General features: G+C 46.7%; 9 protein-coding genes and 2 long non-coding RNA genes across 21 annotated transcripts; 6 read left to right on the top strand and 5 right to left on the bottom strand.

Moving 5' to 3' along the window:
- Positions 1-16904: 16904 nt before the first annotated feature.
- Positions 16905-20313, bottom strand: LOC120713006 (NAC domain-containing protein 18-like). Of its 3 annotated transcripts, none has more exons than XM_039998965.1 (3): positions 19623-20313; positions 19222-19523; positions 16905-17600 (listed from the first exon to the last, which is right to left on the bottom strand). In XM_039998965.1, exons 1-3 carry the CDS (start codon positions 19837-19839, stop codon positions 17412-17414), a joined length of 708 nt encoding a protein of 235 aa, XP_039854899.1. In that variant the 5' UTR covers positions 19840-20313; the 3' UTR covers positions 16905-17411. The 3 variants fall into 3 exon arrangements, with proteins under 3 accessions (XP_039854899.1, XP_039854898.1, XP_039854897.1); XM_039998964.1 differs by having other exon boundaries at positions 19222-19526; positions 19623-20307; XM_039998963.1 differs by having other exon boundaries at positions 19222-19529; positions 19623-20299.
- Positions 20314-32208: 11895 nt separating this feature from the next.
- Positions 32209-38335, bottom strand: LOC120713005. Its single transcript, XR_005691140.1, has 3 exons — positions 35958-38335; positions 32747-35734; positions 32209-32223 (listed from the first exon to the last, which is right to left on the bottom strand). It is a non-coding gene; the product is annotated as an uncharacterized LOC120713005 (long non-coding RNA).
- A 520-nt stretch (positions 38336-38855) lies between these two features.
- LOC120713002 (glycerophosphodiester phosphodiesterase GDPD1, chloroplastic-like) lies at positions 38856-42203 on the bottom strand. Its single transcript, XM_039998959.1, has 7 exons — positions 41805-42203; positions 40924-40983; positions 40732-40812; positions 40434-40634; positions 40205-40300; positions 39488-39684; positions 38856-39384 (listed from the first exon to the last, which is right to left on the bottom strand). Exons 1-7 carry the CDS (start codon positions 42111-42113, stop codon positions 39165-39167), a joined length of 1164 nt encoding a protein of 387 aa, XP_039854893.1. The 5' UTR covers positions 42114-42203; the 3' UTR covers positions 38856-39164.
- Positions 42204-42433: 230 nt separating this feature from the next.
- Positions 42434-47027, top strand: LOC120713004 (mitochondrial import inner membrane translocase subunit TIM8-like). The gene is made up of 2 exons (XM_039998961.1): positions 42434-42603; positions 46631-47027. Exons 1-2 carry the CDS (start codon positions 42571-42573, stop codon positions 46814-46816), a joined length of 219 nt encoding a protein of 72 aa, XP_039854895.1. The 5' UTR covers positions 42434-42570; the 3' UTR covers positions 46817-47027.
- A 309-nt stretch (positions 47028-47336) lies between these two features.
- Positions 47337-50543, top strand: LOC120713003 (multiple organellar RNA editing factor 8, chloroplastic/mitochondrial-like). Its single transcript, XM_039998960.1, has 4 exons — positions 47337-47749; positions 48570-48667; positions 48764-48829; positions 49589-50543. Exons 1-4 carry the CDS (start codon positions 47370-47372, stop codon positions 50200-50202), a joined length of 1158 nt encoding a protein of 385 aa, XP_039854894.1. The 5' UTR covers positions 47337-47369; the 3' UTR covers positions 50203-50543.
- Positions 50544-50913: 370 nt separating this feature from the next.
- On the top strand, positions 50914-54661 carry LOC120713001 (probable protein S-acyltransferase 7). Its single transcript, XM_039998957.1, has 5 exons — positions 50914-51348; positions 52675-52857; positions 53074-53370; positions 53501-53734; positions 53825-54661. The coding sequence occupies exons 1-5, from the start codon at positions 51253-51255 to the stop codon at positions 54347-54349; spliced, it is 1335 nt and encodes a 444-aa protein (XP_039854891.1). The 5' UTR covers positions 50914-51252; the 3' UTR covers positions 54350-54661.
- A 26102-nt stretch (positions 54662-80763) lies between these two features.
- On the top strand, positions 80764-83739 carry LOC120713000 (bidirectional sugar transporter SWEET11-like). Its single transcript, XM_039998956.1, has 4 exons — positions 80764-81015; positions 81997-82033; positions 82190-82682; positions 82848-83739. Exons 1-4 carry the CDS (start codon positions 80958-80960, stop codon positions 83187-83189), a joined length of 930 nt encoding a protein of 309 aa, XP_039854890.1. The 5' UTR covers positions 80764-80957; the 3' UTR covers positions 83190-83739.
- Positions 83740-88020: 4281 nt separating this feature from the next.
- Positions 88021-92997, bottom strand: LOC120712998 (probable serine/threonine-protein kinase PBL7). Of its 9 annotated transcripts, none has more exons than XR_005691139.1 (7): positions 92817-92997; positions 92619-92705; positions 91806-91969; positions 91249-91453; positions 89925-90005; positions 89425-89786; positions 88021-89313 (listed from the first exon to the last, which is right to left on the bottom strand). XR_005691139.1 is itself a non-coding variant. In XM_039998954.1 (6 exons), the coding sequence occupies exons 2-6, from the start codon at positions 92695-92697 to the stop codon at positions 89281-89283; spliced, it is 843 nt and encodes a 280-aa protein (XP_039854888.1). In that variant the 5' UTR covers positions 92698-92705; positions 92817-92997; the 3' UTR covers positions 88021-89280. The 9 variants fall into 9 exon arrangements, 7 of the variants coding, with proteins under 7 accessions (XP_039854888.1, XP_039854889.1, XP_039854883.1 ...); XR_005691138.1 differs by lacking the exon at positions 89925-90005 and having other exon boundaries at positions 88021-88727; positions 88805-89313; XM_039998954.1 differs by lacking the exon at positions 89925-90005.
- Positions 92998-112240: 19243 nt separating this feature from the next.
- On the top strand, positions 112241-113770 carry LOC120639266. Its single transcript, XM_039915239.1, has 3 exons — positions 112241-112555; positions 113035-113298; positions 113400-113770. Exons 1-3 carry the CDS (start codon positions 112296-112298, stop codon positions 113587-113589), a joined length of 714 nt encoding a protein of 237 aa, XP_039771173.1. The 5' UTR covers positions 112241-112295; the 3' UTR covers positions 113590-113770.
- A 79-nt stretch (positions 113771-113849) lies between these two features.
- On the top strand, positions 113850-115196 carry LOC120713555 (protein FAR1-RELATED SEQUENCE 5-like). Its single transcript, XM_039999492.1, has 4 exons — positions 113850-114052; positions 114234-114691; positions 114810-114945; positions 115126-115196. Exons 1-4 carry the CDS (start codon positions 114019-114021, stop codon positions 115194-115196), a joined length of 699 nt encoding a protein of 232 aa, XP_039855426.1. The 5' UTR covers positions 113850-114018.
- Positions 115197-115219: 23 nt separating this feature from the next.
- Positions 115220-117389, bottom strand: LOC120712997. The gene is made up of 2 exons (XR_005691137.1): positions 116910-117389; positions 115220-115698 (listed from the first exon to the last, which is right to left on the bottom strand). It is a non-coding gene; the product is annotated as an uncharacterized LOC120712997 (long non-coding RNA).
- Between the last annotated feature and the right edge of the window lie 17707 nt (positions 117390-135096).

The raw sequence follows: 135096 nt of genomic DNA, 5'->3' as shown, positions 1-135096 counted from the left end.
TTCGACAGAACTTTGACGTCTGCTGGCTTTGTTGTGAACGAAGCTGGCAAATGTGTGTACTATCGCTATGGTGGAGCTGAAGGAGTGATTTTGTGCTTGTATGTGGATGACATACTGATCTTTGGCACTAGCCTTAATGCGATTAAGGAAGTCAAAGACTTTTTATCTAAAACTTTTGAGATGAAGGATCTGGAAGAAACTGATGCTATTCTTAATATAAAGCTGGTAAAAGAAAACAATGGTAGGGTGATTCTTACACAGTCTCACTATGTAGAGAAGGTGTTAAGTCGCTTTGGTTATAGCGACTATAAACTTGTCTCAACACCATATGATGCCAATTTAATTCTAAGAAAGAACAAAAGGATAATGCGAGATCAGCTGAGATATTCTCAGATCATTGGGTCATTGATGTATTTAGCTAGTGTAACAAGACCTGACATCTCGTTTGCTGTAAGCAAACTGAGCCGGTTTGTTTCAAACCCGGAAGATGGTCATTGGTAAGCTCTTGAAAGAGTAATGCGCTATCTAAAAACCACAATGAACTATGAAATTCACTACATCGAGTACTCTAGGGTACTAGAAGGGTATAGTGATTCAAACTAGATTTCTGATGCTGATGAGATAAAGACTACAAGTGGATATGTGTTTACACTTGGTGGTGGAGCTGTTTTCTGAAAGTCTTGCAAGCAGACCATCTTAACAAGGTCAACTATAAAAGCAGAACTCACAACATTAGATACCGCCACTGTTGAGGCTGAGTGGCTTCGTGAGCTCCTTATGGACTTGCCGATAGTTGAAAAACCGATACCGGCAATTCTAATGAACTGTGACAATCAACCGGTGATTGTCAAGGTGAACAGTTCAAAGGATAACATGAAGTCATCAAGACATGTGAAAAGACGGTTGAAATCTGTCAGAAAATTGAAAAACTTCGGAGTAATAGCCTTGGATTATGTTTAGACGGCTAAAAATCTGGTAGATCAGTTTACAAAGGGTCTTTCACGAAATGTGATAGACAATGCATCTATGAAATTGGGCTTGAAATCCACGTGAGTCATTCTATAGTGGAAACCTGTCCTATGTGATCGGAGATCCCATGAAATAGGATGGTGAAACAAACTAAAGTCTGACTGAGAGAAGAGAACCTTTGTAAAAAGACTCATTTCGTATATAAGGTGCATTTATCTTCTAATCTGTATGGCAGGTTGGTCTATACCTTAATGTATTCCAGGTGGTTTCTTTTAAAACAAATGAGTTGTTTTCTTGAAACAAAGATGTGGTCCAACAGAACATCTGAAAGAAACATATCTATATGAGTATGACTACTGTTCATAGTCTATGAGAACGGGGTATTCTTTAGAAACTCATGAAAGGCCTGGAGTATGACTTATAAGCTCCAAACCACGGGGATGCTTATGCAGCCTAGTACCAGTGTAGGGCTCTGGTCAAACTTGTTTGCACAAGACTGACAATTCAATGCATAGTCCATTGTACAGTTGTGAATAAGTGTAGCCTTTATCCTAGATGTAAGTTTAACTTAACAGTCTCTATCAAATACTGGTATATCAATGAGGGAATGAGGACATTTCTAGTGTGGCTTGAAATTCTTGGTGGGGATTGTTGGAATATGAGGGACTTTTTAGCCCAATTATTCAATAATTCAATGGAAAAAGAATTAAACCTCACTACTAATGCTAGGGAGTCATGAGGATGTTAATACCATATTGTAATTGAGGAGAGTGATGGCTGGGTAATAAATAGCGATTAAATTAGAGGATTGATGACCGATTAATGGTGCAAATTGATGGCCATTGTTGCACCTAGTGGTGTCCAGGTTCATCCCCCTTTCTCTAGGATCGACTATAAAAGGAGACCAGCCCCTCTCATTCTAGCACAACACTCTTAAGCTCTCAGGTACTCCTGCTTAGGAGATCTCTCCCTTCTCCCTCAGCTGCTTTATGCAATCCCCATCGCTAGCGCTGCGAGCACAATTCTGGCGAGAGCAGGCCTCCGAAACCTCTGTAACGCTGAGATTCTGTTCGGGATAGCGAGGCAATCAGGTTTTTGGGGAGTGTCTTGATGCGACTGCTCGCTCCCTGATCGACTACTTCGTCTACTTCCCGGTGGCCGAACGAACGTCTACGTCCTCGACTTTCTGGTGGCCGAACACCTACATCCTCTACTTTCTGGTGGCCATATCTGTGTTCCCCAAGTGAACATCAAGATCGTCTCGACTACTTCCCGACGGCCATCTGCACTGCATCGACTAAGTTCGGCTACATCAAACAGCCCTGACCGACGCAATGTCAAGTCATGGGAACGACGCACCCGGTGCCTCCGGCACTGGTCCCGCCTTAGGGTACACTCTAAACAAATTCTGGTTTACTATTTTGTTCATATTTATTAGTGAGAATAACATGAACACGAGCACATATTTTATTAGTACAATCACTTATTTATGCCATGAAATTGATAATAGCATTTAGAATTAAAATATATCGAAAACTGTCTATATTTCTAACACTCCTCACCTCCAGCAGCATCTCCATCAGCAGTGACCTTGGCATGTTCATCGCACTGTCGGGGCCTCGGATCAGCAGCTAAATAACCGATCGAGCAGCAAGTGATGCGTCGTCTGGCGACACATTGCGCCCGCACTGAGTGCTCCCACTGTAGCACCCAGCTGCGACGTACAGTACGACATTGATCGCACATGCCCGATGAGCACGACCGGTCGAACACTGTTCCGATCGACCGACAGACTCGCCGACGGCGGATGCTAATCCGCGAGAGCGCTCGCGGCGAGCGATGGTCCGACAGCAGAGGTTATAATTTATTATGGAAAGCTTTTTCTCCTCATCTTTCTATATTTGGGAAGTTATAATTTATTATAAATATAATTATGTATATAACTTTTTGTGCATAATGTCGTGGGATTTCTAGGGTACCCACAGCCGGGTGGCGGAGCGCACCCGCCTATTCCCAGAGAGGGAGTACTCGGGGAGGTACTAGGCGATTGAGCTGATCTAGCTCTGAGGCGTGCACACAAGAACACACGATCTAAGGTGGTTCGGGCCGCCGGAGCGTAATACCCTACGTCCACCGGGAGAAGTTTTGATCTCTGTTGTGTATGAATCTATCCTCTGCCGGGCCTTGGCTTACACCCAGCCTGAGTCTTCCTTCTAGCGGGCGCCCCCTTTTATAGACCAAGGGGGCGGATACATAGGACGTTGGGGCCCCGACAGGTGGGCCCAACGTGACTGCGCAGCATACTACGCAGAGTATTCAGATGGGTACAGTGGTTACGGATCTTTTCTCCGATACGCTCTGCTAGCGCTACAGTGGTCTTCTCTTGTCCCGTCACCAAGGTGTCCGTTGGGGGAGCGTAGCTTGCGGCGTAGCCTGTGGAGGCTATTATGTAGGCGTCATAATGGGTGACGCCGAGCTGTCATATCCATCTGTTATGGCAGACTTGGCAGGCGCGGCGTGGGCGGCGCCTGTGGCTCCACTATCTTGGTAACACGCGATCAATAGTGCCTCCTGGTGAAAGAATCGCCTTGGCTTCCACCGCATCAATGCGGGTGTCCACCTACCACAATAAATACAGTGGTGGGTGAGGCTTAGTATGGAGACCAAGCGGCCTTGAAATGTCGTGCTTGTAGACACGTGTCGCTCCGGACCACCCCGAGGCAGGGCGTCGACTTCTTCCCTTAGCGAGTGGTCCGGTTACCATACAAGGGGTCCGGGACCCTATGAGGGGTCCGGGACTTCCGCGGGGGTCCGGACCCCTCGGGAGGTCCGGAGCCCCGGCTGTTCGGGCTGCCCGCCTCTTCCGGGACACGCGTCGTTCCCGGACCTTTCCCAGTCGTGAGGCAGGTCCGGAACCGTCGCCGAGAGAACAGGACTCCGGACCACAGGGGTCCGGCTGTTTGGACGTAGTCAAGGATAACTACAAGACCCTTGCCTAGACACAGCAAGAGGGGGTACCCCAGTCCTGGGGTACCGACAGTGGCCCCCGGGCCCACCTCGGGAGAGGTACGAACCCGCGGGTGGGGCCTCTATCGTGATGTGTTTCTACGTAATTTGATTACGTTGGAGTGCTCATGGAGAGAGCGGGTGTCCCGGACCCCTGAGGCCGGTACACCTGTTGCCAGGTTCAGGTACTGAGTGCCCTCCACAGGGTGATGAAGGTGTAGGCTTAGGGTATGGAACCAAGCTAAGCGGCTACACAGACTTCGGATCGCCCAGAGAGTAAGCACCACTTCCCGGACCTGGCTCTTACCGACCGTGGCGAGCGGTCTCCGCCGGAGCGGGCCACCGGAGTGGACTTGGAGCGACCGTGGCGAGCGGTCTCCGCCGGAGCGGGCCACCGGAGTGGACTTGGAGCGACCGTGGCGAGCGGTCTCCGCCGGGGCGGGCCACCGGAGTGGACTTGAGTCGACCGTGGCGAGCGGTCTCCGCCGGAGCGGGCCACCGGAGTGGACTTGAGTCGACCGTGGCGAGCGGTCTCCGCCGGAGCGGGCCACCGGAGTGGACTTGAGTCGACCGTGGTGAGCGGTCTCCGCCGGAGCGGGCCACCGGAGTGGACTTGGAGCGACTGTGGCCAGCGGTCTCCGCCGGAGCGGGCCACCGGAGTGGACTTGGAGCGACCGTGGCGAGCGGTCTCCGCCGGAGCGGGCCACCGGAGTGGACTTGGAGCGACCGTGGCGAGCGGTCTCCGCCGGAGCGGGCCACCGGAGTGGACTTGGAGCGACCGTGGCGAGCAGTCTCCGCCGGAGCGGGCCACCGGAGTGGACTTGGAGCGACCGTGGCGAGCGGTCTCCGCCGGAGCGGGCCACCAGAGTGGACTTGGATTATTGCTGACGAACCAAAGGAAAATGCCACCGGACCTCACAGTAAGGTGCAAGAAACCAAGCCTTATACTAGAAGGGAGCCCGGGACCTCTAAAGACAGCAGTCTCGGATACTAGAGTACTTGTAACAAGGTAGTGAAGTACGTAAGCTTAGGGTACATTACCAGGCTAAGCTACGCGGAGCTCCTCTACCCCAGGATACGAGTACCACTTCTCCAGAGCAGGTCCTTAGGGGTCCGGACTGCCTTCCAGCTAGAAGGGGCGTCCTCACCTGACCTCAAGCCGGCAACTTAACTTGGATCGCTAACAAAAGAAAAGACTCTGTTTGGGGGGAAGAGACGGTTAGCCAATCAGAACGAATGAATGTAATTAGAGTGGTGGCGAGACAAGACTAAGAAAATAACTCTCCTTTATTAGTGTGGTTATCACGGTATACATCAGAGGTCGGGATTACGAGGTCGGACCTCCACCGCTCCGGACCGCTTTTTGCCTGTTTGTGTGATAGGGCCAGAGGACGGGTTTACAAGGTCAGACCTTGACCGCTCTGGACACACACATAGGAGCCACGTTATTACAAAGGAGGACTCTCTTAATCTTTTCTTAGGAGTAACCTACGGCTGCATGCTATACAGCGTGTTCTTCTCCGGTTGGAAGTGGTACGGCCACTCCTGAATTCTTCATAGTCGTCAGAGGCGACGGCGCCCTAGATGTGCCTGAACTGCATCATCCAGTATCACCTCAGGAGCTCGGGGGGCCACTCCTTGCCTAAGAGCTGTCATATGCTTAGGTAGCATGAGACAAATTCTTTGGCTTTGAGTGGGAGAGGCCCCCCTACCGCCGTCGTCGTCTGCTGATGGAAACCAGACGCCCTTGCGCAGCAGAAGGACCGGACGTGGAGCGCGGAGAGGTGCGGTCGTTCGCCGGCTTGTCCTTGGTGCTAGCACCATGGGCCCCCGCGCGTGGCGGCGGGGCCTTGTCTGCAGCAGCACCGAGCTACGCTGAGGCAGATCTCCGGTGCTGGCGACGACAGGACGACACGGCCAACTTCCTCCGGGATGGCCGTCGGCTCCGGGCTCCATGTTGAGAGAAAGCCTTGAGCCGACGTCATGCCGTCGGAGAGGAAGGATGGCCGTTGCTTGAGAGAAAACCTTGAGCCAACACTGGGATGGCGCGGGGCGGCACGCGACAGGGGTCGCCCCCGCGCACCACTGTGCCGGCTCTGAGGCGTCACAGTGGCGACGCACAGCAGGCGCAGCTGCCGTGCACCGTCGCACCGAGGGCACTGGCGCCCCAGTGCCACAGCATGCGGCGTGGGTGACGCCTTGCCTCTCTTCATCCTGGCGCCGAACACGGCCCCAGAAGCCTGAAGATCCAGCCAGCGCCTGTTCCCCCCCACGGATGGCGCCAAATGTCGTGGGATTTCTAGGGTACCCACAGCCGGGTGGCGGAGCGCACCCGCCTATTCCCAGAGAGGGAGTACTCGGGGAGGTTCTAGGCGATTGGGCTGATCTAGCTCTGAGGCGTGCACACAAGAACACACGATCTAAGGTGGTTCGGGCCGCCGGAGCGTAATACCCTACGTCCACCGGGAGAAGTTTTGATCTCTGTTGTGTATGAATCTATCCTCTGCCGGGCCTTGGCTTACACCCAGCCTGAGTCTTCCTTCTAGCGGGCGCCCCCTTTTATAGACCAAGGGGGCGGATACATAGGACGTTGGGGCCCCGACAGGTGGGCCCAACGTGACTGCGCAGCATACTACGTAGAGTATTCAGATGGGTACAGTGGTTACGGATCTTTTCTCCGATACGCTCTGCTAGCGCTACAGTGGTCTTCTCTTGTCCCGTCACCAAGGTGTCCGTTGGGGGAGCGTAGCTTGCGGCATAGACTGTGGAGGCTATTATGTAGGCGTCATAATGGGTGAAGCCGAGCTGTCATATCCATCTGTTATGGCAGACTTGGCAGGCGCGGCGTGGGCGGCGCCTGCGGCTCCACTATCTTGGTAACACGCGATCAATAGTGCCTCCTGGTCAAAGAATCGCCTTGGCTTCCACCGCATCAATGCGGGTGTCCACCTACCACAATAAATGCAGTGGTGGGTGAGGTTTAGTATGGAGACCAAGCGGCCTTGAAATGTCGTGCTTGTAGACACGTGTCGCTCCGGACCACCCCGAGGCAGGGCGTCGACTTCTTCCCTTAGCGAGTGGTCCGGTTACCATACAAGGGGTCCGGGACCCTATGAGGGGTCCGGGACTTCCGCGGGGGTCCGGACCCCTCGGGAGGTCCGGAGCCCCGGCTGTTCGGGCTGCCCGCCTCTTCCGGGACACGCGTCGTTCACGGACCTTTCCCAGTCGTGAGGCAGGTCCGGAACCGTCGCCGAGAGAACAGGACTCCGGACCACAGGGGTCCGGCTGTTTGGACGTAGTCAAGGATAACTACAAGGCCCTTGCCTAGACACAGCAAGAGGGGGTACCCCAGTCCTGGGGTACCGACACATAACTTTTGAGAGGATAAATTTTCATCATAATTTTTACGGTGCATAGAATTTTTACGCATAATTCTTTCCTGACATATTTTGAAAGAAAACTTTTTAGTATAACTTTTACGATATGTAGAGTTATAACTTATAAATATGATTATACGTGTAACTTTTTGCCCATAACTCTTAAGATGATAAAATTTTTATCATAATTTTTAAGATGCACAATTTCAATGCATAGCTCTTTAAAACTTGTAGCAAACAATTTTTTAGCACAACTTCTATAAAAGATGTTATCTATACTATAAAAGTTGAAACAATTGAAACCATTTTTCATCAAGAGGAGGCCCATCTTACCCCTCACGAAGACCCCACTTGTCAGGCCAAAAGGTTTGACAAAATAGAAGGAGAGATTGGTTTCATCAATATTTTTCATCAAAATTTTAATACTTTTTGCACCAGGAATATTTTATATCCACCTCTTGTACCCGCGTATTGCTTTCCTTTAGCGTATACTTTACTTTCCTTTGATGGCGAGGCAGGATCGCGGGCAGGGTCGCCGTCGGAGCGGGACGTCCGCCGGAACGAACGCCACGGGCCGGCACCCGGCAGCAGTAGAGTTCAGGGAGCCGAAGCAAGCGAGCGCCGCCGGCCGTGGCGGCGCGCGGTGCGGCGACGGAGCCGTTGCGCTCGCCTGATCAGCAAAGGTGCAGTTTTTGGAATCCCGGGAACTGGGGAGCAAGTGGCTGGCGTGCTGAACCCGAGCAGCGCCCGTTTGCTGGTGCCTGTTAGAAGCGACGGCGAACAAAACGATGAAAAATAGAAAGATCAAACCGCAGAAAGACACGAAGATTTAACGTGGAAAACCCCTCCAATGCGAAGGGTAAAAACCACGGGCGCCAGCCAGCAAGAACTTCACTATATCGGGTGTTTGTGTACAACGCCTAGCGGCGGCTTACAAGAGGAATAATAGGATTGATATACTCCGGTGAAGCCTATGGGTTAGATATATAGGAGAGTCACGTGGTCTCCTCAACTTCTACTAGCAATGTGGGATTAAAAGTTTGCACCACATGGGCCTTAATGGGCCAAGCCCAAATTCCAACACTCTCCGATCAGAATTTGGATCACAATATAACATACTCCACCTTGAGACAAATTCCTTCTTGTAGCATATCAAAATCATCACCTGAATACAACAAAGAACAGAACTTCTGGCGCCAAATAGCCTCTTGGGCTAAACTGTCAAACCAACTAAGCTTGAGCAAAGGTCAAACTTAGCTACAGGAACTGGCTTAGTCATCATATCAGCTGGATTATCATGAGTACTGATCTTGCATACCTTCAATTTACCTTGTGAAATAACATCACGAACATAATGGTACTTGACATCAATATGCTTTGTCCTTTCATGAAACATCTGATCTTTAGTAAGGCAAATAGCACTTTGACTGTCACAGAATAGATCAATGCAAGAACCAACTCCACACAGCTCAGTAAACAAACCTTTCAGCCAAACTGCCTCCTTGCACGCTTCAGCAATAGCCATATATTCTGCTTCTGTGGTAGACATAGCAACAACAGGCTGCAAAGTAGCCCTACAACTCACAGCACAACTGCTAACAGTGAACACATAACCTGTGAGTGACCTGCGCCTATCCAAATCAGCAGCATAATCTGAATCCACATAACCAATGAGTCCCTGATCAGTTCTCCCAAACTTCAAACAAGAATCTGCCGTTCCTCTGAGGTACCTGAAAATCCACTGAACTGTCTTCCAGTGTTCTTTACCAGGATTAGACATGTATCTGCTAACCAAACTCATAGCATATGATAAATCTGGGCGAGAGCAAACCATGGCATACATCAAAGAACCAACAGCACTAGAATATGGGACTTTTGACATGTATTCAACATCCTCCTCAGAACTAGGGCACTGAGCAGCTGACAATTTAAAGTGAGGTGCAATAGGAGTACTAACTGGCTTTGAATCATGCATATTGAAACGCTGAAGAACCTTGTTAATGTAATTATGCTGACTAAGAAATAATAAACCAGATTTTCTGTCTCTAGTAATCTCCATACCTAGAATTTTCTTAGCAACACCAAGATCCTTCATATCAAATTCACTACTCAACAATTTCTTTACTGTAGTGATTTCTTTTCTGCTCTTGGCAGCAATAAGCATGTCATCAACATATAACAGCAAGTATATAGGTGATTCCTCAACAATCTTAATGTAAACACAGCTATCATATTCAGATCTTTTAAAACCATGTAACAACATAAATGAATCAAACCTCTTATACCACTAACGAGGAGACTGTTTCAAACCATACAAGGATTTCTTTAATTTGCAAACATAATTCTCTTTGCTTGGCACTATGAATCCTTCTGGCTGATCCATGTAAATTTCCTCCTCAAGCTCTCCATGTAAAAATGCAGTCTTCACATCTAACTGCTCAAGCTCAAGATCATGCATAGCAACAATACTAAAGAAAGTCCGAATTGAGCTATGCTTCACAACTGGAGAGAACACATCATTATAGTCAACACCAGGAATCTGACTGAAACCTTTTGCAACTAACCTTGCCTTAAATCTTGGAGGCTCACTAGAAGACAAACCCTCCTTTCTCTTGAAGACCCATTTGCAGCGAACAGTCTTCTTTTTCTCAGGCAAGCTTACAATCTCCCATGTGCCATTCTTCTCAAGAGACTGCATCTCCTCATGCATAGCTGAGATCCACTTCTCCTTATCAACTGAATCAATGGCTTCAGAATATGTTGCTGGCTCACTAGCATCCTCCACCTGTTCAGCACAACTCAAAGCATAATAAGTCAGATTACACTCCTCAATTAAACGGTTTGGAGGTCCACAACTCCTCTTTGATCTGCGAAGAGCAATAGGTAAATCTACATCCTCCTCATGCTGCAAATCAGACTGTGAAACTGGAGGTGAGTGCTGAACAGTATCAGGAACACTATCTGAAACATCATTACCAACAACTTCATTTTCCTGGTCATCCATAAGCTCCACCTGCACACTAACTTGTGACTGCAATTTCTCAACTAAAGCATCATCTGTGGACAAACTGTCAGTAAACATCACAGATTCATTGAAAACAACATTTCTGCTCATAAAAGTCTTTCTAGTTTCAGGATTCCACAATTTATATCCTTTGACTCCCGAACCATAACCAAGAAACAGACATTTAATAGCTCTAGGCTCTAATTTTCCATTATCAACATGAGCATAAGCAGTGCAGCCAAAAACTCTCAAGTGTGAATAATCTGCAGGTGTACCAGACCATACCTCAATAGGAGTCTTCTTGTTGAGCGGAATAGAAGGCGATCTGTTGATCAAATAACATGCTGTATTAGCAGCCTCAGCCCAAAAACGCTTGTTCATATGGGCATTGGACAGCATGCAACGAGCCTTCGAGATGATAGTCCTGTTCATACGCTCGGCCACACCATTCTGCTGAGGAGTGTATGGTATGGTGTGATGCCTAACAATGCCTTCTTTTCTGCAATAATCATCAAAAGCATCCGAACAGAACTCTCCACCATTATCAGTTCGAAGCACCTTGACCTTCTTCTCAGTTTGCCTTTCTATCATAACTTTCCATTCTATAAAAGCAGCAAAAGTATCATCTTTGCTTTTCAGAAAATAAGGCCAGACTCTTCTAGAGTAATCATCAATAATGGTAAGCATATAACGAGCACCACCATATGAAGGCTTACGTGAAGGACCCCACAAATCAGCATGAACATAATCAAGTGTACCTTTTGTGGTATGAACAGAGGTATTGAATTTGACTCTCTTATGCTTACCAAATACACAATGCTCACAGAACTTCTTGCCACTCAGAATGCAGCCATCCAGCAGGTTTCTCTTCATCAATTCTGCCATACCGAGTTCACTCATGTGTCCAAGACGCATATGCCAAAGGTCAGTCTTACTAGGTTCAGCATTAGCAACATTAGCAGCAGAAACAGAACCATGCAAAGTACAACCTCTGAGAACATATAAATTTGAAGGATTGAGATCACCCAGCAAACATACAAGAGAACCTTTAGATACCTTCACAACTCCACCTGAACCGGTGTATTTGAGTCCTTCTTTATCAAGTGTGCTCAACGAGATCAGATTTCTTTTCATCCCTGGTATGTGCCTTACATTCTTCAGTATACGAATCATGCCATCATGGGTCTTGATCTGAACAGAGCCAATGCCAATAATCTCACACGGGTTATCATCTCCCATGCGCACAAAATCACCGTTCTACAAAGACTCATAGGAACTGAACCAATCTCTATTAGTGCAGATATGAAAAGAACATGCAGAATCAAGAATCCACTCATCATGACCAGCAACACAACCAGCAAAGACAACCAAACAATCTGACTCAGAGTTTTCACCAGCAGAAGCAACACTAGCCTTACCATCAGATTTATTTTTCTTCTTCTCCTTATTCTGCAATTTCCAGCAATCCTCAATCATATGAGATTTCTTCTCGCAATACTTACAGAATTTCTTCTTGGGACCTTTGGACTGGGAGCGGCCTCTACCGTCATTGCTCTTGCCATGATCGTTGTTATCACTTGAGGATCTTTGCTCTGATCTGCCTCTGACATGCAAAGCGTCGCCCCTAGAGGACGAGCCATCTGTCTGCACCATGCCTTTCATCTTCTCCTTAGACTGGAGTGCCTCACAAACTTCCGCAAGGGTTAGTTCATCACGGCTTAATAGTATGGTGTCACGGAAACTTGCATAAGAACTTGGCAAAGAGCATAATAAAAGAAGACCTAAGTCCTCATCTTCATACTTAACCTCCATCGACCCTAGGTCAGCAACGATCTACTTGAAGACAGATAGGTGACCCATCACCGAATCACCCTCCTGCATCTTAAGCGTGTACAGCTTCAACTTCATATGCAATTTACTGGTAAGATCCTTCGACATGCAGATCGATTCCAGTTTTAGCCACAATTCTGCAGCAGTCTTTTCCTGCAGCACTTCTTGTAGAATATCATTAGATAGATGAAACTAAATAAGAGAAAGAGCCTTACGGTCCTTGCGCTTCTCCTCATCGGTCCACTCATCCTTCTTTTTCTTCCCGAATTTTTCCAGCGCCTCATCAAGATCATTGGTTTGCGCCAGAATAGCTCTCATCTTGACTTGCCACAGCGAGAACCTTGTCTTGTAGTCCAACATCGGTAGATCATACTTCATCGATGCCATCACGAAACCCAAACTTGAAACCACGGCTCTGGTACCACTTGTTAGAAGCGACGGCGAACAAAACGATGAAAAATAGAAAGATCAAACCGCAGAAAGACACGAAGATTTAACGTGGAAAACCCCTCCAATGCGAAGGGTAAAAACCACGGGCGCCAGCCAGCAAGAACTTCACTATATCGGGTGTTTGTGTACAACGCCTAGCGGCGGCTTACAAGAGGAATAATAGGATTGATATACTCCGGTGAAGCCTATGGGTTAGATATATAGGAGAGTCACGTGGTCTCCTCAACTTCTACTAGCAATGTGGGATTAAAAGTTTGCACCACATGGGCCTTAATGGGCCAAGTCCAAATTCCAACACTCTCCGATCAGAATTTGGATCACAATATAACAGTGCCCGGGAGTCAGGTTCGGAGCTCAGAAAACGACTGCCATCAGCAGGTCGATCAGATGATTCAGTCGTTCAGATCGGATAGGAGTAGTAGCACTACAGCAGCGACAGCCGAAGAAGAAGAAGCAGAGGATACTGGGAAGAGTAGTGCTTGAATCGGCAACCAAGCCATGGATGCCTCCGCCGCGTCGCTGCTGGGCGATGTGACGGCCGGCGCTTGGAATTCAAGGCGAGAAGATCTAGCGCAGATACGCGCGGGGTAAAGGCCGCGCCTGTCGCGGGGCCCACGCAAGCACTTTTCGCACATTGGAAAGCAGGGCACCCTCATCTCATCGTCGCCTCCTCTGCTCCAACCACCTCCCGCTCGCCTCCCCCTCCTTATCCGCTTGCTGTTCTTTGCTCTGCTGCGGTGACTGCATATCTCTCGTCTTCTTCAGCCTTCGTGATCTCGACATGCTAGGATTGACCCTGCCTGCTATTAGTAGGGGCCTGTTTATTTGAGCTGCAATTTTTTTTTGAAAAGGTGCAGCTGATTTTTTTTTTGAAAATCCAACACTAGTTTTAGAAGATATATTTAGCTTTCAAAGTTTAAAAAGCTACGACAAATTTATAAAACGAGTTTTCTAGCTTTCTATATAAACTCAGATTTTAGACTTGCGGAAGCTGCACGAGAAGTCCATTATTTGTTAATTTTCTAGCTTTTTACGCTGAGAAGCTACCAGAAAGCTCAAACAAACATGCCCTTAAAAGGATCTGAACACGTCTTAGCTAGTGTTTAGCGTGCCAGCTAGCGGTTTCATCCTATCCAAATAACTTTTGCGAATGTTAGTTTTGTGTGCCGCCAAAAACAAGAAGAGTGGCCTACGACTTTGAAAAGCTACAATGTGTTTGCTGGATAATAATAGTACGTCTGATCATGCCAGATCATCACAAGGCGGATGAGTAATTGCTTGGCCGGCTGAGCGCGCCGCCCACGCTAATGCACTAGTAACCACATGTGACGCGTGGAATTTGTTTTTCTTTTTGGACGGATGCGAAAACGGGGGTCGCTGCTTGGCGCGTGTTGGCTACGTCCGCTGGCAGCGAACAGCGTCAGCGGCGCACAAGCCTAGCTTGCAGGTGGCGGAGAATAGGCTGGCAACTGCACCGTAGGCGTGGGCTGCTGCTAGTAGCAGCGCGTGCAGTTGTTCCCACGTGACCACCGCCTCCCCCTTCTCTCCTCGAAAAAAATACTGATCCATACATGCAAGCGATTTCATTTCTTTTTTTCTAAATAATTTTTCACACAGACGTGCACCTTAAAATCGATTTTCACCACTAAATTGCTTGCGTTTTTTTGCACAATATGAGATCGATTATGAATATATTTTTTGAAAAACTTGAAATTTAAATTTGGTGTATACACGAGAAACTTTGCACATGAGATGTGAAAACTATCTATCAATGAAGATGTCAGAAACTTTCAGCCTAGACATGAGAAACTTTGAACAATGAATATAATAACTTTCAATAGAGATGTTGGAAACTTTAAAGAGCGGATATGAAACTTCCAGTCTGTACATGAAAAATTGTTGCACATGAGATACGAAAACACTCTATCAATGGAGATGTCAGAAACTTTCAGCCTATACATGAGAAACTTTGAACAATGAATATAGTAACTTTCAATAGAAATGTTGGAAACTTTAAACAACGGATATGAAACTTTACCGAAAACTTTGAACATGAGATATGAAAACTATCTATTAATTTCCTTCAAAAAACTATCTATCAATGGAGATGTTTGAAACTTTCAGCCTATACATGAGAAACTTTGAACAATGAATATAATAGCTTTCAATAGAGATGTTTTTGAACAATGGATATAAAACTTTGAACAGGAGATATGAAAACTATCAAATAGAAATATTAGAAACTTTCAGTCTATACAAGATAAACTTTTTACAACGAATATAACAGCTCTCAATAGAGATATAAAAACTTTGAACAACAAATATAAAAACTTCCAGCTTATACACGAGAAACTTTGAACTACAAATATAAAAACTATCAATAGAGATGATTAAAACTTTGAACGAAGAATGTAAAACTTTCATTTTTTTAAAAAATATTCAAAATGGGGCACGTATTGTGCGAAAAAATACCAGTAATCTTGTGGTGAAAACCGTTTGTCAAATGGATGTCAGAGTTAGGAGTTATAGGGGAAAAATGAAATTAAATTTTCTTGCATGCATGCATACGTCATGTTAGCTTTTCCATCTCCATGGACTAGGTGGGTGTGCATGCAAACCTCCCGACATCACCTCCCACCTCCTTCAGACAGCACGGCTCGCTGCACGCGTCCGATTTTTTGGTGATCGCTGCTAGCGGTAGCGGCGAACGAGCGCTAAATAATAAGTTGGTGCAAAAACGATCGACCTTCAAACGATTAATAATTTGGATCAACATCATGGTCCGATGAGCTAGATGTTTAGTTGTTTAGTAGTCTTAGACCAGTCTCAATGGAAGTTCCATGGAGGGTTTCATTATATTAAATATCATCATTTTTGCTGATATGGTAAGGAAAGAGAATGATTGAGTTTTATGTAATGTGATAAAAGTTTCATCACCATGAAACTCATGTGGCACAGTTACTTAGTTCTCAGACTAGATAACTGTGTCCGTCAAACTCTCTCTGAGACTGGTCTTACCTCATCGTGCATCTGCACAACAGTTTCTTGTGTCTTTGTGTGCAATTATTCTATTCTCGTGAGGATCGACTCTTGCAAAAGGGTTTCCTCTTATTTTAGAGGAATTTGAGTAAGCGAACATAGAGCAAGCTACCTAATGTTTAGATTAACACTTTTCTTGTACCTAGTACCTAATAAGTAACCTTTGTGCATCACGCTTCTCAGAGTCCGGCGTGGTTGGTATGGCTCCAACTTTAGAAAATTCGTTAAGTTCTTGAGCCGCTCACACCTGGCTCTATAAATTCTTGGAGCTAGAGTTGTAAATAAATTAACAAGGTGTTCGGCTGCAGAGTGAATGGCTGGGCAGCCCACCAGCCGAACAACTTATAAGGATATTTTACTGAGTTATTATAGTTTTATTTAAGTTTAAAATAATAATATATAATATTTTAATCTATTTTACAAACTCCAGCTCCTCGATGGATCTTGGAGGTGGAGCCATGCCAAACACGTCAAAAATCTGGAAAGCTTCTAGGGGACATCCACAGCTATTATCTCCATTGTAATGCAAGGGTTTCCTACTCTTGTGGGATTTGAGTAGATGGGCATAGAGCAACTGCCCCACTATTTAGTTTTTTTATATTTCCCTTGCACCTTGGAATACTTGTTCATCACGTTTCCTAAATTCTGGGAGCCCGAAATCATGAAAAATCCAACAGATGATGCTCACCTTCGGTCACCATTGTTAGGGAGAGGTGATTTTGACTCCCCTGTTATTCGCAACAGGGAGCCAACAGAGGAGGGAGGAGGACCGATTTAACTTTGTTATTGGCCGTTGGATTGCAATCAATAGAACATTTAATCATCTTTCCCCTTTGTTCACCTGATCTTGATTTCGCTTACCTTTGTATTTTCAAGTAACCTAATCCTTCAAAATGGTTGTTTGAATTTATCAATTAGTCTGCCTTCAAATCTAATAGGACAATACACATTGCGTCGATGAAAAGGGGACATTTCACGTACAACTGTCGTACAACCATGTGTTCAGGCCATTCATTTCGCATGGATAAAGACAAATGCCTTTAATGGATGATATTGTGCCTGAAAATGTAAGACCGTCCACAGTGGAAGGAGGAAATGAAAGAGTAAATATACTGTTTGGCACTGTAGATGCAATGTTTGGCACTGTAGACAGAGAGGGCGTGGAAAACGAGGAGGGAGCAAATTTGCTCTTGCTCCCTCCGCTGTGGTCAGCCGAACGTAGCAATATATAGTAGCTAGCACGGCCGAACGTAGCAATTGCTGTTACGGCTTCAGATCCCTCTTTCCCTGAAGAAACATTACAAAGACCTTAAGGACAACTTGCGAGTTACAAATTGGCCACATGCAGAGGCCACTTCTCTGCAGCTGCTACCTGCATAGTTTCATACGAGACACCACACATCTGGCTTCTGAAAACCTCAACTAGAAGCTTCCTGAACCTGATTAACTTGTTTGTTAATGATCCGGTACTGCCTGCTTCCTCTCACTAGATTACACTGCATTACATTATACAGATGGGGAGAGAGAGAGAGAAAGAGAGAAGGAACTAAAGTGACAAGAAATGTTGGAGCAAGCAAGAAAATTAAGTAAGGTCGGCAGGTCGTTTTCGTTTCCTGGTTTCAGCCTAAGGCTATAGGCTAACTCAGCTCCGATCCAGCCTCTCTTTGAGAGGCACAGCAAGCTAGCAGCAGCTGTGCAGACCTTGCGTTTCTTGGGGCCGGCCGGCCGCGAGGTCGCTAGCTGCTGACCTCCTCCTGGTCCGAGCCGTCCGTGACGCAGCTGGCGGTCGACGACGACGGCGACGCGGCGGCGGCGTGGCCGGCGGCCGGTGGCGTCGCTCGCCGTCTCGGGCTGTTGCTGTTGCTGCTCCTCTGGAAGACCCGGCACACCACCCACTCCCCTTCGGCCTGCGCCAGGCTGCAGCCCTGCATCGGGATCACCAAACGGAAACTGTCAGCGTCGCCATCATCAGAAACGGAGCACGGCATCTTGCTAGTATTGATCAAGCAGATTGCTGCGAATTGAACTGAAGAGTGAAGCTGTAGCAGGAGACAGGAGCGACGACGCTACTGTTGGAGCACACGATGCCAATCAGACACACAGCTACAGCTCGTGAATTCAAGTGCTCGATCCCACTGGTATACTGCACTGTGTGGCAATCAATTTACTCGGAACAGTAGGCAGGATTCTCCCATCAAAACGCACGATCGGTGACCGCCAGGTACCGATCGTGCAGTTGCGTTGTACGTCAGGCCTGCAAGCATGGCTAGCGATCGATGAGTGAGAGCAGGAGCAGTTCTTGCACGTCTCTTGCATGCAACAGGCAACAGCGGCCATGAAATGGACACCACCGGGACTCCGGGAGCACATCACAGTTGCTAGTTTAGTTCCAGTAATTCAGTAACCCCAGCGAATTGATCGGCAGGAGACAAGCATGTGAGGCAGGTAGATACAGGATTCAATAAGCTCATCGACTGTTCTGTTCAGATAGTGGTCGGTCTTTGCAGGCTAATCATGGCGACAAGAAAATAAGTGCCCGTAGTTCAGGCGCTGCTGGGTTGGTTGGTAGGTTGAGCAAACCCGATCGATCTGAGCTCTTGAAAGAGGAGAGGAGAGACGAGAGCATCTAGTACCGAGTAAGTACAGCAACCACACGGTGTCGCCATAAATCTGCAACCACCGGATGTCGCAGGCGATCGATCAATCAATCGGCTTAGCTACAACAGCGGGTTTATGGCTGATCACGACAGGCAATTAAGCGGCGACAGTTCCGCGAGAGATGCAGATCGATGCTAGCTGCTCTCCTTCATTGCTACGCGGATGTGCCGCCGGCCGGCCGGCCTACTAGCTCAACTGGTCACTGGTGTAGTTGTATGAAACAGGAAAGCACATGTTGGACTCTGAAGATCATTCATCATCACCCAAAATAAAACAAAAATTATTTTTTTCTTGAAATGAAGCAAAAATGAATTTTTGTAAATGTTCTGTATACTATATGGAGTTTAATTAGGTTATTAACAGGGTTGCTAGTTTACTGGTCGAGGTTAAATTATATTAGGGCTAATGGAGGGCAAGAACATGCTGTGATTAGGTTATGCATAAGATAATCATGCATGCCAGACCGCTGCCGGTTTGATGATTGGGTAGAGGAAAACTCCAAGATGGATGCGCCGGAGCCACTTTACACTGGGTGTGCATGCTCCACCATCTATCCCCATCCACCCGGCCTATACGCATATGGGTAAACCTACCTAGTTCTTCATGCCTCACTATCCATGTTACTATCCATGTGTTGGGCGTGCTGGAGATGGATTTTCTTGAGTCCATCTTGTAATCTCTTTACTACATGCCTAGTTACTAGTACAATAATGATCTAACTTTTAGTGGCCAATTCTATAGAGCACGTACGCTACCAATTTCATGCACTTTTGCCGCTTGCTCAAATACAGCTAGCAATCAGATTAGTAGAACATGATGACGAAGAAGAGAAAAAAACAAAGCATGATTAGGGATGTGCACGAACAAGCTGCAGGAGGAGTTACTCACGTTCTTGTGCAGCGGCGCGGCAAGGCGGTACTCGTGCATGACCCACCCGGCGGCCAGGGCGGCCGACGACGCCTTCTTCTTATTCCGCCGGGGCGCGAACGTCATCGCTCGCTTCACGCCGACGAGGAGGCTCCCGCCGCCGCACGGCCGGGGCAGGACCACCGGCTTCTCCTTCCCCGACGGCTTCCAACGCCCGCTCGCGGTCGCTGCCCTGGCGCCGCCGCCCAGCTTGCCGCTGCATCCGCTGCCGCCGACGCCCGCCGGCCGGACCGCGAAGAAGTACTTCTCCCCCTCGCTCGCATCTGCTGCTGCCATCAGAGGGCAAAAAAATTTGCAACTTTAATTGTTAGTGACACGATGCGAAGGCACACGATGCTCTAATTCCAAGTGCCGTGGCGTACCAGCGGCGGCAGGGATGTCCCAGGGGTCGAGGCTGTAGAGGTCGCGGACGACGGGGATGACGGCGGCGGGGAGCGGCACGCCCAGGGCCTTGCGGCGGAGGTACTGCACCACCAGCTCCTCGTCCGTGGGGCGGAACCGGAACCCCGGCGGCAGCTGCCGCAGCGCCGCCACGGCCACGCCGCCGGCGTGCCTCACCAGCACCGGCGCGCTCTCCATGCCCCCCAACAAAAAAATTCACCAGCTACCTAACGCTAATACCGCTAGCCAATCAATCAAGCTACGCGCACAGCTATAACGAGCTAGCTCGCTTAGCTATTAGCTAGTACACCTGCTCGGGCACACTGTTAGCCGCTGCTGCTTCTACCAGGAGCTAGCTAGCAGGTAGCTCCTGTTTGGTTCAGGGTCAAAACTGGTAAATCTTGGCAGCAGCTAGCTTCTGTGATCACTTAGCGTGCAGGAGGCGTGCAGCTTCCTGGAGCGTCCATGGAGAGCGAGCGAGCAAGGAGAGGGAGTTGGGGGAGCCTGGGGCTTTGAGGAGGAGGAGAGGGGGGAAAGGGGCGCCGGGCTTTATAGGGTGTGTCGTGGTTGCGTCAAGCTTACTCCATCTCCCTGCTCCCTCGGCGTCTCAGCCTGTGGCTCAGCTAGCTTGACGCCATCGATGCCTTCTCTGATCTGGCAAAGCCCGGCCGGACGGCATCGCCCGCCTCGCCTCGCCGGTGCCGTGAACTCCTTCCAGAATCTCCCCTGGAAGTTACTTGCTTGCTCCCGCTACAGCGATGTGAAATTGCCGCTGCCTTTATAATTTGTTGGCTGTTTTCTTTTATTTTATCCCCCCTGCATAATTATTAATCCTGCAGCTGATCTGATGATAAATCATTCATCGCCAAGTTTTGACTGTGGATTATATATTCGAGAGCTGGATGTGCACAGTAAGGCTATTCTAATTTTTAGGCAGAGTGGCTTCTCAAACCCAGCAAGTGAACGAAATTACACGCTGTTTCTACCTGCTGGCATGCACTTTGCCTGATTTTCAGACGAGGCACGGTTCATTTCTTGTGGGTGTCGACAAAAGTCCCCACGTTCCACAGACAGACCGAGCCCTTGTTCATCTGAATTTCTCCTACGCTAGCTCCAAAGAAGCAATCTCGTCAGAGCGTACAATTAACATTTGTTCCTAGCTAGCTGCTTGAAACCCAGCAATGCCAAGCACTGCAGAAACGTTACTACTAATTAAAACTGAATCACAGGGGGGGAATCAGATGCCACTCTACCCCGAATCCGACCTTGCTTAACCCACATGGTTTTCGCCAATCTGTCCGTCCGGCAGATTTGGCGGTAGCCCGGTGCGCTTCCTGCTGTCCTCAGCAGCGCACGCGAGAAGAACCAGCCAACTGCCCTCGCTCCATCCATCACCACCCCACTAGCCAATGCCCGGGGTTTCTTAACACAGGGCGATGGACACATTGCATCGTCTACGCAAGTAAAGCAGCAGCAGCAGCAGCATCGATCAGCATCTCGTCCATCTCTGAATAATGATTAATCTTCTGCATTATTACAGATCAACCGATAACCCCTCCTCCATTAGAGTATCCAATCGAAGCCGTGCAAGCCAGTGCCGCCGTCAGTGATGCGCGTGCGGCGATGATCGAGCGAGCACTCGCGCTTACATACATTTGCCTTGCAGCAGGGCATCTCGAATGGTTGGTTGCCCTTCGCTTTTGTCCTTCTTCTCGACTTCTCTTTTCTTGCTGCTGCTGCTCATGATCTCTCTCTTCTCTCCTCCTTTTGCGCTTTGTCTACTAGGAGCTAGCTGCACGACCCCCTCTCTTCGTCCTCCTCTTCCTTCCCTCTTCTGAGCACTTGCCTTTTTGCAGCCGGAAATCCTTTTTAAAGAGGTGGGGCCCACAGAGGGCGTGTGTGTGGGCCCCCTGCCGTGGTACTGTGCACACGGCTATGGCGCATGGCATCTCTGAGGTTTGTGTGAATTAAAATAGCCGGCAAATAGCTATCGGGGGTTGACAGAGGTTGGTTGCTGCTCTCAAGGGGTTACATTATATAAACATGTAGAAAAAACTCCATTAGTGTGGTGTTTAGTTGTTGGCGTGTCAAACATGCACATGTCAGAATATAGGAAGGAACGGCCAAGAAACCTTGCCACCTTGGCTAGTAGACTCTAAATTTTGTCATGGATTACCTGTTCACGTTAATTAATCCACTAATTTATATGCCATGTAGATGTCAGGCATCTTATAAAAAAATAGATGATAGAGCGAGGTTCAGTTAGTCATTTACTGCCATGTATTGCATCTAACAATACCTGTATATTAGAGAGAGAAAATGATGTTAGATAAATTGTTCTATATTTTGACAGAATTATTTGGCCTTACACGTATCCAAGATTATCTGTCATGAGTAGCATCTGGCTATCATAAATCTCAAATAATGAGGGAGTTCATGTTGAGTGTGATATCTATCATAGCCATATGATGGACATCGGAGGTTATGATAGTGAGGATATTCCTCGAAAATAAAAGATTCAACATAGGAGGATGTAGTAACATGCAAAGAACCCATGTCTACATATCACACGCTTTTGATGAACGATAACAACCCTCTTGGAGAACTCCAAAAGGCCTAATGGTTGCACCCATAGGCCATGAACGATGACGTCAACCATATGTCACGCTGCATGCATGTGCAAAGGAGGCTTTGCATGCAAACAAGCAAGGTGGTCGCATTGGTCTAAATGTCACCGGTTTAGTTCCCAAAAAATTTTCTACAGTACCCATCACATCGAATAGTCGGACACATATATGAAGCATTAAATGCAGTTGGAAAAATAACTAATTACACAGTCTAACTGATTAGCACGAGATGAATCTTTTAAGTCTAATTAGTCTATGATTAGACATTATTTATCAAATAATAACAAAATGTGCTACAATACTAAACTAACAATTTTTCACCAACTAAACAGGGCCACTAGTAACTCCAGCAAATTAAGGCAACCCCGACTTGGAGCCGTTCTGGACCAGAGCGGCAGTGCATGACATCGATTGCTTTAACATGTCAGTTACCCACACCAAAGCACAAACGCTACACGTGCAGTCGAAATCCACAAGCACTTGGCCGCTGCACAAATAATAACCGCTGCAACATTAGTCTGACATGTGGGACCCACTGCCCTAAACATGCAAAAAATGCAACAAATAGGGCAGTGACTGACAGTAACTGTTGGCAAGGATTTTGTGACAGACGTGGCTTGTTTTGTACGCGAAGTGTACTCGCCACAAAAGCGACACCTTCAATCGTGTGCGGTCAAGATCGATTTTTTTCTCTGCACGGATAACTTGTTCCATGCGACTTCTTTGATGTAGGAGTTCTTTTTTCGCCACTTGTACGGTTTTCACAGCATGCTTTAACCAACTTGTCGTGGAAACAACCACAAAATCTTCACCCACTGTCAACGAATTATCCTCTGTTGACAAGCGCCCCTATAAATATGCTCAATTGTGTCTGTTTCACTTTTATATACACACACACATGAAGTGTATCCAAGATGTACCTTTCAAAGTTGCCCGGATAGGGGGGACAACGGCGCAATATATATGTACTCCTAGCCAAGAAAAAGAATAAATACCCAAGCTCCAACAATCCAGATTTATTAGAAGAAATAGCTGCTTCATTTTTACCTGGAGATGAACTAGTTTTTAAGACTCCACATAATCAAATAAATGAGCCTTAAAGTTGGGGAAAAATACTAGCAACATGCTTCATCCGTCCCAAATTAGAGTAGTTTTAGCATTCAGAATTCGTCCCACAAAAAGTGTAGTTTTAGCTTGCAATGGGGTCTATCTGATTAAAGCAATACCAAGTACCAATAAAGCACTGTATAGAAAAACACGTAGAGCCAATCAAATATTTAGTAGATATTAATTTTTTGTTTCTAATGCATATGCATTCACTAAGAATCCAGAAAACCAAATAAATAACACGATTTTCAATCACAATTGCTAGAAGTAATTAGGGTAACAAAGTCATTTCTTTGGATGAGTAATGTATCTGAAATTTTCTAAAACTACACTCATTTTGGAACAGAGAGAGTAGTATTATCAATTACAACAGACCGCGTTAGCCTACAAATAAAATCTTTTTGCCTATTCTTAGATTCAAAAAAATAGAACCACAAGCTAAAAGGAGAGAGACACAAAATTTAATTGGAAGAAAAAAAAAGGCGTGATGGCATGCTTACACCAGATCCAGCTCAACACCACCGTACCCCTGCCCTACAAAAGGCTATAAAATAGAAGAGGCCAAGACGTTTTAGCAGTTTTCTTGCACTCGCTATAGCAAGCGTGATGCGAAATGTCTGTATGCCGGCCGGAGGTGCCCAGCAATGCAGGACAGCGACGCTAAACAAACCGCTAGTGGCACACTAGTGCCGGGTGAGGCCCACACCCCTCCCTTTTTTTATTCTGCTTTGAGCAAAGAGGGGTTTTTATTGTGCCCCTGATTGGAGGAAAAGAAGGGCCAATCATTGGTGGGTGCTTATCCCCTTTGGCCTGGCTCACTGGAAAACCGGATCCTTGGGTTGCCACTCCCTCAGAATAGGGAATCCAAGTCTCCAGCACAATTGTGCATAATCACCATAATACAGCCTCGAAATCTAACAGTGTATACCCTCTCTGTTCTTAAGTATATGACATTCATATAAGGCCAGTTAGCAGGTCAAAAGTACACTACTCCCCGCGTCCTATAATATGAGGTATTCTAGCAATTTTAGCACGGATTAAGAAAGAGAACAAAAGATGTATGTACCTGCTAAAAGCTCTTAGTTACCTGTAATTAAAATTGTTCCCGAGATTAAGCAGCGGAGGAAGGAATAAAAAATTTAATTACACAGCTAAGAGCAAAGGAGGATTAAATATTTTCCTTTAATATTTATCCAAAACTCCTAGAATGCCTTGTTTTTGAACCTTTCAATGCTTTGTATTCCACGACGAAAGGAGTAACTATTTTATTCTAAATATCTGATCTATTTTTTCCTGACCATCTGTATAGTCCAAGTTACATGATGAGCCCATAAGGAATTGGATATTTTTTTAAGTGATCGTGCATGGATATTTAGCAAGAAGCCCCCAAAATTGACCGTACAAAACCCCTTCAAACCAAATGATTGAGATGAACAAACTACAATTCTATCAGCATAATCCACTTGTTGCTAAAAGTGATTACATAAAATGGTCAGATAGGCAAGAGACAGATCAAGGACAAATTGACCCAAAAATAGGACGTGCTGTCAGAATTAAAAAATTTTTTTCTGCAAATTCGAGGGACTGGGAAAAATGTAAAGGGAAAAAAATCCAAGTCTTTTTCATGTCTCCCTTTTCTCCTTTGCATTACTTTTCCACAAAACACTCTCCATTGGACCTTTGGCCCCTTTCTGGTCCGTTCCAATGGTACCATGAAAAAGACTCCCCATTACTTTGAATTTGCAGGTAGAAACTTAAGTATGTAATTTTTTGTAACTGAACCTGCAGTAGTGCACCCATCAAATTTGCCGGATGTATGCTTACATATGTTAGACTTGATCGTTCCACACATACCTGCATGCAATTCTAGTGCACTTATTTGATAGACAAATCATGGTACAAATGGAAATTGCACCTCATACTTGAACTTGCTTAGAACAGAGGAATTTGGCCGCAACCTTGACAAATTGGTGTCCTGAATCCTGCTATAATCCAAACAGGCAAGCATGTGGTGCATTTTACTCTGATATATATGACTTGCTAACTTGCAGATGAATCGATTCTTTCTGATGACTGGTTGAGAACTTGTCACGCTGCTATGAAAGTAATTCTGAAATGTCTGCGTCGAAAAAAAAAATGGTTTTCCTCTGAAATGGATGCATGGAGAAAAGTAATTCAAACATTCTGTTCACATCGATTTCAGTTACTCCAACCCTTACGCTTCCCAGTGCTGAATTCGATCTCATCCCCAGGCCGGTTCCAAACACATCCCACCACGCAAATGACGAAACAGATCGATTAAATGTAGCATCACCCAGCACAAGGAATCCATGGAAAACGGCAAATAAGTGATTTTTTTAGGGCTCATATACAATACACTGGATCTATGGATCGTTTTCAGTTTCACACCCCACAAAGAGCACTCGCCTTTTTTTTTGTGAAGTTGCCGTGTTGCAAAGCTTTCTTTCTTCAGCTACTCTCTCTCATTTATCTGAAACTCATGCCGTCCAGCGTGGAAGCTGATAGCTCCACACGACACTGACGTTTGTATTTTAATTTAATTCAAATCAGATGTCATGTGGACGAGACACGCATTTTGATTCTGAAAATATGAAACGGCCTGGATGAATTCCAGAGCAAGCAACGCGTATAAGTGCAGTTGAGTTACTGTTACCTGTCACCCCTGTATGTCTTTCTATACACCATTGCATGCTATGAAAATGACTGCAATGCTTTTGTAGTACTCGATTTACTCCTATGCAAGAGTTTTTGAGGAATGTGGAGTACTCACTCCTGGTTGTGATGAGTGAATTGTCAATCGTGCGGTGTGATCGTGTGTTTGGTCTTTGGTTGCAGGTACACGGACGTCGAGTGTCGACGGAGAGCTGCCGTGGAAGTGCTGTGGCCGATGGACCGTGCGGTGGACGGCGGTGAAGGGCAGCCGGGGCCGGAGCTCGGGTCGGGCGGCAGATGTGGCGTCCACTCCTGGATCAAGGGCGCAAGCACTGGTGGATGGCGGGTTTCTTGGTTTGCGCCACAAAACCAAGTTGGCGGACGGCGGTTTAAGACGCCAAGTCGTGGAGGCACGGGCGTCGGTCTCGGGACTGGCGGAGGAATGGGCATCGACGGCATCTAGGGCCTCGCTGCGGGCGAGGAGGTGACGGGCGTCGGGCGGCGTCTAGGGCCGTTAGAAGGCCGAGGCGGGAACGGCGTCCAGGGCCACGGCGTGGAGGCGGGAATCTTTCCGCGCGTGGAGTTTTGGCGGTTTTCTCAAAACCGGCCACCTACCCAGGTTTCGCGGACCCTCCAAAACCGCGGACCGGATCTTCATCCCCACGGCGGCATCGTGGAGAAGACTTTGATTCGAAGAAAGAACCTTAGCCGTCGGATGAGTCCTTGTATCTTTTTCCGGTTTTGCCCCTACGGGCTTTCTAGTGTCTAGTTAAGTCTAGGGGTAGTTTAGTCCTTTAGTTCTGGAGTTAGTGGGCATAAATATCTACTCACCCACTCTCTCTTCCTTGCTCCTTGCCTGGGGCCCAGACGTGGAGCCGCCCCCTCTCCCAGGCGTCTCCTCCTCCTCATCCTCCCTGTTCCTTCCTTCTTCTCTAGGATTAGGATTTTAGGGCCATGGATTTTTGAGACTCTTGTATGAAATTGATCGGGAAAGGAGGCCCTCTCCTCCTTGTGCCCTCGGGGCTTTTGAATTCGTTTCAATTTCATACATCTTGTGCCTTGTTTGGTTGAAATTTGATTTTCCCGTGTCGATTCTTGTGCACGAGATGAGGGGTTGTTTCTTGATGATCACGTGACTCTTTGAAGTGATTCTAATCCACCTAGCCTAGTGCTAAATCCTACGGAATCACGAGTCTTTTCAAATCGAAGCTTTTCACGTTCTAGGAAAACCACGTTCTTGCTCGGGAATTCCTCGATTCCTCCCAAACCATGGAGTGATTCGTCGATTCCTTTGGTGGATATGTTCACAAGATCTTTGTGATCGTGCCTGCAAAATTTGAGCCTCTTTGGACTTGTTTTGATCCTCCAATCGTCAAGTTTTCCAAAGATCGCGGGCTGTGAAACACCAGTTTTGCTCGGGCTGGGTTTTTTCGTTATCGCCGGTTGAACCGACGCTTGAGATCAAGATCGTCGGATCAACCGGTGAGTAGAAGTTTTGACTTTTAGGGTTTTTGGTCTTTCTGCTTGGTTGCACCGGTGCATTAGTTCCACATGCATCGGTTCAACCGGTGAAGCTTCACCAGCGATCCCTGCGTGCTGTTTTGCTCGTTGCACCGGCGTATAGAAATTCATCAACGTCGGTTCAACCGGTGCTCAGTGCGATTCGTTTTGCAGTCTCTCTGGACAACTACACCGACGCTAGGGTTTTGTTTTCATCGGTTTAACCGGTGCTCGTTAAGTCTGTTTTGAGGTGTCTCTGGTCAACTGCACCGACGTTGACTCTTGATTTTGTCGGATCATCCGGTGTAGTAACACCGGTTGAACCGACGCTGTTCAAACCTATACGTCGGATCAACCGGTGCTTGCTTGTCTCTTGCTGCCGGCTCTGTGACGTCGGTTAAACCGGTGAGAGTTTTCTTCCCACGTTGGTTTAACCGGTGCTCATATACCGTGCTTTCTCTGTTGCTCGCTCGCCGTTCTTGACTCGATCTCTTTGAAGCTTGTTCCTAGGGTTTGTGCTTTGTGTCTAGCTCAGCTATAGCTACACTTTGCACACTCTGAAAGAGAGGGCTTGTGGTGCGCGTTTGAGATTATAGGCCAAACTTTCCCTAAAGAAAATTTTAATTGGCTCCCATTCACCCCCCTCTGGTCGCCTTTTCGGTCCCTCAGTTTTATACAAACAGATGGTACCCTGTTCACCTGTGTATTCCGGAAAACCGTTATACGGATCTTTTAAGACTATTTGGACCGTTGGATTTGAAACAGATGGCTGAGATCCAGATCCCTCCCAGGGTTCTAGATCCAACACTAAAGATTCTAGAACAAAGATGCAATGCAAGTCAAGCAACAAAAGTACAACGGCAAGTACGCACGTACACGATTCCAGGAGTACAGAATACAAATTCCGGCCATTCCCCATGCATGACTGAAATTGCGGCTACTTTTTTTTTCACGTACAAGTTAGGCTATCTGATCAAGAAAAAAAGTTGCTTCCTTCATTTTTTTCACGTACAAGTTAGGCTATCTGATCAAGAGAGGACAGTGCAGGCCAACGCCTAGTTTGGTTGGATTGGTCAAAGGGATTGCTTCCGGCTGGGAGTAGAATATACAGTGGCGGCAAGTAGAGCAGGAGAAAGTTCAGTTATCTTTTCAGCAAGGCTTTTTGAAGCCCTTTCTCAGTTTCTCTGACGCCAGTTGCCACATTCCTTGCCCTGCTCTAGAGTCCAAGACCTGTTCAATCTCCTTACCTGTCACTACACTTTTGATCCTCTCTAGATAAACAATTAGAGAAGCATGCAGCCACAATGAGGCAAGCTTTTTATATTTATATGCAGGCTGAATATATGCTATGTCCTAAGATCCCAGGAGACTGACTTATCAGTCTTGTTTTGTAGAGTATACCATAATAGTTTATGTCACTGCTCAGGTTGGAGTCTAGGACAGTTGTAAAGCATGAACAGATTTTGATTCTCTCCCTGCTGATTGTGATTCTCGTTGGCCTTACAAAGTAGACTAAAGTAACCAGCTGGTTTTCTTGCGCTAACACGGTTTCAGCAGAAAACTGAAGATCTTCTCTAACTAATCGATCACAATCGTTGAACTACATTGTGGCAGAGTCATTGTGCAACACCGGAAGCTATTACCTATCTGATGCATCATAAAGTAAGCTTCTTGCTAGTTCTATGCTCCATCAGTGCTTTTGAAGAAGCAAAGATTGCATTTAGTTCCTAACAACTACTCATCTTAGGAGCTAGGACTTAGGGTATATATTTTTTTCTAGCCACTCTCATTTTATTTGTTGTCAAGTTGTTCTAGAGGGTCAACATGGAGCTTAACGAATTAGGGAAAAAGATTTGGTAAGGGATCCTTTTCCTTCACGCAGGAGATGAGCTCCTGAACCTGTCCCTGCCAAATACGTCGCATTTGATTTCAGCGCATAGTTGAAAAACATGGGTCAAATGTTTTAAAATGTTGTTTCAGCTTCCATACCTAAAAAGATACTTTGTAGTCACACTGCTTAACATATGCTCAAGATAACATAGCCTTCTTACCCATCTTATCTGAAAATGTTTTATGCTTAGAATGTCTAAGGAAAAAGCTTCTCATGGTAACTAAACCATATATTATTTGTGGTCCCTTAACATGTGCACCATTTCTTCATCAATCTTTGAAATTTCAAAGAAACACTGACATGGACATCTTTTGGATACCTGTATGACATGAAATCTGAAATTTGGCAAAACTATTTAATTGTACGAGAGAACAGTTTGAGTATTACTGTGTGCCTAATCATGATCATAAATAAATGGGGACAGGGTTAGGCAGAAGTTGGACTGCCCAAGCAACATGTCACCTTCAGCACTTGAGGCAAGCACTAGGCAATATTGTTGACAGAACCAACAAATTGACCATGGTTGACAGTACCAGGGAGGCGCCTGAAAAACCCGCGATCCACGGCATTTGTTTATGATCATTTGCTGTCACCGGAATCGGCTTAACAACACGCGACCTCATGGATGGCCAGGCCGATTCTCATCCGGCTTGTTTCGGATGAACTTGAGATCTTGTGGGGCTAATGGGATCAGGAGAGGGGGTCGCCGTTTCACCAAGTCTATCAGATCGACTTGGTGTGATGTGATGTCACTTGTTCCTTGAACAAAAAGCAAAACTTCAAATCTCGCGGAGAATAGGCGAGCAGGCAAGCAAGCTACCTATCAGCGGTTAGGTGAAGATCAGTTCTTGTGGAGAATGGCTGGGAAATGTTCAGTGTTTCCTCCATGGGAAGCCACCTCCGATTACCGAACCCTCACTAGCAGTGTGACGTAGCCTCTCGGCAGTTCGGCATCACAAGTCTGCAACTGCAAGGATTTCACCCACAAACAACCATTGCCAATGTGAACACCAGAACTGAGCACCAGCCATCAGTGAAAGCAAAAGCCTGAAAATGCCCTTTTTGTGACGGAACCGCTAAATTAAAACTCTAAATTAAGCATAATGGCCGTCATTTGAACATATCGGGCGCATTAGCTTAATGGTTTAATTTGATGGTCCTTTCTCAACCCACTGTCCGATCGAAACAACACCAGTAGTCCCACGCGAAGGCGGACACATATAGTACAAGCACGACAAATACTTGAAATTATGGGACAAAACGACATAAGGCGATAAAACATAACTTTTACAACACGAGTTTAGATACAATAGTTTTACAAAGCGAGTTCAAATACATACATAATTTACAAGTTTTACAACCCTAGAGATCCGAGATTGAATAAAAAAAGAGGGTCAACACTTCACTACTTCTACACTTCTGCCTATGCACAACCGGTCAGACCGGTCCATACAACCGGTCAGACCGGCCTGTATGAACCCCCTGCATGAATACCGATTAGACCGGTCCAACAAAAACTGAGGGGACGCACTCCCCTCCCGCAAACGTGCAACCCGTCGACTCCCTGATCTAAGAGTCTCGATCCACCACTTCCCACCCCTCTGCATCACGGCGGATAAATTTGACGCAGCAGAGGCAGAAATCAGCGTCCGGGTACCCTGAAATAAAAATATGTGGCAACAAATCCTGAGTAACTAATACTCAGCAAGACTTACCCGACCAGTGGGTATAACTTAGCCCACATACCTAGACATGCAAGGCTTTTGGCTGGTAGTTATTTTTGCAGAAAAATGCTAGAAGTGAGTCCTTATTTTCCAAGTTTTAGCTCCCATTTATATCAATAGATTTACTAATCATCTATGATTTGTAAAACTACAACAATCAGAGTGAGCAAACCATTAATTAAATAACATCAGCCCTCATTGCATCTCATCTCATTTTATTCCATTTTCTTTCTACGATGTGACCAAGAGATCAATGCTCTCATAACCGTGAGACATGGCGAATCGATTCGATTTAACCTTGAAAGGTGGACCTAACCAACACAGCACGCAAAAGCCCCCGTCGGACCCCACGCACCAACCTTTCCCCTCCCTGCCTCGAACTACAGGAACCAGCCCAACGACATATAGTCAGCCGAGTTCTACGTGAGACCACCAAAAGTAAACATATGCAACCCCTTTCTCTGCGGCCACTCGACTACCCTAGGAGTTGGGTGCGGGTTCCTGTACTTTTGAAGCAAAGCAGTACTCGGCTTACCGGTTTCGACTACCTCCTACTCCCGGCATGCGGTTAGTACAATTCAATCCCCGATCAACACAGCCGACAACGGAACGGTCCTTAATCAACACAGATGGGGCTACGCATCTCCCACCCGGTCTCCCATCCACTATGTTCCATCTTGAATTTAATACTCATGTACTAAAATATAAATACTTCCTATATCTCGCGAGTGACAGAATATCACTCGACTTCTACCGAACCCTATTAAGCATAGCAGTGCTACCGACGTGCACATACTAGTATAAGGCCTAGGAAAACCTAGGGATCATGCAACTAGTGTTTCAAACAATTCCTAAATATAATGCACAAGTAATAGATACATATATATGTGTCATAATTTAAATTAATAGATTGTGCACCGGGACTTGCCTTGTGTCTGCCGCTCAGCACTAGGGTTAGCCGGGCCTTGGGCCGACTCCTCGCGAACCTTCTGCTGCGGGGCTTGCCCCTGCGGCCCCTGTGGCTCCGCAACCACCTCGTACACAATCTCCTCCGCCGCGGCTGCTACACGTATGCATATGCACATGACATGAGAATGCATGCATGATTTACAAAAATTATGAGTAACTAATAACCAAATTAATTTCTAACCATTTGTACCAACTACCCCGGATTTCACCTCTCAGCCAATACCCCACCGGTCAGACCGGTCCATCCGACCGATCAGACCGGTCACACTTAATTCAACCACGCCACCGGTCAGACCGGTCACTCCGACCGGTCCTACCCAGAACAAAAACTGGAACCCATGTCGCGGCTAAACTAGCCCACCAATTTCAAATCCTTTCTAGGCTCTAGTTCAGAGATGTATATAGACGATCTTGACCCAAGGAAATCGACTAAAACCTCCTAGAAAGATGGATTCACCCAACCCTAGATGAAGTACCTTGGATGAGTCAACTAGTCCACAAATTCTAAATCCCTTCTAGGCTTTAGTTCAGGGATGCAAATGGATATGTTTGACCAGAGGAAATCAATTAGAACCACCTAGAAAAAGAGATCAATCCACCCCAAGCTTGATTACCTTGATTGGCTTCTCTCCCACGAAAAACTGGAGATTCCACATCACCCCGGGGAGGAGCACATGGAGAGGATGATCCTTGACCCCGATTTGAAGCTCCCCCAAGCCTTGAAATGGATTTAGGTGAGAGATTAGGGAGTGAGGGTTTGGGGAGGAGGGAGCTCGGGAGAGGGAGGGAGCTGGCATGGTGAGGAGTGAACTGATGAGGAAGAGAGAGAGTGATTTAAATGTTGTGGGGCTCAAAACGGTTGACATCGGTTCAACCGGTCAGACCGGTTGACTCCACCGGTCAGACCGGTCTGGCCCTAACTGACAGGAAAAATTCTAGTTTGGTGGATTGTCATGTGAGTTAGCACTAATGACCCTAATTAATCTAATTATGGCGATTAGCACATGAGGTGTTACACTTTTTTTTCCTCCAAAGCGTGATGCATCACATTTGCACCGAGCCATGACCGATCCCCTTTCCATGTTGCTTTCTCAGCCAGTCCCCACACAAGTGCAGCACAGTGCAGGCCACTGTCAATGCCTTTGGAGTGGGGTTTTGCATGCCTTTTGACGACTAATGCGTATGGCGATCTTGGTCATGAAGCTAGTCTGCGACTCTTGGCCACCTCTGATCCAGCAATCCACAAGGGGAAGATGAAGATCAACCGATAGAAATGCCCATCACAGGCACAGCTACCGGTAAATCGTTGTGAGCTAATAAAAGAACTCAATTATTCAGAAGCTAACTGCCTTTTAAAGAAGGCAAAAAACACATGATGCAAGGAGCCAATGCCTAATAATGGGAGGACAAATTAGGCCAGGCAGGGACGACAAAATTAGGCTGGTGCCTTTGTCCCAAGGGCAGCCAGAGCTAGGGGGACCCTGCCATGGATTGCCTGGAGACCGGATCCTCTTCCCTAGCCATCTGCCGATCGGCGGCACCGACATGGCGGTCGCGCAGCATTGTTCGGCACAGATCAGGGAGGAGACATTCAGGCAGTGACCGGCAGCTTGATCTTTTTCAGGTGCTGTTAGGCCCGTCCTAGAGATCTTTTGGTCCTTCCACGGTCCTCAGAATGAGATGAGAGCTTGGGGGAGCCTCTCGGAGTGCCAAGTGCAGTGTCACTTGCTTTCCCTCGTGCTGACCAGGCATCCATGTGGACTGAGTCATCTGCAAATAACTTTGGTGCCCTTGGGATGGATGGGCCACATGGAGGTGGAGCACTGAATCGGGGGCGCACCAATGATTCGGTACAGGTCGGCAACAGAGGGAGCTCACGAGCAGTGTTCACATGTGCTAAAATACTCTGCGCTTTTCCCAGCGCTAATGCCTGTCATCGTGCAGAGCCTCCAGGCTCCAGTTCCTTCGTACTTAAGAGAAAGCTATTGCGATTCAGGGCTGCAAATACCTTTTGCTTTTGACAACACTATGGCCTAGTATGCATGTCCTTGCTTTGTTTGCATTTTTCAAGTCTGACTAGTTGAATGCCCGTGCGTTGCTACGGGAATCAAACTTTGTTTTATAACACTAACAAAAAGGGTATATGGGGACAGATTATGATGCAACAAACAACCAAGCAGATATCCACATCAAACATTCAACCAAAATACAACGTAAGAGATTGCTATCGGCATAGATATTTATATTTGTGCTGGGCTGGTACGCATTCTTGATAAGGGACATGTTTGGCAAAATAGACAGTGATGCATCTTTCTTCAAATGACTTCCTCACTGCCTCCCACAAAATTGTTGAATGACTGCTGAGGGAGGACATCCTACTTCCCGTAGTGTGAAATATTCACACAAAATAGATTCATTGATTTATTGACTAAAAAATTACAAGTATGTATAGGCACAACTATCAAAGCTTTATCTTATTAGATTTATGGAACAACACAGATAGGCACAACCTGATTGCTGAAGTCGAGCACTCTTGGCCATCATTTTGAAATCCTCAGCACCATATCCAAAGTCAAATCAGTTTTAAAGCAGTAGTATAAGTAGCTCTAAAGAGCAATTAAAAAATTGGAAAATTGCATGTTGAAACAATCATCTCGTAGTAGCATGCCAGGACATGACCATCTAAGTACAGAAAAGCATATTAGAAATGCAGGAAGATAATAGGTGGAAATATTTGGATGCATACCTCTGCAGCTTCTTGGGCAGATGTGAACCACTTCTAATCAAGTGCTTTCAAGAAACAATCCTCAAGTTGTGTACCCAAAACATGAAAGAAAAATGGAGATGTCATATCCAGGATTTTGAGATGGCCGAAGGAAACCCAAAGCTTGATAAATAAAAAGAATTATCCTCACGTCATCCATGTTGTAAGCACATCCTCCTTATTCTAACAAAATGATATATGATCAGTAGTACATGTCGTAACAACCTAACAGATATCTAACATAGGATGAATAAGCAGTTTCAATTTTGAATAGGTGTAAAGGGATTCAACACGGAAAAAGTTAATGCCAGAAGTCAAGAAGCAATCTAGCTACAGATTCTCAGGGCATAAAGCAACCTCATGTAAATTTGCCATACATTTCACCCATGATTTAAGCATCTACCAGGTATGATATGATTGTTTTTGAAAAACATCATGCAATGTAGAACAGGATTTAAGGTATCAAATACCCAACATCAACCATCAGGGTATTAGTTGATCTATCTTTTGTCTATCTATTTTAGTGAAACGGTAACTGCAAGTTTGTCTAGCTATCATCTATTTCACTGAAAGGAAAAGTGCAATTCTTTGTTGTACAATATACGAAATATAAGGAATGTAAACAACATTTTTTATAAGAATAACATTTGATTCAAGAAGACCTGACACAGGCTTTGGGTATGGAGGTATTCTCTGTCTCATCCTTCGCAAACACTGTCCATCAGGTTGACAACCATCTTCTGAACAGCAAGCTTCCCTTTCAGCATCTGCTTCTCCCAGTTAGAAGGAAGGATCATTCAGTTTGCTCAAACTCTGTGGCTGCTTCTTCACATGAGGTCTAAAAAAAGAACATGAAGTTTAATTTCCAGCAGGGATCGAGATAATAATGGCTTGTAAGTCATAACATCTAGCATGAATGTGTCCATTGCAACCAATCGAAATGTGCAAGTCACTGCCATCCCTAAAATGGCAGTTCAAAATTGTTCTCTGGTTGGAAAGGTTGCAAGCACAGAGGCACTAAAATTGCAATGTAAGCTGGATGGGGATGAAGTTGGGCATACAGGTAGCATCTGTAGAGCATGCGCGTGGCCAGGTCGATGGGGAGCTTGGCAATGGCATTGGCGGACCAGATGAAGACGTAGGTGGCACAGGGGGTGGCGGGGAAAGCAGCGGAGAGGGGGAGGCCGTGCGTGGGACCAGACGCAGTGGAGAGGGACTCATGTTTTGATACCTATAAAAATCATGATCAACATGGACTGGGAGTAAATTAAAAAAAATAATTCTGCAAATTATAGCAATGAAATTAACTGCTAAGTTAAGTTCCTGATTCTTGTAGTGTCTCCATGCATGATTTATCTGGGGTCTATAATAAATCACGACTCCTCGGACGATCGTGATGCTTGAATTGGGCTATATAACCAGCAGTTAGCTGAAGCCTAAAGATCAAATCGCCAAATGTACTTCTCACAATGTTGTTTCAGCTGGGACCTTACCACTCAAGTTCTCAACAATTTTATCAAATTTGCCAATATGACAATGATCCTATCAATAATTTATGCCACAAAAGTACTCAGCTACCATACCACATCAGAGTTTTATAGTCCGATCCCCAAGTATAGGTTAATCTGGGTTATATTATAAAAATTGGAAGATGGAGTGGGGTGAACAATTTTTCCATATACAAAAAGCTAAGTGCACCATGAGATGTTAGTTGGATTATATATAGAACAGAAAAGAATTCATGTTCTATAGTTGGTTCATCTATAGAACTGAAAATAAGTTAAACCGAACTGGTAGTCTGGTACTATTCATTTTTAACTTCAAATCCATTTATAGGAGTTAAATTGGGCTATGTAACCAGCACTTAGCTGAAGCCTGAAGGAAGAACTTCAAACCATCTGCTGTTTACTATCATAATACAACATGTTTAACCATATTTCCATCTTGAGGACTTTACCTCCTAACAATCATAATAGAATCAAAGCTTGATGCCTATTTGATTCTGATGCAGCATACATGGTAGCTTAGAACATTGATTACGATGTCATATTTCTAGCAATCATCAATATGGTTAAACACATGTTTTCTGAGCTAATAGGGCATTACCTTTTGAGCTCTTGCATAAACATGCTTCGGTCCCTAAAATATCTGGCTGATGCATTCTGTCGAGCACTTGGTGGGCAACGTGGTGAAGACCTCCAGCACAGTGCCGTGATCGGCATTGTGGGGCGCGGAGGGGAAGGGCAGCGTTGCTGGCGTGCTCGGCAGGGAGGAATGCGTCACTGCGTACCTGGTGATGGCGTGCTGGTGTTGCTCGCCGCCGTGCAGGCCACTGTCTTCCCTTTGCCTAGGCGTCTCTATCCACCACGCTGCCTGCAACGACGTCTCCGCACCTTGGCCGCTGCCGTATCGGCCTCGAGGGCGATGGTGGATCCGAGGATGCCGCGCCTTCCTTGCCAGACGCCGGCTCGCTCCTCGTCTCCGCCCTCCTTGGCTCTTTCGGGAAGGCTTGACGGGCTGCGTCGAGGAGGCGTCCAGCAACCGCGGCCAAGCGCGGGGAGGGGTCGCTGATCCGCAGCAGAGGCGATGCACAAGGGCGGGGCTCCGGCGGCGCGGAGGGTTCCCAATCCGCGCTGGGAGGACGGCCGCGTGGCGGGGACGTCGAGCGCGGCGGAGATGGCGACCGCCGCGGGAGCGAGGGCGAGGGCGAGGGGGCTTGAGGTAGAGGCGAGAGCGGTGCGAGGGAGGTGGAAGGTAGCGGCTGGAGCTGGAAACTGCTCGCGAGCGAGGGAGACGTGGGGCGCGCGGGGAGGGAAGGCAGAGCCACGGAGCGGGGGGCAGAACCACAGGGAGGCAGATTCACTTCACTGGAGTGGTAAACACGACTTTAGATAGTAGTATATAGTAGATTGATTGGGTTAAATCTGGAAGACTCCTTGGCTCTGGCTACAACCTACTCCCTCCGTCCCAAAAAAACCGTAATTTTTTTTGATCCTTAGAAACTGCGTTTGACTGGTCTTATTCAACTTTCTTTTACAAATATAATCATTTTTGTTATGATTTATTACATCACTAATGATATTTTAATAATATTTTGTCTTATAATATACATAAAAATTTTGATGTGGGAATTGGAGTCTTCTAAGTTCCAAACTATTAAAAATTGTTGTATCTGTAGTTGACAACACTTTCTATTTCACAAAAAAAGAAGACAGCACTTTCTGTTTTTGTGAACATATTTGCAACAAGACCATGATCCATGGTTGGCTCCGTACTAACAGGGAACTGGGTTTGGACTCGGAGTGATCTATGCACTTACAGTCAATTACACACAAAATATCTTATCTTACTATTACTAATTGGAGACTCCTTTTGAAGCCTCCAGATGAAGCCACCTAGGATCCTAGGTGGAGCCTCCAGATGAAGCCACCTAGGATCCTAGGTGGATAGTCTAAAAAAATAGAGAAATTCAATAAATTCTCACAAAAATCAGAAATATTCGGCCATCAATTCGGCAACTCTAATCATAATAGCCATTGGATCTGTTATATTTTTCTTATAAATTATCCACCTTTGCCATTATGAAAATAGACTAAAGTAACCTCCTAAACATGTATCTAAATTACCCACCTCTGCCATTATAAAATAGTATCAAATAACCCCCTAAATTTATATTTTTATATATATATAATCCAATGATAACACAATAAAAATAAATCCAAAACCTGAATCAAAATTATATAATTATAATAAAATTTTAAGGCGCATCAATATAAAATTCTAACTTCTATCATTATTAATATATTATTTATGTTATTATTTATATAAAAATACTAACCATAATGTGTGTGTCATCATATATTCATGTATAAGAAGAGATAAGAATACGAATTTTCATGTTGTTCACATAACTCAAACAAAATGTTCAATTAAATACATATCAAAAACATATATGGATGTGTGATGCAAAGTGAGAAATTTTTTTTTAGTAACTAAGCCTATCATGTTTTTTACAATTATATAATAATAAATATGTATCTTTACACTACTGAATTAAAATATTTAATTGGTCAAAGAGAGCGTGAGATAGATCATTACTAGATATCTCTAACTAGTCCGCGGGTTGATAGACTAGTACCACCTAAACTGTCAAACTGATGTTAGACTAGTCCTATCTGAACTACCATCGACTGAAGACGGGATGCCTTCATATGTTTCGAGGGTCAAAACTGAGATGTAACTTCGGCAGTATGATCAATGATGTACTTTCAATGTTGCTGCTCAATCAGTTCAGGTATAAGCCGGAGCAAGAATCCAAGCTGCTGCTGCGAGAAGGCCTGATGCTTTGCACTATCCGCACCAGCAACACCCCCGCTAAAGTCTGGTTTACTGAAACCAGCAACAGCATTTGAGATTTCCTCCACCCGATCAACAATGACACCATTGACGCCCATCAAGTACTGGACGTAGACTGCCTCCCACACATTACTGCATGTGTATGTAACAAAGATGCACACGAAGGCTGTAAGATGACTGATGAACAAACAATGGTGGCCTGACACAAGAAGCATGATGCGGATATATTGCTTACTTGAGCTGCCCATAAGTGAGAAGTGCAAGGTTGGATTCTTGTGCTCTGACAACTGCAGCGGGGTTCTTGAGAACACCTCTCACTTCCGACACGATCCCATGCAAATCATAATCTAAGCATAGCTGAATGGCATCGTTAAGTGAGTTCCTTCGTGAATCATGGTGTTTGGATGTCCCTCCTTCTGTTAAGAAAAGTACCTATTGCAAAATGTGGAAAAAGATGGAGATGGTTATCCTGAATGTTGAGATGTATCTCGTATGATGCCTAGCAACATTTTATCAAGTCGACCAGACAGTAATTCTATAGTACACTAAACCTGTGTAAATATACAATCAAAATATCAAATATCAGCTGAGAATTGGTTTAGGTTTCAAATTTTACATATAGTATTATCCAATTTGCAGCTATCTGTTAAGAAAAGTCTGACAGATGATTCTATATGTTAAACCACACCTGCTCGTTTGCACTTACTATCTCATGGGCCCATTGTCTAATCAAGTAAAACGACGAGCCCAAGGCATTCCTACGTAATGTAACTTGTGTACTCTGAATGCTATGAGCCTATGATGGAAGTGAATCACAATCAGACTGCTCTGCAATGTAGAAATTTCACAACCAGGGCAAGACACAAGTAAGCTAGGCCTAGGCTGACAGATCGAGGAAACCTGACAAACAATTCAGACATCAACCACAGAAGAAGTTTCAAAGCATACATACAGGATAGAAACTTTGGAGTTCCTGTGCCATCCGAGTCGCGTCAGGATGGAAAGATGAGAAGAAGACTGGTCTATCCGTAGCATTATGAAAAACAACCTGCCAAAATGATTCACCGCCCTTATTGAAATAATTCATCACCTCTTAGTGATGAAATGAATGTCAATAGAATGGAGTGCAAATCACTTGACATCGTACTAAGTTTCAAATGAAGAAAAGAAAAATGCCGTACTTGCAATATAGCTTGAAGAGCACAGTAAATGTCTTTACTATGATATATAATGTTGTCATCAAACTTTAGCTCAATGTTGAATCCCACACGAGGACTGACACGTTCAAAGACCTCTTGCAACGTGCAAAGAGAATCATCTTCTTCTGTACTCCAGTTAAGGACTCTACCATCTCCTGTCCGTCTAAGTAAAGGCTTGGAAACCTGAAAGACCAGCGCAAAGAACAGTGAGTCTATTAGCACCCTTAGCATGTATTCATGGACTTTGCATGGAAAAATCAATAGAAACAAGGTATGTCACCTTGCGAGATTCTTTTTGTGGCCCATATGAGAGGAATTCTTCCAAGAGAAGATCAGTAACACGCCTTTCATATACAGCGCCCTACACACCATGCACAACAATCAGTTTTAAATAAAGAGTTTTTCTAACAACAGATGAATATTGTAGTGCAGAAACAAAACGAAATGAACAGGATGGGTAAAAAGAACATACGGCCCCTTGTGTTAGGATGAAATCATCATGGAAGATTATTGGACAACCATCTTTAGTGACCTGTAAACGAAGTGTCGTGATTAATGGTTCCTTCAACAGATCAGTCTGGCCATAAAAATCAGAGATAACATTCAAGAGAAATCAATTAGCTGAACTAAACCGAAAATCTTGAAATAAAGAATAGCACACAACCATAACACACATGCTTCCATCGACCACCTATAATTATTGTACAGATCTTGTTGTTGAGAACGCTCTAACTAATCATATCTTCGACACCAGATTAGTGGTAAAAGGAGAAGTATCTAAAGGTAAATGCCTCTAGTGATTAGAGGTGAACATCTTGAAATCCTGAGTTCCGGACACTAGCTTCATGCAGAACTTTGAACATTTACAATCAGTCTATGACCACCGTCTTTGTACAATTGGGTACCATGTTATATTACCAGGACTCGGCCAGAAGTTGCAATGCTCGCACAGTCACATATAATGCTGCATTGAGGACATAAACCAATCAACTTCATAAGTCAGTCCACACGCGATTGCTTGCAAATTTGGCCGGCCAGAAACCTAGCATAGTATGTGACCAACGCACTGGAACCATATACACTACATCCAAGTTCCAAACTGAGATTGGTCATGAAGGTCGCAACGAATTTAGCTGGCTGTTTGCATCCACTAGCGTACGCATTTCCAGTTATTGCGAAGAAGAGGGCCCAGCCGCCCGCATTTTTGATCGACCGCACCGCACCGCACTACCTACCACCTACCAGGCACCAGTCTCGCATCGCAAATTCGCAATGCTGCGGTGTACTCCACCTTCAGCCCAAAGCTAAACAAGCTCGAAAAACAAGACCGGCCCAGCTACACGTACTACGCACCTGGACGTCGAACTCGACGAAGGCGACGGCGGCGTGCTCGGCGGCGCGGCCGAGGGAGAGCAGCGTGTTCTCCCGCTCCCTCGCGGCCCCGACGCGGGCCCCCGGCGGCGCCCCCACGGCGTTCATCCCCATCCCGCGGTGGCCCCCCACCACCATCCCCCGCTCCGCCAGCGCGAACGGCAGCTCCCGCTCCCGCTCGCGCTCCCTTCTCCTCCCGCCGGCCGACGCCGGCGGCGGAGCGGACGCGCTTGCCGCGATCCGGCAGAGCCCCACCGCCCCCGCGCGGGTCGCCGCCGGGAGCGCCACCATCTCGGCTTCCGAGCCCGAGCGCGAGCGCGTGCGCGTCGCTCTCGCTTGCTGACCTGGCACGGCTGCCGTCCGGATACATTTTGAATATTTTTAGACCCGCACCCGCCGCCGCCGCCGCCGGGCCGGGCGACGTGACGGTGACGCCTCGCCGAAGGATCCGCCGCGGCGCGGGTTTATTCGCAAGCATATTCCGTTTCGCCTGGGCCTGCCCTGGAGGTCGGTTGCGGCCCAGTTCTATAACGGGCCAGAAAGCCCAAATAAATATGGGCCTTGCTCGATCGGGTCAAGGCCCAAGGCGATAAGTTCGGCCCAATGGAGGAGCGGAGACCTCCTCCTTCATCAGCCACAAACTCTACTTGCCGGCGGCCGCCGCATTCCCCATCCATCCCCTTCTGCAAGCTAAAACAGAGCTAGGGTTTTAGGAGACAGCGAGACAGGAAGAGAGAGGAGCGACGACATGGACAACCCCGAGATGCAGCGATTCCTCCAGGTGAGAACTTGCTTCTCCTGCTCGTGACCCGTTGTTGGCAGGCGTCCGCTGCTGTTGACCTGGAAGGCGCGGCGAGTTCTGCTGTATCTGGGCATGCCGCTGTTGATTTCGCCGGGCGAATTCATTAGATTCTGATGTAACGGTTGGGCGTCGGTTCGTTAGGTTCTGATCCCGGTGTACTTTTTCTGCGTTAAGGTCTCGTGTGCAGGGGATGCTAAATTTCTTCGTATGCTCTCGCTTTGCCGACGCAATTGGTTGGGGATCTGAAGTCTCTTAAGAGACGGGACGATAGAGCGATGCGGTTTCCCTGGCTCCTGTTGCCTTCGATTTGGTTGGGATGCCTATTTTTTTCTTCAGCTGTGCTAGATTATGAATGTTGAGTTCTGGGTTTGCTCAGCTCGTTTGCTAGCCTGCTTGGTGATGTCTAGAGGTAGTTTGAGGTTTTACTTTTTTATTGGAGGCGAAATAGGTGCATCATCGGATACATGATTTTGTCAGAGTTTGTTGTTAACTTCAGAATCAGATGATTACTTGATTAGTCTGTATACTGCAAGTAGTGGTAAATTGCTTGATTGGTTACTGTGTTAGGTATGAGGTGCTCGCCACTTCTGAATTTGACGTGATTAGCTTTACAGTTATATTAATACATTAGACAGGCACTTACTTAGAGCAAACTTTGAAAATGGCTAACGCGTTATGATAGTACTGAGGGGAGAGTTTCACTGCCCCTTTTAGTTTTCATGGTTGTCCTACCTAAAAATCCTAAAAATTAAGTTCCCTGGCACAGTGGCACCTAAATAAACTTTTGACCAACCTAAATTACTCATGTAAGTTTAGAGGCCTACTGCGAGATTTTTTTAGCTGTCATCCAGGTTTGTTTCAGAGAGTGGTTTTCAGGAGCTAGATTAATATCACACTCGAGATACAACAACAACAACATAGTCTTTTGTCCCAAGCGAGTTGGGGTAGGCTAGAGATGAAACCCAAAAGACACAAAGGTCACAGTTCAGGCACGCTGATAGCTAGTCTCCAAGCGCTCCTATCCAAAGCTACCTCTTCAGAGATATTCCAATCCTTAAGGTCTCTCTTAACCGATTCGTCCCAAGTCAGTTTAGGTCTACCTCTACCCCTCTTTACCTTATCGACACGCTTTAGAACCCCACTACGCACCGGCGCCTCAGGAGGCCTCCGTTGGATATGTCCAAACCATCTCAACCGATGTTGGGTAAGTTTCTCCTCAATTGGTGCCACCCCTACCCTTTCCCGAATAACTTCGTTCCGGACTCTATCCCTTCTTGTGTGCTCGCAAAACCACCGCAACATCTGTATCTCTGCTACACTTAGTTGCTGGACATGTCGTCTTTTTGTGGGCCAACATTCAGCGCCATATAACATCGCCAGACGAATCGCTGTCCTATAGAATTTGCCTTTTAGCTTTTGTGGCACCCTCCTGTCACAGAGGATGCCAGAAACTTGACGCCATTTCAACCAGCCAGCTGAGATTCTATGCCTAACATCTTCATCAATGTCGTCATCCTTTTGTAGCATCGATCCTAAATACCGAATCCTAAATACCGAAAAATATCCTTCTGGGGCACCACTTGCCCATCGAGACTAACATCTCCACCCTCATGCATAGTCGCGCTGAAATCACACATCATGTAATCAGTCTTGGTCCTACTAAGCCTGAACCCTTTCGACTCTAACGTACGTCTCCACAGCAATAACTTCTTATTAACCCCTGCTCTACTCTTGTCAACTAGCACCACATCATCAGTAAAGAGCATACACCAAGAGATATCACCTTGTATGTCCCTTGTGACCTAATATCACACTCGAGATGTGTTAACTAAAATAATGATTTTCAGGTGTTACTTTAATATGGATGTTGTAATTTATCCACTTCTGTTTGAGGATAATTTTAGGCCTTATTTTGGCATTTAAATTTGTGCCCTCCTTACTGGTCTTTCAAGTTCTGTTGCAGATGAACAAACATACGCTGTATTAAGCATTCACCTACTTAACTTGCTTGCTGGCTGCTTCATTCTGGCCTTGCTAGCCCAGTTGCTGTATCACCTTTTCAGTCGTTTGATTCCTCTCCTTTTTTGGTGTTCTTCACAAGCAATCAAGCTGTAAAATATTGGTATATCTTGCATGGTATAGCTATAAGAACAATACCACAGCATGGTACAGTATATCATTTCCTCTATCTGCTTATGGGAATGGCATTTCTGTTCATGATGCCTATTGTTGTATCCATTATTCATTACTGGCTTACATGATTTGCTTGGTTTGCTGCTCAAGGTTGCAAATACATACTGTTAGGCAAACATATATGTCAAGAATTATATTACTGCCTTCTCCAGTTCTCCAAATGCATTTAGATGTTTTTTCATCTGAATATGTTAGAGCATTATTTTGTGACAAGGCACGCTTAATGTATCTATTGCATCTCATGTGTACTAGATAATTCTAGAATCTAGACGTTCATATTTAACACTGTACCCATTCTTTCTTATGGTACATAGTCCAACTTTGCACTGCAAGAATAAAGACCATTCTTTTGATGATGCTATCCCTTTTTCGTTCTTTTAAACTAACCTCCATCTCCCATGCAAGAATGCATTATGGTTCATTTAAACTAGCATAGACATGTTTGTTATCTTCTGTAATTGAATGGAAAATTCTGTCACGGATCTGATCAGGGACCGTGCAAAACTAGGTAAATTGGGGGAATTGTGAGGGACAAATGGACGCTGAACCGGACACTTGAGATCGGGCACGCCGGCGGCGGCTGCGCCCAATCTCAAGGCCCGGAGTTAGATGAGGATCTCTCCTGATAATTCTTGCTTTTTCTTTCTCCCTCAAAAGAAATACAATCCCATCCTTATATAGAGATGGGCTGACTTGACCCTTAAGAAACATTGACTTGACCCTTAAGAAACCAATCTCTAAATTTAAGAAAATAACAAACCAATCTAATCTAATCTTTCCTAATATTTGGACCGACGTGAACAGTACTTTCTGCACATGACATCTCCTCCCTCCTTCGAAGACAGCTCGCCCTCGAGCTGTGATGATCAGGTGGAGGCCACGGTTCCAAGCGCATGCGTGCCCTCGGTGGCCGGCGCCGAGGCGTGGCAGCATGTCCCGGAGACCCTGATTTCTTGGTCTTGCCATGCAGATGCATGCCGAGGAATTGAAGCTGATCTGCCCCTGCGGGAAAAGCGAGACAAACCACGGAGACGCCATGTGGGGTACGAACCGGCAACTGTGGCAGCGCGGGTCTCAACCGGCTACGGATTCGAGCAGGGGCTGGATCAGCAACAACTAGGGCTTCATGACAAGCAACCTGATCCACGGAGACGCCGTCTTGAAGCTGCTGCTGTGCCGCCGCGGCGGAAAGTGGCAATGCCAACGCTGCCCGTGCTTGTCGCCTGGCCAAGAATCCACATGCTGCTGCTTGAAGCTGTGTTGCCGCCTTGTCTCGCCGCAAGCTCTCCTTCAACTTCAGGAGCAAGGCTTTGATCTTTGCGCAGTCTTCTAGCATGTTGGCGCACAAATCTTCCACCGATGTTGATGGATCACCGGCAGCAGAAGCCATGATCGAAACCGAAGCAAGCTGATACCAATTGTCACGGATCTGATCAGGGACCGTGCAAAACTAGGTAAATTGGGGGAATTGTGAGGGACAAATGGACGCTGAACCGGACACTTGAGATCGGGCACGCCGGCGGCGGCTGCGCCCAATCTCAAGGCCCGGAGTTAGATGAGGATCTCTCCTGATAATTCTTGCTTTTTCTTTCTCCCTCAAAAGAAATACAATCCCATCCTTATATAGAGATGGGCTGACTTGACCCTTAAGAAACATTGACTTGACCCTTAAGAAACCAATCTCTAAATTTAAGAAAATAACAAACCAATCTAATCTAATCTTTCCTAATATCTGGACCCTATTACTGTTCACGTCGTGAACAGTACTTTCTGCACATGACAAATTCTTACCTTAATTTCTGCAACACTGCAGCAAGAGCAGCAGAAGGCGATGATGGGTGAGATGGTTGGCAAGCTGACAAGCGTGTGCTGGGACAAATGCATCACGGGCACCCCAGGAAGCAAGTTCAGCTCCGGGGAATCAACCTGCCTGACCAACTGTGCCCAGAGGTTTCTCGACATGAGCGTCCTGATCGCCAAACGGTTTGAGATGCAGTGAGGCGTCGGCGCCCAATACCATTGCTTAGTCAAATGCCATAAGTTTCTTCTGAGTTTTGTACGAACCCTTTGAATGATGATGGATTTTTTTAAATTATTTTAACAGAGAAAGCCTGATGTGATTCCAATATCTTGTTGCCTCGATGGGAAATGTACTAGTGTGTGATTTTTCCGTTTGATACTGAACCCTCCCTGCCCTGAGTTTAACTGAACATAGTGCCTCCGCGTCCCTAGTTCTGAGCGACTGTTTATATGCTCACACGTATCAATCCACACTTCTGGCTGTAGCATCATATGAATTATACTACAAAATATTTTGTTTTGATCAACCGATCACACTGCTCCGGGCTCGAGCTGAACTGCCTGAAGATTAACAGAATAAATCATCATGCGATAAATAAAAAAAGGAGAAAGCTACATGGGCCCTAAAAAAGGAGATATAGGGCCCTACAGAAAAAGAAAGCCCACAAGGCCCGAGTCTCCGGATATTTCGGCCCCAAACCCACGAGCCACGACCTATTATACGGCTTAAACCCTACGGTTTTGCTGCCGCCATGGCGACGGCGTCGCGCGCGCTCCTCCTCTCCCGCGCGGCGCTCTCGCCGCTCCCCGCCGCGGCCGCGTCCCGTCGCGTCCCCGCACTCCTCCGCCCGCTCGCCGCGGCAGCGAGCCTCCTCGCGGCGCCGGCGGCGCCGGCGCCCGGTGCCGGGGCGCGGTGCTTCGCGACCCAGCCGGCGACGTCCTCGCTGCGGGATTCGTCCCCCAACTGGAGCAACCGCCCGCCCAAGGAGACCATCCTCCTCGACGGGTGCGACTTCGAGCACTGGCTCGTCGTCATGGAGCCGCCCCCGGGCGGCAATGCCGGCAACCCCGACATCACGCGCGACGAGATCATCGATCGCTACATCAAGACCCTCGCCCAGGTCGTCGGGAGGTATCTATCGCCGAATCCATTTCTCCGTTTAGTGTTTAGTTGCTGTACTATATTTCTGTTTGTACATATAAGATTGAGGCGATATTCCATATTAATGGTTGTGTGGAATTAGGTCTGGTTGGATCCTTTATTGCTTGAATCTGAATGAGGCTGTGTTTAGTTCCGTTTTCCAAAAATTTTGGAAACGGAATCTTGGCATTTAGAAGTACTAAATGAAATCTATTTATAAAACTTTTTACACGGATGGGTTCTAAATCGCGAGACGAATCTAACGAGCCTAATTAATCCATCATTAGAGATTATTTACTGTAGCACGACGTTGTCCAATCATGGCCTAATTAGGCTTAAAAGATTCGTCTCGAAATTACACCCGGGGTTATGGAATGGGTTTTGTCAGTTATCCACACTTAAGACTTCTAATTAGTGGTCAAATGTTCGAAATTACTGTAGTACTGGAAATTTTTTGGAATTTTAAGGGGAACTAAACACGGCCTGAATCTCTGGGTATTATTGATTCTTGCAGCAGGCTGTTGAGTCCATGTTAAAATATAAATTTCTGTGGACAAAGTTGTTTGGTTTTTAGTGTCTGTACGAAGTAGGATTGACCTATTAGCTGTTCTCTGCCTGGTGTGAGCTTGTGTAGTGGACCTGCAGCCATGAACCCTCTGGTTGATGAACTTTGTAAGTGTGGAGACTTGGTATAAGTCTTAGTATGGTATACCAGCATAATATCTCTGCAATTTCCATTTCCAAAAAATGCAGGGCTTCCTCTCCATTTTGTCTCCACAGTACCTCATCTAAAACTAATTCCATGTTTCAGTGAGGAAGAAGCTAGGCAAAAGATATACTCGGTGTCAACTCGTTATTACTTTGCTTTCGGTGCCCTTGTATCTGAGGAACTTTCTTACAAACTAAAAGGTATTTATGATCTCATCAAGTAATATGTAGGAAATTTCATCATTAAATACCATCCAATGGTCTTCCTTGGATCTTACGACTTCTCATCATCTGCAGAGTTACCTAAGGTCCGCTGGGTTCTTCCTGATTCTTACTTGGATGTGAAAAATAAGGACTATGGAGGTAATGATTGCATGTTTCCTATCTTAATATATATCAATCATCAAAGGTTTTTTGTTCAGGTCCTGCTAATTTATTTATGGACTATGGTCTATTTTTGCATTTTCTTGTTGCTTGTTAGTATAGTTGCTGCTTGCTTGTTGGATATAAATATACAATAGTGGAATTTTGAAATTGATCTACTCAAATCTTCTTGATTTGTGTGAGATGTAAATGATATGCCAAGTTATTTGATAGAATCCAAACTCCAGCATTTTATGAAATTTTCCCTTAATTGAGCTGCCAGTTATGTTCCCCTGCTTGCTTCCCATATCCTTAAGTGATTTAAGGATATCGTTGCCCCCAAGGGTACACAAAATGAGGTCATGGACTCCTGGAGCTGTGTCCAATCAGGTTAAGTGATTGTTTACTTGGCATCTAGTATCTGTTCCTTATTGCCTTGTTGAAAACGCCAAGACAATTTAAGAGGCTTACTTGTAATAGCAGTTCATTGTATAACCTTAACTTGAGATGAAATTGTTGGGGTTATTTTTTGTATCTTCTGCTTGTTTCAGCATATATGTTTCAGGAGCATATGTAATAGTGTATGTAAATCGTTTCAACACTTGTGATAGCAGCATATGTTAGCCTTTGTATAACACCAAGACAATTGATTGTATGAGTTTCAGCATTTCTATCATTTTTTACATATGTTCGTTTCTATGGTGAATGAATGAACTGGCCAGTCCCATATTGGCTTGATACATTCCATTTCTGTTTCAGGAGAACCATTCATAAATGGGGAAGCAGTTCCTTATGATCCCAAATACCACGAGGAGTGGGTCAGGAACAATGCTCGTGCCAATGATAGAAATCGGCGCAATGATAGGCCCCGCAACTTCGACAGGTCAAGGAACTTTGAGAGGAGAAGGGATAACATGCAAAACTTCCAGAACAGAGATGTGCCTCCTGGGCAGGGTTACAATGCCCCGCCACCTCCACCTGGCCAAAACCAAATGCCACGCCATGATGGCCCTCCGCACCATGCTCAGAGCAACATGCCTCCGCCTCCACCGCCACCTCATGCAGGTGGTGGCCCGCCAAACTACCAGCAAGGTGGTGCTCCTGGCTACCAACAGGTGGGCTATAACCCTGGTGGTGCTCCTGGCTACCAAGGCGGACCTCCTGGGTATCAAGGCGGTAACCAAGGTTACCAAGGGAACCCAGGCCCGGCTTACCAAGGTGGCAACCCTGGCTACCAAGGTGGCAACCCACCACCACCCCCATACCAGGGAGGCAACCCTAACGCACCTCCTCAATACCAAGGTGGTGGCAATCCTGGCTATGGTGGTGGCGGCCCTGGCTACCCAGGCCAAGGAGGCAACTCGAACTACTGATGAGCATGACCACGTCCGTATTTTGGCACCCCTGTTCCAGAGTACTCTTTCGGAAGAGATGGTGCGCAGTAGTATAAATCAAACACTTGTTGCTGTCTGATTTTCATGGTTTGTCGTTGCTGGACTGTATTCACCGAATTATTCCATAATATTCGAACTTGTGCTTGGGTGTCGAATGATGTTTCTGGAAATCTTAAACCAGGGATGATAGTACTAGGTCTTTATGCAATTGCTAGCCTGGAAGTCCGAAATTATGGATGATAGTATGTAATAGCCGCTCTTTACGTACTCGTTGCCCTTGTTTGCTGAACTAGGTAGTAATTCTCCGTTGTTAATGATAAGCTTCATCTGCCTGCTTTGTGTGCCAAGTGTTACTGGGATGTTTCGTTTCATGAACTGCAAAACTATGTGATTTATGGTGAATTGGTGATTCAGTCCACCCATTAACGCCTGTATGTGGTTTCTGTTCTGGTAAGTGAAAGCTTGTAGGGCCTGTATTTTTTTTTTTTGAAAAGCTTAGGGGCTGTATTTAGGTGATGCTGCCCGCCATTTGCAATCTCTTCTCGGCCCAGGCCCAAGGGCCGCGGACCTCGGTCCACGACCCGAAAAAAACATCCGGGGCCACCTCCCCAGCTGCACACTGCTGCCCCCCGCCAAACTGCTACGCGCACCCCGAGACGTCTCCCGTGCGTGCGCGCGCGCGGACGACGACGCAGGCCAGACGCGAGACGACACGCGCGCACGTCCCAACGCCAGGCAACTCGAGGAGAGCCGAGCCCACCCCGACCTAACCCGGAGACGGACCCCCTCCTCCGCCTCCCCCACCCACCTTTCCCCTCCTCCCCCCTCCCGCGGCTCGCGTCCGGCCCGACGCCGCCGCACGCCTCCACGCCAGCGCCCCGCCGCCTCCGCGCCAGGGGGACGTCGCGCCGGGGAGGCCTCGCTCGGGGGGAGGGCTGGTCGCCCGTCGGCCGCGCGGGCCGTAGAGGCGGAGGACGGTGGGGTAGCTTGATCTAGGGCTCCTGCCTGCACCCCCACTGCGGCGGCGGGATGTACGTGCCGCCGCTGCCCGGCGGCGCCGGCGGCCGCGACGATGCGCCCGCCGGCGAGCAGCCTAGGGTTTACCAGGTCTGGCGGGGAAGCAACGTAAGAAAGCTCTACCCGCCCCTCTCCCTCCCTCCCTCTCCATCTGCAGTCTGCAGCGATCCGCGAGGAGTTGTTGAAATTGAATCTGTCGTGTCTGTGCGCCGTGCCTGCGGTTACTGGATGGTTTGCTCGAGTAATTGCTTGATTAGGCGAATTTGAATGAGCCCGGTTCGTGCCCCGGGATGCAAATTGGGGGATGCTGGCTGGAATAGGGAGGATTTGCGTGCTTCGCATTTGGTGGATTCGATGATTACGAAATGGTTAGTAGTTGAAGTCGTGAACTAATCTGTGGAGCTCTTCATTCTTCTGAGATGTGGGCTCCGATTAGGAAAAAAAAACGGACACACATAGTTATACCCGATCATTCACACAGTTGTACTCGACCATTGTGAGAATTTCTCAGCATCATGTTGTGTTCATTGCTTTCAGTTGTATGAGAAGAACACTTCTGTGAGCAGGGCCTTCAAAACATTTCGGTTGGACTTGTTTTTTCATTGATACACAAACTGCAATTTAATGATTTCATCGCCTGTAATTGATAGTGGATCTTCTTCATGTTGCCCAGTTGTAACTTTGTTTGAAATGATTTATGAGGTTTCTAGGTGAAAATGAAATGGGCATCTGTGCAAAATTTGAACAGATAAAATCTACCACATGACAATATCAATTCAGCTTGCTGTACCCTGATCCCTTGCTCGGCATGTTGCCAGCAAGGAGAAAACCAGAAAAGTAATAGGCTGTGCCCTCTAGGCTGGTAGGAACCAAATGAATTTCACTAGGTTGGAGCATGGTCCATCAAAATTAGACTTGAACAGATCCACACCTGTTCTACTTTATATGCTTCAAATCCTCTGTTACAGTTAAGTAGTTTTTTTGTCGATCATTTGGCATTTTTTAAAAACTGACCTGTGCATCTACTTGGGGGACCAGTAATTGTTCTGGCTAACTCTAATATTTTAATGAGCAGTAGCATCAGGGTATTCCCTGTCACCCTGTGCATCAGGATACTTCAATGTGTTTTCACAAGTTGAACTGTAGCAATTGTAAGTTGTCATCGTTCAAGGGCATACTTCTGTATCTTTCATAGCTCAATTTCGTTTTTGGCAACCCTTATCAATCTGAACTGTCAAGATACTATACTTTTTTCTCTATTTTGGTTCTCAACTGTTATTGAGTCTCTCTGGCTATCTAGATGTCACTTTTCTAAAAAAAAAATGTCGAAATCCATTTGCAAACATGTATTTCATGTTCACTGCGGTTTTTTGCAACTGGGTTTTCTGAACTTCGTTGATGGCATTTCACATTTTGTGCCTTTGCTGTCTGCAGGAATTCTTCTTGCAGGGAAGATTCATATTTGGGCCTGATGTGAGATCTGTGTTTCTCACTATGTTCCTCATCATTGCACCAGTGGTTACCTTCTGTGTGTTTGTTGCAAGGCATCTCATGAATGATTTCCCCGATAGCTGGGGCATCTCAGTGATGGTAGTAGTGGTTGTCTTCACTGTTTATGTAAGCATACTACTGCCATTGCTAAGACATGTATTTACTATTTATCATAAGAAGTTGATCCCTAACCATTACTTAGCCCCTATAAGAACACTATTCTTGTGCTTACTAGTCTGTGAGCTGACTTGACTTGGTGATGAGTTTCTATGTTCTTTTTTTTCCAAAGAAATCTGCATCTTACGAAGTGTGCAAATAACTGAACTTCTTTTATTTTACTAGGATTTGGCGCTGCTTCTTTGTACCTCTGGTAGAGATCCTGGTATAATACCTCGCAATACTTATCCTCCTGAACCTGAATCCATTGATGGGATCAATGAGTCAGGAGGTCAGACTCCACAACAATTTCGTTTGCCTCGCACAAAGGAAGTTATTGTAAATGGAATCAGTGTAAGGGTCAAATACTGTGATACCTGCATGCTGTACCGACCACCTCGATGCTCACACTGTTCTATTTGCAATAACTGTGTCGAAAGATTTGATCATCACTGCCCATGGGTCGGCCAGTGCATAGGACTGGTAAGTTATTCAAAATTACTAGCAATTGATATTCAGAGCTACTCTTCCGGAGTACCCTTTTCATCTTTTTGAGATTTTGCTGGCTAATTTTCTATTTTTTTTAAGACTGACCATCAGCTTATTTGTGCAGCGCAATTACCGGTTCTTCTATATGTTTGTATTCTCGACCACATTACTCTGCATGTATGTATTTGCCTTCTGTTGGGTGTATGTGATCAAGATTAGAAATGCTGAAAATTTGTCAATTTGGAAGGCCTTGGCAAAGACACCAGCTTCAATCGTTCTAATTATCTACTGCTTTCTTTGTGTATGGTTTGTTGGTGGTCTGTCTGTCTTCCATTTATATCTGATGAGCACCAACCAGGTAGGTTTTGGTTCATTCCGATTGTTGTCTCCGTAACTCTGCAACTGCAATTCAATACCTAACCCTTTAATTTACCCATTTTCCTTGTAGACAACATATGAGAATTTCAGGTATCGCTATGATCGGCGCGATAACCCATATAATAGAGGTATTCTGAACAACTTCCTAGAGATATTCTGCACTGCTATCCCCCCTTCGAAGAACAATTTCCGGGCAAGGGTCACAGTAGAGCAAGGGTTGCAACACACACGCTCACAGTCTAGAAGTTTCATGAGCCCAAACATGGGCAAGCCTATTGGAGATCTTGAAATGGGCAGGAAGCCAGTGGCTTGGGATGAGCCAAGGACAGCAGCTGATATCAGGGACTTGGAGGCAGGCCTTGAGGGCATGTTTGACGAGAAAGAGGGCAGAATAGCCCATGCATCCCCAGATCTGAGCAGAGATGAACTTTCAGCGGAGTTTGTGGAAGGCCGAGCTGGCATGTATTCGAGGCAGTCAAGTAGGGTTCACAGAGCCACAGATGAAATGGAAGCCATGGCTGTGCAAAATGAAATGGAAGCCATGGCTGTGCAAATGGCTGCCGTACGCGCGGAAGCTTGGAATGGCACACATTAGCCATAAAAAAAAACTTGTGTGTTTCAATTGCGCATGGAGTGGGTGTCGTGATCATGTCTCAAAGCGAACTGCCATGTATTTTCCACATTGTGCCAGGCAACGGCCTGGATCGGTGTAACTGTGAACGCGCTTGGTGTTGTGTCTGTCCCTGGTAGCGCATCAGAGCCCTGCTGTGTTGTTTTGTTTGTTTGGTTGGTTGGTGTTTTAAGAAAGTAGCCGATAAGCTTAAGCTCCCGCCTGGTTCGGATGATGTATTTGTATATAACTAAAATTATCAGGTTGCAACAGATGCTGTGTTTGGTTTGCCATGTATCCTGTGCTTGAGGGGCATACCGAGTTGGCTCTTTGGATGCGAATGATCTGAATCTCTTGCAATTCTGCGGCACCTAATCAATCAAATTCGAAATGGCAAAGAACGTTGTTGAATGTTGAGGCACGGGCGCGCATCATCTCGATCAGATCCGGATCGAACGGCCCTGACAGGACAGTGAGCTGCAACTGCAACTGGGTGGACGCATTCCATCCCTGTGCTCCTCCCAGTGAGATGGACAATAATTGTACTCCTAGCTAGCTAGTAGCCACCAGTCGGCCGCCATTCGCCTGCCCGGCCGGTCGGCTCGGCGTGCTTCTTCGATCAATCTCGAGCCTTCCAGCGAGGCCGGCCGCCAGCCGGACGATCGAGCTGCTGCGCCGCCGCGACATGTGTGGACCGTCCAATTATTGTCGGATGGGTACATGTGGACGGATCGGTTGAGCCGACATGGATGCAGCTCGTCATCGCACTAGCTAGTAGTAGCAACTACCACAGGGCTAGCTAGCTAGCTTGCCGTACGTCGTCGTGGCCGTTAGGGATGGACAGGATCACAGGATGGGCGGAGCATTGCGTCATCATCGTCTGCGTGCAGCGCGCCGCTGGTGGGTGGGTGGGCGGGTGGTCTGATGAGATCTCTCCCACTCCCAGTGCCAGTGGTGGTGCACTCGTCGGCCGCGGTCCGTCTGATCGGGTTAGTTGGTGCGGTGCGCGGTGGCCGGTGGGTCATCGAGCCTGCCTGCAGCTGATGATCAAGCCTAGCTATAGACCTCTGTACCTGCACGTACATGCACCGGGCGAGCGCGAGCCATGGCTGGTCGCCGGCGGCCGGACGGCGGGCAATGAAAGCCGCCGGGAGATTGCACCGCACCGCACCGGACCGGACCGGACCACTGCACATCGTGCACGCTTTTGCATGCATCTGATGTTCCCCTACATTGCAAGAAGACGCGCGCACGGGAATGAGAAGTCGCCGATCGGGAAGATTATTCACCAAGACCGCCGAAATGCTGGCACCCCGGCCCGGCCGGTGCAAATTGCTAGCACCACCTTGGTAGGCTACTCTAGTGGCATGGCGAGGCGTGCAAAAGGGGGAGGCAGCCTAGTCAGGGCCGACGCGCACACAGCAGGCCAGAGCAGGCAGGCAGGCAACACAACTGAGGCGAGGCGAGGCCGGATCGGAGTGAGCAACAGCTAGCTGCCGCTACAGCGCCCAGCAGCAATGCAATCAAAGGCGCCGCCGCCGCCGCCGCCGCCACCACCACCACGCGCGTGCGCATGTGCTGCCAGCAGCTGGGTGGATACGAGCTCGCGGCGGCGGCAACTTGCCTTGTTGCACGCATGCGGCGCGGCCGCCCGGATCGAGTTGGGCGCCGGGCGCTAGCTAGCTCATCTGGCCGCGACGCGCGCGCCGGCCCGGCCTGTCATGCGCCGCGCGGCTGCCTGGTGCTGCTGGTGCTTTGCTGGGTGGCCACTGGCCCGGGCCGGCTTCCTATACCGTATACCGCCGTCGTACTGTGCACACTGTTTTGACTAGTGGCCGGTGGGTGAGTTACCTAGCTACACGACCGAGCCAGAGCCTCACTGACATTCCCACCCTTGTCTTTTTCCACAGTTTTGGTGCCCAGATCAGCCTCACGCCCGGTCGGCACTCTCAATCTGTCTGTCAGGTGGGACCTACATGTCAGCCAATCAATGATGCTGGTGGGCCAAGTCATCTCTACGACTCTACACGTAGACCGGAGTGTTTCGAGCACACGGTGGTGTACACGTAGCTGCAGTGCCGCTCTTGGCGTCAACGAAACACGGACCACGCAATTCGTGGTACGCACACAACGCAACGTGTCAATTAATTAACGCCCATGACAGTGCAAAATAATCTAATCCGGCCGGCCGCCCCCAAAAATGGCACATCATGTAACTTTGTACATCTCATGCATCTGTGTCGATCGACAAGGTGTGCAAGAAGAAGCTCTTTTCTCCTCTATCTCAGCTCCTTGCCTTTGCCTTTGTCTTTGCCTTTGCCTTGCCGGGGAGCAAAGATGTTGACGGGGCAGGCAGCAGAGGGCAGTATGGACAAACATCCTTGCCTTGCCACTCGACCGTGTCTCTCTACATTTGGGCCGGGGGTTTGGCTCCGGAGCCACGCGTGCGCGCGCGTCAAAGTCACGGAAGTGAGTAGCTAGCTGGAGTGGAGTCGATGGGAATATTATACTGATCTCCAAAAGCTTGACAGCGAGATTATTAAGCACCATGCATGGGATTCAGTTACAGAATCTCATTCCCTTCCTTCAAGACTTTTCTTTCTTACTTTGAGGTTTGAGGTTAGTGGTAGAGCGAGGGGCCTAGCTAGGGCTGGTGTACATGCAGGGCATGTGTCAACCACATTTCAAAATAAAGATACTTCCGACACAAGGTTTTGCTATGTATGTGACATACAGGTTATTAGAATTTAGCTGTAAGATCTATACAAGTGAAGACACACTAACCGACCGGTTCCTCGCACCGATAACTACTTTTACCAGAAAGTATATAACCCTAGATATCCTTATTGAAAAGCAAAACCGTTGATATCAGGGCCGGGTGAGAAATCTAGCGGTAAGTCGTTCCCAATAGCCACTTTGTTCAACAACTTTTTGATAATTGTTCAACTACAACACATCTGATCGCAATGACAGCTCCTTGTCGGTGCTCTAAGACAAAGTAGGCCAGAAAAACCCTCATTGTGCCGCACGAAAAACTGATGGTTTGCAACTCTAAGGCCCTGTTTGGGGGAGTGTTTCCCAGCTTTTGTGTCTGCGGGAAGCTCCAAAAGCAAGAAGCTCCCCCAAACGGGGTTGCTTCTCCCACCAGCGAGAAGCTCCAAAAGCTCATTTTACACTGCAAGCCGAGAAGCTAGTCAGGATGTGCTTCCCGAGCTTTTGTCTTTTGGCCTCCGCCTCCTTTCTCCCCTTCGTGCCGACTGCTCAGCCCCTCTCTGCTGGCCGCGCCCAAGCCCCTCGCCGCCCGCCGCCCCCAAATTCCTTCCCTCGCCGGCACCGCCCCGAGCTCCCCCATGGCCGCGCCGTCCCCGAGCTCCCTCCCTCGACGATCGGCGCCGCCCGGAGCTCTCCCCATGGCCGCGCCGCCCGGAGCTCCCTCCCTCGACAGTCGGCACCGACCCGAGCTCCCCCCATGGTCGGCGCCGCCCCGAGTTCTCTCCCACGGACGTCGATGGCCGGCGCCGCCCCAAGCTCCCTCCATCGCTCCAGCCTTCGAATCCGCCCCTCACCTCCTCTCCGCATGGGGCCGGCGCTGCCCCTCACCACCTCTCCGTGTCGGCCCCGACGGCAGGCGCCGCCACGGCCATAGAAGCTGAAAGGCCAAAAGCAAGAACGCCAAACAAGCGTTGGGAGCTTTTCTAGGAAGCGCCAAATTGGAGAAGCGAGGGGAGCTTTTCCGAAAAGCGGTTTTGGAGAAGCTTAAGCTCCCCCCAAACAGGGCCTAAGTAATGCCACTTGGATTATTCATGTCACCTCTTGTTTTAATGACACATAGGACCATCTAGGTCAAAGCCACAAGAAATGGAATTGTGGATATCTCTGCGCAAAAAAAAATGAATCTAGCAAATCAGAACCAAAAGAGCTAGTGCTCGTGAGTATATGTCTGTGTACGGTGTACAGTACTGTTATCCCTCTGTATGAATTCCTTTTTTTTCCTTCACTTTTTTGGTGGATGGAGTACTGGGGGTGGAATAATCATGTTCCGGTATGATTGGGCACTCCCCGATTGGCAGCAGGCTCGTCTAACCACTGTTGACTAGACGACGCAATCCACACCACCACCACCTCTGAAACCTCGTACACGCGACAGCAGCTAGCATTATTGCTCGGCCTTCAATAATGCTCCACGCAGCTCGATCGAAGCAACACGAAGAAAAGCCAGAGCAGATGATCGAGCGAGCGAGTGGCCACATCACGCCGTCGTTGCAGGATAAGATCACAATGCAAGGTGTATGGCACCAAGGAAGAAGAGCCTGATAATAATGGAGCTGCTCGAGGCCTTCGATTCTCATCTGGGTGTGATGGGTCGACGTCGATACCTGCAACTGCGATGGCAAGATGGGGGGGGGGGGGGGGGGGGGGGGGGGGGCTTGGAAAGTTCAGAAGAATCAACCGACTAGTGGATGCATGGATCATCTTGTCTGAATCTTTTGTGTAGCGGAGGAACCAGACCACCGGAACGGCGCGTGCCATTCTGCCACTGAGCTTACTCAGAACAGAAGGGCCCAAGCTGTGCTGCCCACTGTTGCATCTGATCAGACTGCTGCTAGATCCGAGTTTCGGTGCCTAATTCGCATGTTCATACAGTAGCTTAAGCAGTGGCCTGAAGTACAGCTTCCTGATCTGATCATGATTGGATGCTGATTCAGAGAAATTTTCCAAGCATGCCACCATGATCATCCTCTCCAAATCAAAGACTCCCGGATCTGATCCAGCCGCGGTTCATGCACTTAGGTAGTAGAGTAGCTAGTAGTATAGCTAGGATAATGGCCTGATAGATGGCTGAAGCGTATTTAGTCCGATAGATGCTAATGGTAAGTTTCGGTGATTAATGACAACCGTATGCGACTAACGTGTGTTTTGAAAGAAAAAATCAATGATTGGATTAGTCTCATATGAAATATGAAAGGAGACCCCTCAATTCAAAACAATCATGCGTGCCAAGGACTAAACTTGAAAGATTAAGGATCTTTTTAGTTTCAAGTGTCACAAGGAGATGAAGGACACTTGATTTAGCTAGGTTTTATAGTTTCTAGTTCTTGACCGTACTATTAAGAGGGGTTCGTGAGTTAATAGCTTGACCGAAATTGAGTTGGCCTTAGATATCTTGCACACTTGCTCAAAAACAGCCCAATATGGTCAATAGAAGTCAACACAACACTTGGAAGAAGAAACAATCGAAGTTACATTCAAATCCAAGTCATTTCAGTTGAAAATGAAGAAAAACAGCAGCACCGGTTTAACCGATGCCCCTATCATCGGAGCATCCGATGCTTGGCGAAAGTTCCGACGCCCTGTCGGTCTATCTCTCTTGGAAGCAAGCTGAAATCAAGTCAAGTCACTCTATATCACCGGTTGAACCGATGGTCCCAAACAAAGCACCGGTGCATTAGATGTACTTTGTTCCAGAGAGCATGTTTGGTGGACCTCAACTCGTCTTCAGCACCGGTTGAACCGATGCTTCAGAATTAACCACCGGTGCATTGGATGTACTATGTTCCAGAAAACTTGTTTGAGTTGATCAGTGAACCTCTTCAGCACCGGTTGAACCGATGTCCCTACGGATCATGCACCGGTGCAATGATGCAAGTCTGGATACTGTGTCAGAACCTCCAACGGCTATTATTTGGACACAGAGAGACCGGTTGAACCGATGCCTTCAATTTCTCACCTGTCGGTTCTTCCGATGGTCACGATTTTTCTGCAGTGGACTTCCAATGGCTATGTGACCCTCTCCACTCTATATAAGAGCACCCCTGGCTCATTTGAACTGCCTTTGACACATTGAATACCTGAGGCTACCCTTGAGAAGAAGAGAAAGTGCTTTGAGCAAAAGAGTGAAGATCTAGTACATTGATTGTGCTTCAACCTTGAAGAATTCAACCTTTGCAAGTGTAGCAAGTGTGTTTGAGCTAGGGCCAACTGAGTGTAGGTCAAGTGAAGGCTTAGGAGCTTGTTACTCTTGGTGTTTGACGGCACCTAGCCGGTCTCGGTGATCGGGAGGTTCTTGGTGAGCTCTTGGAGTTTGTGGGAGCCCCAAGACAAGAAGATTGTACACGGTGTGAAGCTCACCGTTCCGGAGATGGAAAAAGAGTATTCTTAGTGATCACTTGCTCCTTGGTGAAGCAAGGGAGCTTTACCCTTGTGTGGGTGCTCCAACATGGATTAGGGGGGAGCGTCAACTCCTCGATACCACGAAAAAAAAATCCGGTTGTCTCGTGTCTCTTACTTTTATTTCAAGCAATTAAATCCATTTGTTGTTGTTCTTGCTTTTGATTGCATATAGATTGACTAGGACAACTTGTATGGTAGTGTGATCTTTTGCTTAGGTTTTGATCTTGCTAGTGTTCCTCCATCTAGACAAAATAATCATGATAGTGTGTTTACCTACCTAAGAACTTTTTGCTAGCATGCTCTAGTGACTAGGTTTCAAATTTGTAGATTGATCAATACTAGTCTAGGTTAAGAACTAGGTAGAAATTTGAAAAAGTCTCAATTCAACCCCCTTCTTGGTCTCGATGCTTTCAATGGCATGCTAGGCCGGTGACATTGGTCAACTTGTGTTGTTTTGCGTTGCTGGGGCGAACATTATCTGATACACTGATCATAGCCTGCATGATGGCTCCGGCTACTACTTCTGCATGCATCTGCGAGAGATACGGAGATGCATCGACGCCCTCTTTTCTTCGAGATACGGGGTGTGTGCTCTCCTCACTGGACGATGCTAGCTGTGGTGCTTGCAACGGCAATGGCGCAAATAGGGCCAGGAGGAGGATCGACCGGTTGGGGATTGGGATGAGATGCGATAGAAAGGGGAAAAGGGGAAAAGGTGCCCTGATCGATGGCCTCCCGGCTGCTGCGGCTCAATTGCAAGCGCCACTAGCTGGTAAAACTGCCTGCAGGCTTCGGCCCAACCACCCAAGTTGCCCGCCGCGCCGAGCATCTCTTATCCCACGCCGGGAACGATCCGATCGCCTTCCTCCAACAAGGGTCGCGCACAATGGGCGCAGCATCACCACCCCCACTACCCATCGACCGATCTGGTCGTCTTCGTCGTCTCCGGCGGGTTACTTGCGTGCAACCTGAAGAGTGCTTTCACTGTGTCCGTTCATCTTTTCTTTAGCTGTCCCTTTGCAGCTTCCTGTTGGCAGCAAGTTGGCATTCAGTGGCAGAGAGGAGCTCCATTCTTTCACATGATAGATTTGGCTAAACAACACTTCCACCATAATTTCTTCATCATAGCAGCTTGGCATATCTGGAAGCAAAGGAATGGCTTGATATTTGACAGATGCCCAGCAAGTGTTATAAGTTGGAAAAATAACTTCAAGGCTGAGTGCGTGATTCAAGCTCACAGAATGAAAGACACTCTGAAAACAGCATTTCTGACTTGGTCCTCCAACCAACCTGATTCATTAGTCTTTTCTAGTCCTTCAGTCTTGCTTTCAGTTGGTGTACAGCTTTTCCTCCCTGATGTTGGAGATTGCTGAGCACAATTTCAATAGCACTTTCTTCATAGAGATCTTCATTATTGCAGCATGGCAAATTTGGAAGAAAAGAAATGGTCTAATTTTTTAAAATTGTTCAGTTAGCTTCAGCAAATGGCAAAGCAATTTTGTGGATGAATGCCAAAATCAAGCTCATAGGATGAAAATCTCTCTTAAGAATCCTTTTTTAACCTGGCTCGACACTTCTGTTTAGAATCATTGTACATAGGACGTTTCTGCTCCCTTCTTTCTTTCTGCTTTACAACCTAGCTCTGTAAGTATCTCCTTGTAACTTGCTCTTTAACTTGTTTTTTAATAAAAAACTTTACAGTGGGGTCTCCCTCGCTGTGTTTCCGGTTCAAAAAAAACTGTGTCCGTTCATGGTTAACACAATGCAGGTCAACTAAGCAACTGTCAGGCAAGTCCCAGAGGGAGTGAATTGGACTCATTTCTAAAAGAAAAAAGAGAGAGAGAGAGAGATCATCTAGGCGTACGTCCAGATTCAATCAAGTTTAAAAGTGCTTTGAACATGGGTGGTTGGGATGCGCATGCAACCGCATCTCCCACCAAAACCAATTCAACTTGGGCCACCTGCTATTTCTTCCTATCTCTGGGTCTGGACCTTGGGTTTCCGTGTACTTCAAACTTTCGAGCCATTTTGTCGAAGGGAAGGTAGTGCCGATTCTTTCAGCTCGTGGGTTTTCTGAAACTGCTCGCGATTTAATTAGTCGCTTGATTGGGTCGTCGTGATTACGATGCCTGCGTGACTTGTTAGAAGCAGCTAGATAGCTAGTGTCCCAGGTGATGATTGAGATGTTCAGATGGCTGTTCTATCACCTGGTGGTTGTGGACTTGTGATCTTCTGGATCTTGATTCTAGGGCTTACAAGTTGGGAGTGGCTGTCTCTGTCTGCCCGAGTCATTTCGTAGCTGGGCTTAGAATCATCCTCGTGCTAATTCGTACGTACAGCTTCTCATCGAGCATCTTTTTTTTTCCCTGGTCAGCTAGCATGCACTGTCTCAAACTGAATTATCATAGCACATCTTTTTCAGTGGTGCTTTTCCACCCAGCAACTGCAATTCCAAGTTTCCAACTCCAGGATCCGAAAACAAGAGACGAAATAAGCTATGGTTTCAGAGAAGAGACCCAGTACTGGATGTATGGCGAGATGTAGAGTGAATGAAGACTGCAATGTCTGTGCAGTTCAACGTACAGTTGCTGTATGTGTATACTGAATTATACACAGATGTTGGAGGCATTATTGTAGTATCAACATGTACCAGGTGCCCAGGTGTACTACTCCATATTGCAACATGGGAGATTGGGATTTGGGAGGGAGATCCTGCTGCTTGATCATCATGGCCATGGGAATGAAGGCAGTGCTGTTCTCCATATCATGCCAACTGCTAAAGAGTAACTGGAAGGATCATCTCTGCTCCCTTTTCCCGTGCTCCTCCAGCAATGACATCAAAGTGCAAAGGGTGGTCCTCAAGCTGGGGATATGGGGCCCATGCATGCTGCCGTGGAACTGCCAGGTCAGCGTGTATGCTCATGGCTGTCAACATGTGTTGCCTGTCATGTCACTCGGTCAACCCATGCTTTAATTTACTTTATACAAGGCCTTTGGCCTTTGGGCACTCTGACATGCCTCTAAAAAGGGTTATTGCCTCACGGAGATAATCTCCATCAACTTGGAATGCTGTGCTGACACTTTGGGTGCTTTATTTCTTATAGAAAAGTCTGATATTTTTTTTGTAAAAATCTCATTCCTTTTTCGACCGACACCTTACAGCGAAGAATCATCAGCGAATCTCTAATTGATGCTCATGTATGGATGCTTATTCACACGGCTGTATCAGTAGACGTTAAAAATAGTTAAATAGAACCAGCACTGTTTGCACACCCTGATACTATATCAAGCTTGGGATCTCTTTTGCTGTTCTTGAACGAGCAACAGATCAAGCTGAACTCCGGCCAAGCTGCCTGCACCATTGACCAGATAGCTAGTGGAGTGCTTCTCCTTTTGTGTTGTGCGTCTGTCTTTTCCATCCCTCCCAGCCATTGGTAAGAGTACTGTGTAAATCGGCACCACACCTTTCAGTCTCCAGGTTCATGATGAGGATAAGTTGCACCAGAAAAAAAAAGTTAGTGAAAGTGAGTACATTGACAGCTTCATCTCAAAATCTTGGTGAAATTCTAATTCATGGGCTAATGCGTATATAGGGCTAATCTAAGTATGCATGCTTAGTCCTCATTTCGAACTCAAGAAAAATTCCAAATTCCTGTGAGAACTGAACTGAAGTATAAATCCCCAAATTTTAGTAGTATCTGTTTATCCTTTAACAAAATGTAAACATCTGAAGAAGAAAGTTCACCGAAGCCACACTTATCTCTTTGATAGCTTTACACAAGTAGGAGCTGCCTAACACTTTTTTTTAAAAAAAATTCCTATAGCACCTGTGCAATGCAATAAGGTCAAACTAGGCGCCGTGTCTGGATCTCTCTAAATCGTTTGCATTTTTAGACAAGATAGGATACCCTGCCATTCAACCTGCTAATGGTTCGGTGGCAAACTAGTTTTTTCGGTTTGGGTTTCAGCTGGTTCAGCATTGGTTTGGTGTAAATAGGCTGGCTCCAGAAAATGGTCTGGTTCAGTTTGGTTTTCCCGTGAGAATAGTTTAATCAGGTTTGGATTGGACTGAAATATTTATGAACGAACCAAGACACTACGATTGTCATTACCAGGAAAATCTCTATCTGTTCAGCTCTCACTGCTGCCCTGACTGGCCGGCTGGCAGCCATATCCACCAAGCATGCAGTTTTCATTAGGAACCGTTTGAGGATATGGGGTTAATAGACATGTGGTTTGGTTTGGTTTGGTTCTTGTAGATGGCAAACTGGTTTGGGGTGGACTAGCAGTATATGTAATCAATGTTATGGGGTGGGGTGGTTTTGGTTCAGGTTCTGAACCACTAGCAGCTTGACCTGCCATATTTCTAGAATGGGTGTATATTTATGCATGTCGTTTGAATAAGTGGAGGTCAATAATGGCATGATGAGAACTAGTTAACCATCGATCTTGCCTAATTTTGAATGAAGAACAACCTGATCAACCATCCTGAAACCAGCAAACATTAAATTCACATCCTTTTTCGGAAACCTGATGTTCGAATATTGCTATGGGCAATAAATCTTCAAGAAAAAAGAAAGACGAGATATGTCTAAGATACTACTCATATTCAAGCTTATTAGGCACTATTGCAACAAAAATAGCCCCTAATATTATTTATAATAAATAAATAAGTAAAATTGCATAAATAGCCCCTAATAGACAACAATAGCTTATTAGGTATTTATAATAAGTAAAATTGCACCTGGATGCGTGTGTTAAATTCCTCTTGGCTTTGGCTTGCAAGCTACCCAAGTCCCAAATTGCTTGAACACACCAGTGAGGTGTCCCTGAATATTTATTGATGTAGAACATTTTGGTGTCCATATATTTATTAACTAATGGAGATATGTGTAGTCATATACTAAGATTAGTGTATGAGTTCAAAATTGGAGGCCAGTCACATGCCTTATTTGATCACTCTGGCCAAATCTATTCTCTTGGGAAATCTGCTTCTGAGACAAAATATTCAGTAGTTCTACACATTTCCATTGGCCAAACTTCCCTAGATTAATAATAGCTATTAAAAATACCGTGCAGTTCTACACATTTTTCTCTTATACCGCATTATTTATAGAGCTTCCTGTCATATAGGAGTACTCTATAAATATATGTAACACGCAAACATGGAAGATCTATCATGTTCTTAAAATGAAGCAATTACAGGAAGCACTCAAACACGGAGCATTAAGTAGCTCATCTTTCATCATTACCATGACATTCTAGTACAAAGTAACATTACCAAGTAGCTGAAGCTACTGCAAACTCGCACGGTTTTTCAGGCTGGTAGCTTGTGTACGCATGCGAGTTGCATTCCACTACATGTTTCCTCCAATCAGATGAAGACTGATCATGTACATAGCCCATAGCAAGCTAGCTGGTCACTCAGTGGAGGACAGTGTGGACAGTACTGTTATTGATCAAGCCACCTTTCAGTGTTCGTGAGAAAACTGAACAGATGTTTTCTGTTTAGCCATTGCTTTATTTGTCGGCGTGTTAGAAAAAAAAGGGTTTTTTGGTTTCTTGCCATTACAATTTTGCAAACTTTGAAGACTGCCATTACTATTCAGCTTATAGGAAAATTGCCATTACAATTCTAGAATACACTCAACAATGCCCTGATCTACGTTTCCTTGCGACCGACCCCACCTGCAGGTTTTGTGTATACGTATTTGACCCCCCCTTGACCGTATGCCATACGAGAGGATAAGGCCGGGACGCTGCCCCCCACATTCTCTGCCGTCCATTTCTTCTCCGCCCCCTCCTCTGTTCTCCGAACCCTATCACCCACCTCTAGCTGCGGCGACCGGCGGCGGCGACAAATCGAGGACGCGACTGGTGGCGGGTGCAACCGAGGAGCGGCTGCGGTAGATCGAGGCATGAGTGGCTGCTGTGGTGTAACACCCGGTTTATAAAAGGACAAAAACCGAGCAATCATATACGTGCCAGGATCAAGTCACACGTATATACAACAGAATGAACAGTATATCACAGCACATATCACGTAAAAAGACATAATAAAGCGAATACGAATGTTATTTATTACATTAATGACAAAATGTCTGATACAGCGGAAGCGAAGTACAAATACGATAAAACTCTCTGAAGCTGAGCAGGGCGCCACAGGGACGTCGACTGGGAGACGAACGCCTAGAAGTCCTCGTAGTCCTGGTAGCGCTGAGCGAACTCCCTCGCGTCGGCAGGAACTGAGCAACAGTAGAGTATCCAAGAGGAAAAAAATAGAGAAGAGGCAAGAGTGAGTACACAACTTGTACTCAACAAGTATAACACAAGCTATGAGGCTCTAGGTTGGCTGACTGACTGCATTAGCTTTTAAGTCTTGGCAAAATTTTATTAAAGCTATTTACTACAAGTTGATGAATTACCATAAACCCAGTTACATAATAATTAATCAAAATTAATCAGGTTACTACTGAGAACCAAACCAACACCATCAAGGTAACCCCGAGAGGCACCTCCCTCGTCGGAAGGAGATAACCCCACTAATCAAAAGGAGGATCTGGGCCGCTCATGACCGTGAGCACGGCTAGTATACCAGTTTTACACTCTGCAGAGGTTGCACATCTTTACCCACAAGTCGTGAGCTACGCTAGTTGTTCATCACACTTTCTTAGGTGAGATGACTAGCAAACTCAATACGAGGCCGTTACAAAGGACACGTTGGTAAGGTGTAACCGCTAAGGATTCAGTCAATGCAACGATGGTGTCCACCTCGAGGGGGTACAAGACACACAGACCAGCCTCGTAGCCTGACCACCATTGAAGCTCGACTCCCTTCTTGCCCCGTCGGTAAGTTACTCCCGAACCAAAATGGCCTAATTAGTAATCCAAGACCGTCTCATTCCAGTCTTGTGGTAGCGCTGTTGTCCCAGGTTGTCGCTCTATGAACCGGTCCTTCTGGAGAGTGGCCAACCAGGCAGTAAGCACTGTGCTGGCCCCCTAAACCATGTTTCTAACAAAACCAATTTTTAACGAGACGTGAGCCACTCAAGCCACACAGAGGGCCACTCTCAGAATTAAGTTGCATATACCATTAATCAAATTAATTAAAAGGACCAAAATGTGTTATAGCGCGGCACCTAGCACAACTAACCAAAATACAACCCAAAGGATACATATAAAGAATATAAAGTGGCTAGGAAATCCTTATAGGCATACAGTATTAAAATGCAGTATGAAATTGTATTTAAAAGTGATAGGTTGTTCATGTTATACTTGTCTTCCTCGTACTGCCCCGGCTGCTGCTCAAACTGCTCAGAAGACGGCTGCTCCGAGTACTGGTACTAGTACTGGGGCTCCTCCGGTAGCTCAACGTCTACTCACGAACACATGGCCAAAACAAGGCACAACAATAAGCATACAAGCAAACACTAACAAAAGCTAAGAAACAGTACATCGTTACATAGAAATAGCACACTAAACTAGTCTATAACTATTCTACGCGTTACAACGATCGCGTGGATATAAAGAACGCCTAAAACGGAGCTAAAACGCATAATCTAGGCCTAAAACAAGTTCTAGGGGCTTATCTGCGAGAAAAAATAGGTTCCAGGGGATTTTCTGCAAAAACCGAGGACTAAAACGTAAATAAACAACAACTCTGGGGTCTAACTTGCAAAAACAGCAGCCAAGGACGGCGGGTTCAATATCTAAAAAGCTCAGGGGTTAAAACGTTAAAAACTGGGCTTAACTGAGAACATTTTTGAACTGGACCGGAGCTCGGGTTGATTTCTAGGAAACTGGGGGTTTCTTTAGCAAAACAGCCACGCTGACCGGTACGCGGCTGGGTCAAAACATTTTTGGGCCGCTCGATCATGATCTAATGGTCCTGAATGAAGCAGGGTTCGGATCTAATCTACGCAGTCCACACCAGATCTAACGGCTCTGAACAGAAGGGGAAAAAGTCGCCGGCGGCGACCATTGGCCGCGGCGGAGCTTTGCTGGCGCAGCGAAACTGGGCGATTCCGGCCCTGATTAGGCTCAGGATCGGGTTAGGGAGCTTCAGCGCGGCACTACAAGACTATCTGGGTGATCCTGCATGACTATAGCACGGCGGCGGCCTCCGCCACGGCAGCGGCCCCCTGTGCGCGCGGCGGAGCTCGCCGAGACGGCGTTTCACCCTCGGGGCCGGCCTACAGGCTACGCTAGCTAGCTTAACAGAGAGAAGAGGCAGATGTGTTTCTCACCGTGGGCTCGAGTCGGGCGGGAACGCGGTGTAGAGGTGACAACGGCGAGGTCTGGTGGCGAGGGAGTGGCCGGTGCTCGTGGAGGGGAACGTCGAGATGCGCTCTGGGCGTCCTGGTCCCACGGGTAGCTGCGCGATCGGGCTGCGAAGGAATACCTGGGGGTCAGAGGGCCCGGTGATGCGCCGGCGGTGAGGAATTTCGGCGAGCCAGAAAACTTACCGTGGTGGCACTCCGGCGAAATTGGCCGGCGTGCTACGGCTAGGGTTGGGTGGTGGGGCGTGGGCATGTGTGTGGTAGGGCTGCGGGACTCTGGGTCCTCTTATTGAGCAGTGATCGGCGCTAAGGCGGCGGAACGGCTCCCCAAGCTTTGCGGAGGCGCAGAGCTAGCGCGGGCCGCGATTCGGTTAGGGTTTGGGGTGGCTGCAGAGTGGGGAGGTGAGGTGCAGGGGGTCGCGGTGCTAAATAAGGGGGGGGGGGGTTCGGGATCTCGGCGTGCGGGCCGAGGGGAAAGGTGCGGAGATCTCGGCGAGGTCAGCGGCTTCTGTTAGCGCGCGGAGGACGGAGGAAGGGGATGACCGGTGGGCCAGGTTGGTCAGTGAGCGACGGGCGAGCGAGCGGACGCTGCGCGAGCGAGCGCGCGGCTGCGGGAGCAAGCGACTGACGTGTGGGGCATCGCGGTGGAGAGAAGGCGCGCGCGGAGACTGAAAGGGGGGCGCCGACATGCGGGCCCGGGGCGTCAGAGAGAGGAGGGCGACGCAAGAGCGGATGCTGGCTTCTGGGCGCGCAGGCCGCGCTGGGCCGTGCGGGGAGGCGCGAGCTGGCGCGCGCGGACCTGCTAGGCCGAGCGGGATGACGGAGGGGAACGGGCCACGCGCAGCACGGCTGAGCGCAGGAGGGAGCTGGGCCGCCGGGGAAAAGAAGGAGAGCGGGCCGCTACGCTGGGCCGGGCTGGGAGGTGGGGCGAGCTAGGCCGCGGTGCTGGGATTGACCTGCTGGGCCGGGTCAGCGGGTGCTGGGCTGCGGGCTGGAAAGGGAGCAGGCCGGGCTGCAACAGGTTTTGGGCTGGGTTGGTTGGGTTTGGGCTGGGTTTTCCTTCTCCTTTTCTTCCTCTTTTCTTTTTTCCTCTCAACTCTAAACTATTTGAATTCAAATTCAGATTTGAATTCAAAACCCTAGCACTCAAACAACATGAAAACCATGCACCAGCATGAATGCACAAACAAGTTGAACCTAAGATAAATTTTAATTACTTTATGAAGCAAAAATAATTTATAAATGCAAGGCTAAGCAAATTAAATCCTAGAAAATTAAATAAAGCCAATTAAATTTATTATTAAATACCAAAATTTAATTTAGGGTGTTACAAATCCTACCCCCTTACAGGAATCTCGTCCCGAGATTCTGGGCTGGCTAGCAAAGAGATTAGGATATGTCTTCATCAACTCCTCTTCCTTCTTCTGACAAGTCCTCCGGAAGGACATTCGGGAATCCAGCCACCACGCGAATACCATCCGTGGGTCTAGCCTCCATCTGATGAAGAAAACCAGAAGGCTTTGTAGCACTGACTATCACCTCTTGACCATTAGATGCTAACAAGTGAACTGACCGCTGAGCACAATCAATTCTGACTCCCCACTTGGCAAGAGTATCCATTCCCAGAATCACATCAATACCCTTGGTGTCCATCACCATCAGATTTGTACTGAACTTTACTCTCCCTATGGAAACAATGACTCTGGGGCAGGAGATATGAGACCTCAATTGTCCCCCAGGTGAAGATACTAACATGCACTTCTTTAATGTGTTAGTACGAATACCATGATGCTCGACAAAAGATTGTGTAATAAAGGAATGCGTAGCACCAGTATCGAACAGCACCGTAGCTGGATATGAGTTGACCATGGACGTACCAATAACCACATTCGGAGACTCGGCCGCTGACTCGGCCGTCACATGGTTCACCTTCCCCTGTCGTGGCGCTCTGGGTTGAGCTGGGCGCCCCTGCTGTCCTGCCTGCCGTGGAGCCGGTGGAAGGCGCTTCTGTGGACAACTTTTGGCATAATGACCTTTTTGCCAGCATTGGTAGCACATGCGGTGGTGGTGAATGGTGTTACTTGGTTGACCTCCATGTGAACTTAGCATCACATCTTGCATCATTTCTGCTGCTTGCTCTTTGGACTCCTTGCAACCGCGTGGCTGAATCACATTCATAGTGATAGTCAACACATCCACATAATCATGGAGAGCTTGATTCTCGACCTGTGTATCTCTAGAGCACTTAGGATTCTTTCTCTTCTGGATGGTCTGTAGCTCTTCGATCGATGGAGAGTCAAGGAAAAGGGAATCTTCTGCTAGCTGCTCTTGATGAGACCTCTTTCTCTTTGTACTGGAGAACAATCTCTGGTTCCTCCTAGTTGTGGCTTCATCTTCAGTCGCACGAACTTGACGACAAGGAACGCCATAGAATTGGCAACACGGGCAAGCTTTCTCACCATCACCCATTGCACTATTTCCAAGGTCTTTTTGTTTTGACGACATCTGAGCTGGGATAAAAGGAAATACAGATTGGTAAGGTCAAGGAAGAGAGAAAAATTCCATTATTTAAGGTTCTATCCTATTTAGACAACACTGCACAGGCATTACTGCTGATAACTCCAGATAGGTGTTACATAAATCCGGGAAAAAGGGAACTGTAGCATAACTCTTCTGACTCGTCTGAGAGATTCTCAAGTTCTCTTGTACTATCTGCAGGCCGGGGTGTCACATGTGGTGGGGAATCCAGGCACGAGTGTGGATGGAGGCACCCTGATGGGGGGAAGCACAGGCTCGGCGCCTCCGGGCGCCTCAACTGCCGCAGCGGTTGCAATGGCGGACAACAGTAGCAGGTACCATCTCAGCATCTTTCATCTCAGTGTGCTTGATTGGGTACCCTTGTTGATTATAGCTTGGTAATGTTGAAATTTTTTGTGTATGGTACACTTTGATTTGGGATCGATTTGCTGATTGCTAGGGCTGAGATGTTTGCACTAGAACTTAAAGTCGAAGGATTTGCTTGCAAAGACTCGAGTGGTAGGAAATCATACACAAAAGGCAGAGTGTTTAAGTGGGAGGTGGAGTATTGGTCACTGACACTAGAGTTGTTGTTGAATCATGTGGCAAGTGAGCTCAACTTGTGCAGTAACCAGACACCCACTGTTTGGTTCTTTGACAAAAGGTTGAATGAGGATTGCAGACTAGTCCATGAGATACAACTGTTAGATTTGTTTGAAATGTATAATGAGGAGAAGACCTGCAGCTAGTAGTAGGTGTATTTGATAATTCAATTTGTGTGGAACATGAGTTTGATGCACTGGAGACTCTTTGTGTGGTTCCTCCCATAGATGCAGCCGAATTAGGGAATCATAGTAATCCTAAACAACTGAGTAGTGCTGCTCCTGAGAATTTAGAGGCAGCTAATAAGGTAGAGGCAGGCAGAGAGGCATCTAGACAGCCAGATATCTTTGATAACGCCGAGGAATATGTGGGAATTGATGATGAGGCCATGTATGGTGAAGTGCCACCTACACAGCCAACTGAGTTTGCACAGCCACAATCTTTTGATGATGCTAACACTAATGGTACTGATGGTCCATCTAATGACTTTGTCCATGTTGAGGCAGAGGTGGATGATGCTGATCCTCTAGAGATCAATGTATTGCATGACCCTGAGAACCCAAAAATTGTGAAGGGAGAGTTGTTTCCTGACATCAATACATAGATAAGCAATTAGACATTATGCTGTGAAGATAGGGTTTGAGTTTGCTACTGCTGGTTACAGAAGTGACAAATCAAGGTTCATAGCAAAATGTGCTGCTGAGGGATGCCCTTGGCGCATACATGCTTCCACTATTTTTGATAAGAAAACTGTACAGGTACATTTCTTTCCAGAGTTTTTATCTATTTATGTTTGTCAACATTTCTTATCAGTTTTTGCTAACATTTTCTGTTGTTAACATTGTAGATTAAAGTTCTACCTGCTGACCACAATTGTCCTACCACCAAGCTAAGAGAAGGAAAAATGGCCAGTCAGGGCTGGTGTGAAGATAGGCTAGGAGATTGGGTTAAGAAAAATCCAACAAAGGGAGCAAAAGAAGCAAAGGACAAATTGAAGAGTGAGTTTGGAATAAAGCTTAAGTACTCCAAAGCATGGTCTGTTTGCAGGTAGCCTTGGAACAAATACATGGCAAGTATGAGGAAAGCTTACAGCTTATTTTCAATTGGGCTGAACAGCTGAAAATAAGTTCACCTGGAAGTGTAGTACAAATTCAGATGGACAGAGTTGGTAAGAAGAATAGGTTCAAGAGAGTTTTTGTTGCTTTGAAGCCATGCATTGATGGGTTCCTAGCTGGTTGTAGACCTTTTGTAGGAGTAGATGCATCTTTTCTTAATAGAAAGTATACTGGTCAGTTGGCTTCAGCTACAGGTGTTGATGGGCACAACTGGTTGTACCATATTGCATTTGGTGTGTTTCCCTCAGAGAATGAGGACAACTAGAAGTGGTTCCTAGAGAATTTACACAAAGCCATAGGAGACCCTCCAAGACTAGTTATATGTTCAGACGCCTGTAAAGGCTTAGAGAAAGCTGTGGGGGCTGTTTTCCCACAAGCTGAAAACAGGGAGTGCACAAGGCACATGTACAACAACTTCATGAAACACTACTCAGGAGATGTTTTCACTGACCATCTGTACCCTGCTGCAATGAGCTACACAGAAGGCATGTTCAAGTGGCATATGAAGAAAATCTTTGAAATTGCTCTAGATGCAATTGACTACCTTGAGGAGTATCATCCTAGGATATGGTATAGATGTGGTTTCTCTGAGCAAAGCAAATGTGATTATTTAACCAATAATGTCAGTGAGAGCTTCAATGCTCAGATCAGGGACCTGAAAGGACTACATCTACATGAGTTGCTTGATAGGATAAGAGAGCTCGTGATGGAGAAAAGGTACATAAGAAAGAAGATTGCCCAGAAATGGGAGGATGGGATCCTTCCTGGTGTGATTAAGGATTTGAACCTTATAAGCAGCAATCTGAAAGTTGTGAAGGTGAAAATCAGTGATGATGACTTTGCTGAGGTGACACTGCTAGATGATTGGAATAATCAGAGAATGCACACAGTTGATCTTAAAAGGTTAGAATTGCCTTCAATTTTGGTTGTCTTATATGCATTTTATTTGGAACTTTTGTTTAAGTACCACATTAAAATACATGAAGAGGACAGAAGATGCTGCCATTAATGAAGCTGGACCATCCAAGGTGAAGAAAAACCCCCAAAAAGAAGGCACCAAAGAAGAAGAAAACCCCCAAGAAGAAGGCCACACCACTAAAAAAGAAGCAGAAGAGGGAAGCAGCTGCTCCTGCAGCAAAGGTTGTGAGAAGCCTCAAGGATCTATTTCCTGATACTTAGAGAACCATATGGGTTCTGCTGTAATGGCTTGTGAAGCTATTCTGGTGCTTTTGGTGTGTAATGGCAAGTAAACAAGCTATTCTAGTGCTTTATGTAGTGAAACAGCTTGTTAAAACATTCTGCCATTGTAGTGCATTTTGTAATCCCCTAATGTAATGGCTTGTGACTCCATGCTTGAAACTCTGAACAAGCTCGAACTGGTTACTTTTGTTCATGAATGCTAGTGACTGTTATATATCATGGCATGCTTCAATGATGACATTATCAGTCACATTCATTCATCAGGAACAACAGATAATTTGAAAATTCAGATTCATTCATCAAGTTGAAGATTACATGAGTTTGCTCATAATACAACCAATAGCTAGACCTACACAGACTGCTGCTATAACAATATAATCCATCTTCATCTTCTGAACTTGCTGCTTTGGCACCCAAAGATTAGCCATAGCACTGTCAAGTCTCTGTTTTATTTCATTCAGTTCTTCCTCCAAATTGAGGTCGACAGACCCATGTCCTCCTGAGCACCAATCCATCTTGGCTCGAATTTGCCGTTGTTGCTCTTGTTTGCGTACCCAAGCTTCGTACTGCGCCTGGGACATGATGATGCCACAGGTTGTTGGGTCACCCTGCAAGTCACAAATCAACCCCAAATCAAAACCCTAGCCGAATGAGGAACATCCAAGAAAATCCAAATTCAACACAAATTGATTTACTTTGCGGTTGTTTGGGCACTTGACGAAGGTCTCCCCATAAGTGGCTCGCTGTTTGCTTACGATTTGCACCAACTCCACTCCACAATTCGGGCAGTCCACGAGAGGGTGCAGCGCCGGGCTCTGGAACCCACTGTTCGCCGCCGAGTTGGAGCCGGCCGCTGCCACTCCCCTAACCTGGCTTCCACTCATCTGCAGCAATGGCAGTAGGCGCGGGCACTGGCGGCGAGATGTGCAGCAGATGGCGGTGGCAATGGCGGGTGGCGCAGGCGAGCGGCAGAGAACAGAGGAGGGGGCGGAGAAGAAAGGGACGGCAGAGAACGTGGGGGGCAGCGTCCCGGCCTTATCCTCTCGTATGGCATATGGTCAAGGGGGGTCAAATACGTATACACAAAACCTGCAGGTGGGGTCGGTCGCAGGGAAACGTAGATCAGGGCATTGTTGAGTGTATTCTAGAATTGTAATGGCAATTTTCCTATAAGCTGAATAGTAATGGCAATCTTCAAAATTTGCAAAATTGTAATGACAAGAAACCAAAAAACCAAAAAAAAATGGTACGAAAGTGTTCTGTCAGCTAAGCTGTTCATGCTTGCCTATGACTTATTAGATCATATATGACCTTTGGCTATGAGTGCCTCTTGTTTTTCCTTTCCACTGTATCTCTCCTTTTGTGCCATAAAGATATTTTAGTGGAGGATATTTTTTTACCCTTCAAAATTTTATTATGCTCATCCATTTACTTTGCAGTGCTCATGTAAAAATTGAAAGTTCCTTATGAAATTCAGGGGAGAAAACCTTTTTATGTGATTCAAACAGTTCTTTAAGTCCGTAACCAACTGTATATCATACCAGTTATACATGAAATGGTGTCTAGATCCTAGTAGGAGAAAATGGAAAGAAACTCTGACAACAAACATGAATAAGGGGATTACAGTTACACGCAGTTGTATTAAGAAAGATATGGGACTTTATTTAAGAAAAAAGAATAACCTCATTTTATTTGAATTATAAAAAATTTGGTCTTACATGTAGCTATATCAGGTTAGCGTGAGGTAGGTGCTCCAACATACAGTATATCAGAACAAATATAGGTTATTTTCTTCAAAAACAGTACGTGATAATTGCAACCTTTTGAAATATATTTCTTGTGATACAGTTCCTAACTTATGGTATGGTGGTGAACTGGTTACTCAAAGTGGCTAATAAGCTAAGACATAAGAAATACCAATTACTGATTACTACCTCCGTCCTGAAATCTACTATTTCAATGGCAGTGCGTGATTATAGATATCACGAGCATGCTTATATCCCGTAAAAATGTGCCAAATACGAGGGTTAAGTGGATGCAAGTTTTCAAACTTCTCAAAAGAGAGCATGAAAGTGGCCAAGTGGGTATGGACCATGCATGTAAAAATCTTCAAAACACTTCAATGGACAACTCGACTTTTTATATATATAAATGGTAAGAGTTATTCCATCCATTCTTCAAGCTCGAAATATTTTAGTGTTACTTTTCTTAAAGTATGAAGAAACTACTTTCTTCATGATATTTGTGTACTCTGAATTTAGGTCTCCACAACATATAAAAAATCATCTCAGAAGAACAACATATTGATAGATTTGTTATGTTCAGATTGTCGTTGCATGCGCTCCAGTCACGCCGTAGATGAATGTGTACACAGTACCACGCTTGCTCCTTTCAAATCCTCTACCTGATTTCATCCCCACCAAAGGATTGAGTTGTGCACGACCCACATGTGTTCTTTGTTCTTGGCGTGGCTCCTCCTTGTGCGTGCATGGCAAGTCCCCATGCCCTCTCCATGTCTATTTTTGATTACCATGCTAGTTTGGTTTACTACGTTTTGTTAAATTAAGCATTACATTTCGCTCCACGGGTCCGTCTTTCTACAAATAAACCGCACAACCAAAGTTGTAACAATCCTTTCTACTTCTGACCGGTAAGTAAAAAAAATCCATCAAGTGTAGTGCATTGTTTCTGGAAATTAACTTGTTAGGTTGTAATTTAGCATCACATTGCCTAGATCTTTCTACACAGCTATATACATTTTTTATTTTTCTACAAACAAACCACATAACAGAAGTAGTGATAATACCCCTTTTTCTACTTCTGATGCAGGTGAAAACCACATAAACTTAACACATTCAAACTTCGCATGTTTCAGATGAACAAAAAAAAGAGAGAAAACGTTATTAGTTATTTCGGTGGAGTGCCATCTTATTACCATGGCATACAGCCATGCATAACCATGGCATCAGCATGAATGAACAAAACTAGGAAGGCCACCCGCGCATTTGCGCGGCTAGATGTTACCATCTCTGGTGTTACATTTGTAATTTTTTATTTTTTTTTATTTCATACTTGTGCTGCTACTTTTTTTTTGATATATAAGGTTACACTTTTTTGTCATTGGCTGTCATATAGTAGCAATTTTTTGTCAACCAAAATAAAATTGTGTTACCGGTGCATTTGCGCAGCTAGATCTTACAATCTCTAATATTGTATTTATAATTATTTTTCTTTGATATATAAGGTTACACTTTTTTGTTATTGGCTATCATATAGTAGCAATTTTTTTGTCAATCAAAATGAAGCTGTGTTACCAGTGCATTTGGGTGGCTAGATCTTACCATCTCTAATGTTGCATTTGTAATTGTTTTTTATATTTATTAGTTTTGCTAGCTGCTAGTTTTTTTAAATATAAGGTTACACTATTTTTTCATCGGCTGTCATATAGTAACAAAATTCTAAGTACTGTAGAGGCAGCAATTCAAAATGCAAGATGAAAGTTATATTTATTAAAATACATTCTCCATCAAAATTTTTCCTTTTTTCCCCTTTTTTGTCAAATAAGTTTCTTTGCAATATTTTTTGAGGTTTTGAATGACATTACTTTGACTGTCCATACCAGATAAGCTCGAGGCAGCTGGTCAGACATATCAGGATGCATTGGTATGCACTGTCTTTTACGCTCTAATTAAATTTTCTTTATTATGTTTAAACACCAGCACTATGACACGTCACTGTAAAAATAAGCTTAAAGGTGGCTAATTGGTATATGAAAGTCAACCTATTATGAAGGCCCATTATTGGATTAATTAAATTAAATTTCATGATATGAATAACAAAAGTTATCACACACATGTAAAGATTATTCTATTGCCTTATTGGTATATGTAAACACCTCCTAAGTACTTTCACTTTAGCGAGCTTCATGACAACGGTCATCACACTCATACGTGATCCAGGTGTTCAAAAGATTTCTGCTTTTTGAGTTTGTAATTTTTTGGTCAATCAGGTTTGCGGTGTAAATCTCATGGATGGTGATGTGATTGTGAGTGGTTCAGATGGGACGCCGACGCTGAAGAGAAATCAATCTATGACTTCAAGACACCAGAATCAAAGCATTAGAGAGGTTGTGTGGTTGAAACAGCTTTGAGGAATCACCGCCGATCAAACAACGGTGGTTTGGACGGCGGTCGCCGTGGCGGCTGTGGATGTCTTGCTTAGTTCCGCGTGACTGGGGACAGAACTGCGTCGGCAAGACACGGCCGTTAATGTCACCTATATATATTTAAAATAAGTAAATATATCTCCTATATATATGGACACGTGATGATATAATGTTGTCTCCTAGCTAGGTAACTTATGCAATCAATACAAAATCTCCTAGCCACGGTGGGTATTTTTATTTTAATTATTCAATAATGATAATGGTGGGTATTTTTTAATTAGACATAGGGGTATTTTAGACTAATTTTTATCGTAATGGCAGTGGTGGGTAATTTTTTTTCTTTTTTTTCTTTGATTAATGTGGGAATTTCTAGGCCTTGAGAGCGAACGTGGAGGCTCCTTTTGTTAGCCAGATAATAAGATAACTAGTGAGATTAGTCTATCAACCCGTGTTCCTGCACGGGCTAGTTAGAGATATCTAATAATTATTTATCTTATGCTCTCTTTAACTAATTAAATATTGTAATCCAGTACTACAAAGATACATATTTATCATTATATAATTATAATAAATGTGATAGGTTTAGTTACTAATAATTTTTTTCTCACTTTGCATCACGCCTCCATATAAGTTTGATATGTGTTTAATTGAACACTTTTTTGAGCTATGTGAACAACATAAAAATTTGTATTCTTATCTCGTACATGAATATATGGTGACAAACACCTTATGGTTAGTATATATGTTTATATAAATAATGACATAAATAATATATTAATAATGATAGGAATAATAATTTAAAATTTTATATTTATGCTCTTTAAAATTTTATTATATAATAACATAATTTTATTTCAGATTTGGGTTTGATTTTAACTTTTATTATGTTATCATTGGATAATATATATATATATATGAAAATTTATGGGATTATTTAATATTATTTTATAATGGCATAAGTGGATAATTTACATGAAGATTAGGGAGTTACTTTAGATTATTTTTTATAATGGCAGAGGTGGGTAATTTAGACACATATTTAGGGGCTACTTTAGTCTATTTTCATAATGACAAATGTGGGTAATTTGTTAAAAAAGATAACAGATCTAATAACTATTATGATTAGAGTTGCCGAATTGATGGCCGGATGTTTCTGATTTTTGTGAGAATTTATAGGGTTTCTCTATTTTTTTAAACTGTCCACCTAGGATTCTAGGTGGCTTCACCTAGAGACTTCAAAAGGAGCCTCCAATTAGTAATAGTAAGATGGCCCCTGTATTTGCGCGGCTAGTATCGAGAATCTAAATATTTATATATATTGGTATCATTATTATTATTATTAAATTTATACTTTTCCTTTAGGTTGTTCTTTTACTATCGCACTTTATGTCTAGTTCTTAAAAGTAATTTAAATATAGATATATTGTCATAAGTTTTTTTGTTAGGGCTCTATTACTATCTCCATTGGTCAATCTCTCTTTTCTTTTAACTTGTTCCTATTCTAACTAAATAACTTTTGCTGACTTTATTTTTTAATCAATAATATAAGTTGATAATTTATACATAACTTGAGGTATCTTTGCAAAGAAGGTAGCTAAATGTATTTTTGATTAATGTTATTTTCGTTAGGCATAGCAATATTTTTGGCTAATATTATCATAATTGTAGTGGTTAATATTTTTTATTTATTTTCTGATTAGCATGATTATTTATATGTCTTGAGACTGGATATATATAAATAAGCAAGTGTGTTAGCAATAGAGATTGGAAAAATAAAAAATAACTTTATCTCGCTTGATTCTTTTTCACAGTACTTCTCCATCGTGTATGGCGCACCTCTGAACGCTTGCTTAATAAACGATTTGTGATTTTTTCCATCTTCGTTATCATATCTTGTATCTTGTATCATCGTGTTTTACTCTTGATTTTTCTACAAACAGACCACATAACAGAAGTAGTGATAATACCCCTTTCTACTTCTGATGCAGGTGAAAACCACATAAACTTAACACATTCAAACTTCGCATGTTTCAGATGAACAAAAAAGAGAAAAAAAACGTTAGTTAGTTCGGTGGCATCAGCCTGAATGAACAAATAAATTACTTCCATGTAAAACTGTAAGAGAAAAAATCTACTGCGGCAAGAAAGTGTAGACCAGATACACCAATTGTATGACAGAGTATGACCTGCTGGAACATGCATGCACACCATTTCTCTTGTTGTCTCGTCCAATGGTTGATGATCTGATCACGCGGCTAGGAATGAAGGAGCTGAGTGCACCGAACTGGACAGCACCCATCAGCACGCCAGCAGCACCCCAAAACGGGCTATAAAAACCAGCATGCCCCGGGGGCCAAATCACACACATCAGCAGCCATAGCAGCAGCAGCAGCACCTAGTAGAGCTCCTCCTCTCGTGGAGGGAAGTAGGAAAGAGAGACTCCGGTCTCTTGAGCCCTAGCTAGCTGGCCGTCGCGTCGTCTAGCTAGATCTCGCTCCTCTTCCCTTTCCTCTCGATCTCTCTCTCCGTCATCGTCGTCAGCAATGGCTGGAGGGTTCCTCCACATGGCTCACCCGGCGATCACCCTCTCCGGCGTCGCAGGTAAACTCGTCGTCGTTCATCCTTGCTTCGTGTTGTGCGGCGTTCTGCTCGTGCACATGTGATTTTCCCCCCTCCTGATTTCTCAAGGCATTTTTTTCTCATGGGATCTTCACGTCACCTTTAATTTTTGTGTTTTTTTTTTCATTCTGACGACGACGCACATCCTTCTGCATGCACGTCCTGCTAGATCTTTTTGTGCACCTGCTGGCCGACATGGCGGCCCTTTGCATCATGCATGATCTCCTTTCGTTGCGAACATGCTAGTCTTGTTCCTTTTCGTTTGTGCCATTGCACTGTAGAGCACAAACCTTTCTGCGTGTTCTAGAGGCAGCGCTCACACAGGACAACGGACAGTCTTGTTGATCAATTGATCATCAGTAGCTTTCATCTTTTTCAGTTATACTACTCCATCTTCTTTAACTTTCAGCGTACGCCTTTTCTTCTTCAGCTGTGATCGATCACCGGCACAGATCATAGCAGCCCTACATACTACTGTAACTGTATTAGCTTCTTCAAAAACCTGACACTGCACCTTCGATCTGTTTCTAGCTAGCTAGAAGCCTATAGCTATAGAACACACACACACACATGCTTGCATGGCCTATCAACTTTTCAACAGAAGAATGGTAGCTAGGAGGGCACTAGATGCATGTTTCTTGAAAGTAGACTCGAGCAGCAGTGTGCAATTGTGCATTCAGGCACGAATTATGAGAGACTGCCAATGCAACAGCCTCACCAACGCACTATCTCAGGATCAGTAACTATATGCGCTCTATCCTTCTTGAAATGGCGATCGGTTGGGCAATGAGGAAGGCGTGCGCCTTCAACCCTTGCCGTATTAACATTTTCCTTATTAACCTAATAACCAACGAACTTTCCAACTGGACGCATTAATTGCTGTGCATCTCTGTCGTCTGAAGAATATTACTGAAAATGTCACTGACGTGTGCTGCTGCTGCTGTTCGTCTTCCTTTTCTGCAGGGAACATCATCTCCTTCATGGTGTTCCTCGCACCAGTGTAAGTGATGATCTAGCTAGATCTGTTTCTAGAATAAAAATTCTTTAATTTCCTAGATCACTTTAATTATTACCCGTTTCAGACTTGATTTCATGCGATCTTGGAGTGACTGATCTTAATTTTGCTGTTGGCGTACGATCGATATCGACCGAGCAGCACGACGTTCCTGCAGGTGTACCGCAAGAAGTCGACGGGCGGGTTCAGCTCGGTGCCGTACGTGGTGGCGCTCTTCAGCTCGGTGCTGTGGATCTTCTACGCGCTGGTCAAGACCAACTCGAGGCCGCTGCTGACCATCAACGCCTTCGGCTGCGGCGTGGAGGCCGCCTACATCGTCTTCTACCTCGTGTACGCGCCGCGGCGGGCGAGGCTCAGGACCCTGGCCTACTTCTTCCTGCTCGACGTGGCCGCGTTCGCGCTCATCGTCGCCGTCACCCTCTGCGGCGTCCCCGGGCACCTCCGGGTCAAGTTCCTCGGCAGCGTCTGCCTCGCCTTCTCCATGGCCGTCTTCGTCGCGCCGCTCAGCATCATCGTCAAGGTGGTCAAGACCAAGAGCGTCGAGTTCCTGCCCATCAGCCTCTCCTTCTGCCTCACCCTCAGCGCCGTCGCCTGGTTCTGCTACGGCCTCTTCACCAAGGACCCCTTCGTCATGGTAATAATTAATCTGATCCATCAGACGATCAGTGATTCAGTTCTCACTTGCATTGAGCTTCAAGCATCGATCGATCACCTGCATGCTGATCGATCGATGCCATTGCCATGGACTTCAATTATATGTATCTGATCTGACCTGCATGCTCTGATCTACCATGTGCAGTACCCGAACGTGGGCGGCTTCTTCTTCAGCTGCGTGCAGATGGGCCTCTACTTCTGGTACCGCAAGCCCCGGGCCACCAACGCCGTGCTGCCGACGACCAGCGACGGCGCGGCGCCGCCGCCGCCGCCCGTGCAGGTGCAGGGGCAGGTGATCGAGCTGCCGGCCAACACCATCGCCATCCTGTCCGTGAGCCCCATCCCCATCGTCGGCGTGCACAGGATCGAGGTGGTGGACGGCCAGCACAAGGACGCCGCCGCCGCCGCCGAGGCCTGCAGGATGGCCGCCGCCAACCCCGACGGCCCGCCGCCGCAGGTCATCGAGATCGTCCCCGCCGCCCTCTGACCCATATCGCCGTCGTCGATCAGCAGCACCCGTATGTACCAGCACGGCGCGGACAGCTAGCAGCGAATGAAGTTTAATTACCCTCTGATCTGCAACAAGCTAAGCAAGCACAGTATCATCGATCTACTACGGGTGTGCCCTGCCTGGTGCCGATTAATTAGTTGGTCGTTTTTAGTTGGCTAAATTCCTTACTCGTTAGATTATTGTCGTCTTGCATGTTACTACTGTGTGTGCGTGTGTGTGTGTGATTAGTTGCCCTTGCTTGGATCGATGTCAGAAGCGATCAGCGTGAGTGAGTGGATTAATTAATGAAGTAGTAGTAGTTTGCATCGATGATGAATCCCAAGTCAATAATAAAGTCGTGGTTAGTGTAGCTGCTATGTTTGTGTGTCTAGGTTGCAGTCTTGTGGAGTTGTGGTCGGTCCTGATCTCATCTGGTGTTGGTAGGATGCAGTATCAATGCCTGCTTTGCTTTGGGATCATGATCCATGAGATTGTAACAGGGCATTTCAGCATTTGCTTTAACTTGACATAATATTCTTTTGTGTGATGTGAACGTGTACGCCCCCTCCTGCTGTCTCTAGTTTACTGCCTTGTCCTGGGCAGTTCAAGAAGCAGCGATCATACCTGTCAAGAACATGAACAGGGAGCTAGGGAGAATGTGCGGCCGACCACCTCCTCGTATGTATCGTTCGTGCGCTGGCCGACGAGGTAGATGCAGCGCCGGCGACGGCTGCCGCGGAGAGTGAAGCAAACAGCCCGCGCGGCGGCATGATGGCTCCCGTCCCCTTCAATTTGCTGGCTCGGCCGATCGCTCGCTCGCTAGCTTTCCACTTGGGCGTTCATGGCTCGCGCGCCCCAGGCCGGGCGTCCGCCCCAAGACGAGACGGCTCGATGGGGGACACGCGTCGGCATTGTCGCACCAGGGGCGCGCGCCCGAGAATTTTTTTTCTCTCCCGGGACTGGGAGTTCGTTTCGTTATGAATCAGGTTGAATTGGTGATTGGTACCCTGTCCATCCAATCCTATAAATTAGATTTTTAATTCTTCGTCCTCCATCCACACGCAGGTTTCTACCCGCGGGATCCAGTGCCAAGATGGCGACTCGCCGCTTGTTTCAGAGATCGACGAGCCTACTCGGCGCTCATGCGTCTGCCGCTAGGGCCGCCGCCGCCGCCGCCGCCGCTCCGGTACGCACCAACCTCCACCCACCCCGTGATCCCGACTCAACCTCCGCCTCGATCTATCTCCGCCCGGCCGCGGGCGGCGACCATGGCTCGATCGACCTCCACCCCATATCCTAGCCCCTCCTTCCATCACTCTGTTCTTCCTTTTCGAAACCGAAACTATATCTTTTTAATGTTTTAAATCGCGGGCTATACAACTTAGCGGAGACCCTTCAAAAACGCTATGGGTGCTATAGCGTCCGCTATAGCGGCGCTATCCCATTTAGCGAATTACAAAAAGATAAGATAGACCATATTTTTGACTGGGGACGAGGGCAATGTCCGTGGATTAGGGTAGCAGGGAACGATAGACACTTCTAGTAGCTGTTTTGGGCTGGTATTGGGTTGAAGATGGGCTGGAAATTTACTCAACTTCATATTTTGGTCTGCAGCTACCCATCCGGCCATAGCGGCGCTAAGCGCTACAGATCGATATGCAATTTAGCGGTGCTAAATTTCAAGATATCGGCTTAGCTTCAATATCGGCATTAAGTGTTGTATCGTAGCGTCATCCCCTCCAAAACGCTATAGCGCCGCTACATTAGCGCTATAGCCCGCTATTTTAATCATGGTTTTTATAGAAATTAGAGGGGTTCCTTTGTTCCATAAAAATCATAATACTCGCAAGAATGAACCACAAAATCAAGTTCCATCAGCAGAACATTAGACTGATGTGACATTGTGAACAAATACCATGTCTACTACAGATGCCATTACAAGCAGTGTCTCTTTCAGGAGCAACGGAGCATTAACTGATCGAGTGGTCAGTAAATGACTCCACTGTCACCCAACGAGCAGGCCACCCACATAGTCCTAGGAGCTTGAGCACTTTCTGCTGCAATTCCTCAGTATAAACTATAAGATCCACTGCCAGCAGCAGTATATCCTTGCACAGGCTTCCCCATGCATCTTTTGCAAAAAATTCCTTGCACACGGCACATTATTTTTTTTCTTATTGTATATATATCCCTAAAGTTCATCTTTTAACTTGTAAGTTGTTCAATTTATACTTTTATTTATACAAAGAAATAAGAGATTCTTAAAATCCTCAGCGATCTTTACTGTCGAGCACTCGAGCTGCTGTTCATCCAGGCATGGCAGTTCCCAATAAATTCCTGGCTACCAAAAAGAATATATTTGCCTCACATGTTAGTCTCCACATACTAATCAGTTTGTATCTCATTTTTACTTGACCACAAGGCCAAGTGGACAATTTCTTTATTTGTGGCGATCCTATAGGTATCCATCTTTGAGGATTTAGGATTTTAGTGTGACAAGATTGCATCAGTACTCTTCTCTAGGTTGGGAAAGAAATATATACCTCAAATGTGTGTTCTGACTTCTGTACTGCCTAACACAGCCTGCAAGGTACTTCAACATATTCCGATGCTCCCATGCTGATGCTAAAACAAGCTTGACGACAATTGGAATGCCGTCAACTATCATGAACGGCATGAAGCCAGCTTTTCTCTATTTTGCTAGAGGAGTGAAGCGAACATTTTCGTCGAGTGCATCCAAATCCAACAACCACAAATTTGCTATGGAAGCTGACATGGCTGCACGGCAAACCCAAGATGCAGCTTGCAAACCAAAACCATTATTGTAAGTCGTAATCAAACTTGACTTGATCTGTTGGAAGTATGGGTCTATCTGGTTGAATCATGCTGCTTCTTTTTTTTTATGAATCTAGCCTTCTGCTAGTGTGTTTTTTCTAATTAAATGCCCTTGGGTGAATTTTGTCATCAAAGTTGCTTTTTATCTTTTGCTAGCTAAAATATTGGTCACTCTAGTTTCCCTTTTCCAAAAAAAAAGGCCACTCTAGTTAAATCTCATCCCTTCCCTACCCAAACTTGTTTGGGAACGTATCATGTGCAAACCAACCTCTCCGTGCAAACTATGAAAACTTCAATCTGAGTCATTGGATCAACATCCAAGGGGTATGGGGAATTAGGTAATTTTACAATCTGGACCCGCCTTTGGATTGGGTAATCACACTTTTGCAAATCCCCCCTCCCACCTCTCTGCGTCCCTCCCCTTGGATGTTGATCTGATGGCCCAGATTGAAGTTTTCCATAATTTGCACGGAGAGGTTGGTTTGCACCTGATATGTTCCCAACTTGTTTAGACTAAAGTCTTATTGCTGCTGTTAGAAAGTTCATCAGGTCATAAGGGAAATCTTTATGTCTACGCTGGAACATAACGTGCAAGAAAAAAAAGTTACTGGCTTGTAACAAGAAAAAATTGGAACATCACCATGAGAATGTTAAATGACATTTTTTGGTGAAAACACCTGGTGCTACCTAGGCTAACCGTCACGTTCTCCTTTGCAATAATGAAAAAGAAAAGCCCATCGTTTTACCCTTTTGAGTTGGGAAACTTAGTCAAAAGCATATGAAGTTGAAGTGAATTTCGTAAATTTTGTTTGTTTCATATTTGTTGCTGGAATTATTGATGTTAGATTTCTTTTTCACAGTAGCAAGTTTGCAAAAATGGAACAAGTAGCAAGCACGGCATTTTATTCTTTTGATGACACGTGCAGCCCAGCACCTTTTTTCTCCGATTTGCATTTATATGCAAAGAAAAGGCCATTGTGTCAGCAACTTGCTGCTAATACTAAATACGCAAACTAAAATTGGGCTGTTCATTGATTTCTAGTTGTGTCAGCAGCTTACTTCAAATTCTTCATATGCAAACTGAAATTGGTATGTTCATTGGTTCCTTATGTGCAGGGATAAAAATATAGACAAAGATGTGGATACTATTATAGCCTTGATGGCATTTACTTCTGTTGGTGTTCTCTACCTCGAGAGCAAAAGGAGAAACAGCGGTTCAAGTCGTTGCTTAAACTGCCACAACTGCCCGTGCCCGGGTTCAAATCCTAAGGTTCAACAAGATTAGGAGCTTCAAATACTATGAGGCGGCTGTGTTATGTTTTGTTGGACAAGACCATCCGTCCATCCCTCTGAATTTCTGTTCTTAATTTAAGGCTCCCAATGCCAGCTAATGGCAGAGGGAAGGTCTGGAGGTCCTGGAAGTAGTGATACTTGCGTGGTCACTATTTCCTGATGCGTGCTTGTGATCAGTATTTATTAATCTATCCACTGAATGATATCTGGCCCTACGATGCATACATGCTGCAACAGAACGTTGTTTTGTATGCATGGTTCCTCGTTTGGAAGATAGCCAGAGGCCTGAGTCCTTGCAAAGTGTCTGCACATATGACGTTTGTTGTGTTAATATAGCAGCAAAGGGCTCTCACAACTGCAGGTCTGCAAGCAGACCGCAGCTCCCAGAAGTCCAGACCATCAATTTCACCACACAACAATGAAAGATTAAGCTAGTCACTACGCAATTTCACGTAGGAAGCATGCCAGGATTAAGTACGCTACGCAAGTAGTTCGTATGGGATAGAAACATGTACTGCAATGAAAGTAGTATCCGTATCCATTTCCTTTCCAAGGATAAAGCTCGTGGTGGCCAGATCGAACGAAACATACAAGTGGGAGTAGTTTTAACACAAATAGCTCCACAACCCAATAAAGTGTTGATTCCTAGTGATATCCCATTCCTAGATGTTTGGACAATGCTGTCGAAAATTCAGAACTGTAACTCTTAAATGTAGAATTGGTATATCAAAGCTCATCATCAGTGTGAAAAATATTATATGAAATCCAACACTAAGTAACATAATATGCTCACAATTGACATGCTTCCAGGGCTACTTTGACAACAGGAATCTAGGTTTTGCTTATGATCACAAGTGCAGATGTTGAACATGAATTCTCTGTTCTACCAGAGTATCAACTTGCTACACAGCCAAGGTTTTATATGCCCTTTTAACAAACCATAGTGTACAAATCGTGTTTTCTCATGTTGTTAGAAGATCAGACGGACAAGTCACCCACAGAAAAAACTCGTGTGGCCTCTAATCAGTGAACAAATGTGTATCAGGTGAGAGGTTTTGCTTCCTCTTCTGCATTTGCCCCTCGTGTTATTCCACATGAGGTTGAAGATGGATTGACCGAATCATGCAGTACTAACTGAATATCACGGCCTCATGTTTCTTGAATGATATTCCATGGCAGTCATGCCGTTGACGACGAGGAACCTTTATTATCACTAGACCCGTGGACCAAATTGCCAAGGGTTTGAACAATTTCTCCAATCTCAGGTCGATCAACATCATTTGTCATAGTGCACATCCACGCGGTAGCAAGAGCCTTGTAGAGGTCATCAAACTTGGGTGCACAGCCAGGTAACATTGGATCAAGTAGTTCCTTGATATTGTCTGGATTTTCTAACTTGGATCTAGCCTGCAAAGGTGTTATTTGTGAAATGATTATCTAGGAGAAATGAGATCAGGTACTTGAGACAAAGTGTAGTGGTTTACAACTGGGCGCATCACATCTCCAAAACGATGAATAGCTAATAGTATCTGGTACCAAATAACCCTCTCCGACAAGTAAAGCATGATCTTATTTTAGACTATCCATATATTTGTGATGCTTCCAAATGAGCTGAAGCCTCTCTTCCAAGTAGTTCCTGACAGGTCTTTTAAACTTTCTGCTCCATGCAAAAGTGTTATTTGTGAATGATGACCTATAGATAAGACACTTGCTGCAAAGTGTAGTTGTGTACACAACCAGGTGTGGCACTCTTCCAAATATGAACAGTATATGTACCAATAGCTATCTTCGGTATTGTTTGTCTTCAGATAAGTAACAGACAAACCACATACATGTCTAACATGTCCAACAGTTTATATATCTCCATTAGTTCCAGAAATGATGTTTCAACCTTAAACTGTCCATAGATTTGTTGGACTTCCAAATACAGTCAAACGAGTCACTACTCCAAAACTTGCTCTTAAATAACACAATAAGATCCAAAACTTGCCTTCTAATCCCATGACAAAATGGTCAACGAGTTAGGTACCGGGGAAGACAATTGAAGAGGGAAAAAAAGGAAATAAAAAAGAGTTAAATATATTGCTAGAAACAAGAAACGTACCCAAGAAGCTAGATGCTGTTCTTCGTCTTGTCTCTTACTATCCATGGCTTTCCGTCCAGTAATGAGCTCCAAGAGCACAACCCCAAAACTGTAAATATCTGACCGGATTGACAGGGATTTACAAAAGGCAACCTCTGGGGCCATATATCCAAATGTTCCCACCTGTCCAGATCCTGCGCCCCCAGCTGGGGCAATTTTAGCAGACCCAAAATCAGAAACCTTTGGCTCAAAGTCCAAGCATAATAAAATGTTGTCTGATTTGATGTCCCTGTGAATGATTGATGGATTGACTTGGAGATGGAGTCTCTCCAGAGCCTTGGCTGCACCAAGGGCAATATTCATTCTTTTCTGCCAGTCCAAAGCTGCAACAGTTCAGTTCAATTATTAACAAAACTTGAGCATTAGAGCTTATAGTAAATAATAAATCCAGAAAAGCATATGCACTTAGCATATACTTCAAAAGCAATAATCATCAAAATGAGAAAATAGTGGTTCCTCACATTTTTCTGTGATATACTACATCCTCAGGTTCACGCTAACATGAACGGGGTTGCATTTTTACTTCTGGAGCCACATTTTTCCTAAAGAAGCGAACAAAGTTTCGTTTTAAAGGAGTATGGATTATACTTAGCTACTATTTAGCTCGCAAAACTAAATTGACCCGACACGTGCATTCTGCAAAATACAGAACAAAACAGTACAAATAACGAAATGGTTCAAAATTGTAGAATATCAATATATTGCCCTTGAGTTTATGTGGCAAACAGAGCAATCCAGAAAATGAAGGAAGTGTCTGCTTTTCAATAAAAAAGCTGCACAATGGAAGAGACTGTTGGGGTTGCCTAAAAGATCTAAGCAATTATGGGAACTTAAATGTTGTGATAATTCTGGAGTTAATGGATAAAAAAAAAACCTTTGGGATTGGGTGATCTCTGCTCATTTGCTATTTATCAATGTGTATTCTCTTGTCTCATTTTTGTACTTTAATCACTATAAATTTATCTGAGAGTTGGTATCTCTTTATTGGGACTGTTCTGTGTAGCCTGATTGCTTCCATCAAATCATATCAATTGTTAGCCTCGCAACAAATGTGCTACTTGTTGATCTGTTTAGCAGCCAATATCATTGGCAAGACACCAAGGCCCTTCTTGATTGTTTTCCTAATTAATTATAACAGATAGCCCATTCATGGTGGTCCTGAAACGTGTCCGCATTCTCATCTAGGTCCATGACCTCTCATAATGCATATCTATGTCCCAGAACTTGCTAATTGTACCGCACATGATCCAAATCACCCAAATCAGTACTAATCCACTTACATGGCACGCTGAGTATGGGAGATACCGAGATAGGAAGAGAAATGAGAGAGAAGGAAAAGATAGCCCATAAAATTTGGATCCCAAATATCCACGTCCACATAGGTGAGCAGCACCACGTAGAGGTGATTTAGATCTTGAGCAATGTTCTTATGGGCCTAGGCGTCGCCTAGGCGACAAGGCGCTCCCCTATTTTGGCCCGCCTAGGCGTTTTAGCCCACCTAGGCGTCGCCTTAGCCCGCCTAGGCGGCTAGGCGGTGGTGACTCGCCACAACTCGCCTTAACGCCGTAAGAACATTGATCTTGAGGGATACAATTAGCAAGCTTAGGGACATTGATATGCATTTTGAGAGTTTGTGGACCTAGATGAGAATGTGGACAAGTTAAGGACCGCTAGTAAGTTTCACTCTTAATTATAATCAAGTACATAAGCAACCGAGTCTTATCAGTTTGTATAACTAAAGGATACATAGGTAGCAGAGAAGAGTGCAGGGATGGGAGAACTAACCAGTCAAATTTTTACGCAGAGACCCCCAGTAAATATATTCATACACAAGAAGTCGTTCACTTTCCTCAGAACAGCAACCAATTAGCCTCACAATGTTAGGGTGGTTAATTGAATTGAGCACAAAGACCTCCCTAAGAAACCCTCTTTGCAGATGGGCAGCTGTATGTCTAGAAACTCTAGCAAAGCTCAACCGCTTGACAGCAACCTGGTAAGGTTCAAGAAGATAGTGAACTGTTATAATCTGGAAATATAGTAGTAACCATCCAAAACAGGTAACAAACTATGGGTACAGAATCCAAATTTGGTATTGTTTGAACATAGGATTTTCTTGTTCCTATCAGACAAATTGAGGTTTCTTTTTTCTGTTTCACTGTGGCAACTGCAATAACCCTGCATATGCTATTCCTAACACGTGATATGTGTTGCTGGTCAAGTTCAGCGATTTCATCATTCAATACAAGAGGACTGCAGGAAAAAAAATCTCCTTAATCAGCTTAATGGTGACAATGTTTTAAAATGTATGCATTACTATTTACTATGATATGTAGCAGATTGACCTTTCCAATCCCGGGCAAGTGGCCTTCATAGACTTTGGATGAGCCTCCAGAGCCTATCAGGAGGATTTCATTGAATTTAGCGGTTGCATCAGATAGCTCTTTGAAGCTAAACGTTTCCACATTCAGTGTGAATCTTGTATGCTCATCATCTGATCCTGTTGACACTACTCAAGACAACATATAGTTAGCTTCAAATCGAGCTTAATAACTATTATTAAACAGTCATCCAGAATTGCAGATTCAACAACACTAGGGATCTTGACTAGTCCAATAAAAATAGAATTGAGTATTTGCTTCAGTGCCCTCCCAAAAAATCAATTGCAGAATTAAATCCAGGGAGGACTTGAAGTAAAGAAGACACAAGAACCATATCAGTGTAATTCTGCATAAACAATTCATCCACGCTACGAGTTGGAGAAATCAAGAACAAACAAACGAACCATCGTTTAGAAACCATCCAATCAGCACGCATTTCTTTTAAAAAGCAAAGAAAACGGAAAATCAAGAATCCCACTCAGCGACGTGCATTTCTTGGAACGAATCAAGACTGGTAAATCAATCTGGCTTTTTCTTCTCCAGAATGTGAGGGTACACGTACTAATTGGTCGCTTCTGCAAACAGCTCGAGACTAACATTGCACAAAGGAATTCAAGGACCATAGGAACTACCTAAACTATCTTCAAACAAGAACGCGCGTTTGACGATAAACGGAAAGGAAAACATCACAGAAAAGAAAACCAAACAAAGAAACCAAGAAGTCAGACACGAACCCCCACAAATCCCCCAGAAATGTTGCCCAAGAAAAGACCCAACCTGCTGTTCTGGCCGCGGTGTCCTTCTCTTTCCCCTTCCCCAAATCTTTCAGATTGAAGAAGCGGCGCACCCTCTTCATCCTATCTCCTGGAAAGGGGGGGCGAAAAAGAAAAGGAAAGAACCCAAGAAAATCATCAGCCAAATCGAACCGGGTAAGAAGAACTGGTAGACCTACGGAGTTGGAAGATTCGGGGCAACCTCAGAGCAAGGAACAGGTTCTTGGGGGGTGAATCGGACTCGCCGCTTGCGGTGTGATCGAGAACCGAGGTCGAGGGAGACGGGCGGGGGCGGAAGCGAGAGAGCTATGCGAGTAGAGCGCGCCGGCGCGGGCGGCGCCTTTGTCTTGGCGGAAGGGAAGAGGGGTATTCCAGAAAATGAAACGGAGAAGAGGGATGGATGTGTAAATATATATAGGGGTCGGATCGTGGGATGATGCATCTGTCGGCGATTTACACGGAAAATGAACAGCGCAGAGTTTTGAGTTAGGACCCGACAAAGGTTCATTTTGCATTAGTTAAAGAATTAATAGGTCCTTATTAAATTGGATGGGATTTTTTTTTCATTGTAGAACAGTCATGTGTGCGATTCATTGGCTCATTGTAATGTTCTTGTTCAAATTAACCACTAGAGTGGTTGCTAAATTATGAATTGAAATTTTATATACTCCAAAAGAATTAGCTGCAAATGTGTTGTGCATAGAGCATTCCCCTATGTATATGGTTGAGAAAAATAGGGGGTACATACTTACATGTTATCACATTACACCAAGTGTAGGCTAACAAAAAAAAATCTTACTCTAAGCTTAAACATACAGACTAAATCAGTGGTGGAGCTAAGAGCCGTGGCAGCAGCCCATACGTGCTAACTAGCCATATTTAGTGCTTGTAGAAAATGTTCACTTACCAATGTTTGATATTTCTATACAATTGCGACTCATAAGCTGATCAGTAGTATATTTATGCTAATTTTATTTGATGACAATATAATGCCTATATTTTATTGCATTGTAACATCTTGTCACATACTCTATCCGTCTCAAATTATTAGTCGTTTTGACTTTTCTAAATTTATAGCTTTTGGCCTTTGCTATGTATCTACATATATATCCCTGTTTAGTTCCCAAAAAATTTCCTACAGTACCCGTTACATTGAATCTTCGCACACATGAATGGAGCATTAAATATAGTTGAAAAAATAACCAATTACATAGTCTAACTGATTATCACGAGATTAATCTTTTAAGCCTAATTAATTTATGATTGGATATTATTTGTCAAGTAACAACAAAATGTGCTACAGTATCAAAACCCAAAATTTTTCACCAACTAAACACACCCATGTCTAGATGCATAGCAAAATCTATAAATTTAGAAAAACTAAAACAGCTAATAATAATTTGGGATTAAGAGATATGTTTCTTTAAACAAATTAGCAGTAATAGATTCGTCATAGGTAGACTAAACGATGCTCTTTGTTCCGGCAAGAACAAAAAGGATGTTGAATCCATAAGCCGTCTCTGTTACTCTGTTTGGGCCGCCGGTTTGGCACAAACCAGTGTGGAACACCCACAGGAAACTGAGAAGCAAGAAAAGATGAGCAAATCGAGCCTTTTCTTTTGAACGAAATGAGCAAGTGGAGCTCGGCAACCGGCCGCCGGTGCAGTGGCATGGCAGGCTCAACCGTGCCGGCCATGGCCGGTATCCACCGAGCTGAGGCAGTAAGTACACACATAGAGTAGAGCTTCCTTGCCAATTCTCAGATCACGAATGCCTTTTTTCCAAGCTAGAAATAGAAATACTAAGACTATAAAAGAGTCGTATATTGTTACAACTTGACACGGATGGAAACTCATTTGTAACGATCCCAGTTTGCAACTTTTACGACTCAAAGTTTGACCACTCGTCTTATTCAAAAACTTTGTGCAAATATTACCAAAATTAAGTCATTTTTGAAAATCTTGTATTGATAAAGTAACCCACAACAAAAAAAGTAATATTTTGCATAAATTTTTATAAAATGAGTGGACAAACTTGGGGTCAAAAAAAATCAAACGACCTATAATTTGAAACGGGGGAGTATCAGGCACACAAGAGCCAAACCCTTCCTCGCGTTGTGGATCGAACACCACAGCCGACATGGATCATGACGCGGGGGTCGCGCCGCCGCCGCCATGGGCCGAGCTCCCGGCCGAGGTGTTGGGCAAGGTCGCGTGCCACTTGCACGACGCCGCGGGCTTCCTACGCTTCCATGCCGCGTGCAGGGCGTGGCGCGTGGCGTCGTTGCCGGCGCCGGCACCGACATCCCTCTACCCGTGGCTTGTCGCGTTGTGCGGACTCTTCTCCTCCGGCATGCGCTTCTGCTGGCCGTTCTCGCCAGCGGAGGGGAAGGGCGGCGCGTACCTGCCCCACTCCCGGCCCTCCGCGGCAGGAGGTTCGACAGCACTGACGCCTCCAGCGGCCGCGTCCTCGCCGCTGACGTTTTCGGCGACGACCGCACAGCCAGCCTCGTGAACCCGCTCACCGGAGACGCCGCCCCGCTACCCTACGCGGTCGCCTAGGGCCCCGCGTGGTCGAGGGGCGTCTTCTGCGGCAACGGCGCCGTCCTGTGTGACACCACGGCCGGCCGTCTCATCGCGGTCGTCCTGAAGCCTGGCGAGGCAGGCTGGGAGGAGAATCCTCCCCGATGGGGCTCGGTCTCCGCGACGTCCTGCGCCTGGACGAGCACGACCGCCACGCCGCGGCGCTGTGCTCCGCCAGCGTCCTCGCCGGCGGCAACTGTGCCGTGGCCAAGCTACCGCCCAAGCCCAAGGGGGATAGGTACGTGCTCGAGTACCGCGGTGAGTTGTTGTGCGTCGACGTCCTCCTGATGGCTGACACATCATCTGCATTAGCTTCACCAGCGTTGGGGAGCTCCGGCGGGCTTCCGCCACTACACTCGGAGTCGTGGGTGCCAAACACCTTGATAGAGGTGGAGATCCAAGACATGGTGGTGCAAGGGATCTTCCCAGAGAAGGAGATCTCTAGGTGGTAGTGCTGCTACGAGGAGTTCCCCATGGAGGACCGGACCGAGATGGTGGTCCTTCAGTCCTTCTACGAGAAGGGATTCAGCTTGCCCGCAAGGGCCTTCTTCTGCAGGCTTCTTTACTTCTACGACCTTAAGGTAGCTCATCTCAAGCAAAACTCAATCGCACAGATCATGATTTTTGTTCATCCTTGAGGGGTACTTGGGTGTTAACCCCACTTCAATCTTTGGCAGGTTCTGTACCGCTTCAAGGGGCACCTGTCCAAAACCACCCCGATGTGGTTGGCGGGGCCACCTTCTTGCTTCGCCAGGGGTGGGAGTACCCTGATTTCACCCTCCGGGACATCAACAAGTGGTGGAACAAGGGGTGGTTCCTGGTGGCGAATCCCGCTCCTAATCTCCCGGCCCGGACTGGGCACGCAACAGAGTACCGGGCGTCCGGGCGTGTTGGGAAGAGCTACCGCTTGAGGAGGAAAATGCCCAAGTGGAGCGGCTTCTTCCGGAGCTCGCCAACTTGTCAGCCCTGAAGCTGACGAGGGCCGTTGTGGCCCTGTCATTCTGCAAGCGGCTAACGTAGCCAATCTAGGAGCGGGTCCACCCCATCTAGGAATCGTCATATTTCTTAACAAGATGAGAATTTTCTAGAATGAGATATTTTACATAGTTGGATAAGGATGGAAAAAAATCTATATTATATTTTGTAAAGAAGAGTAGAGTACGGAAGTTGCCACAAGGCAACATCATAACGCCAGGACCACCTACAAATAGGGGTGCTCCCCCTTACCATACCATGACATAGGAGATGTTATGTAGAAGATGGTATGGTAGCCAACTCAGGAAAGCAGTACTCGCTCCAAAAAAAACACCCAAAACCTTTCAGTCTCCTTACTTCACCTTCATGGATATCGAGACTAGCAAATGACAGCATTAGTATCATAAATATTTTTGATAGAAAATTTCATAGAACAACAATCTTCTTACACAGTCTTAAGTTCATGCGCCTTCAGCTTTCCCTCCATCTTCAAGTCATTAGCTTTAACCTGATTTTTCACATTCAGCAAATTAATATAGTGCTGCATAAAAAATGAGAACTCATGTTCTATTCATCAGCTTCTTTTTTGAGTTCATAATGAAATACAACGACAGCTTGGTCGAAGCTTTGAACAAAAGGAAGAAAGGTTAATGCTACAATTAAGAGTTTGAAATAGCAACATCAACACGAGAAAAGAAAAGAAAAATATACATGCATTAATAAAAAAAGATATTATTAGGGAATCTAAAGCTTGTTCATAGTTACATACCACTGCTTCTGCTCACTAAGACTTTTGTCCAGCTTATTTAATCACTTGTCAAGCCTCATATTGATTTTACCAAAGTCTTTCTAATGCTCAGTACGCTGAAAGTGAAAGAGATAACTTAGTTGTAGACATATTTAACTAAATACAACACATCTATAGGGAAACAGAAAAAATACTTTCACGAAGGGTTCTGCAAATGTTTTTCATAAATAAAAAACAAGTCTCATAGCCAAGATAGGTACAATAACAAATAACAAAGCATCCAAGAATTAATAGAGATCACATCACAAATTTTCACATGCTCGCAAAGACACAAGTCGTTCAACACTAGCAATGGGGGCACATAATTTTGATAGGGATTGTGGAAATCAGGAACCAATTGGGAATATATAATTCTTAGGGGTGCAAAGAGGTGACCCTTAGGTGCACCTCCAATCCACTTCAAAGTTTTGTACTACTTTTTCAAAATAGGATTTCACTTTGGAGAAGTAGTATAATATTTTGAACTAAAGAGGGTTGGAGGTGCATCTAAGGGATAACAATTTGCACCCCTAATGGTTCTCTTTATTCCCATTTGCTTCATGACATCCAAATCCCTTCTCTCATTCACAACCCGCAGTTGCTATTTCTTAAGCATCTCCAATCAAGCCTTTTCTTTTGCCCCCTATATGGCATCTAGTTTCTCTCTCCTACTTCAAAATGAACTCCAACAAATCCCTCATATTTGTCCCTCTACTTTCAACTCTCCCATATTTTATTAATATGAGAGCAACTATCATTCCTGCATTACCAACACATGGTGCAATAATCAAATTGGAAGACCGGCCTTTTCAGCAATACAAACACATGAATCAAATTACAATAAAATTTGAATGCCTACTTTATACTGTAATATCAATATTTAGTGGTAATCTCATATTCACCAGCAATTTCATGGTCTTCCTTGTTCCCTAGCTCTCGCTAACACTAGCAGTCCTACCAACGCCTGTTCTCCCTCCCTCCCTGTTGCCTGCATCTCCCCTCTGCCGACGTCCTTTTCCTCCTCTCGTCGGCCCCCTTCCTCACCCCTTCCTCCCTGCTTGCACCTCACAGCCCCCTTCCTCCCTCCCTCCCTCCCTCCCTCCCTCCCAGCGTTCGGCGCCTCCTTCCCTCCCTCAAACACCGGCTACAGGAGGCGTGGCGGCTCCCTCAGCGCCAGACCACGACTCCCTCTTCTCCACCACATGGATGGCCTCATGCGGTGCCGATGTGGCGGTGCCGTAGCAGAAAGAGATGGGAGCGCGTGCAGTAGGGACGAAGATGTACGTGGGAGAGTTCTGCGCCGGCATGGCAGGCGGAGCAGCTGCGACAATTCCCGGATGAGAGAGTTGTTTCTCTCTCCTACATGTGGGAGGTCAGGTTGTGAATATGAGGGCTCTCTCGTCAGTCGGGGGTTGGTTGAGGGCTTCGTTGGATACTTTTTTTTTGCCTTTTCACCATCAAAACAGGTTTTTTTGCATTTTCACCCTCAAAATTGGGATGAGAGAGCAAGAAGGGGTTTGGTTGGAGATGCTCTTAGCAGTTGCAGCCAACCTACAGCCGATTCATACTAGTAGCAGTTAAAAAATTGGCAGCAAATACACGCTAAAAACATCACAGCACATAAGTGCATAAGAAAGCACGGAAATTCATATTTCACTCAAGATATACAACTATACAAGGCATAGAAATGAGCTAGGAACACAATTTCCTGTTGCAAAACAAATTCAGCAATGTTTCAAAGGTTATATCCGTAACAAATTTCCAGTATACAATTTGTTGTCATGACCAAGGATCTTTGATAAAAAATAATTTATTAATACAAGGTGCTCATTTGACTTTCAAACACAATAAATGGTTGGTTTTTCTCCATCTTTGCTAATACCATGACTCATTTAGGCAAGCATGATTATCACCCTTATTGACTAGCTATACATTAATCATGAATCATGGATAGGAGACCGGATGGGAGTTGTTCAAAGGTCACAAATGGTGATTAGGCTGGGGTTGTCTATTGCACACCTGGGTGTTTCTCCGCCCGTTGGCACCCGTGTTTCAGAATGTATTGAAACACCCGAAAAAAACATGGAAGCAAGAATAGAGTGTTTTTTAGCCCATTGACACCTGATTTCCAGAGAGTCAATTAGAAATCTGATGGTTTGATCTGATCTGACAATCAGACAACAAAATATCTAACTTTTTCATGGTGAAAGAGGTAGCTATAAACAAAAATCTTTGCATGCACATATGTGGCTTCACACCACATGCTTCATTAAAAAAAATATGCTATGTACGACAGTGCTCACATGATCAGCATGGATAACAGTCGACAATGTTGATCAGAAATGCATGTTTGTATCTCATTTTTACTTGACCACAAAAATAAAAAGGGTAAAGTCTGTTTTTCAACCCTGAACTATCACAATCGTCCGATTTTGGTCCTTGAACTATAAAACCGGACATTCTACCCCTCGAACTAACGAAACCGTTCGAAAAACAACCCAGGACTCAGCATAAGGCGGTTTGCTACAGTACAATTTTCGAATTTCTAGGATTTACACCTCTCTCAATTAAATAATAGAGAAAGTATTGTTAATATTGTCTAAAATCATGATATTTTGCTGGGAGATAAAACAAGAGACAAGGAATCTATTTTGGCTAGATGTGATACATTGGACATAATGGAATTTGAATTATAAAATTTTAAAAATGGGTAGAATTCAAAATTCCTTGAATTTTTAGGTCAGCTGAACCTTTGCTAAAAATGCATTAAAAATATGATAATTCATAGTTTTTATTTATTTTAATAATGTATTTTTTGTTGGTCCAAGTTTTTTTGAAAGTTTTTGAATTCCTTCATAACGCTCAAATTTGATTCCTCAAATTTTAATTTGTGAATTTTCTATAGAACTTGGGACAATAAATTGTACCTTATTAAACTAAATAAAAAATTATGTACTATCATATTTTTAATTAATTTTTATCAAAGGTTTAGGTTCCCTAAAAAATTCAAGGAATTTTGAATTCTACCTATTTTTAAAATTTTATAATTCAAATTCCATTAGTAATGTATCACATCTAGGCAAAATAGATTCCTTGTCTCTTGTTCTACCTTCCAGCAAAATATCATGATTTTTAGACAACATTAACTATGCTTTCTCCATTACTATTTAATTGAGAGAGGTGTGAAATTCTAGAAATTCGAAAATTTTACTGTAGCAAAACCGCCTTAGACTGAGTCCAGGGTTGTTTTTCGAACGGTTTCGTTAGTTCGATGTGTAGGATGTCAAGTTTCGTAGTTCAAGGACCAAAATCAGATGATCGTGATAGTTTAGGGTTGAAAAACGGACTTTACCCAAATAAAAAAGGGGTCCCAGTCAAAGAATATTGAATCCATCATCTGTGTCTGTTTAGACCGGTTTGGTAGAAACCAGTGTTGATGACCAGGCAAGAAAAGATGAGCAAGTCGAGCTCGGCACCGGCCGCAGGTGCCGTGACATGGCAAGATCAGTCAAGCCAGTGCCGGCGATGGCCGGTATCCATCAAGCTAAGCAGGCAGCAAGTGCCATTCACCATTTGTTCGAGTATTTGGAGCACTCCATGGATGGAGACTGGAGAGAGTCTTTTTCCAATCTAGATAGAAATGAGATTATAAAGAGTCATAGATTTGTTACAACTTGACACGGATGGAAAGTCATTTGACCTCGAGAAGGATCCTAATTAACGACCCCTGTTTCCAAACTTTGCACGACACAACATCATCTATCAGGCACACAAGAACCAAACCCTTCCTCGCGTTGTGGATCGACACCACAGCCGACATGGATCAAGACGCGGGTGTCGCGTCACCGCCGTGGGCCGAGCTCCCGGCCGAGGTGCTCGGCGAGGTCGCGCGCCACCTGCACGATGTCGCGGGCTTCCTGCGCTTCCACGCCACATGCAGGGGGTGGCGCGCGGCGCCGTCGGCGGCGGCACCGGCGCCCCTCCACCTGTGGCTCGTCGCGCCGTGCGGCCTCTTCTCCTCCGGCATGCGCTTCCGCTGGCCGTTCTCGCCGGGGGAGGGGAAGGGCGGCACGTACCTGCCCCATGCCCCGGCCCTCCGCGGCAGGAGGTTCGACAGCGCCGACGCCGCCAGCGGCCGCGTCCTCGCCGCCGGTGTTTTCAGCGACGACCGCACGGCCAGCCTCGTGAACCCGCTCACTGGGGACGCTGCCCTGCTCGGTCGCCTGGGGGCTGGGGTCCTGAAAGTATCGGGTGCTCTAGACTAAGAGGGGGAGGGGGTGAATTAGGCACTAATAAAAACTTTGACCTTTGGCTCCAACTAGTTTGCACAAAACTTAAACTAAAACGTGCTATCTAGATGTGCAACTAGGTTGTTCTAGTGTGAAACCCCTATCCCAAAAGAGTTTAGCAACCTATAGTCTTTCCTATCAAGAAACTATTCTATGAAAGTAAAGGCACACAAATTGCTAGTATGAAATGCGGAAGCTTAATGAGCGGGATATGAGATAGCAAACTCTTGACGCGGGTGTTTATCCCGTGGTTCGGTTAGCCACAAAGGCACACCTACATCCACGTTGTTGTAGCACTCACTAAGAGTATTGCTACTCGGCAACCAAGTCTCTTCCGTGAATACAATCACGGTCACCTTGGCCCCGGGTTCCACTAAAGAGCTTCTCCACAAAGCATGGGGGTCTCCACGTCCCCCGCACAAAGATGTCATCGCCGCTCCACACCAAGTCGGAGGGTCGATGACGTTGCCGGCGAGCTTCACGCTCCAAGGTGCCGACGCACCAAGCTTTTGTTTTGGTTCGCTAATGAACCACAGCACAAAGACTCGAAGCCTTGCAATCTCACTCACTAAAAGCTAATTCTTTACACAACACTCTCAAAAGTGTGCTAAGGCTAAGGATATGATCTTGATGCTCTTGTATGGCTTGGAGATGTTCTTGAGTATGTGTGGGAAGTCTAGCAACTCCAGCAATCTTCAAATGGCTGGGGTGAGGCGTATATATAGGCCACCAAGTCTTGTAGCCGTTGCTCCAACGGTTAGCAGAAAATCTGCGTATCATCGGATGAACCGATGCCTCTGGCTGGGGTAGCGTCGGTTCATCCGGTCACTCTCAGACCCGAAGTAGCCGTTGAGCTTCTGACGCATTGTTTGCTGACGTCATTACACCGGTGTTTTGCTCCTATGCATCACCGGTTCATCCGGTGCTGAAGAATCTTCTTCTGGGCACTTTACATCGTCTCTGGAACATAGTATGCCCAATGCACCGATGCCTCTTTTTGAACCATCGGTTCATCCGGTGCCTATAAGCCGTCTTAGCTTTGATTCCCTTCTGCACCAAAATACCATGACGTCGGTTCTTCCGACAACCATCGGATGCACCGATGCTCATGCGTCGGTTCTTCCGGTGCTACTGACCGAAGATCTTTCAGGGCGCTACCCTGAGACCCGCGAGGGGCGGCTCCCCCTCGACCCCCATCCGCTAACCGGGTAGCGGAACCCCCATAGGGCGGCCCTTCGGCATAGCTACGCCTATCTTCTCTCTTTGTCATCACTTGAACCTAAAAGACTGAGAATGATCATCTTAACAATTATATTAATTACATTGATTGTGTTGTCATTCGATCACCAAAATCACTCGAAATGGTATAAATGGTGTCATATTTTTCAGGTCCCGCGTGGTCGAGGGGCGTCTTCTGGAGCAACGGCGCCGTCCTGTGCGACACTGCGGTCGGCCGTCTGGTCGCGGCCGTCTTGCGGCCCGGCGCGGCGGACTGGGAGGAGATTCACGTGGCCTCCCCGGTGGGGCTGGGCTTCCGCGACGTCCTGCGCCTGGACGAGCACGACCGCCGCGCCGTGCTCCGCCGGCGGCAACCGCGCCGTGGCGAAGCTTCCACCGAAGCCCGAGGGGGACAGGGGGACAGGGGGACAGGTACGTGCTCGAGTACCGCGGCGAGTTGCTGTGCGTTGACGTCGTGGACGTATACGTGGACCCGCCGGCGGCGGCTTCGGTGTCCATCCACGCGCTGGAAGCGGGCGACGACGGGGCGGCTCCTCCCCGGTGGGTGGAGAGGGAGCGCAGCCGTGGCGCCACCGAGCGCCCCTGCCTGTTCCTCGGCTGGGAGAGCAGCTTCGCCGTCGACGCTGGTGCGGAGGTGGCCGGTGGGTGCGCCTACTTCGTGGGCAGGGATCCGAGGTGTACGACGACGGAGCGCAAGGAGGTCTATGGCGTGTGCAGGTACAGCTTCGAGGATGGCACGGTGATGGTCGTGGACGAGTTGCCGGCCATGTTTGACAAGAAGTCCATGTGGTACATGCCTCGGCCAAGGATATCACCGGTGCCTTCTTCACGAGAGCCGGCGCTCCACGCGACAGATCATCAGATCAGGGTTCATGATGGCGTCAAAAAAAAGATCAGGGTTCATGATGAGCTAGAGTGACTGCGCGAGGGCTCGTTTTTATAGCTAGTTAAGTTAGCACATATATACTACTATATACTGCTATCTTGTAGTGTACCGTCCTTTGCCTACTTATTTTCGTAATGATCAAGGATTACAAAAAGTGTAAACATATTTAAAGAAATTATGGTTAAGTTACAACGAAACTGTTTCGTGTTTGGGACGACGAACTGATTTCTAGCTTTTCAAGTAGTGCATCCAAATCCAACAACCACAAATTTGCTATGGAAGCTGAAATGGCTGCACGGCAAGCCCAAGATGCAGCTTGCAAACCAAAACCATTATTGTAAGTCATAATCGAAAGTATGGGTCTATCTGGTTGAATCATGCTTCTTTTTTCTTGTATGAATCTAGCTTTCTGATAGTGTGTTTTTCTAATTAAATGCCCTTGGGTGAATTTTGTCATCAAAGTTGCTGTCTATCTTTTGCTAGTTAAAATTTTGGCCACTCTAGTTAAGTTTCATCCCTTCCCTACCCCAGCTTGGTTAGACTAAAGTCTTATTGCTCCTGTTAGAAAGTTCATCAGGTCATAAGGGAAATCTTTTGTCTACGTTGGAACATAACGTGCAAGAAAAAAAGTTACTGGCTTGTAATATGAAAAAAATGGAACATCACCATGAGAATGTTAAATGTCATTTTTAGGTGAAAACACTTGGTGCTACCTAGGCTACCGTCGTTTTCTCCTTTGCAATAATGAAAAGAAAAGGTCATTATTTTACCCTTTTGAGTTGGGAAACTTAGTCAAAAGCATATGAAGTTGAAAGTGAATTTTGTAAATTCTGTTCTATTCATATTTGTAGTTGGAATTATTGCTGTTAGATTTCTTTTTCGCAGTGGCAAGAGTGGGCAAAAATGAAACAAATAGCAAGCGTGGCATTTTATTCTTTTGACACGTGCGGCCAGGCACCTTTTTTTTCTTTCTGATTTGCATTTATATGAAAAGAATATATGAAAAGAAAAGGCCATTGTGTCAGCAACTTTGCTGCAAATTCTTCATATGCAAACTGAAATTGGTATGTTCATTGGTTCCTTATGTGCAGGGATGAAAACATAGGCAAAGATGTGGATACTATTATAGCCTTGATGGCATTTACTTCTGTTGGTGTTCTCTACCTTGAGAGCGAAAGGAGAAACAGCAGTTCAAGTCGTTGCTTAAACTGCCACAACTGCCCGTGGCAGGGTGAAACGAACATGTCACCATTTATGCCATTTCGAGTGATTTTGGTGATCGAATGACAACACAACACTTGGACTAATATGATTGTTAAGATGACCATTCTCAGACTTTTAGGTTCAGGAGCACCGGAAGAACCGATGCTTAAGCATCGGTGCATCCGACACTTGTCGGAAGAACCGACGCTATGATGTTTGGTGCAGGAGGGAATCGAAGCCAAGTCAGCATATAGTCACCGGTTGAACCGACAGTCCAAGAAAGGGCATCGGTGCATTGGGCGTACTGTGTACCAGAGACGATGTCAAGTGCCCAGGAGAAGTTTTCTTCAGCACCGGTTCAACCGACGGTGCATCGGAGTATTGCGTCGGTGCATTGACGTCAGCAGAAGAGAAGAAGGCTGTGAGTGATCGGTTTAACCGATGGGCAAGCATCGGTTCAACCGGTGGTCACTGTGTCAGCAGTCAGAAGTTCAACGGCTACTTCGTGTCTTAGAGTGACCGGATGAACCGACGCTACTCCTACCAGAGGCATCGGTTCATCCGATGATACGCAGATTTTCTGTTGACCATTGGAGCAACGGCTACAAGACTTGGTGGCCTATATATACGTCTCACCCCGGCCATTTGAAGATTGCTGGAGTTGCTGAACATCCCACACACACCCAAAAACATCTCCAAGCCATACAAAAGCATCAAGATCATATTCTTAGCCCTTAGCACACTTTGAGAGTGTTGTGCAAAGGATTATCTCTTAGTGAGTGAGATTGCAAGGCTTCGAGCCTTTGTGCTGTGGTTCATTAGCGAACCAAAACAAGAGCTTGGTGCGCCGGCACCTTGGAGCGTGAAGCTCGCCGGCAACATCATCGACCCTCCGACTTGGTGTGGAGCGGCGACGACATCTTTGTGCGGGGGACGTGGAGACCCCCATCCTTTGTGGAGAAGCTCCTTAGTGGAACTCCGGGGCCAAGGTGACCGTGATTGTGTTCACGGAAGAGATTTGGTGGCCGAGTAGCAATACTCTTAGTGAGTGCTACAACAACGTGGATGTAGGTGTGCCTTTGTGGCTAACCGAACCACGGGATAAACACCCGCGTCAAGAGTTTGCTATCTCCTATCCCGCTCTTTAAGCTTCCGCATTTCATACTAGCAATTTGTGTGCCTTCTTTCATAGAATAGTTTCTTGATAGGAAAGGCTATAGGTTGCTAAACTCTTTTGGGATAGGGGTTTCACACTAGAACAACCTAGTTGCACATCTAGATAGCATGTTTTAATTTAAGTTTTGTGCAGACTAGTTGGAGCCATAGGTCTAAGTTTTTATTAGTGTCTAATTCACCCCCTCCCCCTCTTAGGCTAGAGCACTCGATCACTTTCACAGGGTTCAAATCCTAAACTTCAATGTGGCGGTTGTGTTATGTTTTGCTGGACAAGACCAGCCGTCCATCCCTCTGAATTTCTGTTCTTAACTGAAGGCTCCCAATGCCAGCTAATGGCAGAGGGAACGTCTGGAGGTCCTGGAAGCAGTGATACTTCGTCAATATTTCCTGATGCTTGCTTGCAATCAATATTTATTTATTATTGGGTTTATCCACTGAGTGTTATCTGGCCCTACGATGCATATATGATACATGCTGCAACAGAACGTTATTTTGTATGCATGGTCCCTCATTTTGAAGATAGCAGCAAAGTGTCTGCACAGATGACGTTTGTTGTGTTAAAATAGCAGCAAAAAGCTCTCACAACTGCAGGTGTGCGAGCTGGCAGCAGCTCCCAGAAGTCCAGACCATCAATTTTCTTTCCATTTTTCTTCCAAGGATAAAGCTCATAGTGGCCAAATCGCAAAGGATCAAGCGTAGGCTCCGGTCCAGCGCTGGCCAACGGCCACCCAAAAAAACCCAGCAGCAGCGCCGCAGCGCGTCGAGGAAGTTCATCTCTATCACGACTCGCGACGAGCACGTTTTCCGCCGCCCAGCAGTTGAACGTATCCGTCTGAGCGAGTAGCTCCGCACTCGCGCCTCGCGGTCGTCGGTGCCCGTGCCGGCGGCAGCGGGGCGCGCCGAGCAGCGGTGCCTCAACAGCGCCTTCCTGTCCTCGAAGAAGCAGACCGATGGTGCTGCCTCCTCCGATCCCTGGCGCTCCGGAACACGTCCTCGACCCGTCTAGAGCCTAGGAGAGCAGGCGTTGGAGGCCACGGCGGCGTGGCTGCCGTCGATGGCGCTGGCCGGCCTGGGACAGGAGCGGACGGGTTTCAATTTACCGGGCCCCTTGGGCCCCTCGCAGCCGTCCGATCGCAGTTGTGCGGCCGAGATCGACGTGGGTAACTGCAGGCAGAGAACGTCCCCTTCGTCTTCCTCTCGCTCCGGGGCACCGCTCGGCGTTCTGTCCCCCTCGACGACGCGCTGCTGCAGCGGTTCCTGCTAGCTAGCCGCGCCGCCGCCCAGAAAGGCAGTTGTCCCAGGATCGGCGACGAGGGAGGATTCCGTCTCCGGAAGCTGGCAGGCACCAGAAGGAAGCGACGGCATGGATATTGATCGTGGGGGGTGAGATCGTGAAAATTATTGATTAATTCATTAAGATGAGAGTTAACACGTGTCCGTCTCTCGACACGTCACGTGTTAATCCACATTTTAAAGACACTTAATCAACACAATTCACCTAAAACGACCGCAAATCCGGTAGTCCCGGTACGTATTTGCCACATGCCCAGGATTAAGCACACGTACCGTTATACAAGCACGTACATTGCCGATGATCCACAAAGAGCAGTTTTACACATTTAATATTACAAGTTCGATATAGGTGGGTTCAAACTTCCTTTACAAGCCTTGGGCTCACGAAAGACATATTAAACCGAAATTTAAGTTTATTGTATTTATATACTCTCACGGAATTCGGCTACAATAAAAACATATCTAAGATAATGGTGTCTTGCTCAAGGATACCATCATAGCCTCAACGATCTACTCCTCCCCGCACCAGAATCGGTGGGGTAGAAGTGGCCAAACACCACTTCCGACTCACCTGCAACTAGGTTTAGAAAGCAACCTGAGTACAAAAGGTACTCACAAGACTTAAGCGATTAAATAAACAAGGATCATGTAAAGGCTCAATTAAAAGCTTTAAGATTAAGTAATTATTACATAAGCAAGAGCTTCCTAAACTATCACCTAGCAAAATTAATTAATCTTGTCTAACCCCAAACAATTTTAGTTGATTAAGAGAGTAATATAATCTATAATTGATCATAGCTGTAACATGAACCATTCCCATCATAACCGAAATTCTACGAGCAGTTTATGGGATTAAGAGCTTACTCATAACCGAGAGCGCGGCAATTCGAATTGATTAAAATCTTGCAAGGGTGTACTACTTTATCCACACGACGCGAGGACCATGCGACTCACCCAACCGATCACGCCGGGCAAGGGGGTACTCACGTCAACCGTTACCAACAAGACTCGATCATTGAAATTTTCACACCTATCTTACGCGTAGAGACTTAGTTCCACCGGGGACATCTCTAAACTTTCCTACACATAGTTCTACCCGGGAACACACTAAGCCTCTCTGCATAGCCCTTAGCTACGTATCTAGGACTGCACATCAATGATCAAGTCAAAGAAGGTAATTGGATCATCCGTACCATTATATTAGATATGTGGTAGCACGGAAAGGTGCTCAAAACCGACGTCATCCACGGACGGTTCTTAATCGGTCCAAGCGGACTACGCCCATGTGAGTTCATTCCCTAGGCCCTACCATTCCGCTCGAACCTCGATACTACCAGACCTGACGACCAGGCCGAACCAGTGCGATCAAGAGTAACCGGTAAATGTGATCCTCCAAATTATTCCTGTCTAGCGAGCAATATAAATATTCTAAGCAGGGCTAAGCATCTAGTCATGTTAAGTAATTAACTGACTAACTAGTGCCAATAACAAAGATAACAAATCAAGAAAGGATAATGCACGCAGATAGGTATAAGAATGCAATACATACATACTATATATAACCCAACATTACCCGGTGAGATAACTAATTAAAACAGGTTCAATAGGAGTAAGGATTCATGCTTAGCTGCTTGCCTTGGTTAACTTCCGGTTCGACCACGAACGGGACTCTGGGTTCAGGCTCAACGGACTCGGTGGGCTCCACGGGTTCGACCTCCGACGGATCAGTCATTATAATGCATGAATGCGATGCAATAATTAAGAAATGAACTTACACCGCAAGCACAAATCACAAATTAAATTGAGCATGCAAAGAACATTACAAGGAACTCATGAAAATTAGTTTTGCAGCAAAAGCATTTTCCTATAATTAATCATAAATATATTAATTTTCAGCTACTCTAAACAAGATAAATCGGGAAAGGCATGCAAACTCAACTAAACAAATCTAAGAAAATTTTTATAGATACTAGGCATGAATACAAAGCTAACAAAACTAGTTTCACTATTTTATCACTTTCCAGCCAAAAGTTCTACATTAAAATATTTTCAGACAGAACAAACGGAAACACACTAAAACTTTAACAAACAGCAAAGAAACATATGAGAAAGTTACACCATTGGAAACTATACTTCACAAGGAGTCTAGCAAAATTTGGTTTGGAATTTTTAGAGCAATACACAAATTTCTACGCATTTTGCAAAATTGATGCTAAAAGAAAACTCGTCGAAAACGCTAGGTGCACGCCACGCCCAGCCAGCCCTAAGGTTGACAGGCGGGGCCCATGGGCCAGCGGCCCACCAGCCCGAGTCAAGGCCAACCAGGGGCCTTGACCCGCGGCGGGGCACGGCCAGGGCGCGCTGTGGGCACGGCCACGGCGTCGTGCGTCGTGCGTGCGCGCGCGCACGCGTCGCGTGCGGCGAAGCGATGCGGCGCGGCGAGGCGAAGCCGGAGCGGGGCAGAGGGCGCACGCACGGGGTGGAGGCGATGGCTGCGAAGCTCACCAGCGGCGGCGCGGGCAGGGAACGGCGACCAGGGGGCGGCGCTAGGCGGCTGAGGGCGGAGGCGCTCGCCGGCGGCCTAGCAGGGAGGGGGAGGAGGTCGGGTGAGGGCCCAAATCGGTCGAGGATGGGGAGGGCTAGGTGGCGCGCGCTCTAGATTGGGGAGGACCTCATCGGCGGCGACGGAGCTAGGGGGCGGCGGCCATGGTGGAGCAGAGCTAGGGTTTGGGGGGAAGAAGGAGCCGGGCGCGGATAAAGAGAGAGCAAGGGGAGGGGCGGACTCGGCATGGATAAGGACGCACGCGCGGTGCCCGTGGATGGCCGGCGCGTGTCCCAACGATGGCCGGCGGCGGTGGCGACGTGTGTCGCGCCGAGGCAGAGCAAGGGAAGGAGAAAGGGAGGCTGACGGGTGGGCCCGGGCGAGGAATTTTTTTTTCTTTTTTTTTCTTTGGGCTGTGACAGTGGGCTCACGCCGGCGCCCGTGCCTGTCCTGTCCAGCTGGACGAGCAGGTGGCACCTCGTCGGGACGCGCCGCCGCGCTCGTCGGTAAAGACGGTTGATCGGTGAGCATCATCTTGCTGGTGCTCGGCGGGCATCGCAGGAGCACACCGCCCCAGATCCGTGCCGCAGAGCACCGGTCGGCCGGGTGCGTCGGTGGCAGCGGCAGAAATTGCGTGGCCGCTGGTGCAGTACTTGAAGCTCCGACGGGCCTCGACGATCTTCACTGCATCTGTTGGCCACATCACGCTATCAGTTACAACATCCATGCAGCAGAAATTGATGTGTTTGCTTACAAGAATTACATTTTTTTTAATGGTCGACGGGGGAAAGGCTCCCCACCTGATATTTCATTGATTTCGGCTCTCAACTAGCCGAAATAGACAGGGGCGGAGACAGGGGGCGGGCAGCCCCCCCTCCTAATGCTCCCGTAGCACCATTAGCGAAGGTGAAACTCACCCTAGCGATGACCTACGGCAAGACTGTTGCCCCCCCTCAATCATTGCTTGCCCCCCGATCAAATCCTGGCTCCGCCCCTGGAAACAGATCACATGAGGTACATTTGAAACGATACAGCCGCCACTAGGCTTCAGATTTCAGAAGCTTGAGGGGAGCGATCAATCTGAATTTCAGGGGAGCGAGTTTGTGCAGTGCCTCAAGTTTGGAAACAGATCATGGCAATTTCATTGGAATGGCTCCATTGATTCCATTCATCATATTATATTTGCACTAATCATGTATCCTTCTGCTTGTTCCTCGATTCAGACTTCAGAGAAGCATGCAGCTTCGCAATTGAGTATTGACGCACGGGAGTTCGCAGGCAGCGCATCAGTGGTGAGACAGCCGGGCGCTTCGCAACGCAATGAGAGGGAGAACAAGCAAAGCTTGAGTACTTTGCGTCGCTACAACTTGTTCTTATTTGAAACGAACTGATTTCGGTAAGTTCTCGCGCAGCACGCCGGGCGGCCACCACCGGCCAGTCGCCGCCGGACGCCGGACGCCGTAACCATAAGCACACCGAAGGTGGAGCTCCGGCGGAGCTCATGCTGCCGTGCCATAGATCCCGTCCATTTGGGCGCGAGCTCGTAGCTCCACCGGCAAGCGCTGAACCTCGCCGTCGCCACCCGGCTGTGTTTTGGCGTCAAACCTCGCCGCCGCGACAGCGACTACCACGTCGATGAAGGCATCAGTCGATGGCCGGGAACTTATCCCTGGGAAGGTGTAACATGTTTCGGGGCACCTCGTTCGTGGGAGAGCTGGCGGTTGAAGCATCGGCGTGGCAGCTGGCGACGGGGTGGACGGTATTTCATCTATCGTCCAGGGTGGACGGTAAATGAAACACCGTCCTCCCCCTGGGCCTATATCGGACGTTTGATCGGGCTTCTACGGCCAAGATCTTCGCAAATAGCTGAGAGGCACCGAGGCCCTCTCCGCCTTCCCAGTCCCCCGCGCGACGCTTCTCCTGCGGCTCCCCTCCACGACGGGCTGAGCTCTCGTGCGCCGCGCCGGCGCCGGCAAGAATCGACGCCCGTGTATGGCAGGGACAGGAAGCGTTGTCTACTCCGTGCTGGCGACGGCGGCGGCGACGGCGGCGTGGACATTGGCGCAGATGAACGGCGTGGACATTGTCTTGCCGATGCCGCGCCCGTCCATCAGGGCCATCGGCTCTGCCGCTTCGTTTAGAGTGCTCAGATGCCGCGCCAGGGCCGCACCAGTATCCTCGTCGCGAAGGCCGTCGGAGTCTTCCACGGTGACCCTTGCCGCTGCCCCTCGATCGATACAGCCAACCAGTTCTGAATGGGCTTAAAAAAAAAACAGTTTTGAATGGCCCCTGACGGAAGGCCAGGATTCTCCAGCTTCTGCTCTGAGATTGGTGAGCTATATTCCCGTGTCTCCGATGTGGACAAGATTAGAAACGCAATTTGACACCGTGGCAAAACTGGTTCCGAGTGAAGTCAACTGTTCACACTACAGCCAATCAGCGTGTTCGGCAGGCTGGAGCTAGAAGCTGGAGCTGGAATGCTGTGAGAGAAAAATACTGTTGGGCTGGCTGAAACTGGAACTGGTGGCTGGAGTGGTACGAGAGGAAAGCACTGGAGGAGAGTAGACCAGCCGAACACAATGAATACATCTCGTGGGCTGGGTTCCTTCCAGTAGAAGCATTAAATTGGAAGCTTCCAGCAGAAGCATTCGATTCCTTCCCATGGAATAAATCACCAGTACAGAATGCGCCCCTCCTCTCACCCCTTCCATGGATCCTCGTCGCCTCGTCATGGACATTTATCCGGTCACGAAATCCCCCCAGGCCATCGACGAGATTGCGAGGGGCACCAAGCCGAGCGAGTTTCCTGATGGGGCGGTTGCACTAGTTGGGGCTGGAACTACCAAGAAGTCAATGGATGCATCGACGACAGCTCAAGAAGAAAGTGGGAGCTTGCAGAGCGCAGGCGTCGGAGCTCATGTGCCAGAGCCGGCAAACCTCACTGGATCTTCGTCGCATCGTCGTCGCGGGTAAGGCCGTCCACACGTTCCTGTACCATAATAGGATTATAAGGAATACAACTGCTCGGATTAGAAGTAATATAGCTGATCTGCATTAAATTTGGATATGGATTGCAATGATGATATTTCTCAACATGCAAACAAAAGATTAAAGAAAGGATACTTTAGCACTGAACCGATTGCTTGTACCAAGTTCGAGTAGAAATACATTGAGTTTGTTGATTACATTTGCATTGACCCGAAATTTCCACACCCTAGAATATATGTGTTGAAGAGCAAATTTGGATTGATAAATTACCCTTGATTTTATGGGCGACTATATATTATCAAGCATTGTTATAGGCCTATTGCACACTCCAAAAATTTGAATTAGTGCTAAGTCAATACACTTGCATTACTACCATTAAGCTTTAGATGTTTATTTAAACTCATCTGTGTGTGCACAAAAACTTGTTAACTTAAAAATACTTCATATATTGTGCTGACAGACCAGGGGCTAGGAATGGACCTGACTACAGGGATGCCCATCAGAGGAAAGTGCTATCACTAGAGCTCTACGGCGCGCAGCAACCGCCCCACCGGGGGCTCCGATCTTCTTCCCCCATGAGGGTACAACATTCAACAGCCGTGAAGAAGCGAGGGATTTCTACAACTTGTATTCATGGGAAAAGGGATTCGGAGTTCGATTTGGTCGAGGGCGCAAGAATGCTAGCAAATATCAAACAAAACTGGATATTGTCTGCTCATGCGAGGTAGTTTAGAGAACTTTCATGCTTTTGCTACACATCATATAAAAAAGGCTCTAAAGTCTATCACTGATCCATCAAATATTCTTGTAAAACTCTACTTGCAGGGTACCAGCAAGAACAGCAACTCTTCCATCCGAACAGATTGTGCCGCCAAGATTAGATAAGCAGTGTCAACGACACCCACAATCACAGGCTTACGGAGGCATACAGCGAGAACAAGCAATGGAAGTCCCATGGTTACATAGATCCATCGACAAAGGATCTCATCAAGAAGCTAAGGGAGAACAACATTAGTGTAGGCGGAATATGCAATATACTGGGAGTCTCTGATGGTGGATCCAGGGCAAGGATGAGAAAGGAGTCCGTGAGGTCAATTTGTGCGAAGCTGGCACAAGAAAACATGCGAGATGACATTGGCAAGACATTGAGACTGCTAGATAAGATGAAGGAGACTGACCCAGGACTGGAAGTAAGATTCCAGTGTGGTCGGCTGAAAACGATGCTGTGGTGCACGGTGCACGGGCAAAAACAGGCTGGACTATGCTACTTTTGGAGATGCCATCACATTTGATACCCCCTATAGAACAAATCTATACAGCCTCCCATTTGGCCTCTTCATGGGTTTCAACAACCACTTCCAATCTATTGTTCTTGGTGGATTGCTACTGACATCAGAAAAAAACATCAGACTTTGAATGGGCATTTACTAATTTCGTTGAGATAATGGGTGGTAAGGCCCCTGTTACCATGTTGACAGGTAAAAATAAAAATGCACATACCTTGGCTGCAAATCAGATTCCCATTTTCATATATGCATATTTGTGTCTTCAAATTTAGATAACACCATCCCATTTCTAATTATTTAATTTCCATGTTCTCTTCAATTCAGTTGTACAACATCAGAAAAAAGAATGACCAATGTAGTGTCCTTTGTGCAGATCAATGTGCTGCAATGGCTAAGGCAATGAAAACATCAATGCAAGGAACAAAACATAGATGGTGCAGATGGCATGTCCTCAAAAATGCTAAGGACAGATTAGGGAAGGTATACTCAAAGCATAAGAGGTTCAAGCATGATTTCAACAAACTCATTACCGATGAAACAAATATACCTGCCTTTGAGAAAAAATGGTGTGAATTGGTTAAGAAATACAAACTTGTGAAAAACAAGTTTTTAAAAAGGTTGTTCAAGCACCGTGAAAAATGGGCAAAGCCATACTTCATGGGTATCTTTTGTGCTGGTATGACAAGCACACAACGAAGTGAAAGCGCCAACCATATGCTGAAAAGATACATCCAGCGTGCTGCTCCAATGCACCTGTTCGTCGCCAAATTCAATGAATTCCAAAGTGATAGTAATGACCAGGAGGGAAAGGAAGGGTTCGTCACAAACCAGGTATGCTAACAGCACAACAGAAGAAAAAAAAGGACTTCCTGAGCTAAACTTGTCACCCAAAATCATATTATTGTAATGTACGGTACAAGCCACTTAGTGTTTCTCTGCTTTTGTTCAGGTGAATCGAAAGATGAGAACTGGTCTCCCAATAGAGGATCATGCACATTGGATCATATTGAATTCATGCTTGTTGGATATCCTATTTTCGAATTCATGCTTGTCTGATATCCCATTTACAACTGTTGCTCATCTGTGTAATCGGTTCTCTTTTGTATGGAATCAGTCATCATTACCTGTGCATCCCTTGAAAAATATATATAGAATGATCCTCACGATGGCGTTGTGCTGTCTTGTATCGCTAAAAATACTATACACTTTTCATCCAACACTAGAATACTTTATCAGCGAGAAAATAATACATTACACACATATAGATCTAAACACCATCGTCAATTCCATGTTGGCTTCTCATATACTTCGCATACAAAAGAACGACGCATGCTGACAGATAAACCAGCACCACAAGCATGTTGCTAAAATTTACTTCATATATATTGACAGAAATATCAATACTATTATCTCATACAGATGAAAGTTTAAAAACAAAATAACAGTTACACATAGAGTTTAACTCATGCCTGATATTGCCAAATATCAACTCATTTAACTCCTATACTATCTTTTGAGTCCAGGTCTAATAGCAACTCATGCGGTCATGCACTTCGTTGCCAGTCAACTCAACCGGCAGGCAGCCCTCCAATATTGATTTCCAGTCAACCCAGCAGCATCACTTGTACACTAGCAGACTTGTTGAACTTAGGAGCCTGTTCCACATCAGCATCCACCCCTTCCAGTAATATGGAAAAACTCTAAATGTAATATATATAATTCCGAAATTTCACCCGACCCTTCAAAACTCCATATATAAAATATAGGATGGGATTACATTCGATCCATCTCCAACTCCTGTTCGCCTATCATTGACTTGTCACTGCGGCCAGATATACCTCAAAATACATTGGGATCAAATGTAGAAATCATGGTCTGTATGAGCAAAAAAAAACACATAGCAGCACAGCAAGACATAAAGCACTGCACATCACCAAACAAAAATTTTGCAACATCAAAAGCACATTAGCAATTTGTGCACTGAATTGACAAGTTGACACCTAAAACATCAATTAAATGGAAAATAACACAATGCTAATTTAGAGCTCGCTTGTATGACAGCGTCAATTGAAAATGGGATGCTAGAGGATTCAAATGTGAATACAGCAAACTCAGTTCACTGAAGAAAGAACAATATTAATATTTACTACTCTCATATGAACTCTAATAATGCACAACATTTACAATATCTTTAAAGAAAAAAGCGAGAAGCAGCAGATTAAAAAGTATGCACTCAGATATTTACTATTGCATTGCACTCTCCTATGTTTTGTTGTTTGCACCCAAAATATCAATAAGTTTGCATATTAGCAATATTTGACAAATACTATTAGATAAGTAGCAATATTAATGATAAAGAAGTCAAAAGCTTGATCGAGTTGTATCTGCAAATTTATGGAAAAACAGATTGAACAAGAATAAATGCCGTACACAGTCTTCTCTGCAAATTCTGTACATAATAACAGATCCAACAACCTGACGTAATTAGCATTTCCATCAAAAGACAATATGACAGGTAGACACATCCTAATACCTTGCCATCAATCGATATAATAATTCCCATAAACCCACATGACTACTTGACACTGAAAAGGAATAAAAAAACCATCCATGCAATGATTTGCTAATGACAGAGTGGAAAATAGTACTAGGGAAATCAAATCAAATAAGAAAACTACAGAGAGAGCTAACACCTCTGACAATCTGACCAGGTTTTGCCATATAATAAAACTGGTGTTCATTTTGGTGGCAAGCTTAGTCATTTCAATTAAACCGAAATAACACAGCACTAACAGGGCTCGCTTTTGTGACATCGTCAATTGAAAATGGGATGCTAGAGGATTCAAAGGTGAATACAATAAACTAAATTCCCTGAAGAGCTACCTAGACAAGGATTCTTTCAATCGGCAACTAACTTTCAATTTGAAGACAGAAACAACATTATTGACATACCAAGTCCTTCCGCAATTGATATGATCATACATGACCAGTTTTCAACACATCCATGAGCTAGAAAGTCAACAAACAAGATTGGAATGTGTTTTCTTACCAACAAAAAAAAGTAGATTTAATCCACTCCCAGAGGTGATCCGCAAAGAAGGGGCCCATGATGGGCGCGTGGTGGAATAACGCGCAGAGTGACAAAGGAGTTGTCCCGTGGCAGAAAGCACGAACCTACAAGCAGAGCGGGTTGAAAAGCGGCGAGCTGCTGCGGCACATCAACGCCGGAGAGCGGGGCTTGGTGGAGGAGCGTTGCTGGCGGAGGCCGCCGGGGCGTTGACGGTCGCGCCGCTGGACCTGCCCAGCGTGCCGGGCCTGCCCGCGGGCGCCACGGCGGAGCTCTCCGTCGATGGCGATGAGCTTCTAAAGGTCGCGCTCGACGGCACCCGGCCGCAGGTCGCGGTGCTCCGCCCGGACGCGGATCGGTGGAGGAGACCGGGGCGGCGCGGGTGGGCGGGCGTGGTAGAGCTGTGGAGGACATCGGAGCGGCGGCCGGTTCTCGCCCTTGTCCGGCTGAAAAAAAAATTAAATACATCAGCCCCCTCAAACTTGTCCTCATGCCCTTAGGTGCACGAACTTTCAAAATCGAAATCTAACACCCAGAACTTATTAAGTTGTGCCACTTAAGTCCATAACCCTTAAAGGGGTATGAATATATGCAAAGAAGCCTTTTTTTCTTTCCCCTCCCCTCACTACGCCCCCTCCCCCATCGGCCACACGCGCGCCCTCCTCGCCACTTCCGCCACACCGCCGGCGAGGCCGGCGTGCCCCCTCCACCCCACAGCCGCCGAGCGGCTGGCGCGCAACCCTCCTCCCTGCCTCGCCACGCCGGCCCTCCTCGCTCCCTCTCCTCCACGGCGCACTCCTCCTCCCTCCCTTGCTCGGTCCCCTGTGCGGAGCGGCGGCGGGACCTCGCTCCCTCCTCCTCCTCTCTCTCACGACGGCGGCGACCGGATCTGGCTCTGCTCCGCCACTCGCTGCCATCTGCCGCCCCCGCACCCGGCCCCAACACGCCGAATCCGCGCGGGTGGCGGAAGCACGCGGCGGGAGTGGCGTCCGGCGCGAGCGGCCTGTGCGGGAGCGGCGGCTGGGCGGGTGCGGCAAACGCAGGGCGCAGGGGACCGAGCAAGGGAGGGAGGAGGAGTTTGTGGGCCGCGGGAGCGGCACTGGGCGGGTGCGGCGGGGCCTCGCTCCCTCCTCCTCCTCCTCTCTCTCATGACGGCGACCGGATCTGACTCTGCTCTGCCGCTTGCTGCCATCCGCCGCCCCCGCACCGGCCCCACCACGTCGGATTCCGCCGTGGTGCATGTGGGGGCCGCGACCTCCTTCGCCAGCGCCCGCGATGCTCAAGGACGCCGAGGCAGGTCGGGCGGAGCAGGAGGCTGCCCTGTGCGCGCGTGACGGCGAGGTCGCGCGGCTCATGGAGCAGGACCCCCACCCGTGCCGAGCCAGGGCGCAGTGGTCCGGCCGTGTGCGCGCGCGGCGGCGGCCCGAGCAGGGGCTGCGTTGACGCGGAGCTAGTCGCGAGGGGAGAGGGCGGAGGAGGGAGGCCTGGCGCTCGCTCATGGCGGCTGAGACGGGCGGGCGGGCGAGGTGGAAGACGAGAGAGTGGGGGAGCTTGGCGACCTACTCCGCGGCCGCGCGGGCGAGGCCCGCGAGCTCTGTCGCCGCGCGCACGTGGCCTGCGAGTTCCATCTCGGCGGCGGCTCCCGCCATGGATAGCCGAGGGGGGCGGCCGCGGAGGCCGCGAACTCCAGGGGCGGCGGCGAGTGCGGAGTCTGCGAGCTCCAGGGGCGGCGGCCACGAGCTCCAGGGGGCGGTGGCGTCCGCGGCGGCCGCGAGCTCCAGTGGAAGGCGAGGAGGCAGGGAGCGGCGGCGAGCTCCGAAGGAGCAGGGGAGGCGTGGGGAGAGAGAAAGAGAGAGAATGGGAGGGAGGGGGTGAAGGTAGAAGATAGCAATTTTAGAGGGTTTTTTTGCAAAAATTCATGCCACATGGCGTCATGTCAAGAGGTATGGACCTAAGTGACACAACTTAACAAGTTCAGGGTGTCAGATTTCGTTTTTATAAATTTGTGGACCAGTTGGCACCTGAGGACAAATTCGAGGGCCGTTGATGCATTTAACTCAAAAAAAAAAAATAGTGGGGCTAACTATCTCGTTCAATGAGAACGCAAGAAATCCCGTTCCATGTGAACGCGTTTGGAGCGTTTGTGACTAATATTGCTACACCTGCCATGTCAGCATTTTTAGCCTGTACTCTCGCTCCACGCAAGCTATCTTCCCGAATCTTGACTGCTGAATCTACGGCCAAAAACTCTGGCGGTACCGGCCACCCTGCGGTAGCAGAACAAAAGCGGGGAGCCAACTCGTCCTCCCAAATCCACCGCGCTGTCGTCTTCCACCTCTCTCGGCCGGTGAACATCCTGCGGCTCAACGAGAACGAGACCAACCGGGACGAAGTAGCCGTACGTGCCCGTGCCCTGCCTGATGGGCTACCTCGCCGGAGTTCGCCTGCGGAAGTGTCCGGCGGCTGCGCCTGCTTGGCAGGGCGAGGAGCACACTGATTCTGTGTGAACTTTGCATAAATTTCACAGCACATATATTTGCATGAGTCTGTGCAAGTGCATGGTTATGGTTTTGCATTATGCTACATAGATTTCAGGTGAACTTTGCATATGCTTTTTACAGTATAATGTTGGGTCTTCATATCTATCAGTATGCAGCATTACAAGTAGGGCTTCAGCGTCATAGGCTTTTGGTATCAGCATTCGTCGTACGTTATGCCTTACAGAGCAAATCACAGAAATAGAATCTGAATGCTGGCGAGTTCTGCATCACATGGTTGTTCATGAAGAGTCGGCCACGCCATATTCCTCGACAAGCTTGGTCACGAGCACCATAAGATCTACAAATGCGCCAAACGATGCTCGCAGAAACTGGGCCTCTACCGCTTCAAAGTGTCTAAATCATTCAGAGTTCAATATTAAAACATCATGCAGCGATGCAGAGATAGCTGTTACAAATTTCAGAATGGAAATACACTAACACGAAAATCTTGCCGTCAGAAACAGTCATCTCTCTCTTGACCTTGTCAGGTTGCAACTGCAATACAAAGCTAAAGGTTGTAGGCAAAACAGAGAACTAAGATGTAACAAATGGAAAAGAAATCGGTGAGTTCATGAAGACAGATAGATGACTTTCTGTCAACAAGTTGTCGAGCTTATTTACCTCCTTGTCAACGGCGGCTAATGTTTTATAGACAATGGATGCCTGTTCCTCAAACCCATAATCAACCTCGAAGTTACTGCAAAAAAACCAAAAAATGAAAGGTCAGTTCTGCACTCTGCCCAGGAATTCTTAACAGCGCAAGCAAAACTCCAAGGGGGCTCCTTTCAAAAAATAAAATAAAATTAAAAAAACATAAAGGGAGCTAGAAGGATAGCATTTACATCAAATCATTGCAATTTTACGCGCAACAGTAGTGAAGGCTTGAAAGTAACAGATTTCTTGCTAGACTGAGCTTGCCAAACTAGAGCGATTGACAACCAACTGCCACATGATTTCAGCAATTTATTCATAAAAATTAAAACACATGAGTTCAAAACATAAAGTGGAACAACTAAATCAATATTTCACCGGATCTTCCAAAAGGAACATCCAATATTTGGCAGCTTGTATTGTGAAAGAAATAATGCATTCCAGCTTGACCAGGAATCGGAAAAAAGCCAAGTGCACCATCATTAGGTCCCAAATAAATGTTGTATACATTGGTTTATGTTCTGTTTCATTAGCACCGTGATTGATTGCTGAAGATTTGAATATCATGAATCCAAACTATCACCGGTTGACCTCAAGTGATTCGATATACTTATATACATGTTCCTTTGTCATAGAACCCAATATGTGCCATGATTAGATGATGCTTCTGGTACTGGGCTTCAAGCCTTCAAGTTTTTTGTGCAAAAAGAATTTGATTTAGTACACTAACAACACGCTTTCTTTACACTTAGACGCAGTTTAGGGTTTAGGCAGAAACGTTATGCCAAAAAAACAATGCTTGCTTTATAAAGGCAATCCGTCGAACAAATAGTATGCATATGGAAATAGCACTAGGTGGCAGTGGCACGATGCGCTGCGAGCAATGTACCAGTGTAGCACCGAGGCCATCAGCTAGACGAGAGAGCGTTGCCGCTGAATGCTGGAGGGGAAAGCTAACGAAGCACACGAACATACTAATGATTGGCTACTCGTGCCACGGCCACAACGATAGGACGTCGCCACTCAACTGGCAAAAGAGAGAGGAAAGAGGAGCAAACAGGAGTCCCATCTGGAGGAAGGCCTCGGGCTCGAAGCGGCAGCAGACATCTCGACCTTGGGTGGTCGAGCTCCGTGCCCCGGTCGGCCGGCTCGCTGGGTGCAGCACGGGAGAGCTTGTGAGGACGAAGCGCTTGGACTGGAGGAAGGAATTGTTCACAAGGAAGTCGAAAGGCTCAGGCAATAGATGGACTGTGGGGGCAAATCCGGAGCATCATTCCAGCAGGCAGGCCGAAAGATGGGCTGTGTACTTGGGCCTCCTGTTGCCGAAGACCATATTACTGGTTCTGGATGTTCTCAGCCATTCAGAGGCTGTGCACTTGAGCTTGTTTTTTTAGTTTGCACATACTACTAGCTTTGTACTTCCCTTTGCCTATGTATTTTTGTAATTGATCGAGGGTTTCAAAGTGTAAACATATTTAGAAGAAATTATATTCAAATTAAAATAATGAAACTCCTTCGTATTTGGACGAAATGATTTCAGCTTTCAAGTAAACATTGCCTGAATTTTTTTTTCAAAGAACTTGAAGGGAGGATGACGCCGCCCCTGCAACTGCAACCCAGTGATTGCTCGCGGCCAGAGCCCAACATGGGTGATCGCGGAGGGGGAGGCGAACGAATCCCGGGCGCGCGGCAGCTCTCCGGCGAGCCAAGGCGGCGTCCCCGCGGCGCCCCGGGGAGGACGGTGCTCTCCGGGCCGGGGGTGGACGGTATTACCTGTCAGCCGTTGAATTGGTCTCGTGTGGCCCCGATCGAGCGACGACTCGGTCGTCCCCGTCCTTGTCCTGCAGGGGCAGGCCGGCAGCCGGCCGGGCAGGAGCTGGATGCCCTGCTAGCGCCATGGCGGAGGGGAGGCCGGAGGCCCTGCAGGTCCGTCTCGTGGACGCGGACCCGCAGGCGGCAGCTTCGGCGCCCGTCCACGTGCTGGAAGCGGACGACGACGACGACGGGGCGGCTCCTCCCCGGTGGGTGGAGAGGGAGCGCGGCCGCGGCACCACCGAGCGCGCCTGCCTGTGCCTCGGCTGGGAGAGCATCTTCGCCGTCGATGCTGGGGAGTTCGCTGGTCCGGAGGTGGCCGGCGGGTGCGCCTACTTCGTGGGCAGGGATCCGAGGTGGACGACGACGGGAATCGAGGAGGTCGTCCATGGCGTGTGCAGGTACAGCTTCGAGGACGGCACGGTGACGGTCGTGGACGAGTTGCCGGCCATGTTTGACAAGAAGTCCATGTGGGACGCGCCTCGGCCAAGGATATCACCGGTGCCTTCTTCACGACAGCCGGCGCTCCACGACGCAATAGATCAGGATTCAGGATGAGCTTATGTGGGAGCTCGTTTTTTCAGTTTACACATATACTAGCTTTGTACTTCCCTTTGCCTATTTATTTTTGTATTGATCAAGGGTTTCAAAGTGTAAACATATTTAAAAAGAAATTATATTCAAGTAGTTACAATGAAACTCTTTCGTATCTGGGACGAATTGATTTAAGCTTTCAAGCAAACATTGCATGGTTTTTTTTCCACTAAGAACTCGAACGGAGGATGACGCCGACCCTGCAACTGCAACCCAGTGATTGCTGCGCGTCCCGAGTCCAACACGGGCGCCGCCACCCCCACCGATAAGGCGATGACCTCCAATCCGCTGCACCTTCACGTTGTGACGCTGCTCCCCGGCGTCCGGTCCAAATATCCGGCGATCTCCAAATATCCGAGGCGGCCTCGGATCGGAGCACGCACCGCGCCGCGGTAAGGCACCGCCGGCCTCTCCAGGTCCTCCCTGCTCATTGCCTCCGCGCACGCCGGCAAAACGACCCGCTTCTGCCGCCTGTCGCACAGCGAGAGCACCCTGCGCAGGCTCCGGGTCCAGCGCCGGCCGGCAGCCGCCCAAACCCAGCAGCGCCGCGTCGCGTCGAGGAAGTTCATCTATACGACGACGTCGCGTCGGACAGGCGAACGGCGCCGAGGACGACCTCAGGGTGCTCGCGGAGAGGGAGGCGAACGAATCCCGGGCGCGCGGCGGCTCTCCGGAGAGCCAAGGTGGCGTCCCCGCGGCGACCCGGGGACGGGGAGGACGGTGCTCGGAATACCGTCCGGGGTGTCCACCCCTGGTACCCGTCAGCCGTTGGATCGGCCTCGTGTGGTCCAGATCGATCGTTGACTCGGTCGTCAGTCGTCTTCGTCCTTGTCATGCAGGTGCGCCCGGGCGGGAGCTGGATTCCTCGCCAGCGCCATGGCGGAGGGGAAGGCCGGAGGCCAATGCCCGTCGAGTCTCTAGAACGGGTGGAGCACTCTGCGGGCTCGTCGGCCGAGGCCGCGGGGAACGCCATCGCCGCTTCCTTGGCGGACAGCCCTCCCATGCTCTGGTCTGGGCAAGCGTCCGTAGACCGTAGGGGCCGCCGGCTCGTATTGTACCCGGGGTTAAATAAACCGACCGGTCCGGTCAAACTGGCGCGGTCCGGTAGCGATTTACCGGACCGTTTTGACCGGAAACCGGTCAAATTCAAAATCGCATATTCAACCGGTTCCGACCGGCTTACCGATCGATTTGACCGGTTTACCGGTCGGTTTGACTGGTAACCGGTCAAATTTATTTTTTTCTTTTTTGTTTAAATTCAAATGCCCGTAAAGTATACTAAATAAATGTTTGTATAACATATTTTAGTCTAAATGGACCCTCCAACCCTCTTTTATACTATTTTTATATTGTATTTGTATATTTTTGTATGCACGCTTTTCTTTGTTTAACTTCAAATCCCCGCAAACTATACTAAATGAATGAATTTTTGATAAAATTTGACACCATTAGATTCGTCGCACCTTGAAGTAATTTTAGGAATTTTTTTTGGAATTTTTCATTTTTTTAATTCAAATTTGAATTTTGAATTTGGGCCAGTTTGATACCGATCCAAACCGAAACCGGGCCGGACCGGTTTAGCCGGTAACCGGTCAAACCGGACCGGGCCCCACCAGTTTGGTGAACCATGATTGTACCTTGTCGCCGCCGCCAGCGCAGGCTTCACCGGACAAGGCAATGGCCAAAGGACCGCAACTTTGAGGAGGAGGCGAGGAGAATCAGTGATTTTTTTTTGAAAGCACCCAGGAGCACCGGGGAATCATATAAGAACTCAGTCGGACGTCCACGCTGATCGCGCGCTCAACGCAGATGGGCTGCCGGGAAATCCGAGGACGCGCCTACCGGAATGCACACACGCACACACACCCCACCCCACCCCACACACACACACCCACGCACCCGGTACCCTCTCTGGGGAAAATCCCCCCGTGAGCACCGCATGCTCGAGCAGGCGCTCGAACGCGGGCGGGTTGGCTTCCGCACCTGGGGAGCCAACCACCCGAGCTAACGCTCGGTCTCGAATCAGGGAATTGATCATGAGCAATTTCAAGACAATAGGATTCCTAGCGCTGCGATGCCCACTGGATGTAGTGGTGTTCTGTTTTTTTTTAAAAAAACTCGATCTGCGAGGGGCAAGCCGCCCCCGGGCATTAGTGTAAGAAAAAGACATCTCACGTAGGTCAAGAAAACCTCACTAACTCCTGCCCCACCCTTACAAGGGGCACCGTAACTCATACCGTAACCCGTGTGAGAGCGGGCCGGGGTGAGCCGGGACCTATTTCCATTTGTTTTGGTGTGTAGATAGGCAAGGAGATTTTTTTAACCTCAACCTAAAATTCGCTCTCACTGGGAGTCGGGGTTCTACTTCTTTTGAGGTGCTGCCTGTAGGACACCAGCAGAGCATCATAGTTTCCCGGCCATGCTTTAGCAGTACAGGGAAAAGAATTTATGGTAGGTTGATGATTGTATTAAGTCCCTAATGGAAGATCGTGTTTGTGATCTGCGCATGCTAATCCTAGTAAACATTGTGCGGTTTGTAACTGTTGCTCAAACGACCCATCCTTGCAAGTTGCAACTTCAGATTCAAATTGTTACTGCACTGATGATGTCTGAATGTGAGTCTGATCCCGCATAATAAGACAACAAATACACTGTTCTGTCTGTTTCAGTTGTCGATTCCTCAGATTTAGCACACAAGAGGCTGATGCGGCTGTGTCATTGTCACAGGCTCGCAGCAGTGATGCTACTTCAAGCTCTGTAATTTTGTCTCGCTATATTGGAATCAAGTGTTTATTGAACTAGTTAGGATGTTGGACTACTCGTTTAGACAGGAGGAGATCTGAAGTTTGAGATGCATCAGGGTCAGGGCTGTTCTGTGACTTCTGAGTCCTAGCTAACGAACTCAGCTACAAATGGAACAGTTAAGAGGATCCTGATCGGGTCGGAAGAGTGATTCAGGTCCCAACCGCACAAAGCTAAAGAGAGGTGGCGTCTATCTGGATTTCAGCCGTACTCAGGACAAGCAACGAGCCAGTCCGCCCCAGCGTCGAGCGCGCGACGCCGGCGCAGGTCGGCCTAGTCCTGGCCAGCCGCAAACGGCAAGCTTGCTCTACGCGAACGCGTGTGGCAGTTCCACTTCCACATGGGCGCCGGCGCCGGCGCAGGCCTGGATCGTCCGCGGGGCACGTCCGGCGACGTTCACGCCCCGACGGGTCTCTCCCGGGCGAGAGCTTCGACGGTCTTTGCTAGTTTGCTCGTAAACTAGTCGTTCTTCGTCACGTAAGCGCGTTTGTTATCCTTTGCTGGTTTGCTCGTAAATCTTGCCGCTCTTCACCATGTAAGTGTGATACTTATCTCTCGAGACGACCGATTCCAGCGAAACACTAGAAACCGGTTTGACCGGTTTGCTCATCCGGTCTAACCAGTCCGTGTGGCCTTACTGCTCTTCGGTCCCTTTGCGACTCGCACGTTCGAGTGCTCTCGTGTGTTGACCGAGATTTGCGTCAACAGGCGGCCTGCCGAGCCGGCGTTGTACGCCGTCAGGGTGCTCACGGAGAGGTAGGTGGACGAATCCCGGGCCGCGCGGCGGCTCTCCGGCGAACCACGGCGGCATCCACACAACGAGCCGGGGAGGACGGTAATCGAAATATCGTCCGGGGGTGGACGGTAATCGAAATACCGTCCGGGGGTGGACGGTATTTCAAATACCGTCCACCCCTAGTACCTATCAGCTATTGGATTGGTTTCCTGTGGTCCAGATCGGGCGACGACCTTGTCACTTGTGAGGCAGGCGAGGCCGAGCGGGAGCTTGATGCCACCGGCGCCATGGCCGAGGGGAGGACGGAGGCCTAGGTCGCACCCCCGCGGGCTCGTCGGCTGAGGGCACGGGGAACGCCTTCGCCGCTTCAGTCCTCGTGCTCTGGTCTGGGCAACCGTTGATTGGACGGACTGGACTGGGCTTTGGCCAACCGAACACGGGACCGCTGGGTCGACCTCGCCGTCCTAGCCGCCGGCAGGAACGAGGTGGCGAGCACGGCGACGGAGTGGACACGCGCACGTACGCGTCCATATCGAGCTGCACCGGCGCCCGGCCGCGTAAAGACCTCGTTGCCCACGGCGACGCTGGTCGTGTTCGCGCGCAGCCTAGGGAAGTACGGCCTCACGCCGGCGAGGAGCTGAAATCGAGCCCATCCATCTGGGCGCGAGCACGTAGCTCCGCCGTCAAGCGCTGAACCACGCCGTCGCCGCCCGTGTTTTGGCGTCAAACCTTGCCGCCGTGACGGCGACCACCACGTCGACGAGGACATCAGTCAGTCGATGGCCGGGATCCTTTCCCTGGGAATCTGGGAGCCTGGAACATGTTGCGGACCATCTCGTTCGTGGGAGAGTCGGCGGTGGCTGCCGGCGACGGTGCCGTCCAGCCGGGCTCCGGTCGGTATTTCATCTACCGTCCAGGGTGGACGGTAAATGAAATACCGTCCACCCCTGGGCCTATATCGGACGTTGGATCAGGCTTCTACGGCCGAGATCGTCGCGAATAGTTGAAAGGCACAGAGGCCCTCTCCTTCTTCCCCGTCCCATCGCGACTGTTCTCCTGCGGGTCCCCTCCACGACCGGCTGAGCTCTCGTGTGCCGCGGCGGCAGCGGAGCCGGCAAGAATCGCCGCCGCCCATGTATCGCAGGGACAGGAAGCTTGACATGGAGATAGGCCGGATATCGTTGTCTTGCTAGTGCCGCCGCCTGTCCATCAGGGCCATCGGCTCCGGTGCTTCCTTTAGAGTGCTCCGCAGCCGCGCTATGGCCGCATCAGTATCCTCGCCCGCTGCCGTGCTCCACGGGTAGGAACGCGCTTCCGATCGCCGTTCGCCATGAAGGATGTCCGCTGCCGGCGCCAACTCCGGGCCCCCTCCGCGGCGCGAGGCTACGACATGCCTCCGACCCCAAGAGCGGCGGCGTCCTCGCCCTCGACGCCACCACCTCCTTGCCCAGGGTTTCAAAAATCAGTGCTACTGTTCAAAACCGGAACAGTAGCACAAAAAATAACTTTTGTATTTTTGGATTTAGAAACATAAAATATAAAAAATCGGACCCGGTTTACCGTCCCGAACCGGACCGGAAACGGAAAAAATCCAGAAACCGGCGGTTCCCGTCCGGTTTTTGAAACGCTGTCCTTGCCCCTGCTGCCTCTGGGGTCAGGGCCTTGCCCTGAACATGCGAAGCTGCTGTGGCAACTCATGAGGACGGGAAACAAGCACGTCCTCCTCTGGCCGGTGCACGTGCTGGCGGCACTGGCCGACCTGGCGCTCGCCCCGAACCGCGCTGCCGTGAAGGCGTCCTCCTCTGGCACATTGGTGGCTGTCTGAATATCAATACAGTGCACAGTGACACTAGGAAAAAGAACACTTTTAGCACAAAATTTTTAAATCTGTATTTGATCAGAGGGATACTGTGAGGCTAAAGATTGTCGCACCATTCCCTTAAGCTTTGCACATTCACCAACTTGATCTGGTTCTTTTTGTAGCAAGGGCGTAATTTCAGTGTCCATTTTCTGAACCTTATAACAGTTATCAACACACAATCACTATAGGATTTGGAAAATTGCTGGACAACCCGTAATTGATTTTGGCTACAAAAGACCCTGTTTGCATGAATCAGGTGAGGACACCGCTGGCACAACCTCATACTGATCCTTGCTTCTACAGAATACTGAGCTTGATACTGATGCCTAGCACCACCTCATGTTTCCATTGGACAAATTGACTGTGGGCTGGCTGATTCAGCAATGATATTTGGTGATTCAAGAGGTAATCGGCTGTCCTGATTACAACATCTGAAATGAAATAACTGAACAGGATTTACAGGCTGGTGTGAATTTTGCTCGATTGCAACACTATTTTAACAAGCAATAGGTGATGGCATCTTTGCATTGAGGACCTGAATGCTGAATGCCAAACAAGGGTCGTTGTTCAGTTAGAGACTTGGTCTCAGAAAACGAGGAAAGCAGCTTCCTTCCATTTCTCAAAATGACACTTGATATTGTTGCCCCTCAGTTTACTGGTATGCCCTCTTTACATATCTCTGGATTTTTCCATTTTCTTAAATTTTATCAGTGGCGTTCCTTTTAGTACTCTTGTAGTGCCTTTTTGTATGTAGCCTAATATTTGACACTGCCACAGCCGCATATTCTTGAGACTTTTGATGAGAGGACTTTTACAGTGCACAATACGACCATATACTACTATCTAAAAAGGACTTGTATGTAAATATCGGACGGATGAGATTTATTTATACTACCGAAACTTTGATCCGTAGTATAGGGTAGTATATCTAGATAGTATAGATAGTATAAGGATAATATGGAAAAGATTAATAATCTTATTTCTTTTAATTATCATTCTTATTTTACAACTTTTTTCCATCGATTCATTTCTACCCGTTCTCATCTACTCCTTTCGACCACGTCTAGGTTTCCTACGGCCGGCGGAATCGTTGCCGGCGAATCGTCCCGCGCACCCCGCCGCCGGTCGCCGGCAGGGGAGTCGGCCCCCACACGCCGTCGCCGGAGTGTCAGCCCCCGCACGCCGCACCGCTCGCCGCATCGCCACCGGGGATTCAGATCGGGCCCTGTTCAGCGCTCGACTCATTGGCCGCGATCCCGGCGGTGACTAACCTTGGTGACCTCGGAAGCGCGGAAGCCGATCTCTACCGCTCTACCTCGTCCCCGTCAAACGCCGCGTCCTGCTGATTAGTGCCAGTACCAGGCGAAGCCCAGTCCTCGTTCAGTGCAGAGCGCAGCGTCGTGCTACGGCAGCGGCAGGTGATGGATCTGCTGGGAGGAGCCGTAAGAGGTGATGAACGAATTGGGCGTGCTCCTGCATGGCTGCCCAGACAGCTGTGTTTATGCTGTCCTCGTTAGTTAGTCAGGCCTTGTTGCAAAGGCAAATGGCCGCCGAGTTACGTGGTTGAACCAACCTGGCAGTTATAGAGCATAGTCAAGAGGTAGGAGACGACCTGGTTTCTCCTCCATTTTTCTTTCTTTCTTGTCAGCTAAAGAAAGGCTACATGCATGATAAAAACCCATCGCCTGATTTGAGTTAATGGAATGCAAAGTTCCTTCACAAAAAAAAGGCTACGTGATACAACCCAGTTTTGCCTGTCTCTTTTTTGTTGTACTGGCACTAGGCTCATACATTATAAAAAAAGTTTATGATGCTTGAACTATGGTGCAAAAAATTATATTTTCTTGCTGAAAGAAACAATTATCCCCTCAAAAAAAAAGAGAGACGATTATTTAGATTTCAGAACACTTTCAAGCACTGTTAATTTCATCTGTATGCTTTATATCTTGCCATCTCAGCTGAGGATGTGTCTACATGCATTTGCTTTATCAAAATAATCTATATTGGTAGTAAAATTGTGAATTGTTCAGTCATGCCCATCAAACCTTTTGGCAGCACATGCAAACAATGCACAAATGTGTAGCGAAAATGGCATCTCATGCCATATTTCCATATATTGTTTTGGCGATTGATGACACACACAACACTTGGACTAATATAATTGTTAAGATGATCATTCTCAGGCTTTTAGGTTCAAGTGATGACAAAGAGAAGATAGGCAAAGTTAGGCCCGAAGGGCCGCCCCTACGGGGGTTTCGAAGTCAAGTCAGCTTATAGGCACCGGATGAACCGATGGTTCAAAAAGGGGCATCGGTGCATTGGGCGTACTGTGTTCCAGAGACGATGCAAGTCGCGCAAAAGCCAAGTCTTCAGCACCGGTTGAACCGGTGAAGCATCGGTGCATACCATCGGTGTAATGACGTCAGCTGTCAGAAGTTCAACGGCTACTTCGGTTTATGAGTGACCAGATGAACCGACGCTACCTCAGCCAGAGGCATCGGTTCATCCGATGATACATAGATTTTCTGCTGACCGTTGGAGCAACAGCTACAAGACTTGGTGGCCTATATATACGCCCCACCCCGGCAATTTGAAGATTGCTGGAGTTGCTGGACATCCCACACACACCCAAGAGCATCTCCAAGCCATACAAGAGCATCAAGATCATATCCTTAGCCCTTAGCACACTTTGAGAGTGTTGTGTAAAGGATTAGCTCTTAGTGAGTGAGATTGCAAGGCTTCGAGCCCTTGTGCTGTGGTTCATTAGTGAACCAAACAAGAGCTTGGTGCGCCGGCACCTCGCTTTGAAGGCTCGCCGGCAACATCATCGATCCTCCGACTTGGTGTGGAGCGGCGACGACATCTTTGTGCGGGGGACTGGAGACCCCCATCCTTTGTGGAGAAGCTCCTTAGTGGAACCCGGGGCCAAGGTGACCGTGATTGTGTTCACGGAAAAGACTTGGTGGCCGAGTAGCAATACTCTTAATGAGTGCTACAACAATGTGGATGTAGGTGTGCCTTTGTGGCTAACAGAACCATGGGATAAACACCCGCGTCAAGAGTTTGCTATCTCCTATCTCGCTCTTTAAGCTTCCGCATTTAATACTTGCAACATTTGTGCCAATACTTTCATAGAATAGTTTTTTGTTAGAAAAGGCTATAGAGTGCATAACTCTTTTGGGATAGGGATTTCACACTAGAACAACCTAGTTGCACATCTAGATAACTTGAATTAGTTTAAGTTTTGTGCAAACTAGTTGGAGCCATAGGTAAGTTTTTATTAGTACCTAATTCACCCCCTCCCCCTCTTAGGTTAGAGCACCCGATCCCTTTCAAAATGCATAACACAAGAGTTATTGCATACGATGAATAGAACGACCTGAGTCCATTTCATTGATTGAAAGGAGTAAACAAATTACAGAGTGTATGAGTTTGGCTACATTGGGCACCAACTAAGAAAAACATAAAATTCGGTGCACCTTTTACATTCATAAGTTGTATATATGAAAAACCCTGAGTTCCAACAGTCGCAGAACATATATATATGGTCGAGCTGCAAAACTGAATATGAAATTTGACCACTCCATCATTCCTCCATTGCTACTTCTCGACCCATGGGCAGTAATCTGGATACTCCTGCTGTAATCAATCAACTTCATCTGTCAATAGCATCCCTTGTTTTACTCGTTAGTGAGATTGTCGATTTATCAAGAATACTGTTGAACTGACACAATATCTGCATTCAGTAACCTGCTGAAGCAAGTTCTAAACTTTCAGGAGAACTCATCTGCAATGAACACAAATCCATGGCAGTCTATGTATCACTACTCCCCACCACATCTAGTGTAAAGGCGGCTCTGGATGATTTAATTAAACAACAGAAAAGAAGGCTAAGTGAAACCTGTGTTATTCTTAAAGGGCAAATCTCTGATCCTCGTGTGATCCTTTTGTGCGAGTTGGGCAAGAATCCAAGCGGATCAGGGGGAAGAGAACAAATGTGGTGGGCAAGAAGGCCTGCAGGATCAGGATTCAGTAGGAGGAGGGGGGGGGGGGGGGGGGGGGGGGGCTGGTGGACGTACACGTACTTGCCGGCACAATGGTCGTCGAGGCCTCAAGAGTGAGACGGTCGGCTGGAGGACATACCAGCTACATCTGACCTCTGCACCGCCGGTGACCATGGAGCGGATAGGGATGCGGGCGGGCGGGCGATGGTACCGACGAAGGACGCGCCGCCACTGCCGAATATCGGGGTCGTCGATGAGAAACAAGAGATCGGCGAGCAGATGCGCCCAATAAACGAGAAGGGAAGGAGTATTATATATTTATCTTTTTTTGCGAGTAAGGAGTATTATATTATCCAGATTACCCCTGCCAATGAATGGTTAGATCTTGTCTATACCTTATACTACTAAGTGGTAGTATTGTGCAATGAATAATACAGTTGTGGTTTGTTGCAGTGGATAGAAATACAAGTGAAGCAGATCTGTGCATTAGAACAACATTCTTGGAATCTCAATGGTGATCAGGAAATATTCTTTTGAGATTGAGATTCATAGGTGCGTTCATTGGTGAATAGAGCTGATAAGAAGAGGTTGTCAGTTACAGACCACAGGTATGTTCATAGTTCCGTCTTTATGATCTTTTTCTCCCTCCTATGTTCTGTTGTCTTTGCTACATATTAACAGCAAAAGAAAAGTCTAATAAAGTGATATGCTTAGTGTTCTTCTCATGGATTAATTGCTCTCTCTACACCCTATGGATTAATTGATGCTAATGAGGCTCTGAACTAACATGTGCATCTGAAAACTGCTACATGCAGACCTGGCATGAGGCTATCTCTGTTTAATGTCAGGTGTCACCATTTTTGTTGAATGATTTATATGTTTAATACCACCTGATATTGTTACTGTTTTTATGGAATATGACCCACAATGCCTGAGCACTGTTGCTTATGCTTCCATGTACAATGTTGTTGTGACCAAGCTCTGGATGTCATGCATCTAACAGGAGAATGACCCTACTTTCTATGGGACTTGGATGGCTTGACAGGAGCAAGGTTCGTCCATAAGCACACCTTTACATTTTTTTAATATTGTGTTACTTCTTTTCTAAAATAAAATATTTACTACTTCGTTTTCAGAAAAAGCTAACAACCTAATAGTGAGAAGTTCTTTGCCATAGATGTTGCATGTGCACATCCTAGCTAGCATATGAAACCTTCCGGTTTCTCATGCTGGCATCATCTACTTTTCTCCTGTTGACACAAAAATCAACACACTGAAATCCAATGGCAAGTGTTCGCCGAGTCACGGAAAGTCAACCAAATGTGCCAGTCAATTTGACCTGAAATTGATAGGGGAGAAAACAAATTCAAATTCGAAAACATATGGGCTGGGATTCCGAATATCTCTCAGATGGACGTATTGGCAAGCTTTGCCGATACTATAGACGACAAAAAGATATTAAATGCAAGCGCGTAGTAAACGAGCGCATCGGCAGGATCAGTCGATACACTAAATGACAAAATCGGCTTTGAACAGCCGATCGCGTATGTATGACAAGATCTAAGCTACGAATCTGTAACTCAGATGATGTGAAGCTAAAAACAGATCTAAACCGGCTCTTGAGATAACAAAAGTGTTACTCCAAAACCTAAAGCCGATCTAGTATATTTTTAGATGTGATAATGGCCAAAAAGCATAGGAAAATCTACAAATCTAGCTGATATCGATAATTGGTGAATAAATCTAGATGAGACGACAGTGATGCGCCCGAAAGTCAAAGCCTAAATAAACTTAATAACTTTTGAATAGATTTGAACGAAGCCATAGCGATGCGCCCGGTAGCTAAAGCTTAAATATACTCGGTAAAACGAAAACTCACCAGCAAATCAAGTCGCTCGAATGTGAGGCGTCCTTGATCAACTTGAAAGAACTCGTCGAAAAAAGAAGAGAACAGACGAAGTCGCCGAAAAAATGCAAAACAATTGTAAAGTTTGTTATATTGGATGTGTATCAAGTTTTCTCGGTCCCTTAGAACTGATATATATAGCCTAGCACTATCAAGTCCTAGCCGATTACGACAGACATTACTTGACTCTAAAGAAAAGACTATCTAAAAAACAAACTACTTAAAATATTACAACCGAATCATCAAGATTTTCGTAGAGTCCGGATCCTCTTTTCCTTCCTTGACTTCATCGGCAACTCTCCATCGGCCGGATAACAGAGCTAGCGGATCAGCATCTTCAAAGCATATTCTTTTGGCCCATCGGACGAACTCTATCGGCTGATTCCAACCCTGTGCATCTTTTGGTTTCTTCCAAATCGGCCACCTTTCCTTCACAAAAATCACCTTCCTTGACACGTGTCAAAAAACGGTGTCAACACATGCCACCCAATTTCGGAATAATTTATTTTGTTCCGAAATTACTCCAACCAGCATTCAAAGCCATTCCTCGTACCCCCGTGCACACGGCTTATCCCGTACAACTGGGTAAAACTCTTCTTTGCCCCTGGCCTTTAGCCTTCTATCTGCGCAAGCCCAACACGCCGATTCACTTTCCGTCTTTTTACCTGCCCAGACAGATCCATAAAAATCACTCTCTGGCTCTACATCGGCAACAAGCCTCCATTAGCTACAACACCTCTCCCTTTCTCTTTCCAGCAGCTCCAAAAAACCTAGGTTTTTCTGTAGCAATGGCGGGCACCAAGCATCCTGACGAGGGTCCGTCCAATGCCCCTCTGGCGATCCACCGCCGCCTGGCGTAAGTTACCTCTCTCTACCTCCGATCCCAACATTCTCGTTTAGTTCTGATCTTTAGTTTCTGCACAGTGACGATGCTTCCTCTTCCTCGGGCTCTTCTGGTTCGGAGGGGCCCCCTTTCCCTGGCATTCCCGAGAGTACCGTGGAGTTCGTCCGCCAGCTTCTTCGCGAGAAAGACGAAGCTCGGCAGAACTACACCCATGGGACAATCAGGTCTCAGCGCCTCGCCACTGAACTGGAGGCGGCACAAGCCGACCGGGCCATTGTCCGGGCCCAACTCACCGCTGCCGACTCCAGGGTTGCCGGTAGATTATTTTATTTTCCGCATCGTTCCTTTCTTTTTAAATTCTTCTTCTAACTTCTTCGTTTCATCAGTCCTGGAATCGCAAATCCAGACCCTCCACGCCG

Source organism: Panicum virgatum, chromosome 6K (assembly GCF_016808335.1).
Source record: "Panicum virgatum strain AP13 chromosome 6K, P.virgatum_v5, whole genome shotgun sequence".
Taxonomy (NCBI): Eukaryota; Viridiplantae; Streptophyta; class Magnoliopsida; order Poales; family Poaceae; genus Panicum; species Panicum virgatum.
Note: the sequence above shows the minus strand (reverse complement) of the source record. Positions and strands in the feature narration are given on the sequence as shown.

Excerpts from the sequence above, each read along its gene's own strand:
- LOC120713555 (XM_039999492.1), top strand. The coding sequence starts at position 114,019 with ATGGGTGGTAAGGCCCCTGTTACCATGTTGACAG. Across the intron at positions 114,053-114,233 it reads CCCTGTTACCATGTTGACAG|ATCAATGTGCTGCAATGGCT; the intron begins GTAAAAATAAAA and ends TCCTTTGTGCAG. Across the intron at positions 114,692-114,809 it reads AAGGGTTCGTCACAAACCAG|GTGAATCGAAAGATGAGAAC; the intron begins GTATGCTAACAG and ends GCTTTTGTTCAG.
- LOC120713001 (XM_039998957.1), top strand. The coding sequence starts at position 51,253 with ATGTACGTGCCGCCGCTGCCCGGCGGCGCCGGCGGCCGCGACGATGCG. Across the intron at positions 52,858-53,073 it reads TGGTTGTCTTCACTGTTTAT|GATTTGGCGCTGCTTCTTTG; the intron begins GTAAGCATACTA and ends TTATTTTACTAG. Across the intron at positions 53,371-53,500 it reads TCGGCCAGTGCATAGGACTG|CGCAATTACCGGTTCTTCTA; the intron begins GTAAGTTATTCA and ends TTATTTGTGCAG.
- LOC120712998 (XM_039998949.1), bottom strand. The coding sequence starts at position 92,697 with ATGAAGAGGGTGCGCCGCTTCTTCAATCTGAAAGATTTGGGGAAGGGG. Across the intron at positions 91,970-92,618 it reads CACCGCGGCCAGAACAGCAG|TGTCAACAGGATCAGATGAT; the intron begins GTTGGGTCTTTT and ends TGTCTTGAGTAG. Across the intron at positions 91,454-91,805 it reads ACTTGCCCGGGATTGGAAAG|GTTGCTGTCAAGCGGTTGAG; the intron begins GTCAATCTGCTA and ends GAACCTTACCAG.
- LOC120713004 (XM_039998961.1), top strand. The coding sequence starts at position 42,571 with ATGGACAACCCCGAGATGCAGCGATTCCTCCAG. Across the intron at positions 42,604-46,630 it reads AGATGCAGCGATTCCTCCAG|CAAGAGCAGCAGAAGGCGAT; the intron begins GTGAGAACTTGC and ends GCAACACTGCAG.
- LOC120713000 (XM_039998956.1), top strand. The coding sequence starts at position 80,958 with ATGGCTGGAGGGTTCCTCCACATGGCTCACCCGGCGATCACCCTCTCC. Across the intron at positions 81,016-81,996 it reads CACCCTCTCCGGCGTCGCAG|GGAACATCATCTCCTTCATG; the intron begins GTAAACTCGTCG and ends CCTTTTCTGCAG. Across the intron at positions 82,683-82,847 it reads CCAAGGACCCCTTCGTCATG|TACCCGAACGTGGGCGGCTT; the intron begins GTAATAATTAAT and ends TACCATGTGCAG.
- LOC120639266 (XM_039915239.1), top strand. The coding sequence starts at position 112,296 with ATGGATCCTCGTCGCCTCGTCATGGACATTTATCCGGTCACGAAATCC. Across the intron at positions 112,556-113,034 it reads TCGTCGCATCGTCGTCGCGG|ACCAGGGGCTAGGAATGGAC; the intron begins GTAAGGCCGTCC and ends TTGTGCTGACAG. Across the intron at positions 113,299-113,399 it reads ATATTGTCTGCTCATGCGAG|GGTACCAGCAAGAACAGCAA; the intron begins GTAGTTTAGAGA and ends CTCTACTTGCAG.
- LOC120713003 (XM_039998960.1), top strand. The coding sequence starts at position 47,370 with ATGGCGACGGCGTCGCGCGCGCTCCTCCTCTCCCGCGCGGCGCTCTCG. Across the intron at positions 48,668-48,763 it reads ACTTTCTTACAAACTAAAAG|AGTTACCTAAGGTCCGCTGG; the intron begins GTATTTATGATC and ends CATCATCTGCAG. Across the intron at positions 48,830-49,588 it reads GAAAAATAAGGACTATGGAG|GAGAACCATTCATAAATGGG; the intron begins GTAATGATTGCA and ends TTTCTGTTTCAG.
- LOC120713006 (XM_039998963.1), bottom strand. The coding sequence starts at position 19,839 with ATGGAGAGCGCGCCGGTGCTGGTGAGGCACGCCGGCGGCGTGGCCGTG. Across the intron at positions 19,530-19,622 it reads GGACATCCCTGCCGCCGCTG|CAGCAGATGCGAGCGAGGGG; the intron begins GTACGCCACGGC and ends CTCTGATGGCAG. Across the intron at positions 17,601-19,221 it reads CCGCGCCGCTGCACAAGAAC|GGCTGCAGCCTGGCGCAGGC; the intron begins GTGAGTAACTCC and ends ATCCCGATGCAG.
- LOC120713002 (XM_039998959.1), bottom strand. The coding sequence starts at position 42,113 with ATGGTGGCGCTCCCGGCGGCGACCCGCGCGGGGGCGGTGGGGCTCTGC. Across the intron at positions 40,635-40,731 it reads CACAAAAAGAATCTCGCAAG|GTTTCCAAGCCTTTACTTAG; the intron begins GTGACATACCTT and ends CTGGTCTTTCAG. Across the intron at positions 39,685-40,204 it reads AACTCCAAAGTTTCTATCCT|GTACTTTTCTTAACAGAAGG; the intron begins GTATGTATGCTT and ends ATTTTGCAATAG.